We start from the raw sequence: 144,179 nt of genomic DNA, 5'->3' as shown, positions 1-144,179 counted from the left end.
AAACCTGAATGTCTATCATGCTCACTAGAACTGAACTCTCTGCCTCTTCTATCATTGACATTTTCAGGTTGAAGGAAACCTGAACTCTTTACAAATTTCAAAGATTTAGAGCTCTCACCAGAACTAAAACCTATGCCCTTTTTGTCACCTTCAGATTTTCCCATCCCAATCATTCTAGACACTTTGTCTGACCCAATTGAGAATTTAGAAAACTTTTGCTGAGACTCTTTCAACTCAAGTTCAAGGCTTAATTTTTCAGAAGCAAGTGAGCCAGCAAGAGTGGCCTGAGCATTCAAATTTTCTTCTAAAACCTTGATTTGACTAACGAAGTCAGACCTTTCAACCTCCCATTTTTTGACGCTAGACTCCAATCTCTCTTCAACCTCCGTTTTCTCTCTCTCTTAATCAAAACAATCTCTTCACTCAATTTTTCATTTTTCTTAAGGATTTGTCTTGAGGCTTCATAAAGCTCCTTGTACTTACCATTCATCGCTTTATCTGAATGCTCCTCATCGTCTGATTCATCAGATGATTCATTATGAAGAGTTGAGGTAAGTGCAATGTTCTCTTCTTCATTTTCAGAGTGAGTATCAGACTCACTATCACTCCAAGTGGACCTTAAGGCTTTACCCACACGTGAGTTGTACCTTTTGTTTCCACAATCAATCGCTAAATGACCAATCCCACCACACTCAAAACATTTAGGTTTTTCATTAAATTTTTTCTTTTGGGGATATTTACTATTTTTGGAGTTCCTCCCATAGGAGTTGTCAGAAGCTTGACCTTGTTTTGAATTAGACTCAGAAACACTTTTTGACCCTTGACCAGAGGAGTTCCTAGACTTAAAGAATTTCTTGAACTGTTTTGTCAAGTAATCCAAATCTTCAGTGCTAACCTCAACATCTTCTTCCTTTTTGACAGAGTTAAACGCTATATTTTTCACCTTTTTTTCTGGTTTAATTCTCATCTCAAATGTTTTGAGATTGCCTACAAGTTCATCTAGAGAATAGGTGTCAATATCCTGAGCTTCCTCTATGGCTGTTTGCTTGGACTGAAAGCTAGGTGGAAGAGATCTAAGGAACTTCTTAACAATACGATGTTCTTCAAATGGGTCACCTAAGCTATGACACTGACTTGTCACATTGATAAGTCTAGCATGAAAGTCATCAACTGACTCATCGTTCCCCATTGTCATGTTCTCAAATTCTAAGACCAACCTCTGAAGCTTTTGTGCTCTAACTCTCTTGTTGCCCTCATAAGTAACCTGGAGAAGATCCCAAGCTTTCTTGGCAGTCTCACAATGACTAATCCTAACCCTTTCCTTTTTTGATAAGGCAGTGAATAAACTATTCCTAGCCTTAAAATCATGATTACAATCACGGACCTCTTCCGTACTCCACTCTTCCCTTGGTTTAGGAATCATTTTGGCCCCCGAAGACTCAGTAGCCTTAGAATTTTCAGGTTTGGTTGGATGAACCCACCCTGTCTCAACAATCTTCCACATATTTTCATCTTGAGAGTACAAAAATGCTCTCATCATAATTTTCCATTGGGAATAATCTTCCCCATCAAACCAAGGTGGACTGTTAATTGAACCCAAGGCTCGATCTCGTTCCATCCCTCCCACGAATCTTACTAAGAAACCTTAGTAACCCGCTCTGATGCCAATTGAAAATATTGGGATGAAACTAAAAGCCTAGAGGAGGGTAAATAGGCTTTCCCTACAGAAACCACAACTTTTCCTTAATTCAAAAAACTCCAGCAAGAAACGTTAAAGGATTGAAACACAGATATGAATCCCTGAATATAGCAGTGTAGATAAAGTGCATAAAAGAAAGGTAAACAAATCACACAGCGATCAAGAGACACCAAAATTGTTTGCGCAGTAAAAACCTCAAAATGAGGAAAACAACTGCGGGGCCTTAACTCTCTAAAGCCCTAGTGAAAACCAATTCACTTAATGGAAAGATACGAGTTCTCTTACAAACAACCAATAGCACTGACCTCGGCTATACTTACTAGACACATTCTAGAAGGCTGTATGATCACGTCTTCGTAAATCTTCTCCACTGATGAACTGCTCTCATTGGTAGGATTGATAGGTACTGACCTCGACCTTCAACCTTCTTTGCACATCAACAACTCCAACTGACCTCGAGAGTACTTGATATGCAGTATATGATTGATAAATGAAAAAGTGTTTGACTCACCAATCTACTTTAACATGGAACAAGTAGATTACTGATACGATTTGAAGCACATCACTATTCAAAGATGAATGACGCCTTTTTCTAAATCACAATGGATGAATACAATCTTTTTCCCATCAAAGGCCCCCACAATGAATGCATTTTATTGCTGTTTATAATATGCAGACTCCCCCTAAAACTTTGGACAATAAAGACACCAAAACCTAATTGACTCCTTATATGGAAGGGACATATTCTAAAAAGATATTCTACAAATAAACATGATTTTATCCCTAATGAAAAAGATAGACTTAACTGAACAAATCATGTAGAATAAATATCCTTTTACAACTTAATGACTGACAGCAATAATGCACAAAAGATCTTCTAACTAAAGAAATCGAACACAGACCAACTCACATATTCTGACCTAACCGGGATTGCAACACATGCATCAATCCCAGTATGCATAAAGACACAAAACGTATGAGATGCATATGCAATTACCTGTGAAGTACCTTGAGGAGTCAACGGAAGCAGTGAGTCTTTTTTTTTATTCGACTAGGTCTTCACTCCAATGATTGGCACACTTCTAACTTAGACCTAAGACTCTAGGTTTTGTATTAGGAATGCCAATATACAATAAAATCTATACTAACATACTTACATGACATTTGTTATGTTTGATGCGACTATATTTGCAAAGCAGGTGATTTTGGTTATTTGGCCAAGTTAATTATCTAAAATGTCTAGCACACTTGGGTTAAGCTACCTATAGCCTGTGTGTGTCTTTACTAATAAATATTGCAAAATAAGCAGGCAAACAGACTAATTTTGGCCAACTTAGATACAATTTGTGTCTTGCAATGTATTGTTGGTTTATTTCCTCTTTCGATAGTTGTGTCATGTTGATGTTTCTGTCTAGGTTGTAATCTCCATTGCATACATCTTTATTAATCGCTGCATGTACATAATAATGATAATATAGAAAGAACTCAAACGATAGAATCTCATAGTTTTGTTTCCATGCTGCTAACAGGGGACATGTAGGAGAAACATAAAGGAGAGATTTCTAATTCGTATCCGGCATGTGTTTCCTGGCTTGGTAATCGGTTCATCATTCGCAAGGGTAACGAGAAACTTGGACTGTTCATTCCTAAGAGAATGTATTGAGCATAAGAAAAGAGAAGAATAGAAAGACATGCTGCTCAAATGGCTGCAGCTACTTACATGACATAGTGAAAATGTAGATTGTCTGTGCAGGTTTAGATGGTAGTGTTAAGTGTAGCAACTAAACAATAAACAGTTTCTAGCTTATGCTACAAATAATTTATGTCCTCATGTAATAACCATTTATCTATTGAGGAAAACCATAACAATATATCCATATTTTTCAATCAACAAACTTTGTGGACAATAGGAATCTTCACAAAATAGGTAGTAGCATATAAAATTTAAATCCTCTATTTTTTTTTTCATAAGGTTTACAAATTGATAGGTATGTTGAATTGATTAATCTTCATAAGGTTTTTTTTTGTAAATTGATTTGATTATTTGCAAATTGAATTGGGGTCATTCGGTTAGCCCCTCTCGGTGAATGCTAGAATTACTTGACTTGACAAAAGCTTCTTTTTTTTCCCCTCCTATTTTTGTTTCAAACTCAATGAAATCCTTGGCAAAAACTACGTCTTCTCATTTTGTTGAAACACTCATTTTGCATGTCTTTGGATGAAAGTAAAGCATGACGATGGTATAGCATTCCCAAAAGTTGATCCGGACACAAATTGTATGGTAAATGTTTTGAATGTTGCAAAGTAGAGCAATGGTTAATGAAAAAAAGAAAGAAAAAAAAATCACCGCAAGCACAAGTGTGGTCTTTCTAACACACATGGCAAAATAACAATTTTTTGAACACGCAAATTGTACCTCTTAGAAATTGCTAATTTGTACGCGCGAGTGCAGTCCTTCCGCACACGTGTACGTGTGTGCAGGAAGGCTAGTTATTTTATCATTTGTGTTTTTAAAACCTAAAACCCCCCTGTGTTTGCGTTTTCTTCTTCTTCTCTCTCCTTCTATTTTCGTTTATTTATTTTCCATTTTAGTTAATTTGTTTCGTGATTAAGTAGCAGTACCCTCAATCTCTAGCTATGAATGATTCATGCTTATCCTATACTACCATCCGACAATCTTCTGTAGGATTACGTTGAGTGCTAGTTTTTAGCATATCAGCATTCCTTACTAAGGAGTGGAACCAACTAGATCAACCGCCCACCTTCCACCTTTACCAGACGTGATATCGTTGCCTTTCAGTTGCAATTAAAGACGACTCACAAGGATCAACGTCGTGCGCGATCTTCAAGCTCAGTGTCAATACACCGCTAAACAGCTATAGACGAGCCCCCGAGATCGAAGAAAGCTAACCCTAGCCATCATTATTTATAATTTATATTTAGATATTCAAATTCTTTTACCCTTAATTTGTTTTACAATATAAGGTTAAACTATCTTTTTTTGAATCCACAACACCAATTCCTTCTATAATCCTATAAATGGTGGGAATGATATCCCGGCCTTGTAGATTTATTTCGAAATAAAGTTAATTGACAAGCCATCAGGTCTAATGACTCGATCAGTTCTACTCAGTATTGCTGCATGCCTACATTGAGATAGTCATATGGTCATAAGTATAATTTTGTATTCAAAATTAACACGACAAGCTAGCAGTTGATAATTCTATCAAGAGAGAAAAAAAAAAAAAAAGCTAGTTGTTGATAAACGCAAGAAGGACCCGTCTGTGCAATGTAGATGTCAAACAAGTCAAAAGCACCAGTAAAGAACAAGATCACAAGTCATCTCTCACTTCAAATCAAACTTAATTTGAAATAAACACATTGAAATTAATAAATATTATTACAACGAAGGAACCAGCTGATACAGTGCCATCAGACCAAAAGAAAAAATAGCTGATACAGTCCAAATAATGCAACTAAAGCAATCAACAAACTAGTTTGTTTTTTCAAATCCTCACTAATTATTTCCTGGGAGCTAGAAGAACCTGGTTGACCTTCTTGTCCAAGTTCACAAAAGACGAACCCTCAGGACCAGTGGCGGCCTCCATCGCCAACCTCTTCCATTCCAGGGCTTTCTTCTTCACCACTTTCCCTTCTTCTCCCTCCATCAACTTCCTCACAAGCCCTTCTATATAATCTCTCTTAGGATCGCCCTCAATCTCCATCCCTATTCCCCACTCTTTGCAACAGTACCTGCAGTTCGTCTGTTGCTCGGCGAAGAAAGGCCAGCAGATCATCGACACTCCGCCGCAGACACTCTTGACCGTCGAGTTCCACCCGCTGTGAGTCAAGAACCCTCCGATCGCTGGGTGGCTCAGGACTTGGTCCTGAGGACACCAACTGACCAACATACTTATTTCTCTCGTCTCCTCTACAAACTCTGCCGGCACCACAGTCGACGCTTCCCTAACTATGTTAGGCCTGATCACCCCGAGAAACGTCTTCTTGCTGTTTGCAAGCCCCCAAGCGAACTCGATCAGCTGAGTTTGGGTCATCACTGTGATGCTTCCGAAGTTGACGAAGACGACAGAGTCGGGCTCTTTAGAGTCCAGCCATTCCAGAACCTCTGTCTCTTCCTTCCAGAGATTCGACCCAAAGGTCTGCGACTCACTGTCGGGTGGGATTTGGTTGACTTGTAGGTTTAGGGGTCCGATGGAGTAGACTGGCGGTAGGAGGGTCGAGAGTGCTTCGAGGACGTCGTGTTCTATGTCGTCGAATGTGTTCAAGATGATGGCGGAGGCTTTCTTAGCTGTTCGTTCGGTTTCGTGAAGAAAGAAATCGATCATGTTGTCGTTTGGGTCTGTGGTTCTGATGAAGGTTGGGATATCCTTCAAACGGATATCTTTCATGCATGCCTGGTATCCAGTCTATTACGGTGCATGTCCAAGTACCCGTTTGTTAAGTAACTGGCATCTGCAAATCGAAGCAATATAAAATGTTTAGTGCCCCATTTTTCATATACATATAATTGTGTATTAATTAGTAATTAAACAGAGTATACAATATATTAACGTATCAATACATTAATCTAATTCAGCTTCATGAAACATCGGCCCCGTTCACATGGTCACCTACTGACCAAATGATATTTGGTCAGTCACCGTTCGATTGAGATCAGACGGTTGACAGCTCTCATCTCAGATTTCATCACTTAGCTGTCAACCGTCCGATGTCAATCGAACGGTGACTGACCAAATAATATTTGGTCAGTAGGTGACCAGGTGATCATGACTGCATGAAACATACGGTAATATAGTAATTATTGAAGCTTAATTAATTGTCCCATTACTTAATGTGTTGTAGTTTATTAACACATTAACATACATAATAGTGATGTGTACGATGTGCTCCATTAGAAACTTAGGCATGCCAAATAAACCATTCAAAACTTTGAAGTCATTTAATGGAAAAGTAAATGAGTTGGTTCAAGTTATTTAGAAAATCTAAACAGTCTAAATGAGTTGTTTCAAGTTATTGATAAGTCAAAGTTAAAAATGGTGCATGTTAAGTTAAACCTGGTTTCTCGGAGCTAGGGTAGAGGTTGGAAACCTAGGTTTCCTTGACCTGATCGGCGTCGTACGGCCATGGACGTGATGTTCTGGAATTGTCGAGGGATTTGTAATCCTTCTACACGGCGTGCTTTGAAGATTCTGATTTCACAGCACAAACCAAAACTGGTTTTCCCAATCTAAACCAAAATCAAAGATGAAGCGGAGTTTGATAGACTACGACGTAACCTAGGGTTCGCTCATGCGGAGGGGGTGATGAGTGTTGGACAAGCAGGGGGTCTGGGACTTTTTTGGAATGATGATCTGCGAGTTTCAGTCCGACAGCCATCTACGGCCCGGTTTATTGACGTGGTGGTGGACGAGGGTGTAGGGTTTGTTCGTTGGCGGTTCACAGGGTTTTACGGTAACCCTAATGCGGCGGACCGCCAGGCATCCTGGGATCTTTTGAAGGCTTTGAGTGATGAGGATAGCCTGCCATGGGTTGTACTGGGTGGCTTTAATGAGATCTTGCTGGCATCGGAAAAGTTGGACGGTAGACCAAAGTTGGAGAATCAGATGAGAGGTTTCCGAGATGCATTGGGGTACGCGGAACTAGTCAACCTGGGGTTTTATGGGTGCCCATATACATGGAGTGATTCAGAGACGAAAGTTAGGCTAGATAGGGTGGTGGCTACGACAGCTTGGTCGGACACTTTTTCTCATTCTCGGGTGCAACATTTGCCTCCTAGCAAATCGGATCATATACCGATTTTTCTCTGTACATACATGTACATTTACAAGCATAATTAGCTATAATGGGCTACGCTCATTGTACCGCCAGAGGTACTAATTCCCGCCAAAGGAATAATCTACGGATACACAGCCAGGCGAGCTACAGCCTGAGCCTCGGATCACCCCCAGATCACCGCCGACGCGCCGCCACGCGCCGTGCCAAGATAACATCAGAAGCTCCTGAAGCTGGGGACTGAAGCACATCAGTCCCACATCGAAAACAAGGAGAAGATCAGCCTCCTCCTCACCTATAAAAGGTTCTCTCCTCTCTCCTCATTAATTACGCATTTAATACTCATTTATTGTTATGCTGCCTATATGTATTGACTGACTTAGGCATGGGAGAAGTGAAGACCGCCCAACGCGGTCTCCCTCTGACGCCCTGTCTTTCATGTGACAGCTAGCGAAGATCACCAAGTCCACAGAGTAGTGGTCCGCCTATCGGACCAGCGTTAAACGAAGGTTTGGCTACCGCCGAACTTTGAGCATTAACATTCTCTCTATCAGTTCAGTCCCTATTAGTCGGAGGATTAGCTACCATTGATTCAAGTTTGAATCATTATGGCTGCATCATGAGGGTTGTCATGAGATAGTTCATCAACAATGGGGTAGACCGATCAGTGGGCAGCCCATGTTCCTTGTTTCGAAGAAAATAGAATGGACTAGCATTGTCACGCCCCTGATTTTTAACAAAATAAAAATCGATATATATATAATCCCATAATTATACATGCGTGAACGTTCAGTCATCAATACAAATACCTGGAACATCTTTCCCTTAAAACAAGTATATACTGATGCCCTGAAACAATCCAAATTAATATACACTCGCCCACAGAGTTATATATTACACAAGTTTACGAATTAAATTGTCATCACAAAATAAAACGTAAATGCTCCTCAGAGCTTACTACATAGCGGAAGTCATACACTGGCAAAACCAACAAAATTTGCTTCCTACCCGTTCTGCTGCCAACAAGCTACCTCAGCTTCAGCCACGATTTTCCTGACCTGCAGGATTAACCCCTACACCGTTTGAATGGTGCACCGGGGTTGCCAAACAACAAACCCGGTAAGCTTCTGCAAGCCCGTATGAGTAACTCATGAACATCAATCAACAACTCACATCAATCTACTTAAGGAACTCATGCATCCATGATTCCTTCTAACATTCCATATCCTTTCCACAGAAAGGACAACATGAGTCACCGCCGTGACAATGTTCTATTTGCTAACTTAACCATCAAGTAGCAATTTATGTCTCATCTAGACAATTAAAGAAGAATACCATCGGAACTCTCCTTTAAACTACATACCTATGAGTCTCCAGCAACCTCGACCGTCACTCCCATAAGCTATCATGACTGACAGACTAGCACTCTATTGAAATCGTAATCACTCGTCCTACCAAGGACGTGATTACCAATTTCCTGCCTTGGTCACCATCTGCGACCTGTCACCATCTGTGACATATGATTTCAGACACCGTCTGATCATGAAATCAAACATCAAGGTCACCATCTGCAACCTGTCACCATCTGTGACCTATGACCTTCAGACCCCGTCCGGTCTCAAAGTTGAACGTTAAGTAAGTCACACCTGACCTAAAACGTTACTAACATCTAATCTCGGCTTTCCTTATCCCTGCTCACCATCTATGACTCTTGGTACAAAGACCAATACATTTAAATGAGTCACGCTTGACTCAAAAATGTAACATCAAACATCAATACATTTCAACAATAGAAAACATCTTTTTCCACAATATTGTTTCCATGAAAGGTCATATTCAACAATAATATAAGCATCATCATGCATATTATTCATCAAATACCATCCACAAGAATATATATATTTCACGTAAATATATATATATGTAGTCATTCGCTCAGGAATGCCTACTAATACCAACTATAGTTTGCAGTTAAATAATTAACGCCAAAACAATAATGGTACTTCTGTTCATAAAGATCCTTGTGAGATTTACTCACCTTGAATTCCCGCTGCGTCTTCAACCAAGAACAAAACGGTCAATCCGCCAATTAACCGTCCAAATACTTCGTCAAGTACCTAATCACAACGGTATCCACTTAGTAACGATTCACATTTGATTTAAATCTGAAACCCCTGTTTTGGACTAAAATCCCCAAAGTGGCGCCAATCGAGGCAAAACCACATCCGAGACCTCCCAAGGTCACCGGAACACTTCCATGATCGATGTGTCCAAACCACAAGTCAATCGGATACTCAAATCCTCACGGATCGAATAAATTCATCGATATGAAACGATAAAAATCATAACAAATTCATTCGAACTCCAAAACTTGCATATTATATATCGAAACGCTCGTATCAACGAGTAGAAGACATATAATACCAGAAACTGTCTCATACATGGCCGGAACACCGCCGAAACGCCGCCACAGACGGAGGCGCACCGCCGCCGGCCAAAACTCAATATTTCACAAAACTCTCAACATCAAAAAGCTTCATCTAAGCATGCTTGTGAAATCTCATAACTAGCTCGAAGTCAGAAAACAACCATAAGGGATCGAAAACTACCTCACAAGCCGTGAACAGTAATCCCAACTGAGTTGATCGAGTTTTCACGTAAATCCTTCCAAACAACCACCAAAGATCGCACAAGGAGGCTGCTGCGAACTCCCCAAGATTGGCCTGAAGCCTCACCGACGTCGGAGCTGCGTTTTCCGGTCGGGTTGAAAAACCACGAACTGCACCGCCTTGCTGCGCTTCCTCCACCGAAAATCGTCGCTCGAGGTCACCACAGAGACGACCGGAGCAAGAAGGCGAGTCGTTCTGTGCAAGTTTCGCCGGTAGAGGTCGCCGGAGAATGGAGTTCCGGCCGGGTCGGAACACCGGGTTCGGGTCGGGTCAGCAGGATATTTTCGTTTCTGAAGAGGCCGACCGAGATAGAAGAGAGAGAGAGGAGAGGGCTTCCGGAAAAGGAAATGGAATTTATGAAAATAATTTATGATTTTCCTCTATTTATACTAAAACGGAAACTTCTTCCGCTAGCCATAACTTTCTCATACAAACTCCGATTCCCGCGTTCCGCATGTCCACGAACTCGTATCGACGCGCTCTACAACTTTCGTGAATGAAGTTTCCCGAGAATCCCAACGTACAAAAAGTCAACCTTCACACGACCCCCTAAACTGTGAAATTCAAATAATTATACGGACGAAAACCATTCCACTTCACATACAATCTACGAATAAAGCACAATAACAATTATTCGTACAACTGGTCCATTATTAATTACCAAAATTAAATAACAGAAATCCAGGTCATCACATTCTACCCTCCTTAAAGGAATTTCGTCCCGAAATTCACGCTTGCTCATCAACAAACAACTGTGGGTACTTCGCTCTCATATCCGACTCCAACTCCCAAGAAGCATCACCCTCGTCATGGTGACTCCACAATACCTTGACCAAGTCAACTTCCTTCCTTCGAAGTTGCTTTGTTGACCTATCCAGAATACGAACAGGTTCAACAACAAAGGTCGTATCCGCATGCACCTCAATCGGGCCATAATCGATCACATGTGACACATCCTGGACATACTTCCTCAACATAGACACATGGAACACATTATGCACACCAGACATACTAGGAGGTAAGGCAAGCCTATAAGCCAAATCTCCTACCCTTTCCAGAATTTCAAAAGGTCCCACAAACCTTGGTGATAACTTCCCTTTCTTGCCAAATCTCACCACACCCTTCATGGGTGAGACCTTCAAGAACACATGATCACCCTCATTAAATTCAACATGTCTCCTTTTCAAATCTGCATAACTCTTCTGTCTACTCTGTGTTGTTCGAATCCTGTCCCTGATAACTGAAATCTTTTCAGTGGTCTCCTGCACAATCTCAGGACCCAATAACACTTTATCTCCCGCTTCTGCCCAGCAGATCGGAGATCTACATGGCCTACCATACAGGGCCTCATATGGTGCCATGCCAATACTGGAGTGATAACTGTTGTTGTAGGAGAATTCAATCAACGGCAGATGATCCTCCCAACTTCCCTTGAAGTCCAACACACAGGCTCTCAACATATCCTCCAACACCTGATTCACTCGCTCAGTCTGCCCATCAGTCTGAGGGTGAAATGCCGTACTCATATCTAAATTAGTTCCCATGGCCTTTTAGAAACCGCTCCAAAATTTTGAAGTAAACCGAGCATCACGATCAGAAACAATCGACACAGGCACTCCATGAAGTTTCACGATCACCTCGATGTAAAGCTCGCATAACTTGTCAATCGAATACGTCATTGACACAGGTAGGAAGTGCGCCGACTTCGTCAAACGGTCCACGATCACCCACACTGCATCGTGATTCCGTTTGTTCCGTTTGGACCTAGGCAGTCCAGTGACAAAATCCATTGAGATCTGCTCCCATTTCCACACGGGAATAGGTAATGGCTTCAACATACCTGCAGGTCTCTGATGCTCAGCCTTCACACGTTGGCAAGTAAGACACTTGGAAACATACTCTGCCACGTCCTTCTTCATCCCATTCCACCAGAATTGCCTTCGCAAATCCCGATACATCTTAGTATTTCCAGGGTGTACAATGTATCTAGATCGATGTGCTTCCCGAAGGATCTCCCCCTTGAGTTCATCACAATCCGGAACACACAACCTCGATCTCAACCTCAAACCACCATCGGATCCAACTGCCCACTCAGAAGGACAATCATCAATCAAATCTGCAACTAACTCTGCCAGCCTTGCACGTGAGAACACATCCTGCGCTTGACCCTGAATAATCTTAGAAATCAGGGTAGGCTGTACCGTGATACTTCCAAGGAAACTCCCATTCTCAACTCTTGGTTGTACAAGGTCAAATTCAGATGCAGTCTCCAACATAAGCCACTCCTGGACCATAACAGAAGCAACAATACCTCTGGGCTTCCTACTCAAAGCATCCGCCACCACATTGGCCTTTCCTGGATGATACTCCAAGGTGAAATCATAGTCCTTTATGAGCTCCATCCACCTTCTCTGTCTCATGTTCAACTCCTTCTGAGAGAACAGATACTTCAAACTCTTATGATCCGAAAAGAGTTCGAACTTCTCTCCATACAAGTAATGCCTCCAAATCTTCAAGGCAAAAACAACTGCAGCCAACTCCAAATCATGAGTGGGGTAACTACGCTCATGTACCTTCAACTATCTAGAGCCATAAGCGACAACACCACCATGCTGCATCAACACACACCCCAAACCCTGATGAGATGCATCACTATAGATGACTAAACCACCACCGCTTGTGGGAATAGTCAACACTGGGGCTGTGGTCAATCTTCTCTTCAACTCATTGAATGCTCGCTCACATTTCTCAGTCCACACAAACTGAACATCCTTCCTGGTCGACTTGGTCAAAGCTGAAGCAATACTAGCAAATCCTTCAATGAATCTCCGATAATAACCTGCCAAACCCAGAAAACTACGTACCTCAGTAACTGTAGTGGGTTGGCCCCAGTTCATCACTGCTTCCACCTTAGAAGGATCCACAGAGACTCCATCCTTCGAAACCACATGACCAAGGAACTTAACTTCTCTTTGCCAAAATTCGCACTTCTCGAATTTCGCAAACAACTCCTTTTCTCTCAAAATCTGTAGTACAATCCGCAGATGCCTATCATGATCTTCCAACGTCTTGGAATAAACCAAAATATCATCCACGAACACTACCACGAACTTATCCAAGTACGGACTGAACATACGGTTCATCAAGTCCATAAATGCAGCAGGTGCATTGGTTAGACCAAAAGGCATGACAACAAACTCAAAGTGTCCATACCTGGTCCTAAAAGCAGTCTTAGGAATATCCTCGTCCTTCACCCTCAACTGGTGATATCCAGATCTCAAATCAATCTTCGAGAATACAGTAGCTTTCTTAAGCTGGTCAAACAAGTCATCAATCCTAGGTAAAGGGTACCTATTCTTAATCGTCACCTTGTTCAACTGCCGATAATCCACACACAACCTTAGTGAACCATCCTTCTTCTTCGCAAACACCACAGGTGCACCCCAAGGAGAAGTACTAGGTCTAATGAACCCCTGCTCAAGTAAACCATCAATTTGCTCCTTCAACTCTCTAAGTTCAGTTGGTGCCATCCGAAATGGTGCCATAGATACAGGTGCAGTACCTGGTATCACATCGATAGCAAAGTCCACTACCCTCCTTGGAGGTAACCCTGGTATATCCTGAAATACATCACTGTACTCGGAAACCACAGAAATCTCTGTCATAACCGCAGCACAACTCACTGATTCCACGTGAGCTAAGAATCCTGCCCTCATAGCAGTATCTGACCTAAGACACCGATAACGAAACACCGGCTGTCCAGGTATATGAAATGACACTACCATTTCAAAGCAATCAATCATAGCATGATTTGGCCTCAGCCAATCAATACCCAAAATGACATCATACTTATGATCTGATAACACAATCAAGGTCACGGTAAACTCCTTACCACCAATCACAATCGGACATGCATCACAAAACATATCAAGCTCAAGGGAAACACCAAGTGGGGAAATAACACACAAGGGTCTAGCAAGAGGCCTAGGAGTCAAACCTAACATATCAACCACAGAACTAGATATGAAAGAGTGGGACGCTCCCGTATCAAATAACACCCTAGCAAAGAAATCAAATAAGGATAAGGTACCTTCCACTCCGGCATTCTGCTGACCAATAGCAAACACCCTAGCCTGCCCCTGAGGCAGTTGCCTCTGCTGATTCCCTTGTCCCCTACCCTGCTGGGTACAATCCTTTGAGAAGTGCCCCGTCTGGCCACATGTGAAGCATGCCAAGTTCTTAGGTTTCGTGCAAGCTCGAGCAACATGGCCCATCTCATTGCAATTGAAACACTTAGGGTTTGCCACCTGCCTATTAGGCGCAACCCTAGCAGGTGCAGCTGCAGCCCTAGCTGGCGCCTGCTGATTAGTCCTCTGTCTGTTCCAGAATCCACTTCGATTTCCAGATGCTTTACTGCTCCCCGCAATTGCCTTTCCCTTTCTTTGAAAATCTCTCTCAGCCGATTCCTGTTCCTGGAAAGTCAGGTTCTCCTGCTCAATGGCCATAGCCTTAGCGAAAATGAGTTCCACCGTCTTCAGTTCCAGAACAGCGACATCGCGCCGGATTGAAGCATTCAGTCCCCACTGAAACTTCATAGCTAAGCTCTCAGCATCCATCTGCCTTACAAAGCGGTACAACCTTGAGAACTCAGCCTCATACTCCCTCACACTCTTAGTCCCTTGGACTAACGAGACAAAATCCCTTTCCAATTGCTCCCTCACAGAAGGCGGAAAGTACTTCCTCCTGAACAGTTCCACAAAACCGTCCCAGGTCATGGTGGACACATCCGTCACTCTCTGTGTGCCATTCCACCACACCCGTGCATCGCCTTGGAGCATAAATGTGGCAATCTTCCTCTTCTCAATGTCGTCGCAGACGACCATCTCGAAGTAGGTCTTCATGTTCTCGATCCATTGATCTGCCAACATGTGATCCGTACCTCCCTGAAATGGGACTCCTCCCAACCTCGATATTTCCTTTGCCAACTTTGACAAACGAATGGGATCTACAACATTTGCGGCCTCCACAACAGGTGGAACAGGCAGCTCAACATTCGATGCCTCAACGTCATTATCGAATACCTCTTCAACAGGAGGAGGAATCCTGCCCCTACCTCGGGCTCTACCCCTGCCTCTGGGTCTACCGCGACCCCTAGCTCTGCCTCCTTGAGAATCCATCACCTAAGGAGCATAGCAACATGTGGTTAATACCTGTATAACTCTCAAACACAAGTATAAGTCAACGCTATGACTCAATCAACCACGATACTACGTCAGAGGATACAATTTCATCCCCTACGTAAATCTTGAGTTAAAACTAAAGGTCATCATTCCTCAAAAGTCTTTAACTCATAGAAGCTACATCTAGCTCCTAACCTTCATCCACTGAGCCAACACTACCCTGACGACTCACATCCTAACGCTCACTACATACCCAATGACTATATCAATACCGAAGAGCATCCGATGGGGATCCGCTGCAGACGGGCCATCACTCGAGGAGTATTGACTGTCACCAAATATGTACCTTACGCTCTGATACCAATCTGTCAAGCCCCTGATTTTTAACAAAATAAAAATCGATATATATATAATCCCATAATTATACATGCGTGAACGTTCAGTCATCAATACAAATACCTGGAACATCTTTCCCTTAAAACAAGTATATACTGATGCCCTGAAACAATCCAAATTAATATACACTCGCCCACAGAGTTATATATTACACAAGTTTACGAATTAAATTGTCATCACAAAATAAAACGTAAATGCTCCTCAGAGCATACTACATAGCGGAAGTCATACACTGGCAAAACCAACAAAATTTGCTTCCTACCCGTTCTGCTGCCAACAAGCTACCTCAGCTTCAGCCACGATTTTCCTGACCTGCAGGATTAACCCCTACACCGTTTGAATGGTGCACCGGGGTTGCCAAACAACAAACCCGGTAAGCTTCTGCAAGCCCGTATGAGTAACTCATGAACATCAATCAACAACTCACATCAATCTACTTAAGGAACTCATGCATCCATGATTCCTTCTAACATTCCATATCCTTTCCACAGAAAGGACAACATGAGTCACCGCCGTGACAATGTTCTATTTGCTAACTTAACCATCAAGTAGCAATTTATGTCTCATCTAGACAATTAAAGAAGAATACCATCGGAACTCTCCTTTAAACTACATACCTATGAGTCTCCAGCAACCTCGACCGTCACTCCCATAAGCTATCATGACTGACAGACTAGCATCTATTGAAATCGTAATCACTCGTCCTACCAAGGACGTGATTACCAATTTCCTGCCTTGGTCACCATCTGCGACCTGTCACCATCTGTGACATATGATTTCAGACACCGTCTGATCATGAAATCAAACATCAAGGTCGCCATCTGCAACCTGTCACCATCTGTGACCTATGACCTTCAGACCCCGTCCGGTCTCAAAGTTGAACGTTAAGTAAGTCACACCTGACCTAAAACGTTACTAACATCTAATCTCGGCTTTCCTTATCCCTGCTCACCATCTATGACTCTTGGTACAAAGACCAATACATTTAAATGAGTCACGCTTGACTCAAAAATGTAACATCAAACATCAATACATTTCAACAATAGAAAACATCTTTTTCCACAATATTGTTTCCATGAAAGGTCATATTCAACAATAATATAAGCATCATCATGCATATTATTCATCAAATACCATCCACAAGAATATATATATTTCACGTAAATATATATATATGTAGTCATTCGCTCAGGAATGCCTACTAATACCAACTATAGTTTGCAGTTAAATAATTAACGCCAAAACAATAATGGTACTTCTGTTCATAAAGATCCTTGTGAGATTTACTCACCTTGAATTCCCGCTGCGTCTTCAACCAAGAACAAAACGGTCAATCCGCCAATTAACCGTCCAAATACTTCGTCAAGTACCTAATCACAACGGTATCCACTTAGTAACGATTCACATTTGATTTAAATCTGAAACCCCTGTTTTGGACTAAAATCCCCAAAGTGGCGCCAATCGAGGCAAAACCACATCCGAGACCTCCCAAGGTCACCGGAACACTTCCATGATCGATGTGTCCAAACCACAAGTCGATCGGATACTCAAATCCTCACGGATCGAATAAATTCATCGATATGAAACGATAAAAATCATAACAAATTCATTCGAACTCCAAAACTTGCATATTATATATCGAAACGCTCGTATCAACGAGTAGAAGACATATAATACCAGAAACTGTCTCATACATGGCCGGAACACCGCCGAAACGCCGCCACAGACGGAGGCGCACCGCCGCCGGCCAAAACTCAATATTTCACAAAACTCTCAACATCAAAAAGCTTCATCTAAGCATGCTTGTGAAATCTCATAACTAGCTCGAAGTCAGAAAACAACCATAAGGGATCGAAAACTACCTCACAAGCCGTGAACAGTAATCCCAACTGAGTTGATCGAGTTTTCACGTAAATCCTTCCAAACAACCACCAAAGATCGCACAAGGAGGCTGCTGCGAACTCCCCAAGATTGGCCTGAAGCCTCACCGACGTCGGAGCTGCGTTTTCCGGTCGGGTTGAAAAACCACGAACTGCACCGCCTTGCTGCGCTTCCTCCACCGAAAATCGTCGCTCGAGGTCACCACAGAGACGACCGGAGCAAGAAGGCGAGTCGTTCTGTGCAGGTTTCGCCGGTAGAGGTCGCCGGAGAATGGAGTTCCGGCCGGGTCGGAACACCGGGTTCGGGTCGGGTCAGCAGGATATTTTCGTTTCTGAAGAGGCCGACCGAGAGAGAAGAGAGAGAGAGGAGAGGGCTTCCGGAAAAGGAAATGGAATTTATGAAAATAATTTATGATTTTCCTCTATTTATACTAAAACAGAAACTTCTTCCGCTAGCCATAACTTTCTCATACAAACTCCGATTCCCGCGTTCCGCATGTCCACGAACTCGTATCGACGCGCTCTACAAATTTCGTGAAGGAAGTTTCCCGAGAATCCCAACGTACAAAAAGTCAACCTTCACACGACCCCCTAAACTGTGAAATTCAAATAATTATACGGACGAAAACCATTCCACTTCACATACAATCTACGAATAAAGCACAATAACAATTATTCGTACAACTGGTCCATTATTAATTACCAAAATTAAATAACAGAAATCCAGGTCATCACAAGCGTTGCGTTGGATGAGTGGCAGCGTAGTGTCTTCAAGGACCGACAGAAGGCAATTATGGACATCAGGGTACGACTAGAAGCTATATTGCTTGTGTCGCTTACCCTGGCTTTGTTGATAGAGAGGGGCGAATTAATGGTACAATTGGAGAGACTGCTGTCGGAAGAGGAACTGTATTGGAATCAGCGGGCCAAAGCTTCGTGGCTTAAGGAAGGGGACCGCAACACGGGTTTCTTTCATCAGAAGGCTTCTAATAGGAAGCGGAAAAACTTCATAAGAGGGCTATACAATGAGGTCGGTGTTTGGAAAGAGGATGATGAAGGTATGGAATCTGTGGTGGTAAATTATTTTGAACAAATGTATAAAGCAGGTACTATTGATACAGAGGCTTTAGAGGAAACGTTGCAGGCTATTTCCCCTTCGGTAACGGAGGAGATGAATATATCCTTGTGTTCCCAGTATAGTTGTGAGGAGGTGAAGGAGGCGTTGTTTCAAATGTATCCTACGAAGTCACCTGGACCGGATGGAATGCCGCCGCTATTTTTCCAACACTATTGGGAGAGTATAGGCGCAGATATTACTGCTGCTGTTCATAATTTTTTGCAGACGGGTCAGTTGCTTAAACAAATTAACTTTACGCATATTTGTTTGATTCCCAAGGTCGACTCCCCTGAGACCATGGCAGATTTGCGTCCCATTGCATTGTGTAATGTTATCTACAAGTTGTGTTCGAAAGTTATTGCCAACAGATTGAAAGTCATTTTGCCTCAGATAATCTCTCCATTTCAGAGTGCGTTCATTCCCGATAGACTCATTACTGACAATACTTTGGCGGCTAATGAGTTAGCACATTTTGTTCATAATAAACGAGCAGGTGAGGAATTCATGGCCTTAAAACTGGATTTGAGTAAAGCCTATGACAGTTTGGAATGGAGGTTTTTACAAAAAGTTTTGGAGCGATTGGGTTTTACTCATGGTTGGGTGCAGATGATTATGCAGTGTGTCTCCTCTGTCAGGTATTCTTTTCTTGTCCGGGGTAAACCTAGAGGATATGTGGTACCTTCACGAGGGTTGCGTCAGGGGGATCCGTTATCACCATATTTGTTTCTTCTTGGAGCGGAAGGTTTGTCTGCTTTGTTGAACAAGAAAGCTCGTCAAGGTGTGCTACTAGGTCTTGCTATTTGTGATGGCGCTCCTATGGTAAACCATCTTTTTTTTGCTGATGATAGTATGTTATATGCGAGGGCTAATTTACTAGCTTGTCATGAGATTAGTAATGTTTTGAGGGTGTATGGTCGAGCGTCCAGTCAAAAGGTGAATTTCCATAAGAGTTTTGTTACTTTTAGTAAGAATGTCAGCACGGATCAACAGAATATGCTTGCAGCTCATTTGGGGGTCACAGCAGTAGAGTCCCATGAGAAATATCTTGGGCTGCCTACATATGTGGGGCGGAACAAAACTCGCACCTTTCAATATATTCAGGAGAGATTGGATCAGAAACTTCAAACATGGCAAGGCCGATTGCTTAGTGGGGCGGGTAAGGACATTTTTATCAGAGTGGTGGCCCAATCTTTGCCTACATACGCTATGAGTTGTTTCCAGTTAACAAAGAATTTCTGTGATGACCTTCAGCAGAGGTGTGCTAGATTTTGGTGGGGGAGTCATAGTGAGCAGCGGAAGATTCATTGGAAGTCTTGGCAATTCCTTTGTCGTCCAAGGGAGGAAGGAGGTTTGGGGTTCCGTGATTTATATGCTTTTAATCGAGCCATGCTAGCTAAACAAGGTTGGAGAATTATTTAGTGTCCGGATTCTCTGATTGCCAAGATGTATAAAGCGAGGTACTTTCCAGATTCTTCTTTTTGGGAGGCGGAACACCATCCATCCCCTTCTTTCTCTTGGCGTAGTATTTTTGATGCTAGAGATGTTCTGGTCAAAGGGGCTCGTTGGCAGGTGGGAGATGGGGCTAATATTTTGTTATCGGATCCATGGGTACCTAGAGCGGCGCCATTTCGTTTAGTACCGGTTCATGGGGGTTGGAATGAGGAATGGAGAGTAAGCAATTTATTTAATACTGAAGGTAGGTGAAACGAAGCGTTGGTGCATCAGGTTTGCCATATTGATGATATTCCGTTTATCTTATCTATTCCCTTGAGTAACCGTAGGGTGAAAGATCGTTGGGTGCGGCATTTTGATCCCAAAGGTTTGTTTTCGGTCAAGAGCGCTTATAGACTCTTAATGGAGGAGGAGAGTGTGCAGGAGGCATCTATGCAGATGCAAGAATTCTGGAAGAAACTTTGGTCTACTAATATTCCAGGTACGGCTAGAATCTTTCTATGGAAGGTGTTGAATAATTGCTTACCAACTATAGCTAGATTGATTGAGAAACAGGTCCCTTTGGAGGCATGTTCTTGCACTCTATGTGGAATAGGGGATGAAACAATTGAACATATTTGTAGACTTTGTCCATATGTGAAGGGAGTGTTGAATGTTGTATCTGGTGTAGTACGGATTGCTTACTCTTTTGATGCTATGTAGCTAAATTTTACGGATTGGTTAATGCATTGTGCTTCTAATTTATCTCCTAAACTATAGGCAACTTTTGTGTTTAGTTTGTGGGGCATCTGGAGGGAGAGAAATAATAGGGTATGGGATAATAAGAGTCTGGAGGTGAATCATGTAGTGGTGCAGTTGGCGGTGCGGTTTCAGGAGTACCAGAAGTATCATGGCAAGGGCTCTGGGGGAGGCAATAGACTTGTTGTCCCTTGGCAACCTCTGAGTGCAGGTTGGGTTAAGATTAACATTGATGGTGCATTTCATAAAGATACCAGTTCAGGGGGAATTGGTGTTATTATCCGTGATCATATGGGGAACTATTTGGGAGGGCATTATGCTCCAGTTACTAATGTCTCTTCTCCGGAACAGGTTGAGGCTTTAGCTGGGAGGGAGGCCGTCTCACTTGCTATGCAGCAAGGCCTTTCTCCTGTTATTTTTGAGACGGATTCTCTTACTCTTTTTCATGCTACAAAGCTGAGAGTCATTCCCCATACTTCTTTCATTGGGCGTGTGTATGATGACATTACCTTCCATCTTCAGCACATGCCGGGTTCTTATTTCACTCATGCTTATCGTCAAGCCAATGTTGTGGCTCATACTTTAGCTAGTTTTGCTTGTTCTTCTTCTAGTTCTTTATTTTGGGGTCTAGAGCCTCCAGATTGTATTGTTGATGTACTTGCTAAGGAGTTTACCTCCTAATTAATCTGAGTTAACAGTTTCTCTCAAAAAAAAAAGTTAGTGATAAGTTGTAAATAAAACTTTCAACAACTTAAATGATAAGTTACTGATTCCTCTTCCTCTCCTCAACCACAACTGTGGATAACCCATTTTCGGAGGTGGGTTTATCTTCATGAGAGGGTACTTCATACTCATGTTAATCGAACCAACAAACCACCATGAACATCAAACCAAATGGCTCAATAATATCCAGAAAACCCAAAAAGTCTGCAGCCTAACTTCGCATATCTAATTCTACAACTACAATAATTCCAGAAACATTCAATCATCAATTTCTGCTCACTGTTTCATGTCATGGCTGAAAATTAGTCAAGGAAGACCAAAACCACCACCGTGAACAGTGAACCACGGTGGTTGAGTAACTCCAAAATTTCAATTTCTACTAATCTCCTCCAAACTTAAATTCAAGTATATAGAGAGGTAGAGCTCGACAAGGGAAACAAGTTTGAGACCTTAGTTGAAACCAAACGTTGCCGGAAAACATGGAAATTCGCCGAAAAACTCAAACATTTTCTCTTCTTCGATTCTCTCTCCCAAGTTGACAGATGGACAAGAAGGTACCACATGCTTCTTCACCTTGCCAAGACGAAGTTACCGCCATCGGTCTCACTTGTAGCCGTGGCCTCAGTCTGAAATAATGCCGAAAAACCAGAGAACCTTTCGAAACTTGTCCTGCCATCGTCTCTGCTAGTTCGGAGAAAGGAGGACCAAGCTCTGCTTCGCGCCGCCGCGAGGAAGCTAACGGCGCCTGTGCGACTTTGGGCAGTAGTCGGAGAGTGAAGAAATCGTCGGTTCCCCGTCGGAACGAAAACGGGTCGACGTCAGAGTCGGTCTGGGTTTGCAATCTGATGCATCTCGAGCTAATCCAACACCTATTAACCAATTCAATATTCAATTTTCCTCTCCCTCCTTCCTTCCGTATGATCACACAAACAAGGAGCAATTATGGGGGAGAGGATATCTCACATGTTGCACAGAGAGAGAGAGAGAGAGAAATCAAGTTGGTATATTAAAAAAAAAATTCTGGGTTAAGACATCGAGTGACCAAAATATCCCTCAAAATATGCCACCTAGCACAAAACTTAATGCCGTTAATAACGGCGTGTACGATTCTTGGGTCGGGCTTGAAACTTGGAGTACCAAAATAATAGATTTGCATAGTTGGGTATTGAAGTTAGGAGCGGGCCTTAATTTGGGTACTGTTTGTATAATTTTCTCTTAACTGATTAGTGAGTCAAAAGATATGTATAATTTTTATTAAAAACCAAAAATATTGTTAGATTTATGTTTCACCTAGGCCTGGCAACGTGCGGGTTCTTAACGGGCCGGGTTCTTAACGGGTCGACCCGGTAAGAATCCGTTAGCTTAACGGGTTTCGCGGGCTAAACCTGGAGGGTTTGCGGGTTATCCGTTGGAACCCGTTAAGACCCGTAAACATTTATTTTTTTTAATAACTTTTTATCAAAGCAACTAAAACCAATTAAGACTTATATATATAACCCCGCATTTGCCATTTTCTCTATATGAACTTTTTTGGTTTTCTATTTTGAAATTTTTTATTTTCTATCTTTTTAGATTTTTTTTCCTTTCCTTTTTTAACAAAAAATAATTCACAAATCACAACTATACGACTATCCAACGGTCGGATCCTCACAGAACACCTAGAAGATCATCTTTACCGATTTATACAATGATCCAACGGTCGGATCCTCACTGATCGCCCTTAGGTTCATCCTCTCAAAATTATACGAAGATCCAACGGTCAGATCCTCACGGATCACCTAGAAGATCATCTTTACCGATTTATACGATGATCCAACAGTCAGATCCTCACGGATCGCCCTAAGGTTCATCCTCTCAAAATTATACGAAGATCCAACTGTTGGATCGTCTCGGATCGCCCTTAGAATCATCCTCACAAAATTATATGACGATCCAACGGTCAAATCCTCACGGATCGCTTTTTGAATCATATTTTCACAATTATACGAAGATCCAACGGTCAGATCCTCACGGATCGCCCTTAGGATCATCCTCTCAAAATTATGTGAAGAGCCAACGGTTGGATCGTCCCAGATCGCCTTTAGAATCATCCTCACAAAATGATACGACTATCCAACGGTCGAATCCTTACGGATCTCCTTTTGAATCGTCTTTTCACAATTACACCAAGATCCAACTGTCAGATCCTCATGGGGAATAAGAAAAATTATAAAAATGCCCTGGTTGAAAAAAAAAAAATTAAAAATCCTAAAAGTTTGCTAGAAATGGGTTTTTGGGAAATGTTTTGAGTTAACGGGTTCCAACAAGTTTAGCCCGCAAAGCCCGTTAATTTGCGGGTTTTTTGCATGCGGGCTTTTTTTAGCCCTTGATTAATAAACGGGCGGGTTTGTGCGGGTTTTTAGCGTGCGGGTATCGTGCCGGTTTGCGGGTTATAGATTTAAATGCAAGACCTAGTTTCACCATATCAAACTTAAAAAATTTCAAAACTGAGTATGGAGTGCCATAGGGTAGTTCAGCCCAGTGAGTGAAAAATAATACCTTTAAGAGGAGTGTAGCCCTTCTCAACAAGATGCTGATACTGAACGTAACACATGAACCTAAAAGCACTAGTAGTCCAGAAAAGCACTTCCGGCATCCCCAGTTCCTCGGCCGCATCAAGAGTGAAGCTCATGACACCATCAGAAACCACGCAGCTCACCGGCGGTGAGTCCGGCTCAAAGTTTAGCTTCCCAAGAAGCTCCCTGAAGTGCGGGAGGCAGTACTTCCTGGTGGACTCGCACAGAGCCGGTATGTCCTGCGTGGCATTAGAGTCCGTAGGAGGGAGCCCATCGGGGATGGTCTTGAACTGAAAAGAGGGGAGGCCGTCGAGGGCGTTGGGACCTCGGGAGTTGAGGAGGCGCTTGTGGTTGTACTCGATGTTGACGAAGGTGATGTGGAAGCCCTTGTAGTGGAGGAGCTTGGCTAACTTGAGCAAAGGGTTTATGTGACCCTGAGCTGGGTAAGGGATGCATACGGCATGTGGCTTAGTCTCTGCCATTAAAGCATTGTAACCCATTTTTTCTTTCTTGCTCTGAAACTTGGGTTAAGAGAAGTAATGGTATTGGTTTTAATTTATAGAGGTGAAGACTGAAGAGTAAAGAAGGGTAACCAACTTTCCCCAATGCTATTCTACAATGGTAGCTTAGCCTGCACGTCATGGGGATGAAAGCTATGCTAGCTTAGCTGCGAAATATCAAGTCGGAGAGAGAGAGAGAGAGAGGAGAGGGGGGCGACCACGAAGTTGAAGAAAATTTCTTTTTTCTTTTTTTCTTTTTAGGTTGAAATGATTGATTTTTTTTTTTTTTTGGAAAGAACGTGTTATTAAAGAATTGTTTGTACTTGTCAGTTTTCTAGACATTAATGGAGAATGTGATTGCGGTGAAGAAATTTTTTTTTTTTAGGTTGAAATGATTGATTTTCTTTTTTTGGAAAGAACGTGTTATTCTTTAAATGAATTAATTGTTTGTACTTGTCAGTTTCTCTAGACATTAATGGAGAATGTGATTGCAGATTTGCCCCATCTTCTTCAAATCATTTTTAAAAAAAATTATGTGTGTGTACGTATTAGAAAGATAAGAAAAGTTTTATTATTTATTTCATTTTATTTACTACATGATATTTTTCTTAAACTTTTGAAAGAGAGTGCTTCAATGTCAATCCATAGCCTTTGCTACTTATTAGCCGCGCATGATTTCCGATAAGTTCACGTCAACAATTGTAAGGGATAGAGGTTATTAAGTGTGTCTAATGGAGTGTGACACTCTTCTCATTTCACGTTTGTTAGGTTAGGATTAACAAGCTCATTATATATACTCCTTGATTGTAAATTTTGTCTCAAGTTAAAGCATCACCTTATTTTGATAAAATAAAAAAAGGTCAACCGTATCTTTTACATACGTGTCTTGATTTTTCGGTCAATTAGTTAGATTACTTTTTGATCAAATCCATAGTGTTTCAGCGATTGTTAGTTGGCTACCTGTGCTTACCTGTGTTCCAACTTAGTACTTGCACTAACCTCATATAGTCCTCCTCTTTTGGTCACTGATGTATAAGGATCATATTGCTGCGAATTTTCACATATAGTCTCAAAAGCTTGAATTGCCTCTTCTGCCGTCTTTCCCATCAACCTCCCACCAACTGTAGCATCCACCATACTTCTACTTTGGGAGTTCAACCCTCTGTAGAAAAATTGAGCCTTTTGGGGTTTAGAAAATCCATGGTGAGGACACTTCAAGAACAAATCCTTATAACGCTCCCAACTCTCATAAAAAGGTTCTCCCTCAGGTTGAGAGAAACCAAAAATTTCTGCTTGGAGAGCATTGGTTTTCTTAGCTGGGAAGAATTTCAACAAAAACTTTTTAACCAAATCATCCCAAGTATTGATGGAACCAGGGGGAAGAGAGCTTAGCCACTTTCTTGCCTTGTCTTTCAATGAGAAAGGAAAAAGCCTTAAACGGATCTGCTCATCTGATATCTCATACCGAAAAGTTCCACATATGTCTTTGAATTCCTCCACATGGAGATAAGGATCTTCATTCGTCTTCCCATAAAAGTTAGGCAAGCTCTGGATTGTTGCTGGTCTAATCTCAAAACGCACTCCTGCAGGAATAGGAGCTACAACAATACAAGATGATGTTATGAGTGCAGTAGGAGCCGTGAACTCCTTCAATGCTTTTGTTTCATCTTCTGCCATTGGAACCGCAACTTGTGCTTGAGTTCTTGCTTGCCTTAAAAGTCTCCTACGAGTTCGTTCAATCTCCGGATCGTATACAATGAGATCTAAATTCTGGGATCGACGACCTTGCATAAACAAAATTCAAACCTACAAGAAAAACAAACAAAAAAATAAGTAAAAGAAAAGAAAACTATACAAAAATTAAGTATGGCACAACTGACAAATCAAATTGAATTAAGTCAATCCCCGGCAACGGCACCAAAAACTTGTTGTCAATTTTAATTTACTACTCGCAAGTGCACGAATCAATTGTAGAATAGAGGTGCAAGCACGAGGTCATTCCCTCAAGGACTGATTGAAACAATTTTGCTATGACAAGTGTGCTATACTTAAGTGAAACAAACTGATTTTTATGATGATTGAGTTTTAAACAGAAAATTAAAGAAAGAAAAACTAAAATTAAAGACAAGAATGAGTAATGAGATTTCTTTAGAGTTTAAGAATAGATTATAAAGATGCTAAAGCATTGAATCCACCACCTAATACTTCTATCCAATTCTCTAGTTGATAACAATTGAATTCCCTAGATTTCATGCTAAAGATTTCCGTACATAAACTGTATTGATCCCAGACATATGTCAAAGTTCTTCTAACCTTTGAATTCCAACTTATTGATCCTGTATAGAACTCAAGTAGCCAAACTATAATTTACTCCACTTAATGATCAGGTTCAAGCAAACATGTTCAACTCCATTAAGCACAAAAGAACTAGAAAATCATGCAAACAAGAATATCGACTATGATCAAGCACTTGTATTCTTAATTCACAACTCTTTAATCACAAGATTGAATTATCTTTAGGCACCCTAGAAAACATCTACTCATTGATCAAGCATCATGTTCTCCAACCAAATAACCAATAAACAAAACCTAGGTCTTATTGATCCCGAACAAAGATTTTGAATAAAAGTTCTATTGAAACGGTGATTAAGAGTTTAGCATAGCAATCTAGAAATTCAATAGCAAACCAACTAAACAAATAGAATAGTCATACTAGGGGCTTCATCTCAGCCCTAGCCTAGAAGTTTAGCAATCCATAACTATGAAAAACTTGACTAGAATCAAAGAAATCATGAAACAGACAATGGAAGAATTGAGGAACTTTGAACCAGCGTTGGTGAGAGCTTCTCTTCTCCTTGTTCTTTCCAGAATCTGCTGTCTCTTCTCTAAAACGTGCTAGGTTTTCTCCTTGTATCTCTCTTTCCAAATCCTACTTGAATTGGGCTTCTTAGGTCTTCTAGTCCCACTTGGAATAGATTTCTTCTCTCCAAAGCAACGCAGGGTTATTAAAGTCAATGCAAGAAATTACTCCAAATATGTCAAACATGTTCAGCCTTGTTCCATTCAAGTGCTAAGAACAACAGACTTGGGCCTCACAAGTCAGATTCTGAAAATCGTCAGAATCTGCCTTCCCGAACTAGGTTCACTTAAACCATCATAACTTCCTCCACAAGAATGCGAATCCACTTCCGTAAAATTCCTCAGAAAGCTAACATCCGTATCTTTCGAATGGTGTAAGGCTCGCCTGCTAATTCCTTCTGAGAAGGTACAGTTTAATCCGCGAAGTTGACACACAGCAGAGACAATTCTGGACGCTCAGGATAGCAAGCATCCTTTCAATCCCGCGTTTGACTTTAAGCTCCAAATCTTTCTTTTCTCCAAATTAACCTACAAAACACAAACACAAAGTAAATGACTCAAAAATGATAAGAACTAAGCCTAGAATCCTACATTTAAGGGTATAAAAATATATGAAATTATGAACCTATCACTCTTGCAAAAGCAAATTTATGCGTCTCTCTCTCTCTCTTGCTCTCTCTCTCTCTCTCTCTCTCTCTCTCTCTCTCTCTCTCTCTCTCTCTCTCTCTCTCTCTCTCTCTCTCTCTCTCTCTCTCTCTCTCTCTCTCTCTCTCTCTCTCTTTTAGAGACCAAATCATGTCAATATCGAACCTAGACCTATTGATATGAATTGAAATCCAGACCAGATCATTCACAACACTATACAAATTGACGCATATGAATTCCGAGTTTCTAACCTCTAAAGCAAGTATGCATAACATCTGGTCTTTCTCTTTTTTCACCTTCTGCTCATAGCAGAAGAATCAGGGCATCTATAGATTTAGAGAGGTAGAATAGCCTTAATCGATTTCAGTTTCTAGATTATTTTGCTTCTCATGCCCATTAAGAAACCAACGAATTTGTGACAATTAAGAAACTCTGGTTTATGTCAATTTTTTTATCTTGTTTATTATTTTCGAGTTCGGAAAGAATCAAATAACCAACTAGCCGGTAACATTGATGTGTCATGACAGATGCTGTATACAAATCGATTATGAGAAATCATGTACAAATCCCTGATATGAAATAGCCTCACAATTTATGTAATAACCTCGATTTTCAATCGAGCAATACTTGGCGGCAGTTTTATTCAATGAAGTATTCATTTCGATTTGGTGGAAAATAAAATTTCGTCAAATCTCAATTGTTAATTTCGTAGCAAGGATTAATCAAATTACACTACATTAATCATTGCTGTACCTTCTTAATCTGGTTTTATCACAAAGTGCATGTAGTGGCATTACTTTGTTTTAAAGAAAACTTAGGCGTGCTGTGTGTTTCAAATAGGACGAGAAGAAGTGCGACACTAGTTGTTTTATACTCTACATTTATTGATGGTGGTGTACCAGCTCCAGAAGAAAAGAAAGAAAATTGTTTCTCCCTCTTTCTCTCTCTCTCGTCCGAAATCATCCAAGAAACAGAGCAATTATTCTCCAAGCTTGTTCTCGCTCCACAGGCCATCGATCGACCCCAGACCACGTTCCACAGCTTCACCTTGATCTTGCGCAGCTGCAGGAGGCAGCCTTGCGCCGCAGAACGGTCGGAAACGGCGGCGGAAGTCCGGTTAGTTTTAAGCCCGTTTTAGTTCCAAGCTCGATAACTCGTGTTTCCGGCCACCGATCCTTGCCAAACTGCATCCTCGTGCTTCCCTCAACCCCCTGAAGCCCCCAGAAGCAGCCTTGCACGGCGGCGCATCCCGTAGCAGCAACTACAAGTCAACCCCGCCAAGAACGAAACCGGAGCTATCGATCCAAATATCTCGAGCTACAGGACGTATTTTTGAGTGATTCTTGAACCAGTGAGCTCACCTTGAAGTTCTGAAAAACTCTCCAGAAGGAATCGAAGCGTTTCGTTGAAGTTTTTACGTCGAAACTCAAGCTCGCCGGATTCTGATATTTTTCCGACCACCGAAGCTTTCGATCGGTATATCTCGAGCTACAGACCATATTTTTCTATGATTCTTGAACCAATGAGTTTTCATTGAGTTTCTTAACAACTCTCTAGAAGGGATCGAAGCCTGAAATTGACGTTTTGACGTCGAAATCCAGCCTTGACGGATTCTGCAAATTTCGCCGGATTCTGGAAATTTTCCGGCCACCTCGACTGTTTTAGGTAATTTCAACCACTTCCGTTCATTTTCAGCTTACATGGTAGTTATGAAAGTTGTTAAGCATGATGAGAGGAAGAAGAGCAGCCCGGCCCCGACACCATTGGTGGTGGTCGGCGGCGGCTCTGCCACTAACTCCGGCGGCCCTTTCCGGCCACCTCCGGGGGTCAAAAATATAGTTTCTGTACATTTTTAGATTCTACATTTCAATACGATCATTTCGACATATTATACGCAATTTTTGGATATCGTATGATTAAGTTATGAATTTTACGATTTCGATCGATTTCGATCGTTCGATTTGTGATCTGTGAAGATCGGACCGTCCGATGGACTTGTAGTTTTGTTATGTTGATCTTATGACTGTCCCAGTGGCTTTGTGTGGTCATGGGCGAAGATCCGACCGTTGGATCTTCGTATAATTGTGAAATAGTGATTCGGAAGGCGATTCGTGAGAATCTAACCGTCGGATTTTCGTATAATTTTGTGAAGATGTTAGTAAGGACGATTCAAGAAGATCTGACCGTTGGATCTTCGTGATAATTTTGGAGGATGATCCTAAGGGCGATCCGTGAGGATCCGACCGTTGGATCATCATATAATTTTGATCTGACCGTTGGATCATCATTAAACTAGAATCCGACCGTTGGATTTCCGTATATATGTGGTTTATGAATGATTGCTAAGTTAAGATCATATCTGACTAGGTGATTGACGGTTTAAGTTGGTGGACGATTGTGGATCGTATTCTGAGCTGTTAAGAAGACGCAGCGGGATTAGAGGTGAGTAAACCTCACGTGGTTCATATTACGAACCCAATATATTTAATTGCTTTATTTTGCAATCATATGAACTATTGTTGGTGTATTAGACATTCCTGTGTGAATGTCTGTATATATATTATTACGTGAAATAATATGTATTGTTGGAGTTGTGTTGAGTTTATTGTTGAGAAACAATATATTGTGAGGGGTATTGAGTTTATTGTTGTGAAACAATATATTGAGAGAGATGTTGAGTTTTATTGTTGAGGAACAATAAATTGTTGTGATCTGTGGAAGATCAATAGGTCACGGGGTGACCATGGCATACTATCAGCGAACCACGCTCTCGCGCCGGGTAGGTGGAACTGAATAGTATTAAATCGTGAACCACGCTCTCGCGCCGGGTAGGTGGAAACGATCAGTTAGAGCTCTAGTCTGTCTGCCAAATATTGAGTGACCTTATGGGGGAAATTGAGAGTAACTCATAAGTGTCTATATATATATATATGAGAGTGAGAAAGTAACGTGGGTTTGTGGTGGTCTTGTAATTTAATAAATCAACAGTTCTTTCTTGTTTACTCATACTAGCTGTCAAAAGCTTACCGGGTTTTGTGTTGTTGCAACTCCCGGTACACTATTCAAATTGTGTAGCGGGTAATCCTACAGGACAGGAGAACCAGGACGGTGATCGTGCGGTTAAAGCAATTGTTAGAGTTTTACAGCAATTGTAAGTTGTGAGGTGTGTTATGCTCATTTGAGCTTTACAATATTGCTTGTGAGAGTGGATTGTAATAATGAACTCGAAGTTTCGAGATTTGGATTTTGTAATTGTAATTATTCATGTTTCGGATTTGAATTTATTATTCAAAATTCGGGGCGTGACAGTTTGGTATCAGAGCGTAAGGTACATATTTGGTGATAATCAGTACCTCCCGAGTGATGGCCCGTCTGCAGCGGATCCCCATCATATACTCTTCGGTACTGGTATAATCATTGGGTATGTCTTAGTATGGGGTCTAGACAACGTGTAAGTCCGTAGGACGGTAGAGTTGTCTACTAAGTTCGTATTAGAATAAGTTTAGTTTCCGCGAGTTGTGATCTTCGAGGAATAGGAACCTCTGGATTTAACTCTGATGAGTCGGTGAGGTAGAGGTCGAGTCTGATGTAGGGACAGGATCTTTCTATGGAGACAGTTGAGGATGAGGTGGAGGCATTAGAGGTTGAGTTGCCTAGTCTACCTGTAGTTGATGTGATGGATGTTATTCTTGGGTTGAAATGGTGAAAGAGATTGAGACCCTAGGAATAGTTGAAAAGAGAATTGATCTCACCAACTCAAGATGATAGGAGTGTGAGAGATTATGAGACAGAATTCTCAAGACTATATTGGTGTACGAGTGTAGTGATGTAATTTGGGAGATACTTATGTTACCTTTAATAAGGGTAGTATGTTAAGTGATCATGGCATAGGTTGACTTTGTAAGTGAAGTGGTGGAGTTTGTGTAGCTTCTTTGAGTTATAACCTTTGAGGAATGGGAACCTTTGGATTAAACTCTGGTGGAGTTATTGAGGATGGTTTCCACGAAAAACAGTATCCTTATGTGCATTGTAGTCGTTGGTTGTTGGGGTCATGGTGTTTGACCAATGCTTGTATCTAAAGTCGTTACGAGTATTTGACTAGTAGTTGTGATACTTTCCATTAGTTGGATATGCAGATGTTTTGAGTTGAAGAATACTTAGCAGTTATTGGTTGACTTATGGAAAGATTGATATGACCTCGTGATAGGATTGACTGTGAAGAGACATTGTGTTGATGTATGAGCTTAGGTAATAACGTTGTTTTCAACTCTAGGAGTGCTAGTGTTGTATAACTAATTTATGAGGCCAGATACTGTTGTGAGGACAGATTATGGATTATGACGTGGTTAGTGTGAAGTGCTATAATCACAGAATTTTGACCCACTAGATGTTGACTTACCACCAAATGAGCAGTGAGGTGATTCGTGGGTGAGATACTGAGTGTTGTACCATTATCGATTAGTGGATGCTAAGATGGTACATATTGCTTGTTGAAGCAATTGATAGATGGAATGATCGAGATTTTTTTTAGAGTTGTAAGTGTAACTCTAAAGATGTGGGTTTTTCCTAGCTAACTCAGGAAGTGTTTAGCTTTATTAATCCCTAATTCTAGCGACGGAATTATTGTGTTTGGTTTGACTCAGAGGATACTAGCTTGACCTCTGTGTGACTTAATTGATTGCTAGGTTTTGAGTGATTGTTTTTATTGCATCATTATGAAAGATGTGTGCAGTAGAGTTGTTTATGGTTTTGAAAATAGTATTGGGTGACCAAGGTTCGATCCTTGGTGTTGTTGTTGGTTAAACAAAAAGAAAAGAAAACATGCACACCATCTTATTGATTTTACATTATAAAAAAAAATAAAAATAAAAAAAAAGGAAAACGAGGACTATGCTATACTAAGCCTAGTCAGCAGCTCCGGATGGATTGAGGCTGAGCTCAAGAGAAACGTTTGAGCCACTGTGGTAACCGCCTAAGCCACCAGAATAGTAACCAAAAGCGCTACCTTCCTCGGAAGTAGCCTTCAGGTTACCAAAGACGTCCTCGCCGTGCACGGGGAACAGAGGAAGAGTTTGAACCTCCTGGTGATCTCCTTCTCGTTGTTGCAGGGATGTTTGTCCTCCTGTTGTGCCAAAAGAGTTGTACTGGTATTAGTGTTGAAGTGTGAGGAAGAATATGAAACAAAATTTAAATCAAGAAATCCTTCATTACCAGTAGAATAGGTGGAACCAAAGTTGAGATCAATGGATCTACCATCATCAGTAGAACTAGTGGACCCAAAATTGATGTCAATGGATCCACCAGCAGGCCCAAAATTGATGTCGATGGATCCACCAGCACCAGTAGAACCAGTGGACCCAAAATTGAGATCGATGGATCCACCAGTACCAAGAGAACTAGTTCCCATGGGCACTGGAGCAACCTGATTACACCTATTCATCTGCTTCTCTCGAGCCCTGACGTTCTGGAACCAAAAGTAAATGTTCTTACCCTCAACATGTCCATACTGGTTCAGCTGGAGGCAGATCTCGTGAATGTGCTCTGTAGATTGGCACTTAAATCCCTTGACGTAGTAAAGATCCTTGAGGATTCTTATTTGTTCTGGAGTAGGAATCCATCTGGTACGGCTTCGCCAGAAATCCATGTTGGCACTACTTCCAGCTGCTTGGGTGTTTCCTCCCTCCTCTGTTGGTTGCTGTTGTTGTGGTTCCATTTGTTGCGGGGTTTGGAGCTCCATTAGTTGCAGAGTTCGTGGCTCTTGGATCATGAGGTGAGAGGATGTGAAAATCGAGGAATACATGGTTTAGTGTTTGAGGGAGATTTTGTTAGAAGGATTGGAGTTGTTGAACTGGTGATTGGAGATCTGAGATTCTCAGAGGAAAGATGAGATCGAATCTTCAAATGGAAGAAAAGATCTGAGAAAGAAGGATTGAAGATTTGGAGGAAAAGATTGAAGATCTGAAAGTTCAGAGGAAAGATGGGATTGAATCAACTAGATGGGAGAGAAGATCAGAAGAGAAGGATTGAAATTGATGAAGAAAGGATTTGAGAAGAGAAAGGCTGAAGAGTTGAGAGAGAAAGACTTGAGCTCGGAAGAAAATTTCTTTTCTTTTGGAGTGAACAGTTTTTCTCCAGAATGCACCTATTTATAGAACAAGGTGAGCAGATCTCCACCGTTGGATGAACGATCTCAGAATTTGAATCCACGCGTTGGATTAAAGTCGCCCCGAAACCCGGAAAAGCTGTTGGCGCGTGTTGAGCGTGTAAGGGGACAGGCCGAACCTCGAGACGCTGTGGCAGACAGCTTTAGCCGAAAGTGATTTGCTTTCCGTAAATCACGGAAGAGACGTGTCGTGGCACGTGGAGTGTACCGACAGTTTGTTGTTATTCTATCGCTTATGATAGAATAAATAAAAGAAGTTGCATGGATAGTAACGAGAGCAGCTGGTGCTCTAGTGGTTGAAGAGCAAGGCTCTTGTACAAGAGGTCAGAGGTTCGAACCTTGCCTCTCGTTTATTTTTATTATGTTCGCTTATGACATAAAAAGTATAACATTTGTACACATTATATTAAGCACAGCTTGTGCTCCAGTGGTTGGGGAAAAAAGGTTTCGTGCGGCAGGTTGAGGTTTCGAACCTTGCCTTCCCCGTTATTTTATTTATGTCGCTTATGACATAATAAATATAACACGTGAGCATATATTAATGAAGGCAGCTCTTGCTTCAGTGGTTGGGAGCAAAACCTTCGTGTTCGAGGTCGGGAGTTCGAACCTTACCTCTTACAAATATTTTTGGATCTCGTATATGCTTGATATACGGACGTATATACGGTCTGTACGGTATGCATACGTATATACAGTTGTACGGTATGCATACGTATATACGGTCTGTACGGTATGCATACGTATATACGGTATGTACAATTTCATACCGTAGCCGAGCTGGAAGTTGGTGGGCCGATTGGTAGGCCCAAATAGTAAGCCCAATTGTTCGGCCCGATTGGTAGGCCCAAATGGTAGGCCCAAATGTTAAGCCCAATCGTTCGGCCTGAATAGTAGGCCCAAATGTTAAACCCAAAGTGGTTTGGGCCGGTTCGAAATGTGGATGGTCCGATTTCTTCAGGCCCAATTGGCCAGCCCTAATGCTTAGCCCAAGGATTGAGCAAGCCCAAGTCATCATCACTGGGTGACATATTTTATTGGCGTGCTTTTGGGGATGAATTGTTTTGAGTGATGCATCTCTATTGTTGTGTAGAATAGTGCATGCTTAAGTTTTACTATAGAGATTTACCGTGATGCTAATTGAGTAGCGAAATGCTTTGTGGGAGTGTTTACTGTGCTTGTATGCCAGTACAGGAAGATGATCTATGTGAAGATCTATGTGAGGATCCATGTGATGATTTTGTGTGAGCTTACTTTTGTGATGAAAGGATTTAGTGGCCATAGGAATGTATTTTTATACAAAGGGCTGTGGCTTTGTAGATTACTACAGCTTTCGAAAGGATGGAGATTAGATGGTTAGGTCAACCTTAATCGTGAGGAATTGACTTGCGCGTAAATTTCGGGACGAAATTCCTTTAAGGGGGGTAGATTGTAATAACCTCGATTTTCAATCGAGCAATACTTGGCGGCAGTTTTATTCAATGAAGTATTCATTTCGATTTGGTGGAAAATAAAATTTCGTCAAATCTCAATTGTTAATTTCGTAGCAAGGATTAATCAAATTACACTACATTAATCATTGCTGTACCTTCTTAATCTGGTTTTATCACAAAGTGCATGTAGTGGCATTACTTTGTTTTAAAGAAAACTTAGGCGTGCTGTGTGTTTCAAATAGGACGAGAAGAAGTGCGACACTAGTTGTTTTATACTCTACATTTATTGATGGTGGTGTACCAGCTCCAGAAGAAAAGAAAGAAAATTGTTTCTCCCTCTTTCTCTCTCTCTCGTCCGAAATCATCCAAGAAACAGAGCAATTATTCTCCAAGCTTGTTCTCGCTCCACAGGCCATCGATCGACCCCAGACCACGTTCCACAGCTTCACCTTGATCTTGCGCAGCTGCAGGAGGCAGCCTTGCGCCGCAGAACGGTCGGAAACGGCGGCGGAAGTCCGGTTAGTTTTAAGCCCGTTTTAGTTCCAAGCTCGATAACTCGTGTTTCCGGCCACCGATCCTTGCCAAACTGCATCCTCGTGCTTCCCTCAACCCCCTGAAGCCCCCAGAAGCAGCCTTGCACGGCGGCGCATCCCGTAGCAGCAACTACAAGTCAACCCCGCCAAGAACGAAACCGGAGCTATCGATCCAAATATCTCGAGCTACAGGACGTATTTTTGAGTGATTCTTGAACCAGTGAGCTCACCTTGAAGTTCTGAAAAACTCTCCAGAAGGAATCGAAGCGTTTCGTTGAAGTTTTTACGTCGAAACTCAAGCTCGCCGGATTCTGATATTTTTCCGACCACCGAAGCTTTCGATCGGTATATCTCGAGCTACAGACCATATTTTTCTATGATTCTTGAACCAATGAGTTTTCATTGAGTTTCTTAACAACTCTCTAGAAGGGATCGAAGCCTGAAATTGACGTTTTGACGTCGAAATCCAGCCTTGACGGATTCTGCAAATTTCGCCGGATTCTGGAAATTTTCCGGCCACCTCGACTGTTTTAGGTAATTTCAACCACTTCCGTTCATTTTCAGCTTACATGGTAGTTATGAAAGTTGTTAAGCATGATGAGAGGAAGAAGATCAGCCCGGCCCCGACACCATTGGTGGTGGTCGGCGGCGGCTCTGCCACTAACTCCGGCGGCCCTTTCCGGCCACCTCCGGGGGTCAAAAATATAGTTTCTGTACATTTTTAGATTCTACATTTCAATACGATCATTTCGACATATTATACGCAATTTTTGGATATCGTATGATTAAGTTATGAATTTTACGATTTCGATCGATTTCGATCGTTCGATTTGTGATCTGTGAAGATCGGACCGTCCGATGGACTTGTAGTTTTGTTATGTTGATCTTATGACTGTCCCAGTGGCTTTGTGTGGTCATGGGCGAAGATCCGACCGTTGGATCTTCGTATAATTGTGAAATAGTGATTCGGAAGGCGATTCGTGAGAATCTAACCGTCGGATTTTCGTATAATTTTGTGAAGATGTTAGTAAGGACGATTCAAGAAGATCTGACCGTTGGATCTTCGTGATAATTTTGGAGGATGATCCTAAGGGCGATCCGTGAGGATCCGACCGTTGGATCATCATATAATTTTGATCTGACCGTTGGATCATCATTAAACTAGAATCCGACCGTTGGATTTCCGTATATATGTGGTTTATGAATGATTGCTAAGTTAAGATCATATCTGACTAGGTGATTGACGGTTTAAGTTGGTGGACGATTGTGGATCGTATTCTGAGCTGTTAAGAAGACGCAGCGGGATTAGAGGTGAGTAAACCTCACGTGGTTCATATTACGAACCCAATATATTTAATTGCTTTATTTTGCAATCATATGAACTATTGTTGGTGTATTAGACATTCCTGTGTGAATGTCTGTATATATATTATTACGTGAAATAATATGTATTGTTGGAGTTGTGTTGAGTTTATTGTTGAGAAACAATATATTGTGAGGGGTATTGAGTTTATTGTTGTGAAACAATATATTGAGAGAGATGTTGAGTTTTATTGTTGAGGAACAATAAATTGTTGTGATCTGTGGAAGATCAATAGGTCACGGGGTGACCATGGCATACTATCAGCGAACCACGCTCTCGCGCCGGGTAGGTGGAACTGAATAGTATTAAATCGTGAACCACGCTCTCGCGCCGGGTAGGTGGAAACGATCAGTTAGAGCTCTAGTCTGTCTGCCAAATATTGAGTGACCTTATGGGGGAAATTGAGAGTAACTCATAAGTGTCTATATATATATATATGAGAGTGAGAAAGTAACGTGGGTTTGTGGTGGTCTTGTAATTTAATAAATCAACAGTTCTTTCTTGTTTACTCATACTAGCTGTCAAAAGCTTACCGGGTTTTGTGTTGTTGCAACTCCCGGTACACTATTCAAATTGTGTAGCGGGTAATCCTACAGGACAGGAGAACCAGGACGGTGATCGTGCGGTTAAAGCAATTGTTAGAGTTTTACAGCAATTGTAAGTTGTGAGGTGTGTTATGCTCATTTGAGCTTTACAATATTGCTTGTGAGAGTGGATTGTAATAATGAACTCGAAGTTTCGAGATTTGGATTTTGTAATTGTAATTATTCATGTTTCGGATTTGAATTTATTATTCAAAATTCGGGGCGTGACAGTTTGGTATCAGAGCGTAAGGTACATATTTGGTGATAATCAGTACCTCCCGAGTGATGGCCCGTCTGCAGCGGATCCCCATCATATACTCTTCGGTATTGGTATAATCATTGGGTATGTCTTAGTATGGGGTCTAGACAACGTGTAAGTCCGTAGGACGGTAGAGTTGTCTACTAAGTTCGTATTAGAATAAGTTTAGTTTCCGCGAGTTGTGATCTTCGAGGAATAGGAACCTCTGGATTTAACTCTGATGAGTCGGTGAGGTAGAGGTCGAGTCTGATGTAGGGACAGGATCTTTCTATGGAGACAGTTGAGGATGAGGTGGAGGCATTAGAGGTTGAGTTGCCTAGTCTACCTGTAGTTGATGTGATGGATGTTATTCTTGGGTTGAAATGGTGAAAGAGATTGAGACCCTAGGAATAGTTGAAAAGAGAATTGATCTCACCAACTCAAGATGATAGGAGTGTGAGAGATTATGAGACAGAATTCTCAAGACTATATTGGTGTACGAGTGTAGTGATGTAATTTGGGAGATACTTATGTTACCTTTAATAAGGGTAGTATGTTAAGTGATCATGGCATAGGTTGACTTTGTAAGTGAAGTGGTGGAGTTTGTGTAGCTTCTTTGAGTTATAACCTTTGAGGAATGGGAACCTTTGGATTAAACTCTGGTGGAGTTATTGAGGATGGTTTCCACGAAAAACAGTATCCTTATGTGCATTGTAGTCGTTGGTTGTTGGGGTCATGGTGTTTGACCAATGCTTGTATCTAAAGTCGTTACGAGTATTTGACTAGTAGTTGTGATACTTTCCATTAGTTGGATATGCAGATGTTTTGAGTTGAAGAATACTTAGCAGTTATTGGTTGACTTATGGAAAGATTGATATGACCTCGTGATAGGATTGACTGTGAAGAGACATTGTGTTGATGTATGAGCTTAGGTAATAACGTTGTTTTCAACTCTAGGAGTGCTAGTGTTGTATAACTAATTTATGAGGCCAGATACTGTTGTGAGGACAGATTATGGATTATGACGTGGTTAGTGTGAAGTGCTATAATCACAGAATTTTGACCCACTAGATGTTGACTTACCACCAAATGAGCAGTGAGGTGATTCGTGGGTGAGATACTGAGTGTTGTACCATTATCGATTAGTGGATGCTAAGATGGTACATATTGCTTGTTGAAGCAATTGATAGATGGAATGATCGAGATTTTTTTTAGAGTTGTAAGTGTAACTCTAAAGATGTGGGTTTTTCCTAGCTAACTCAGGAAGTGTTTAGCTTTATTAATCCCTAATTCTAGCGACGGAATTATTGTGTTTGGTTTGACTCAGAGGATACTAGCTTGACCTCTGTGTGACTTAATTGATTGCTAGGTTTTGAGTGATTGTTTTTATTGCATCATTATGAAAGATGTGTGCAGTAGAGTTGTTTATGGTTTTGAAAATAGTATTGGGTGACCAAGGTTCGATCCTTGGTGTTGTTGTTGGTTAAACAAAAAGAAAAGAAAACATGCACACCATCTTATTGATTTTACATTATAAAAAAAAATAAAAAAAATAAAAAAGGAAAACGAGGACTATGCTATACTAAGCCTAGTCAGCAGCTCCGGATGGATTGAGGCTGAGCTCAAGAGAAACGTTTGAGCCACTGTGGTAACCGCCTAAGCCACCAGAATAGTAACCAAAAGCGCTACCTTCCTCGGAAGTAGCCTTCAGGTTACCAAAGACGTCCTCGCCGTGCACGGGGAACAGAGGAAGAGTTTGAACCTCCTGGTGATCTCCTTCTCGTTGTTGCAGGGATGTTTGTCCTCCTGTTGTGCCAAAAGAGTTGTACTGGTATTAGTGTTGAAGTGTGAGGAAGAATATGAAACAAAATTTAAATCAAGAAATCCTTCATTACCAGTAGAATAGGTGGAACCAAAGTTGAGATCAATGGATCTACCATCATCAGTAGAACTAGTGGACCCAAAATTGATGTCAATGGATCCACCAGCAGGCCCAAAATTGATGTCGATGGATCCACCAGCACCAGTAGAACCAGTGGACCCAAAATTGAGATCGATGGATCCACCAGTACCAAGAGAACTAGTTCCCATGGGCACTGGAGCAGCCTGATTACACCTATTCATCTGCTTCTCTCGAGCCCTGACGTTCTGGAACCAAAAGTAAATGTTCTTACCCTCAACATGTCCATACTGGTTCAGCTGGAGGCAGATCTCGTGAATGTGCTCTGTAGATTGGCACTTAAATCCCTTGACGTAGTAAAGATCCTTGAGGATTCTTATTTGTTCTGGAGTAGGAATCCATCTGGTACGGCTTCGCCAGAAATCCATGTTGGCACTACTTCCAGCTGCTTGGGTGTTTCCTCCCTCCTCTGTTGGTTGCTGTTGTTGTGGTTCCATTTGTTGCGGGGTTTGGAGCTCCATTAGTTGCAGAGTTCGTGGCTCTTGGGTCATGAGGTGAGAGGATGTGAAAATCGAGGAATACATGGTTTAGTGTTTGAGGGAGATTTTGTTAGAAGGATTGGAGTTGTTGAACTGGTGATTGGAGATCTGAGATTCTCAGAGGAAAGATGAGATCGAATCTTCAAATGGAAGAAAAGATCTGAGAAAGAAGGATTGAAGATTTGGAGGAAAAGATTGAAGATCTGAAAGTTCAGAGGAAAGATGGGATTGAATCAACTAGATGGGAGAGAAGATCAGAAGAGAAGGATTGAAATTGATGAAGAAAGGATTTGAGAAGAGAAAGGCTGAAGAGTTGAGAGAGAAAGACTTGAGCTCGGAAGAAAATTTCTTTTCTTTTGGAGTGAACAGTTTTTCTCCAGAATGCACCTATTTATAGAACAAGGTGAGCAGATCTCCACCGTTGGATGAACGATCTCAGAATTTGAATCCACGCGTTGGATTAAAGTCGCCCCGAAACCCGGAAAAGCTGTTGGCGCGTGTTGAGCGTGTAAGGGGACAGGCCGAACCTCGAGACGCTGTGGCAGACAGCTTTAGCCGAAAGTGATTTGCTTTCCGTAAATCACGGAAGAGACGTGTCGTGGCACGTGGAGTGTACCGACAGTTTGTTGTTATTCTATCGCTTATGATAGAATAAATAAAAGAAGTTGCATGGATAGTAACGAGAGCAGCTGGTGCTCTAGTGGTTGAAGAGCAAGGCTCTTGTACAAGAGGTCAGAGGTTCGAACCTTGCCTCTCGTTTATTTTTATTATGTTCGCTTATGACATAAAAAGTATAACATTTGTACACATTATATTAAGCACAGCTTGTGCTCCAGTGGTTGGGGAAAAAAGGTTTCGTGCGGCAGGTTGAGGTTTCGAACCTTGCCTTCCCCGTTATTTTATTTATGTCGCTTATGACATAATAAATATAACACGTGAGCATATATTAATGAAGGCAGCTCTTGCTTCAGTGGTTGGGAGCAAAACCTTCGTGTTCGAGGTCGGGAGTTCGAACCTTACCTCTTACAAATATTTTTGGATCTCGTATATGCTTGATATACGGACGTATATACGGTCTGTACGGTATGCATACGTATATACAGTTGTACGGTATGCATACGTATATACGGTCTGTACGGTATGCATACGTATATACGGTATGTACAATTTCATACCGTAGCCGAGCTGGAAGTTGGTGGGCCGATTGGTAGGCCCAAATAGTAAGCCCAATTGTTCGGCCCGATTGGTAGGCCCAAATGGTAGGCCCAAATGTTAAGCCCAATCGTTCGGCCTGAATAGTAGGCCCAAATGTTAAACCCAAAGTGGTTTGGGCCGGTTCGAAATGTGGATGGTCCGATTTCTTCAGGCCCAATTGGCCAGCCCTAATGCTTAGCCCAAGGATTGAGCAAGCCCAAGTCATCATCACTGGGTGACATATTTTATTGGCGTGCTTTTGGGGATGAATTGTTTTGAGTGATGCATCTCTATTGTTGTGTAGAATAGTGCATGCTTAAGTTTTACTATAGAGATTTACCGTGATGCTAATTGAGTAGCGAAATGCTTTGTGGGAGTGTTTACTGTGCTTGTATGCCAGTACAGGAAGATGATCTATGTGAAGATCTATGTGAGGATCCATGTGATGATTTTGTGTGAGCTTACTTTTGTGATGAAAGGATTTAGTGGCCATAGGAATGTATTTTTATACAAAGGGCTGTGGCTTTGTAGATTACTACAGCTTTCGAAAGGATGGAGATTAGATGGTTAGGTCAACCTTAATCGTGAGGAATTGACTTGCGCGTAAATTTCGGGACGAAATTCCTTTAAGGGGGGTAGATTGTAATAACCTCGATTTTCAATCGAGCAATACTTGGCGGCAGTTTTATTCAATGAAGTATTCATTTCGATTTGGTGGAAAATAAAATTTCGTCAAATCTCAATTGTTAATTTCGTAGCAAGGATTAATCAAATTACACTACATTAATCATTGCTGTACCTTCTTAATCTGGTTTTATCACAAAGTGCATGTAGTGGCATTACTTTGTTTTAAAGAAAACTTAGGCGTGCTGTGTGTTTCAAATAGGACGAGAAGAAGTGCGACACTAGTTGTTTTATACTCTACATTTATTGATGGTGGTGTACCAGCTCCAGAAGAAAAGAAAGAAAATTGTTTCTCCCTCTTTCTCTCTCTCTCGTCCGAAATCATCCAAGAAACAGAGCAATTATTCTCCAAGCTTGTTCTCGCTCCACAGGCCATCGATCGACCCCAGACCACGTTCCACAGCTTCACCTTGATCTTGCGCAGCTGCAGGAGGCAGCCTTGCGCCGCAGAACGGTCGGAAACGGCGGCGGAAGTCCGGTTAGTTTTAAGCCCGTTTTAGTTCCAAGCTCGATAACTCGTGTTTCCGGCCACCGATCCTTGCCAAACTGCATCCTCGTGCTTCCCTCAACCCCCTGAAGCCCCCAGAAGCAGCCTTGCACGGCGGCGCATCCCGTAGCAGCAACTACAAGTCAACCCCGCCAAGAACGAAACCGGAGCTATCGATCCAAATATCTCGAGCTACAGGACGTATTTTTGAGTGATTCTTGAACCAGTGAGCTCACCTTGAAGTTCTGAAAAACTCTCCAGAAGGAATCGAAGCGTTTCGTTGAAGTTTTTACGTCGAAACTCAAGCTCGCCGGATTCTGATATTTTTCCGACCACCGAAGCTTTCGATCGGTATATCTCGAGCTACAGACCATATTTTTCTATGATTCTTGAACCAATGAGTTTTCATTGAGTTTCTTAACAACTCTCTAGAAGGGATCGAAGCCTGAAATTGACGTTTTGACGTCGAAATCCAGCCTTGACGGATTCTGCAAATTTCGCCGGATTCTGGAAATTTTCCGGCCACCTCGACTGTTTTAGGTAATTTCAACCACTTCCGTTCATTTTCAGCTTACATGGTAGTTATGAAAGTTGTTAAGCATGATGAGAGGAAGAAGATCAGCCCGGCCCCGACACCATTGGTGGTGGTCGGCGGCGGCTCTGCCACTAACTCCGGCGGCCCTTTCCGGCCACCTCCGGGGGTCAAAAATATAGTTTCTGTACATTTTTAGATTCTACATTTCAATACGATCATTTCGACATATTATACGCAATTTTTGGATATCGTATGATTAAGTTATGAATTTTACGATTTCGATCGATTTCGATCGTTCGATTTGTGATCTGTGAAGATCGGACCGTCCGATGGACTTGTAGTTTTGTTATGTTGATCTTATGACTGTCCCAGTGGCTTTGTGTGGTCATGGGCGAAGATCCGACCGTTGGATCTTCGTATAATTGTGAAATAGTGATTCGGAAGGCGATTCGTGAGAATCTAACCGTCGGATTTTCGTATAATTTTGTGAAGATGTTAGTAAGGACGATTCAAGAAGATCTGACCGTTGGATCTTCGTGATAATTTTGGAGGATGATCCTAAGGGCGATCCGTGAGGATCCGACCGTTGGATCATCATATAATTTTGATCTGACCGTTGGATCATCATTAAACTAGAATCCGACCGTTGGATTTCCGTATATATGTGGTTTATGAATGATTGCTAAGTTAAGATCATATCTGACTAGGTGATTGACGGTTTAAGTTGGTGGACGATTGTGGATCGTATTCTGAGCTGTTAAGAAGACGCAGCGGGATTAGAGGTGAGTAAACCTCACGTGGTTCATATTACGAACCCAATATATTTAATTGCTTTATTTTGCAATCATATGAACTATTGTTGGTGTATTAGACATTCCTGTGTGAATGTCTGTATATATATTATTACGTGAAATAATATGTATTGTTGGAGTTGTGTTGAGTTTATTGTTGAGAAACAATATATTGTGAGGGGTATTGAGTTTATTGTTGTGAAACAATATATTGAGAGAGATGTTGAGTTTTATTGTTGAGGAACAATAAATTGTTGTGATCTGTGGAAGATCAATAGGTCACGGGGTGACCATGGCATACTATCAGCGAACCACGCTCTCGCGCCGGGTAGGTGGAACTGAATAGTATTAAATCGTGAACCACGCTCTCGTGCCGGGTAGGTGGAAACGATCAGTTAGAGCTCTAGTCTGTCTGCCAAATATTGAGTGACCTTATGGGGGAAATTGAGAGTAACTCATAAGTGTCTATATATATATATATGAGAGTGAGAAAGTAACGTGGGTTTGTGGTGGTCTTGTAATTTAATAAATCAACAGTTCTTTCTTGTTTACTCATACTAGCTGTCAAAAGCTTACCGGGTTTTGTGTTGTTGCAACTCCCGGTACACTATTCAAATTGTGTAGCGGGTAATCCTATAGGACAGGAGAACCAGGACGGTGATCGTGCGGTTAAAGCAATTGTTAGAGTTTTACAGCAATTGTAAGTTGTGAGGTGTGTTATGCTCATTTGAGCTTTACAATATTGCTTGTGAGAGTGGATTGTAATAATGAACTCGAAGTTTCGAGATTTGGATTTTGTAATTGTAATTATTCATGTTTCGGATTTGAATTTATTATTCAAAATTCGGGGCGTGACAATTTAACCCTGCAAAATGTAGTTGTCAGTATAGGATAAGCAGAGATCGTTCAGTCCGGGGATTGTAGGGTACACCTACACAAAAAGGTCAATTAACAAATAAAATAATAAAATGGGGGGTTTTGAAATCTGGTTCCTAATCTACTTAAAATAAAAATGAAACAAATAAAACTATATACAATGATCGACTTCCGTAACCTAGACCACTACCACTCGGAAATTACTAAGTGTAAAAACAGAAAATTCATTTCAACATGCTACAAAAACGTGCCCATCTTAAATGCCTAGATAAGAGTCCAAATGAAAAGCTGTCACGGTCCAATCCATTTATCTGATCCGTTCTTCGAATCAACTCACACGTGCAAATTAACCATTACACATAGCAATTAACACGTAATTTTAGAATCGTTTAATCATTAAAGCATGATTTTTACCACTCTTTAAAACTAATTACTACTTGTTTAACTCAGCGTCTTAACAAATAATAATTACTCTTGGCAAATTAAGCAAACACACAAGAATACTCAACGTGATTCTAGCATGCAAACTTATTAACCTAACTCTGAAAATTACCTAAACATGTAAAAGGGCACAAGATTGTAACATGCATCATAAAAGAATTCTCGAAATTAACTCAATAATCTGAAAATCTCAAAAATATTAATAAAAATATTCTGAAAATTTCATGTCTCCAATTACACAACTAGCAAATCCAAACACACAAAACCGAAACAAAATTATAAGTAGAGTCATAGTTACACTTTGAAGCTTTCCTCAGCGGCTTGGCAACAAGGTGATGAACTCGTCTCTGCTATGGTGGTGGAGTGTCCTTGACTCAGCGCCTAAGAACTTCGTAGATTGATGGAAGGATGGTGGTCACGGTCTTGTAGGTGATGGAAGTTTCAGAAGTGAATTGGGCAGAGTTATGGAATAGTTTTTGGTCAGGAAGTGATAGGCCAGGAAGTGATGCTCTTGGTGTTGAGAATGGCTGTTATTTATAGTGGAATTCTCCTCTCTTGTGATGTAATCATGGCCATTCATCTAGAGGTGATTTCTCCTTAAAATTTCCTTGATTTGTTCATGACAAAGTCTTGATTTTTCTGATCTCTTTTCCCCTTAACATGCTCCTTTTCTTTCCCTTGAATAGTGACCAGATACATCCCTTATTCCTTTTCTTTGAATTGCACTAATTTCTTCTTCCAAGATTTGTGCACATAATGAACTCCTATAATCAAGAAAAATCAGAAATTAACTAGTGTCTATAATCAATAAGAAATAAGATAATTATGATAATTAGAATAAATATTGAATATAACACTCCCCTTTTATCTCCACGAAATAAGAAGAATTTATGTGATTGATAACTCCTTGAATTCCTCATGATTTATGCAAGTCTTCTTATCCTTCAATTTTCCTTGATTTCATCACTCAAGAGTTTCAATGGGATGGACTTTCATTAAAACAGGAAAATCAGAAATACAAAAGTTCAATTGAAGAAAGTTTCCTAAAACAAAATAGGAAATATTTCCTAAAATGAAAGAGGAAAGTTTCTAAAATGACTCATCCTTCATTTACACTCATTTCTGCTCTTTTTTACCTCTTTTCACCATTTCCGACCATGAAGTACCTAAAAACATAAACTATATTATAATTATTAATTTTAAGAGAATAACTTAGCCAAATGAGGAAAAATACATATTAAAACGTCACACTTTGTGCTCTTATCATTTAGGTACAAAAGCCTCTATATGTAAATAGTGAAAAACTATATATATATATATATACAGATTCTATCCAGAGCGAGGCCTCGCTCTGAAATTAAAGTGCGAGGTTGGAGTTTAGGGTCACTTTTCGGTCGCATATCCACATCTCGACCGTTCAGTTTTTAGGTACTAATGTATAGATCATCTCTGCAAAATTTCAGTTAAATTGATGGTCGTTAAGGCATTAATAACTGCCTTAAAGCTAGTACAGTTCAGGTTTGACAGATTCAGTTCGTCCATTGGTTTACGCGAGTTAGATACCTTAAAGATCATCAATTTGGCTGAAATTTTACAGAGATGATCTATATATTAGTACCTAAAAGCTGAACGGTCGAGATGTGGATATGAGACCGAAAAGTGACCCTAAACTCCAACCTCGCACTTTAATTTCAGAGCGAGGCCTCGCTCTGGATAGGATCTGTATATATATATATATATATATATATATATATATAAATTAGATGGGCCCCACACACTATGTATGTGAATATTGATTTTTTTTTTTAAATAGGAAGTGGGAATTTTTTTTTTTACCAGAAATGAGTAGTTTTTCATAGAAGTGGGTAGTTTTTTTTTTAGGTTCTTATCTGTTTCACTTTCACCATTTTTTATTTGACTATATTACCCCTTTTTTATTTTATGAGCCATAAAGTTTTTTAATATTTCAAAGTCATTTTGATAAATTTTTTTTGTTTTGGCTAACAAAACCTCTTCTCTTAATAATAGTATGTGTGTGTATATATATATAAATATATCAGTTATTTTGGGCATAATTCTTGGCTATGCCAGACTTAACCTACGCCTTAAACGTCCATTAACGGAGGGGCATTCACGTCAATTCCATGCCAATGGTAAATGAGTTTTAACAGAGCCACCTCCCTCTCGCGTGCCATTCAATGGGCCTCATCTTCTTCTTCGAAGACCTCGTGTCTGATACATCTCATAAGTCAGTTGATTGAATCAGAGGTTCAGAAGTTGCAAAGCTTGAAGTGATGCAATACATGTCGATATGCCTCCAACCACAGAATTGTTAGCCAAATTCAAAACTCTATGAGACTGCCCACAAGTAGAGAAACCAGGCAAACTCGAACACTAGTTCGATCCAAGATTGAAAAACACCAAAATTGGTGAAATCAGTAAGATTGTCCAGGAACCGCAGGATTATGAACCGGGCTTATGGAGGTGTCTTGTCTGGAGGTGCATGCTGTCAGAGAGAGGATTATTCGAGCCTTCTTGGCAGAAGAGCAAAAGATTGTGAAGAAGGTTTTGAAGATCCAGAAAGCCAAGGAAAAGCAGGCAGCCAAGAGCTAAATGATTTGGCCATGAGGCAAAAGCCTTTTGGATTATAAGATATGCTTTAGCAAAGATTTTGACTTAGGTTGTATTGATGAACGATTTGGAGTCAGATTGGAATGCCTTTATTGTTATTCGCTACTTTGATTACTTGGGTATTTCATTTCAATGACAAATCAAAAAGAAAAAATTGAAAATGGTAAAATGCAAAGACTAACAGAGACTTTGGGTAATGGAGAAGAAAGCCCAGAAGTGGTTTTAGCATAAAAGTGGTGCCTTTGGCTAGCTTGGAGCTTTTCTGTGTGTGTGGTGCTTTGCTTTGGCATAAGGTTTGAGTTTGGGATTTAGAAGCTAAGAGGGCACGAGGGGAAAACATCAGGGAGTTGTGGTGTGACGGCATCGTTTTGTGGATTGAGCTTTCTCTCCTCCGATGACTGTCAGTTATAGAAGACAGAGCACTCATTAATAAAATTATAACTATGGTGCGGTGGCTAATGCACAAAGAATTGTTGAAGGTGGCAGCTGAAGATCTAGCCACCTCATTCCCCTTTTATTATTTTCGAATTTACAATAAACAGAATTTGTTAGTTCAATTTGTTGGTTATTTTTCTCGTTTCGACAACATTAGTGACCTAAAAATAAATTAGAAAGAAAAAATATAAATAAATAAATGAAAAACAGAATTAAATTTAATTTTTTTAGTAGATTTTGACTTGATTGAATTTTAACTATATGTTTTAAGTGCTTAGGAAAACTATATTTTTAGGAAAAAAAAAATAACTGCGAAGATCGAGTCTCTCAAGTTCTTATACATGAGTAATATAGGTATATCATATGAGAAATAGCTATGAAAAGTACTCTTACAGTATTAATGACAAATTGACAATTTGCGTTTTAGTATTAGTAAAATGAAGACATTATGGTTGACTGAGTGGATCGTTGTTGAGATGAAGTTGAAAGAGGATAATATTTTGAAAATGAGTATAAATTCTCTCAATCACTGCATCCAACGGTCGGTTTTCTAAATGTCTTATGTCTTGATGGGGTTGCCCTTAAGAGGAATGTAGCTAATATTTAGTGTTATCACTTATCAGGGTATCTTCGGTTGACCATATAGATTGAAGTCAAAATGATGATTAAATTGACTGATTTTTTTTTTTACAACAAATATAAAATATTTCAATCATCTCATCCAACGGTTGGTTTGACAAAATTGAACTTCCTAGTCCATGTTATTTATGAAAAGTCATCATCACTATATAAGCAATCTAGAAGTTATACATCACTAGTAGGCACACAAGTATTTCTAGCGATTTGCAAATCCAAAATTTAAAATTGATAAATTTGATATTACCCAAGTATTTTAACAAGTATTAGTAAGTGTCGTGTAAAAAAATTAACCCAGTTGACCTGCGTTTTCATATTGGTCAAAGGGGTCAATGCAATATACATTTATGCTTCTCTAAGGGGAGCTAAATTAGGGGGAGATAAACATCCCGAACATTTTACATGCATTGATATATCTCGTCCCCACGAGCATGTGAGTGCTGACGGATTGAGAAAAGAAGTTGTGAGGAAGTGGTTATGAACGTTTTAGTTTGATAGCTATTAGAGTTTAGGGCTGACCACATGGTCGAGGCCAAAATGATGACGAAAACATATAAATTTTTTACCATAGTCATATTTCCTTATATTGATCACATCCAACGGTCAAATTTGCCAAAATATGTTTCCTCCACTTTGTTCATTTTGGAAGGTATACTTTCCTCTATAGCCATCAAATATGCTATACAACACTAGTAGACGGTACGGAAGAGTTTAAAGTAGCAGATCTTATTGATTTAGAGGCTGGGGTATGGCAGGAATGGTTACTAGAAGAGTTGTTTACACCAATGGAGGTGGTGAATATCTTGAAGATCCCTCTTAGCTTAAATGGGGGTGATGATAGGCTTGTTTGGCATTTTGACAAGAATAGGAGGTACAACGTAAAAAATGGGTGCCATATTGCAAGAATTAGTGACAACTTGGAAAAGAAAGCTTTCGGCTCAAGCTCGGAGACAAGCTGCGCAAGGTTGTGAGGGAAACTAAGGAAAATAAATGTGACACCTAAGGTACATATGCGCGCATGGCATTTGGTCGATCAAGGGAATCTTACCTACTAGAGCTGCCCTAGCTAAGAGGGTCCAGCTCCCAGACGTGAGATGTGTGTACTGCTCTAATGGCATGGAAGATAGTTTGCATTTGTTCAAAAACTGTGAAGCATTGAAGGCTTTCTGGAGGCATGGCTCGTTGAATTTATAACCTAGTAAGCACCCCACTACTCTTCTTGATATTGGGTTTTGGGACATGATTGATGCACTTGATGGTGAGAAGCTTGAATATTTCTTGATGGCCCTTTGGTTGGTTTTGATGGAATGAAACAACATGGTCTGGAAGGGTTCTTATTTTAACATCATTAACATGCATGCATGGGGTACTTCATTCCTTGATGACTACAAAAAATTACACAACTTCAAGGATGTAAGGTGAGGAGGGCTCCCATCAAGTGGACTAGTCCACCACGGGGAAGGCTAAAAATTAATACAGATGAGAGTTTTTGTGCTGAAACAAGCTCTGGAGGTGTGGGTGTTGTGGTTAGAAATTATGAAGGGATGTGCATGGCTACCTTTGCAAGAACGGTCCAATATGCATAGTCTGCAATTCAAATGGAAGCAAAAGCCCTTAGAGCAGGGTTGTTGATTGCAATTCAACATGATTGGAAAGAAATTGAAGTTGAAAGTGATTGTGTGAACTTGGTGAGTACATTACATGTTGATGGAGATGATTTTTCAAACATTGGAAGGATCTTGGATGACTGTAGAAGGTATGTTAATGCATTTAATTTTTTTAACTTTCAATATATATGTTGCGAAGCAAATAGTGTGACTAATAGATTAGCTCACCTTGCTAGATTGGGAATTTAGATGAATTTTGTTTAGAGGAGACGCCTGTTATCATTCAGGATGTTCTCTATGAGGATCAATGTAATCTTTCTTATGTAGCTCATGGTTCAGGTTATATGTCTCCCCCAATGCAAAATTTTATTTCAATAAATGGAACCGGGTGTAGAGCTGAACCTCTCAGTTCGGCTGGGTTCCAAACCCCTTTCAAAAAAAAAAAAAAATCCTATAAATGTTGGGAATGATATCTAGATTGACCTTGTAGATTTATTTCGAAATAAATTTAATTGACAAGCCATCGTATCTAATGACTTGATCAGTTCTACTCAGTATTGCTGCATGCCTACATTGAGATAGTCATAGTCATACGATGGAATCTTTAGCTCTTAAATTATGCTCTATAAGTATAATTTTGTATTCAAAATTAACACAACAAGTAGTTGTTGATAATTCTATCAAGAAAAAAAAAAAAGGCTAGTTGTTGATAAACGCAAGAAAAAAAAAGGCAATGGATGGAGTGACCCAAACCCTTATAAGCTCATAAGGAAGGTTATATTTCTCCAATGTGGAAGTTATATTTTTCACATTCTCAACACGCCCCCGCATGTGTGGCGATTTCTCAAGCCATACACGTGGACAAGTTATATTGGGTGACGATGAGCACGTGTGGCTATCGTTGAAACCAAACATGTGGGTAACCCGCTCTGATACCATGATAACATTTATTGAAAATGAAAAACAAAAAAAACAAGGAGAAGAAAACGAATAAGAAAGCATAGAGAAATTTGAGATTACAGTGTTACTAAGATAATCCCCAATGACAGTTTTACATGGACTTATACATCAGCTTTTCTACTACCAAAATGCCCTAATATACTCCTAACAAGAATGACCCGTCTGTGCAATGTGGATGTCAATTAAAGAAGTCAAAAGCACCAGTAAAGAACATCAATTCTCACTAGGTCATCTCTCACTTCAAATCAAACTTTGAAATAAACACATTGAAATTAATAAATATTATTACAAAGAAGGAACCAGCTGATACAGTCCAATCAGACCAAAAGAAAAAAAAGTTGATACAGTCCAAATGCAACTAAAGCAATCAACAAACTAGTTTCTTTTTTTCAAATCCTTACTAATTAATATTTTCTGGGAGCTAGAAGAACCTGGTTGACCATCTTTTCCAAGTTCACAAAAGACGAACCCTCAGGACTAGTGACGGCCTCCATTGCCAACCTCTTCCATTCCAGAGCTTTCTTCTTCATCTCTTTCCCTTCTTCTCCCTCCATCAACTTCCTCAAAAGCTCTTCTATATAATCTCTCTTAGGATCACCCTCAATCTCCATCCCTATTCCCCAATCTTTGCAACAGTACCTGCAGTTCGTCTGTTGCTCGGCGAAGAAAGGCCAGCAGATCATCGGCACTCCGCCGCAGACACTCTCGACCGTCGAGTTCCACCCGCTGTGAGTCAAGAACCCTCCGATCGCTGGATGGCTCAGGACTTGGTCCTGAGGACACCAATTGATCAACATACTTCTTTCTCTCGTCTCCTCTACAAACTCTGCCGGCACCATAGCCGATGCTCCCCCAACTAGGTCAGGCCTGATAACCCAGAGAAACGTCTTCTTGCTGTTTGCGAGCCCCCAAGCGAACTCGATCATTTGAGTTTGGGTCATCACTGTGATGCTTCCGAAGTTGACGTAGACAACAGATTTGGGCTCCTTAGAGTCCAGCCATTCCAAACCCTCTGTCTCTTCCTTCCAGAGATTCGACCCAAAGGTCTGCAACTCACTGTCGGGTGGGATTTGGTTGACTTGTAGGTTTAGGGGCCCGATGGAGTAGACTGGAGGTAGGAGGGTCGAGAGGGCTTCGAGGACGTCGTGTTCTATGTCGTCAAATGTGTTCAAGATGATGGCGGAGGCTTTCTTAGCTGCTCGTTCGGTTTCGTGAAGAACGAAATCGATCATGTTGTCGTTTGGGTCTGTGGTTCTGATGAAGGTTGGGAAATCCTGCAAACGGATATCTTTCATGCCTGGTATCCAGTCTATTGCGGTGTTCAAGTAGCCGTTTGTCAAGTAACTGGCATCTGCAAATCGAAGCAATATAAAATGTTTAGTGCCTCATTTTTGATATACATATAATTGTGTATTAATTAGTAATTAAACAAAGTATACAATATATTAATGTATCAATACATTAATCTAATTCAGCTTCATGAAACGTACCACATCCGTGACATAGTAATTATATGAAGCTTAATTGTCCCATTACTTAATGTGTTGTAGTTTATTAACACATTAACATACATAATAGTGATGTGTGATGTGCTCCATTATACTCTACACAATTTCGTATTCTCACAAGTTTCTCTTTAGTTTTCAGATTTTCACATCACAATGAAACTTTAACATGGTCACCACCATTCCTAGCCGTAATCTTCACCTTGTTGCGACACCTTGGAGTTGCTTTAGATTTTTGGGACGTGATCAAGGGTTGTTCATACCACCATCTTCATCTTATCCTCACAGTTTCATCTTCTTTGTAATAGATTTTCTGCTTTGGAATTTCTTTTGTGTAAACCGAAACCTATGAGTAACTAATTTGATTTTGAGAACAATTTTGATGTCATTTTCTATGTGATATTTGTGTTTATGTGTTCCTGATTGTTTGCTTTTGCTGAAACATGAATTGATAATCTGATTTTGTTTTATTGATAACTTTTGCATGTTCTTGTTCTTTGGTGGCCAACTTAGAGTGATTGCATGTAATTGGAGCTATTAATTAGTTTTATGCTTTGTAACCCTAATTCAATTAAGTAGTGAAGGGTTTGGACATAAGTCGAAATCAGATTGTTTGTGCATTGAATTAACTTGCTTTGAGTACTTTCACACGAACTTAATGATTTGAAACTTGAGTTTGCATGGTTGCTTTGATTGTGTGAAACCTGTTTTCAAAATATATTGCTTAAGTGCTTTGATTGATCAATTGTGTAAAAGAAAGTAAAATAAGGGACATTGTTTGCTTTTAACTTTGTTTCTTGGTTGATAACTCTTCATGGCATTAGTAAAGAAATAAGAATGCATGTAATTCGAATTGATCTTTAATTGTGATAAATTGTTTTCAAAGTTTCCGTTCATGATTCCTTCCATTCTCAATGTTTTCTTTTGTTTTTGTTTTCTGAAATTTTCATTCCAAAGACCCCCAAAACCTTTCTTTGATTTCGTAATTGGTGTTCTTGTATATAAGTTTGTGTTTTTGGTTTTCTATACTTGTAAATATTTCAAATATAATCTGAAAATACCTTAAAGAAGTCGTAAAAATGGTTTAGTTTTAGGTTTTTGACGTAGGAATTTAGGCATGCCAAATAAACCATTCAAAACTTGAAGTCATTTAATGGAAAATTAAATGAGTTGGTTCAAGTTATTTTGGAGATCTGAACAGTCTAAATGAGTTGTTTCAAGTTATTGGTAAGTCGTAAATAAAACTTTCAACTAAACAATCATTTAAGATATGAAATCCGACACATCTAATAGATAAGATTATTATAAAAAATCCACCACTATTTTCATTCAGACACATTTCGATGTAAAAATCAAATTTCAGAAAGAGAAGTCGCCATAAATTGCAGGAGAAGATCTGGATCTACAAAGAGATCGCTATATTTAATCCATATAGATAAGAAGTTATTTTTAACTGATTGGTGAGTTATTCCACATAAAAGATATATATAATTTGATTATTAAAAAACCAAAAATGTTAATAATCGTTAGATTTATGTTTCCCCGGATCAAACTTAAAAAATTTCAAACTGAGTATGAAGTGCCATAAGGTAGTTCGGCCGAGAGGAAAGCTTGATTGAAAAATAATACCTCTAAGAGGAGTGTAACCCTTCTCAACAAGATGCTGATACTGAATGTAACACATGAACCCGCAAGCACTAGTAGTCCAGAAAAGCACTGTCGGCACCCCCAGTTCCTCGGCCGCATCAAGAGTGAAGCTCATGATACCATCAGAAACCACGCAGCTCACTGGCGGTGAGTCCGCCTCAGAGTTTAGCTTCCCAAGAAGCTCCCTGAAGTGCGGGAGGCAGTACTTCCTGGTGGACTCGCACAGAGCCGGTATGTCCTGCGTGGCATTCTTGTCGGTAGGAGGGAGCCCATCGGGGATGGTCTTGAACTGAAAAGAGGGGAGGCCGTCGAGGGCTTTGGGACCTCGGGAGTTCAGGAGGCGCTTGTGGTTGTACTCGGTGTTGACGAAAGTGATGTGGAAGCCCTTGTGGTGGAGGAGCTTGGCTAACTTGAGCATAGGGTTTATGTGACCCTGAGCTGGGTAAGGGATGCATACGGCATGTGGCTTAGTCTCTGCCATTAAAGCATTAGAACCCATTTTTTTGCTCTCTTGCTCTGAAACTTGGGTTAAGAGAAGTAATGGGTATTGGTTTTTATAGAGGTGAAGAGTAAAGAAGGGCAACCAACTTTTCCCAATATGCTAGTCCATGATGGGTTAAATTTATGTAAGTCGGAGAAATCCGACAGATCAACAATTCACTACAGGTCGATATGTACATTTTCATTGCCATCGATCTTTTTCACTTAGTTTTCGTCACTTAACCTGCACGTCATGGGGAAGAAAGCAATGCTAGCTTAGTTGCGAAATATCAAGTCGGGGAGAGAGAGAGAGAGGGGCCACGAAGTTGAAGCCGATTTCTTTTTTTGGAAAGCATGTGTTATTCTTTAATTGAATTATTTGTACATGTCAGCTTCTCTAGACATGGCCAAGAAGTTGAAGACGATTTTTTTTTTTTTGGAAAGCATGTGTTATTCTTTAAGGGAGCTTCTATTCATACCTCCAAAATTGGCATTTGGTCCTCTTTCTCTTTTTAAGTGATAGTTGACTTTGTCAACTCATGTCAAATTATCAATAAAAACACAAAAGAGAAAGAAAAAAAAATTAAATAAAGTCTTTTCCCTTTTAGAGGTATGAAATCAACAAATGGTCATCCTCATGCCATTTTTTCCCTTTTGTTTTTGTTATGGTCTTCATCCTGACCAAGCAGCGGAGAAATCAACAGACCAGTTCCTTATTTTGCAGTTCCTCAAGTCAATTTCGGATATGCAATATTCTCTAACCAAAACACCAACAGACCACTTTCTCTTAAAATCATACTCATCCATAAAACATAATGTTCCCATCGAGCAAATATATGAAACAAGGGAATCTTAGGATGTTGAAGAAATGAACTGCTCTTGGCCTCTAAAGATGCATATGCCTACAAAATACAACAATAAGAAGGGGGGGGGGGGCTATCAATTGAAAGTTTAATTTTTTTAAATTTTTTTTTAGCTTAGTTGTATCAAGAGTAAAATAATATTGTGAAATGTTCAAAAATTGATGGAGGTCTAACTACTGATTTTGGAGGTATATGAATAGAACACTCTAAATTTTTTTTTTTTATTGATATTATTGGATGATGGGTATTATGGGAAAATTAGGGAGGTGTAGATATCATATTGGTTATTTGTAAAAGTAAGTTGGAGGTCTATTAAGTGGGGAGGTCTGAATACCAATTTTGGAGGTATGAATAGAAACTCCCATTCTTTAATTGAGTTATTTGTACATGTCAGCTTCTCTAGACATTAATGTAGATTGTGATTGCAGATTTGCCGGATCTTCTTCAAATTATTTTGGAAAAAAAAAAAAAAATTTATGTGTGTGTGTATATGTTAGAAAGATAAGAAAAGTTATTCACCAAAAAAAAAAAAGATAAGAAAAGGCTTATCATTTTTCATTTTATTTACTTCATCATATTTTTGTGAATATCAACTTGCTCGGGGGGGGGGGGGGGGGGGGGGGGAGATTGGAGAGTGGGCGGCCACGAAGTTGAAGACGATTTTTTTTTTTAGGTTGAAATGCCTGATTTTCTTTTTTTGGAAAGCATGTGTTATTCTTTAGTTTGTACATATCAATTTCTCTACACATTAATGTAGAATGTGATTGCAGATTTGCCCGATCTTCTTCAAATCATTTGGGAAAAAAAAGTGTGTGTGTGTATCTATTATATAAAGCAAATTGTTGGGAATGATGGTTAAATTGCAAGAGATAGAGATTGTTAAGTGTGTCTAATGGAGTGTTGTACTCTTCTCATTTCATGTTTGTTAGGTTAGGTTTAATAAGCCCATTATATATACTCCTTGATGGTAAGTTTTGTCTCAAGTTAAAGTATCACCTTCTTTTGATAAAATAAAATAAAGGTCAATCCGTAGCTTTTACATACGTGTCATGATTTTCGGTCAATTAGTTAGGTTAATTTTTGATCCAATCCATAGTGTTTCAGCGATTGTTAGTTGGTTGCCTGTGTTTGCTGTTGGATCAGTCCAGTTCATAGATCTGGGGGGAGGGAGAGATTGGAGAGTGGGCGGCCACGAAGTTGAAGACGATTTTTTTTTTTTTAGGTTGAAATGCCTTATTTTCTTTTTTTGGAAAGCATGTGTTATTCTTTAGTTTGTACATATCAATTTCTCTACACATTAATGTAGAATGTGATTGCAGATTTGCCCGATCTTCTTCAAATCATTTGGGGGGAGGGAGAGACTGGAGAGTGCGCGGCCACGAAGTTGAAGACGATTTTTTCTTTTTTTTTTAGGTTGAAATGCCTTATTTTCTTTTTTTGGAAAGCATGTGTTATTCTTTAGTTTGTACATATCAATTTCTCTACACATTAATGTAGAATGTGATTGCAGATTTGCCCGATCTTCTTCAAATCATTTGGGAAAAAAAAAAAAAAGTGTGTGTGTATCTATTATATAAAGCAAATTATTGGGAATGATGGTTAAATTGCAAGAGATAGAGATTGTTAAGTGTGTGTGTCTAATGAAGTGTGGTACTCTTCTCATTTCATGTTTGTTAGGTTAGGTTTAATAAGTCAATTATATATACTCCTTGATGGTAAGTTTTGTCTCAAGTTAAAGTATCACCTTCTTTTGATAAAATAAAATAAAGGTCAATCCGTAGCTTTTACATACGTGTCATGATTTTCGGTCAATTAGTTGGGTTAATTTTTGATCCAATCCATAGTGTTTCAGCGATTGTTAGTTGGCTGCCTGTGCTTGCTGTTGGATCAGCCCAGTTCATAGATCTGCTCCTCCTACTTGCATGGTTGCAGCAATGAGATGAAGACCCAGTTTGGGATTGATTCCCAAGCTGCTTTTGAACTAAGAAGTGCTTTTGGGCCCAGATCAAGGTGTTTGGTAAAATTCCTTAAAGTTGATTTTCGTCGAAGCTCCTTCTCCCAACCGCTGTTTCTGAGAAGCAGCAATTCCTAGCTTTTAGAATTTGCTTCTGCGGAACCACTCCGAAAAAACACGGAGCTTTTAATGAAATATATTCAAATTCCTATTTTGCCCTAATCCTCATTGGAACAAATGGGGAGAGAGGGCCTCTACTTCTCCTCCTCTCAGCCCATAGTAGCCCAAAGAAAGAAAGAAAGAAATTATCTGCAACCTTCCTCACCTCCTCGGACGCGGACGCGCAGCACACTTCGAGTCCTTGCCTAGTCGCCTCCTCGGCGCAGCAATTAGATGAGATGCAGCCAGTTCTTCTCTTCGTGATGTTGAGTCGAGTTCTTCTTCCTCCTGTACTGATTTCATTGCAGACTTGCAGTCATCTTCTCCGGCTTTCCCCATCCAAGCTTGCTTTGTTTTCTGAGTTGCTGCAAAACGGAGGTATTTCTTTTCTTTTCTGCTAAGTCTCTTGATTGGTTTAATGGGTTTGTTGATGGAAATAGTATTCCTGATCAATTCTCTTTGATTGGTTTAATGGGTTTTTTGATTGAAATAGTGTTCCTGATCAATTCTCTCTTGATTGGTTTACTTGGTTAAATGGGTTTGTTGACGATTTCTTTTGTATTCCTGATCAATTCTGTTTACCATAAGAAAATTGAGGTGTCATAATTTAGAAAATTATAGGATTTCTTCATCGGATTCATAATGTTTGTGCTAATGACTCCCTACGACCCTGGTAGGTATTTGATTGAGAACAATTCATGGTCTATGCTTGAGTCTGGATCAGCCTGGCTTGTTGCTTTCTAAACTCATTTGTAGCGGTGAGTTATTAATAGCTCATGTAGGACAACCTAGGGTCTGATAAAAATCATAAAATGCATGTAATCTTTCTGATTATCCAATTAATGATCACTACTGTGCTGTCTGTTTGTTCAAAACTGTTATCACCTATCTGATGCCTCTTCCCTATGCTCTCTGATATATGCAATTATCTGAATAATGGTTCTTTTGTTGAAAATTGAAAATGAAGATGCTGTTGATTCTTATGCATATGGTTATCAAATTGATTTGGTTTATATAGAGCAGGGTCGTGAAAGTGAGAGATTAGTGATGACTATAGGCAGATGAGTGGGAGTGAGTGTCTCAGGTCCTTGATGATCACTGTAAACCAATGCCACAAGCATATATTCTTCCATAGCTATCTGCTTAATTTCAAAATCAGACCCACCTCAGCTATCAGTCTTCACAAGGTTATCACTCTTTCTTTCGCAATTCTCCTGGGCACGAAAGGAATAGAATACTGTCTTTTGATTTGTTTTGGGTCTTCTAGTTTTGTTTTATTTAATTTTTTGAATTTCTGCAGCACTGTCGTGGGAGTGTAATCAGTTTGTGCTTCGAGGAATATAGTAATGCAGCCAATGCTTGCGTTTCGGATGATTATCTAGTTCATCAAAATGAAGGTGGTCCAAAGGGGATCGATTCGTTGCATTTTATGGAAGCACGTTGCATTTTAGTTTGTTTGATTGTTTTGAGTTTTGACAGGGAAATTTTTTGCTGTAAACTTGAATCAATTCTTGTGCTTCTTTAATTGAGAATGTTGTAAGAAGGATGACTTCTTCGAGTATGCTTTGGTCATTGTACAAGTCTATGTGATAATTTAAGGATTGACCTTTAGGTTTTGTGTACTTTGATTTTACTGTTGTTTTGTATTCATCATCAGTAGTCTCCGTTTTGGATCAATATCATTTCAATGAATTAAACTTCCTTCTGGAATTCTGTTCACAATACACTAGTGCAAAAAGAGTTGTATTGAATCTACATATTGAGATAAAAGTGATAAAAGTGAGATAATATTAATGAACAAGAGTAATTGTGAGATTGTGAAAGTAAGTGAAGTATCTTTTTACTTCAACCACTTAGCATAAAGTTGGAAGGGAAAATTCAAAACACCAACGTGCACTTACACTAACATGAATGGATGACTGGATTATATTTTTCTTTATTACAAAAAAAGTTGAATATAAATATCAAGAATTGTGCGTATCTTGTAAGTATTGGTATTGGGTCACTTGCACTATTGGACTACAGAAGAATTTTTTTTATTGGTTGATGTTATAATATTACAAAGAACAAAAAAATGATCCAGATGAGGTTTAAATGATGGCATTTTGATGAGTTATAGACTATCCACAACAACAACATCCATTTCGGGAGAGATTCTTAAATAGGGCAGGCGTGCCACGTGGCAATACACTCAGCTAATCAGTGCCTATGCAAGGGGGTTTTTGGGTATTTCATTTTAATTAAATATGAGTAGTTTCGGAATACAATTAAAAACAGAAAAACATGATTGACTGGACGTACCAGCCACGTGGCACGTTTGCCATACTTAAAAATTTCTCCATCTTTGAAACTAGCTAGATAACATATTTGGTCCAATAATGAAGGAAAAATTTTAAGAATAGTACATGAAGTATAGGCCATTCCGAAGTTCTGTGTATTTGGTTTCAAAGAATTAACTTTGGTACATGACGTTACAATCCCGACCCAAAATCAGTGTATGCCGTTACGGCCCCCGTTAGTCAATCTGATTTTAGTCAAATTTGTAAGGGCAAATTCGTCTCTTCATGAATTAACAAAAAAAAATTGCAGAAGAAGGAGAAGGAAGACGAAGAAGAAGAAGAAGGAGGAGAAGGAGAAGAAGAAGAAGAAGAAGAAAAATTGCAGAAGAAGAAAAAGGAGAAGGAAGAAGAAAAATTGCAGAAGCAAAATTGCAGAAGAAGAAGAAGGAGAAGGAAGAAGAAGAAAAAGAAGAGGGAAGAAGAAAGTCATATTTGGGTACCCAGATTTTGGGTGTCCAAATCAAATCGGGGAGGGAGGGAGGAAGAAGAATGAAGAAGAAGAAGAAGAAGAAGAAGGAGAAGAAGGAAGAAGGAAGATGGAAGAAGAAGGAGAAGGAGAAGAAAATTAGATTTGGTGTCCAAATAAAACTTGATATCGGAGAGGGAGGGAGGGAGGAAGGAAGGAAGAAGAATAAGGAGGAAAAAATCAAATAATCTGGGTATCCAAATCAAATCGGGGGGGGGGGGGGGGGCGAGAGGAAGAAGGAATAAGAAGAAGAAGAAGGAGAAGGAGAAAAAGGAGGAAGAAGAAGAAGGAAGGAGAAAGATACCCAGAAATGGGTGTCCGAGAGAGGGAGGGAGAGAGGAAGAAGAAGGAATAAGAAGAAGGAGGGGGAGAAAAAGGAGGAAGAAGAAGAAAGATGCCCAGAAATGGGTGTCCGAGCCGAGAGAGAGAGAGAGGTGAAAACTCAAAATTACCCTTTGAAAATTGAATAATTTCATAGGTTTAACGGTGTTATTGACGTCATGTACTAAAAGTGGGTCGAGATTGGAACTGCATGTACCAAAGTTAATTCTTTGAAACCAAATACACCGAACTTCGGAACGGCATATACTTCATGTACTGTTCTTAAAATTTTCCCAACAATGAATGCTGAAATAGTTTATTCTTACCAAGAAACATAATCTAATTATTGAGATATAAACATAGTTTTTCCGGTATATCTAATTACTGATATAAATCATGGAAGTTTCTCTTGTCAAATTATTTCTAATTAGCAAGGTGTTCACCTAAAGATCTGGGACGACCAAATTCCAATTGTTTCTAACTCGACACATGTCACTTCAATTAATGGTGTTCATATGTTTTAATTTGTGAGAATTAAGAAACTCTGGTTTATGTCAATTTTTTATCTTGTTTATCATTTTCGGAAAGAATCAAACAACCAACTAGCCGGTAACATTGATATGTCTTGACAGATGCTGTATACAAATCGATTATGAGAAATCAAGTACAAATCCCCGATATAATTGTTTAGGTACAAAAGCCTCTATATGTAAATAGTGACAAACTATATATATATATATATATCAATTAGTTATTTTGGTTACACATGCACTTCAGAGGTGTACCATTTAGCGGGATTGATATGACTTCCATATTCCATATTCCATATTCCAATTGTTGTTTCGTCATGATGGCTGGTTTACTATAATATTTGGGTTGAGATTTCGTCGCCCATTTAAATATCTGAAATAGTTAGTTACACTAGCATTCATGCCCGCGCGTTGCTGCGGGTTTTAGAACAAAATCTGAAAGTTTAGAAGGATAGAGCATCTCGTTAAGAGCTTGTTTTACTAAAATCTAGTGTTCAAAAACAGGTTACAGTTGCTGTTGGAACAGCTTGCCAAAAATAAGTTGTTCTACTTGTAGGCTAACTTAATTACAATGAATGCCTAATCTGCTTGCCAAAAATAAGTGATGATCTCCATTAGCATATATGTGTGCTAAGAAGTTGTTAGCTAGTGATGATCAGTGGTGGAGGTTGTCCAAAAAGTTGCTTCCTCCAGTTCTATTTACACCAAAAGTGTCATGACATTTCAGTCCATTTTTTCTTTGTTGATGGTTTTGGTCGATGGTGTTGCTGATTCAATGCTGGTCTCCCTGTCATTGTGAAAGTAAGAAATTATAAAAGAGACAGTAAAAGTCAGAAATTATAAAGGAGGCAAGTTTCATAATGAAAAAAGGAAATAATTTTTTTTTTTTTATCCCAAATAGCAATAGCCAGAGCAATGGACATGTTTAATACTGCAATGTGCCAAAAGGAAGTTGGATACAGGAATTGTAAGTTTACTTAAACCACAATAAGTTCAAGTTTCAACCAACCTTTTATTCAATACGAATCAACACCCATAGCTCACAATGATTGGAATCAATACTGTAAGCATTACCTCCTTAAAAACGATGGATGACTTAAGCCCTGGAAATAGTATCTTCTCTAATCTGCTAATGATGACATCTGCCATAAGCTCCTTTGATTCATAGTCCTTTCGAGAGAAGTCCCTAATATAGAAATTACCACCTCATTAGCAATTCAAATTTTACAAACACTGATTCTAGAAGGGGTTAGGGAAGAGGGTGGGGAAAGGAACAATAATGGTCAACCATTTATTTATTTTGATAACATATATTTACCTCCCAGTCTTCAATGGAAGAGGTCGTAAATATGAAGAATACGGTGCCCTTCTGGAGCCAATGATGAATCAAGAACAGTTGGAATAGTTATGAATATACTTCCATAAGGCTCCTCTAACCTTCTCCAATCGTCCTGAAAAAAAAAATGCAAGACACTGAGGACTGCATGAATTAAAACACGCCTATTTCATGTACAAAAAAATACCAAAGGTAATATTATAACTGAATTTTATAAAAGTTAAAGATCTTAGTATGGTATGTCTTTCAAATTTACCTTTAAAAGGATTTCTCTTCCATTACGTATTGATACACCTGAACATGTATCGAAAAGCATATTTTAGTAGCAATATTAGGAAGAAACACAAATTTTTTTCCACATCAATTGCCCCAAGATCGATGCATGACCTATCAATTGAACATTTGTTTCACTGTGCTATCATTGGTACAGTTGAAATTGGGATATATGATTCCATTCAACAATTATGAGCTAGACATGATCAAACTTCAAATATAAACGATGCCAAAGCTGCATCAACAAAATAAATTTAGATGTTAATAAGTCAAGGCCAAAGTGACTACAAAGTCAATGTAAATGTTCTGTAAACATTAGAAGTATCAGCAATTCTTTTTTGGGTCTTTAAGTATCTGGGATTAAACACTTTAGAATCTGAATTATTGATATCAAAGGAAGCATAAGAAGACTCCCAGAAGCAGGGCGCATCATTTGTTAGCTTGGCTATTAGTTTGTTTAGTATGTTGAGTATGTTATAAAGAAAAGAAGATTGAACAGAATTAAAAAAAAAAAAACATGGGAACAAAATCAGTCAACAAATAATGAAAATATGCTCCCAACATTGCACACAACAGAGAAGTCAAGAAATTCATTGTTAACTGTCCCAGTGATCTGGCTTGCAGAGACTATGAAGATCATGAACCTATCTCAAAATTAAACCCCCAAACACCTGAAACAGATAAAACCCATATGATATTCCAGGCTCCAGAGTCCAAATTGGCTCTGAAATTAAGTATCACAGCCACCCACACCTTGAACACAAACATGAAGATCATACAATCAATGATCCCAGAAACCATGCAAACACAGCAAACCCAAAAACTCAATGAAGATAAAAATAAAAAAGGTACCGATTGTTCCCGTCCCCCTCTTCCTTTTCTCTGAGTTACCTACCTTCTTCACCTGTTAATTTCAAATATTACCAATCAGATGACTCCAGCTCTTCCAATTATGGGAAACAAATGGAATTTAATTACCAACCTTATCAATCATTGAAATAAGAAATGGAAACAAATGGAATATCTAACCTGACCTCATCGAAATAAGACAGAATCAACTCCATACAATAATCCAATACAGTATGAATAAGAAAGATGCTACACCTGGAACGAAAAAAAGAAGAAAAAAGAAGTGTTCATAAAGACACCAAATGAAAAATTGCTCGCAGAAATAACAACAAAGCAAAAAATGATATATACTAACAGATGCATGACACGATTTGCTAAATCTAACTACTTCCCATATCTAATTCCACATAACACAGCTCTAATGCAAACCCACACAAAACTCAGATTAAAAAAAATGCTAAATCACCCACAAAACCAAATTCAAATGCCAAACCAAACACAGCTAGATAAACCCACATACCTTCACATGCATGCACCTGTAAAGCTTACACAAAGCGTCAGAATTAGAAAGACGAAAAGAAGGAAAAATGGGTAAGAAAAAAAAAAAAAAAAAACTTGAGTGAGGAACCATTTCTCACAAACCTTCCAATCTGTCATATTGCGATGGACTTCTCCATGCATGAATGTATCTGTCAATAATGGAAACGCTCATAAGGTTTTGAAATGAAGCAAGCATTCATGCATGGAAACATTCATGAGATTTTGACATAAAGTAATGATTCCAGTTTTTGGTAAAATTTACAGAAATCCATTACAACAAAATTGCATGCACCGACATTCAAAACCAACCGACCAAATAAGAAGCGCTTACCTGAAGCTCAAAGTCTCAAAGATATATGATTGCTCAATCGGATCGTCTGATTTGATGAAAAGATTGCCAGCTCAATCGAAACCGAGAATCCGAAACCCCTGCATAAGCCAAACCCCAAATCAATCACATACAAAGATTCGAAACGAATTTCTTTCACAAAAACCCAACAAATAAGTCCTAAATCGAACAAAAATGCAGTAAATGATGACATGCAGAACCTACCCACTGTTACCAACCCTCTCCCTCTCTCTCACTCTCTGTCAACAATAGAACGCAGAACTCAGCTGAAAAACGAAGAGAGAGGAAAAAGATCGCTTCTATCAGTTCAGCACATTTTATAGGTAGGTCAAACAGCAAACCGTAATTATTCCAACAGACGAAGGGCAAAATGGTCTTTTCACATTAACGGCTCGGCTCGAGCCGGCACTGTTACTAAGCCGATGAACAGTTAACTGAGAATTAGTATATAGTAAATTTGCGATGAGCCACAGTGCCATGCGTGCAATTCCAATTCGAGTCGATCTGCAATTACATATAGTAATATATATATATATATATTCTATTCAGAGCGAAGCTCTGCTTTAAAATTAACATGTGAAGTTCGAGTTTTGGATCACTTTTTGGTCGCATATTCACATCTCGACCGTTCAGTTTTTAGGTACTAGTGTATAGATGTCGACCGTTTAGTTTTTAGGTACTGAACGGTCGAGATGTGGATATGCGACCGAAAAGTGATCCAAAACTCGAACTTCACATGTTAAGTTTAAAGCGGAGCTCCGCTCTAGATAGAATCTGTATGTCTATATATATATATATATATATATATATATATATATATATATATATATATATATATATATATATATATATACCTTAAAGCTAGTACGGTTCAGGTTGACAGATTCAGTCCGTCCATTGGTTTAAGCGAGTTAGATACCTTAACGATCATCAATTGGGCTGAAAATTTGCAAAGATGATCTATACACTAGTACCTAAAAACTGAACGGTCGAGATGTGGATATGCGACCGAAAAGTGACCAAAAACTCGAACGTCACACGTTAATTTCAAAGCGGAGCTCCGCTCTGGATAAAATCTGTATATATATATATATATATATATTTTTTTTTTTCTCAGGTGCGGACGTCCATACCGAAATTTAGGTACGGATTTCCGGTTTTCACCCACTTTCCGATCACATATTTTGATCTTAACCTTTCAGTTTTTAGGTCCTAATGTATAAATCATCTCTACAAAATTTCAGCCAATTTGGTGATCGTTAAGGCATCCAAAACTGCAATTTACACGAACAAACCGAATCTGTCGAACCGGAACCGTTCGTGTACATTATTGTAATTTGCAGTTTTTGATGCCTTAACGATCACCAAATTGGCTGAAATTTTGCAGAGGTGATCTATACAGTAGGACCTAAAAACTGAATGGTTAAAATGTGAAAATGTGATCAGAAAGTGGGGGAAAACGGAAAATCCATATTGTTTGCACGGTACGGACGTCCGCACCATAGCCGGACTGTATATATATATATATATATATAGGGCCCTTCCACTAAGGGTTTTTTTTTTTTTGTCTTTTATAGGGATAGGGCATTAGACTAACTTTTCGATCACATTTCATCATCTCAACCGTTCAGTTTTTAGGTCATAATGTGTAGATCATTTCTACTAATTTTCAGCCAAATCGGTGATCGTTAAGGTATCAAACTAGATTAAATCAATGGACGAACCAAATTTGTCAAACTTGAACCGTTCATACTTATTATCTTAAATTGCTATTTTGAATGCCTATAATCAATTTAGTTGAAAATTTGCATAAACGATCTACACATTAGGACCTAAAAATTGAACTGTTGAGATGCGAAAATATGATCGAAAAGTTGGTCAAATGCCCTATTCCTAGAAAAAGATAAAAAAAAGGACCCCTCACTACAAGGGCCCTGTATATATGTGTGTGTGTATGTGAGTGTGTATATATATATATATATATATATATATATATATATATATATATATATATATATAGAGGCGGGATCGAGAGCGGACGTCCGCAACCCAGAAAAAGTGCGGACGTCGCTCCTCCTCAGACGGGAAGGCGGCGATCGCTGGGCTGCAGGTGCCGGACGCACCCTCTGGACATCCCGGACGACCTCAAGCAAGCGGCGAAGGCGATCGGAAACTCAGCGGTGTGCTGCGAGCTCACCGGAAACCATGGAAGCCATCGAGCTCCACGTCGATCCCTTCGTCGACGACTCCAGCCGCTTCTGAACTGCTCCACGTAGTGGCCTGGTTCCGTCCGGCAGCAGAAACGCCGCCGTCGCTGCTCGATCGAGGCCGGAGGAACGACGTCCGCACTTTTTCTGGGTTGCGGACGTCCGCTCTCGAACGGTTTTGTATATATATGAAAATACCAGATGGAACAAATATTAGAAAGAACTTTGTGTATAGGAATTTATTCAAAAGAAATGCGATACATAACACGGAGATTTGCTAACGCAGTGTAAACCTCTCCACTGAGGAAACTTCACTGCTTGGCTTTTAACGTAGCCAACATGAAAATGCAATCCAATATGAATCACTAGGGTTTACAGAATACAAGTAGTGTTGTTCTTAACAAACACTATCACTTAGCAACACATGCTAACTTGTTTTACAAATGTTCTAACTCCTAATACAACATCCTAGATAATCAACCTTCAACCTTTCTTTCTCTCAATTAAATCACGATCTTGAGAATAAATATGAATGATTTTGCAATGGAATACATGAAACACATAAAGAGGGTTTTTCAGAAAAACTATATGAGCAACGCTAGTGGTTCAATTTAGAGCGATTTTATGCAATAAAAAAACCACACCCAAACTTTCGTTTAAAAACCTTTTATAAGGGAGAAAACTCTCCCCCTCAATCAAATCTTTTCTTAATAATTAATTAAGAAAAATATGGAAAGGTTTAAAAACTGTTTTTGAATGTACAATCGAAACTTTCCTAACCAAGATCTCAAATTGATATGCATTTTGAAAACCTCTTTAATGCATAAAAGATTATTGAATCAAATTAACTGATATACATATCAATCAAAAAGCATCAAAAAGATATGGAATCAATACATATTACACTCAAGATCAATGACTCGATTTGGCCTAATCTTTTCTTCAAGATCCGATCCTATGATCTTTCTCTTTGTTTCCTTGACGCTCCGGTTTCCTTGTGACAAAGGGAAATCATGTATTGAATGGTGAAAAGCCCAAAATACTTACAATCTCCCCCTTTGGGCATTCCCATTCAACACATGATTTTTCAATCTTTTTGTCCTGCATGTTAGTTATCACAGATAAACACTAGTCACTAAACAAGGGGTGCTACTTGGATTAAGGAATCAGTTTCCATCCTTTTCCAGATCCAAGTAGCCAAAATAAAATTACTTAATAACCAAAAGCATCCAAGAAAAATATATGTGCTTATGCACTTACAACCCAGCAACCAAAAGGAAATATTGTTCGATAGAAATTAAACTTCAGAAAGCATAAATAACAGAAAATTAAAAGAGTTTTACTTCTCCCCCTTTGAATGGGAAGGCACGTCGAAGTCCTCAATAAGATTGGTGACATTGTCCAGAAATTCCTCTTCATCCATGGAATCTGAGCTCTCCTCTGGTGCAACAGGCTCCTGCATGGCGGTGGATGGTCCGGGAGCGTCAAACCCGGGAGGGTGACGCTGCATGTTGCGGATTTCCTTGAGGACCTCCCGGATAGTATGGTTGGTGCGAACAAGGAGAGAATGCATGTCATCCATGTCAGTTGTGAGACAAGCGATTCGCCAATCAGCCACGAGAATAGCATCTCGAAGAGAGGAGGAGCGAGAGGGATCATGGGATGGAGATCAACGAGGAGGAGGAGGAGGAGTACGACTTCGTTCACGGTGCATGCCAGGATGGAGAATCCCGGCCCTCACAGCAGCTTGACGACCGTCCTCAGGAGGAGGAAGTCGCCGGTGTCCACCAAGGCGAGTGGTTGTCTTGGTGCGAACCATGGTGATAGAATCAGTTGGTGAAAGAACCTGCACACAGAGACAACCAAGAGTAAAATCCGAGGGAGACAAGAGAGGCTATATATATTGATTAGTTAGGTTTAGGGAAAACCAAAGAGAACACACCGATTGGGATAGCGTCTCAAATGGAGAGAGAAGTTATGACAAGTTATTTTTCCTAGATATACGCATGCAAAGAACGTCTCCCCCTCAACTTAGGCATAATCATTATGGAAATTAAATGCAGTCAGATGGCCATCAAGGAAGGAAACGAAGAGACAAAAATATTCGTAAAATCTGCAATTAAATCAGATGCTCGTTTCCTTTTCTAAGTATCAAGGCAATGAATGCTTAGGTCATATCGAAGAGAGAAAATATAGCATAGTTTTATCACAGAGAGAACAAGTCATGTAGTGAAGGGACATAGTTCAGAGCACGAAGCATGATGTATTCTATCAACAAATTGAGTTGGTACTCATATTCAGACCTTAGGAAGTAAATCTGTGAAAAAGAGTGAGTATAACCAGTATGTGGGGCTTAGACACAAGTTTAGTAAAAGAGAGAAGGAGTGAATTAAGAGAACTAACATGTGAACGAAGCTCATGATATCTTCGTAGAAGATGTAGGAAACATTGTTCCTAAGCACGTATTTTATTTGAGTCATGGACCTCTTTTATTTGGTGACAATTAGAACTCATGTAACAAGACTCTTCTCAGCAACTCCCAGAACAGATGGTCTTAGGGTAATAAACATAACAAGGATGCTCCATGGAGAGAGTCTCGAGTAGTTGTCTGCATTATTTTATTGTACGTGCAACAATCACTCACCGACTCCTTTCTTGCAAACCTTAGAAAGTTCACCACAACTAAGGCCTGATTACTCAGAGAGATGGGATATAGTTATCCATTCTCGTTTCTTACAAATCCTAGAAAGTTCACCACAACTAGGACCTGATTACTTTGAGAAGAGGGAACGAGTTATATGAGCATTTTAAGTAGTTCGCCTATTTCACCGAATCTCTTTTGACAATAAACAAGGAGCATGCCACCACATATGTTATAAGTGAAAGTGCATATGTCGATTTACTGAATAAGATACTAAACATGGGTACACAATTTTTTTTTTTTTGTCCAGAATAAGGCATGGCAACAGAGGATACATAGCAGAAAATATGTAAGTTTCACTAGTGACTGTAATCAATGGATACTAAGATCACAATTTTCTCAATCAACAGTGGACAGTTATTCTTGTGCCTTAATGCTTAGAACATATCCCTAGTGCATTTCTCAACATCTCAAACCTAGCAGTATCAAGAGGCTTAGTAAACAAATCAGCAAGTTGATTTTCAGTGGGCACAAAGCTTAACTCAAGTATGTTTTGTTCAACTAAATCCCTAATAAAATGATATCGAAGATCAATGTGCTTTGTTCGAGAGTGTTGAACAGGATTCTTGGTGATGTTGATAGCACTAGTGTTGTCACAGAAGATAGACAACTTACCTTGAGGAATGCCATAATCATGAAGCATTTGTTTCATCCACAGCATTTGCGCGCAACAACTCCCAGCTGCAACATACTCAACTTCTGCAGTAGATAGAGAGATGCAATTTTGTTTCTTGCTATGCCAGGCAACCAGATTGTTGCCAATGAAGAAACATCCCCCTGAAGTACTTTTTCTATCCTTTAAGTTTCCTCCCCAGTCAGCGTCAGAATATCCTGCAATTTCCACGTTAGTATCGAAGGTATAGAAAATTCCACAGTTAACTGTACCAGATATATAGCGAATGATTCTCTTGACAGCTTCCAAGTGTGATTCTTTAGGGTTAGCTTGAAAGCGAGCGCACACTCCTACACTGTAAGATATGTCGGATCTGCTGGCAGTGAGATAGAGCAGACTGCCTATCATACTACGATACAGTGTGTGATCAACCGATTTCCCATCCTGGTCTTCGCTCAGCTTAGTAGTGGTACTCATGGAATTGCTCACTGTCTTCTTAGATTCAAGACCAAATTTCTTGATCAGATTTTCAGCGTATTTTGTTTGAGAGAGAAACAAACCCGTGTCCATCTGCGTTACTTGCAGTCCAAGAAAGAAAGTTAGTTCACCACACATGCTCATTTCAAACTCACTTTCCATGACAGATTGGAACTCTTTGACAAGATATCTGGAGGTGGAACCAAAAACAATGTCATCAACATACACTTGGGCAATGATAATGTCATTTTTGGTTCGTTTTACAAACAATGTTTTATCAATAGACCCTCTAGCATACCCTTTTCCTAAAAGATGAGTGGAGAGCCTCTCATACCAGGCTCGGGGAGCCTGCTTTAGCCCATACAGAGCTTTCTTGAGACGGTAGACATGATCTAAGTTATGTGGATCTTGGAAACCTGGTGGCTGTTCCACATAAACTTCTTCCTGAAGGTTCCCATTTAGAAAAGCAGTTTTGACATCCATTTGAAACAATTTGAACCTAAGATGACATGCTATAGAAAGGAGTAATCTAACTGATTCTAATCTAGCCACAGGAGCAAATGTCTCGTCAAAGTCAAGACCTTCAATCTGAGAGAATCCTTGAGCTACTAGTCTAGCTTTGTTTCTAATCACATTCCCTCTTTCATCACTTTTGTTTCTGAAAATCCACTTGGTTCCTATAACATTGCATTTACTAGGTCGAGGTACCAAGTACCACACATCATTCCAAGTAAACTGATTTAGCTCATCCTGCATGGCACTAATCCAGTTATCATCCAATAAAGCTGCCTTAATATTTTTTGGTTCAACGATGGACACAAAACCAAAATGAGATATAATGTTCATGCTTAGCAGATTTTCAGTAATAAAACATAGTAATACATTTCCTTCACTTACCTCAGAAGTACTTACCTGAGCTGTAGCTTTTCTCCCTGTCAGTCCATCTTTCAGATTTCCGATGATATCTTGAGAGGAGTGGTCCTTTTGAACCTGCTTGAACCCTTTCCTTTGGATGGGAGCTGGTTCAAAAATGTTGTCGGGGATCTCCTCTTCCTCTTCATCAGTTGAGGCTTCTGCAATTTGTGGTGGTGTGATAGAGGAGGGTGATGGATCTGCATATGATTCTTCCTGTTTTACACATTGATCATCAATAGAAACATTAATGGATTCCATAACAACTCGGGTTCTTTTATTGTAAACCCTATAAGCTCTACTGTTTAGAGAATATCCCAACAACTCGGGTTCTTTTATTTTTAAATTCAGTACCATTATCCGATCTTACTCTCACTATGCTAGTATTTGATGACTTCTTTTCAATGATCAATTTTTGACTCAAGTTTTTAAAAGATTCAAACGTTTCAGTTTTGTCTTTTAAGAAAGGATTAATTACAGTTTACCCCCCTGAGGTTTGGGGGTGTCATCATTTCACCCCCCAAACTCTCAATTTCACTTTTTTACCCCCTGAACTTTCCAATTTCAATCAGTCGTGTCCAATTTCTCCTATTCCCTCCAAATTGGACTTTAACTCTGACTTTTAAGGGGTAAAATGGTCATTTCAAGACAAAAAAAATAAAAAAATAAAAATCGTTTTTTTTTTTTTTTTCTGTTTTTTTTTTTTTTTTTTTTTTTTTTCTTCTGTTTTTTTTTTAAAAAATTTTGTCTTCAACCTATACACCACAAGTTATAATAGGTTTATAAAAACAAAAAAATACTCTAGATGGTTAAAAGCCGCTCGCTGGTCTACGATATTTGTGATATATCTCCGATAAAGTGAAGAATTTTAGGATATATCCCCAATAAAGTGAAGAAATATCTGTAAAAAATAATTTTACACTTTATCTGTAAATAAATATCTGTAAAACATGATTTTACACACTCGCTGGTCTATGATATTTGTGATATATCTCTGATAAAGTGAAGAATTTTAGGATATATCCCCAATAAAGTGAAGAAATATCTATAAAAAATAATTTTACACTTTATCTGTAAATAAATATCTGTAAAAAATGATTTTAAACAGATATTTCTTCACTTTATTGGGGATATACAGATATTTACAGATAAAGTGTAAAATCATTTTTTACAGATATTTCTTCACTTTATTAGGGATATATCCTAAAATTCTTCACTTTATTGGAGATATATCACAAATATCGTAGACCAAAAATGATTTTACACAGATATTTCTTCACTTTATTGGGGATATACAGATATTTATTTACAGATAAAGTGTAAAATTATTTTTTACAGATATTTCTTCTCTTTATTGGAGATATATCCTAAAATTCTTCACTTTATCGGAGATATATAACAAATATCGTAGACCAGCGAGCGGCTTTTAACCACCTAGAGTATTTTTTAATTTTTATAAACCTATTATAACTTGTGGTGTATAGGTTGAAGACAAAATAAAAAATAATAATAATAAAAAAAACGAAGAAACATAAAAAAAAAAAAAAAAAAAAACAGAAAAAAAAAAAGAAGATTATTTTTATTATTTTTATTTTTTTGTCTTGAAATGACCATTTTACCCCTCAAAAGTCAGAGTTAAAGTCCAATTTGGACGGAATAGGAGAAATTGGACACGACTGATTGAAATTGGAAAGTTCAGGGGGTAAAAAAGTGAAATTGAGAGTTTGGGGGGTGAAATGATGACACCCCAAACCTCAGGGGGGTAAACTGAAATTAATCCTTTAAGAAATTTACCCAGGTGTATCTTGAGAAATCGTCTACAACTACTAGCATGTAGCTCTTACCTCCAATGCTTTCAGATTGAGCTGGTCCCATGAGATCCATGTGCAAAAGTTCCAAGATTTTTGTGGTTGTTGCAGAATTCACCACCCTGTGAGGAGCCTTGGTTTGCTTTCCAATTTTGCAGTCTCCACATATCTTATCAGTTTTGCCTTTTAAATTTGGTAAGCCTCGGACACATTGCTTGGAAGATAATTTCAGCAAGTCCTGATAGTTTACATGTCCCATCTTTTTGTGCCAGAGTTCAAAGGTTTCCTCTGTAGTTTTTACAGACAAACATGGCTACAAGCTGGAAGATTCATTAGCTTGAATATGATAACAGTTATCAAAAGATCTCTTACCTCCCATGATACCTTCTCCTTTCTGATTTAAGACTAAACATCTCTGTTTGTTAAACCATACATCTTCATAGTCGTCAGCCAAATGGCTTACGCTAATCAGATTTGCAGTTAAGCCTTCAACGAATAGTACATTTTTGAGATTAGGTATACCTGGGGTGTTCACTGTACCTCGAGCTAGAATGTTTGCTTTCCTTCCATCTCCAAATGTGACTGATCCTGTTGTGTTCTCATCTTCAAAAGAAGCAAACCAGGTTTTGTCTCCAGTCATGTGTCTAGAGCAGCCACTGTCGACATACCAGAAATCTCGTCTCTTGTCAGCTAATGCAGTCAGGGCTACTAAACAAGATGCTTCAATGTGAGAACTTTGTTGAGTTTTGCTTGCACAAGCAAAGAGACAAGTATGATCAGTTTTATCAATATAAGACTGAAGACATTTACTTTCATTTTTCTTGGTCCAGACAACTTTTCTTTTTTCAGTTGGAAGGTTTTTCTTCGAAACAATTTCTGTTAATCTGTTGATGAGTTCTTTTTGTTCTTTAAGTTCAAAACTTAGAGATTCAATAGTGCATTTTTCTTGAGAGTGCTGTGAGGTTGAAAATCTTCCATTACATCTAGGTCTGATATGGCCTATCTTACCACAGTGATGACATGTAGGAATAAAAGGTCTAGGGTTTGCGTACCTGTTCTGACCAGTGTGAGACTCTTGGTCAAGTTTTACCTGGAAGTTTTGATTTGGTTGACCTTCCTTCACATTTTTGACAGAATCATCAGTGGAGACTTCTTCCTTTTCTACAGGTGGTCTTGATGCTCTTACGAACTTGGTACATTTGGAATTCTCTCTAGTGTATCCTAACCCACAAGTGTCATAAGGAGCTTTTCCAGATCCGAGTAATTTGGACATGGCAATAGAGCTGACATCGAACTTGGTGAACCTTTCTTGAGTCGATTTTAACTCTTCTTGCAGTGCCTCGTTTTTAGCCAACAGTTCCAAGTTCAATGCTCGTTGTCCGTTAACATCCAGTTCCAGCAATTTTATCTTGTTGAGATACTCATTCCTTTCAGTCTTCCAAGTCACTATTCCTTGGTCACCTTGTAAATCTGCTCCTTCACCTTGTAAATTTGCTGATTCCAATAATTGCTCCATTTTTTCTTTCTCGGTTCTCAGAAAATCAACTTCTTTTTCCAAACTCAAGTTTTTTAGCAGGGTTGCCTTTGAAGCTTTGTAGAGTTGTCTGCAGCGGATATTTGTTTCATCATCAGAGAAAAACTCGTCACTATCTGAATCAGGTAGAAATGATGATACAAGTGCTACATTTTCAATTTCTTGAGACTCATCATCACTCCAAGTTGAAAGTAGAGACTTGTTGTTGCTATTTTCATGCTTCCTATTTCCACATTCGGTAGAGATGTGACCGTAGCCACCACATTCATAGCACTTAGGTTTTCCTAAGTGATTTCCTTTGAAGTTTCCTTTTCCACTCTTGTTGGTGTAGTCACTGTGGTTACCACTGCCGGTATAATTATTCTTTCTAGGAGCATTCGAATTTCTAGAAGAGTTCTTGCTTTTGAGAAATCTTTTGAACTCCTTTGTCAGTAGGGCAAGATCTTGTGTTTCCTCTTCCTCTTCTGTTCCTTTCACTGCCTTGAAAGCTACACCCTTGTTTTTCTTCTCAGGTTTTAACCTCATCTCATAGGTTTTAAGATTTCCAATGAGCTCATCGAGTGGGTACTCGTCAATGTCAAAAGAGTCCTCTATGCTAGTGACTTTTGAATGAAATTTTTCTGGCAGGGCCCTGAGTATCTTTTTAACTATCTTATCTTCATCAAAAGGTGCACCCAGACTACGACACTGACCGGAGATTTTAAGAATTCTACCATGAAAATCATCCACGGTTTCATCATCTCCCATAGTCATGGTTTCAAATTCAAATATCAGTGCTTGCAGTTTCTGTTCACGTACCTTCTTATTTCCTTCATACGTAGTCTGTAGAAGATCCCATGCTTGCTTGGCAGTGTCACAGTGACTGATTCTTAATTTTTCTCGTTCAGATAGGGCTGTGAAAATACTGTTCTTAGCCTTGAAATCTGCTTGCAAATCACGAACTTCTTCCTCAGTCCAATCCTTCCTTGGTTTGGGAGTGGCAGTGGAGGAGCTTTCTCCTTTTGCTTTTACCATAGGTATAGTCCAACCAGTTTCTACAATATTCCACACATGTTCATCATGAGCATAGAGATATGATTTCATGTAGATTTTCCACTGAGTATATTTTTCACATCCACCCTCGAACCATGGAGGACTATTTATAGATCCGCCAGCAGCCCTATCACGTGAATGTTCCATCTTTCCTGGGATCACTAGAAAGTTCTAGAACCCGCTCTGATGCCAATTGAAAATACCAGATGGAACAAATATTAGAAAGAACTTTGTGTATAGGAATTTATTCAAAAGAAATGCGATACATAACACGGAGATTTGCTAACGCAGTGTAAACCTCTCCACTGAGGAAACTTCACTGCTTGGCTTTTAACGTAGCCAACACGAAAATGCAATCCAATATGAATCACTAGGGTTTCAGAATACAAGTAGTGTTGTTCTTAACAAACACTATCACTTAGCAACACATGCTAACTTGTTTTACAACTGTTCTAACTCCTAATACAACATCCTAGATAATCAACCTTCAACCTTTCTTTCTCTCAATTAAATCACGATCTTGAGAATAAATATGAATGATTTTGCAATGGAATACATGAAACACATAAAGAGGGTTTTTCAGAAAAACTATATGAGCAACGCTAGTGGTTCAATTTAGAGCGATTTTATGCAATCAAAAAACCCCACCCAAACTTTCGTTTAAAAACCTTTTATAAGGGAGAAAACTCTCCCCCTCAATCAAATCTTTTCTTAATAATTAATTAAGAAAAATATGGAAAGGTTTAAAAACTGTTTTTGAATGTACAATCGAAACTTTCCTAACCAAGATCTCAAATTGATATGCATTTTGAAAACCTCTTTAATGCATAAAAGATTATTGAATCAAATTAACTGATATGCATATCAATCAAAAAGCATAAAAAAGATATGGAATCAATACATATTACACTCAAGATCAATGACTCGATTTGGCCTAATCTTTTCTTCAAGATCCGATCCTATGATCTTTCTCTTTGTTTCCTTGACGCTCCGGTTTCCTTGTGACAAAGGGAAATCATGTATTGAATGGTGAAAAGCCCAAAATACTTACAATATATATATATATATATATATATATATATAGCTGGAAATCGTTCTCACATGGCTAGGCAAGACAACGATCAAGTCGAATTTTGCCTCCAAAGTAATCACGTACACGCTTAACATGTGGCTTTGTGGAATCCTCTCTACACATAAATCGTTGAATAAGAATTTTAGGCTGTGTTTGTTTCATGGGACTGGACTGGATTGGAGTAGCTTGTATAAGAAAATTAGTTGTATCCCACGTTTGGCACACACGAGGACTCAATTAAATGAGATAAGAGAGTCCCCGCGTCAGCTCCCGAGCTTCTTACATAAAACCCCCAAAAATCACCGGACTGTGGAAGCAAGGGCTTCAACAACGCTCGTGGGACTCTCGATCTATTTCGCGCGCTTCAGCCTCGTCTCTCCCTTTCTTTCGCGCTTCAACCTTGTGTCTCCACTGTCGATCGCGCTTCATCCTCCTTTAACTTCCAGGTTCAATTTCGTTTCTTTCTCATGCTTCTTTTTCTTTGATTCTGATTCCCACTTCCCTTCGACCCCGTCTAGCTTCTTCTTCTCCTGTATCTAACGTGATTTGTTGAAAAAAAGACTATGGATTGATTTTCTATTAACAATTGTTTATGGGTTGTAACAATTGGTGTATGGGTAGCTTGGATTTGCTAAGAATTGATAAATTTCAAGACTGGGTTTTTTCTTTTTTTCGTTTAACAACGTCTGTGTTTGCTTTCTTCTTCTTTGGTTGGTTGTTTTCATTGATTTTGGATGTTCATTGTTTATGGGTTGTAACAATTGGTGTCTGGGCAGCTTGGATTTGGTAAGAATTGATAAATTTCAAGACTGGGTTTTTTCTTTTTTTCGTTTAACAACGTCTGTGTTTGCTCTCTTCTTCTTTGGTTGGTTGGTTGTTTTCATTGATTTTGGATGTTCATTGTTTATGGGTTGTAACAATTGGTGTCTGGGCAGCTTGGATTTGGTAAGAATTGACAAATTTCAAGACTGGGTTTTTTCTTTTTTTCGTTTAACAACGTCTGTGTTTGCTTTCTTCTTCTTTGGTTGGTTGTCTTCATTGATTTTGGATGTTGATCAATTCTAGGTTTTTTTTTCTTTGAACAATGTCTGTGTTTTTATCTTCTTCTTTGGTTGGTTGTGTTCTTTGATTTTGGAAGTTGATCTATTATGGATTTTTTTTTTCTTTGAACAACGTCTGTGTTTTTATCTTCTTCTTTGGTTGGTTGTTTTTCATTGATTTTGGATGTTACTGTGATATCTTAGATATGGATCGAAGGAAAATTATGTTGCTCTTATTGGTGGAGTTGTGGCACCTAGAGACAATGTGTGCTTGTACTATGCTTGTGCTACTGATGTTTAATTTGAGACGAAGACGTGCTAAAAGACATGCTCTAAATAATCGTTCATTCGTTAGACGTGAGACTCGTTTGAGTTATCTAGATAGTATTATAGGCAATAGTGACACCGAATGCGTACACGAATTAAGAATGGATAGAAGGAGTTTTGGCCTTTTGTGTGAACTGCTTCGCTCAGATGGAAAGATAAAGAGTGATGGTTTGGTGTCTGTGGAAGAGCAAGTATGTATGTTTTTACATATACTTTCACATCATGTGAAGAATCGTACTATTAGAGGTAGATTTTTTCGATCCGGAGAGATTATTAGTAGGTATTTCCATTCTATACTACAAGGTGTTTTACGATTGCAAGGTAGTTTGTTGAGGGTACCTGATCCGGTACTTGCTGACTGCACAGATCGTAGATGGAAGTGCTTTAAGGTTAGTTTTTTTGTAGAGACTGCAGTTTATTTGCATTGTTTCAGATTGTTAGCATGTTCATCTATATGTGCAGTTTATAAACTTCATGAATATACATATTTTTTTTAATAGAATTGCTTGGGGGCACTAGATGGAACTTACATTAGAGTGCGTGTACCTGCAATTGACAAGCCAAGATACCGCACAAGAAAGGGTGAAGTCGCTACAAATGTGTTAGCTGCTTGTTCTCGTGATATGCAGTTCATATTTGTTTTACCGGGTTGGGAGGGATCGACATCGGACTCTAGAGTTCTTCACGATGCAGTGACTAGGCCGAATGGTTTAAGAGTTCCCACTGGTGAGGCTATTGGATAAACACTGCACATTCAATTACTGCAGTTTTGGTTCGTTTCACACACTAATAGGAATTTATATTTTGGCTATTAGGTTATTATTACCTTGTAGATGGTGGTTACACAAATGGTGAGGGATTTCTTGCACCATATAGAGGAACAAGGTATCATTTGTCGGAATGGGATGAAAGAAATATGCCTAGTGATCATGTGGAATATTTTAACATGAAGCATTCCAAGGCAAGAAATGTGATAGAACGGTGTTTTGGAATGCTAAAAGGAAGGTGGGGAATACTTAGGAGTCCATCATTCTATCCAATAAAGACACAATGCCGCATAATTACGGTTTGTTGTCTTTTGCATAATTTTATTAGGAGAGAGATGTCCATTGATCCGATAGAGTATGCAGTATGTGAATTAGATGCACAAAATGGGGAAGAAGCTGAGGTAGTTGGCACGGTTGAAGCGTCTAATCAATGGACTACTTGGAGGAATGAATTAGCTTTACAAATGCATAATGAATGGACGGGAAGAAGGGCAGTAAGGGCTGCCGGAGATACAGGGGTTTCAGGTGCTGCTGCAAGGGCTGCAAGGGATGCAAGGAATGCAAGAGCTGTAGGGGATGGAAGAAATGCAAGGGCTGCTCCAGCTTCAAGAGAATAAATGATGCAGTTTCTGGTTTATAAGCCTTTTAGTACTAAGGATCATTATTTATGTAGCTTTTGATTTGTTGTATGAATACATTAATGCATTTTAATGCTTAGGAGTGTGAAGACCTAGTCTTAATTAAATTTAATATGAAATTGAGTCAAAGTTATTCTCATGAGTTTTTGTGTTTTACTTGTGTTGGACCAATTGGTTTATTATTTTTAGTTTGAGAATCAAGTTGTATTAAGAACCCACATAGAAAAACAGAAGCTGAGAGAACAAGAGGGAAAGCTGTGGGACTGTGTTTGGTGGTACCTTTTCAACTTGCTTTGTTCTATTGTTCTTGCAGGTTTGGATTCAGGCTGATACAGGGGTTTACTGCTTCAAGTTTTTTCTGGCCGAAGTGGTTTAGTGCTCTTCTTGCAGGTTTTTCTCTTCCCTCTTCCCACTATGAATTGAAATTTGCTTCCGATTCAATTTAGGCAAATGCTCCAGTGACTGACCAGTTTGTTGCCATTTAGGATATATTTGGCCTTTTGATTTTATGGTTTCATGATTTGTGAATTTGTGTTCTTTTGTTATGAGAATCAAGTTGGAGGGTGAGAAAGTGTGGGTTTTTCAGTTTAGTTTTCTTGCATTGGATGATTAGTTTACGAGTTTATGATGATCTTTATTTCGTGTTTATTAAGGGTTGAGTTGTAGGGGTCGTTTTTCCTTTGAAGGTGTTCATATCTCTATTACAAATATACTCTCAGATTCAGCCATTTTACCTTTCCTACCTTGTATCACACAACCATTGTCTGCAGTAGTTTCAGACCTTCTAACTGTTTTGCTGCTGTTTTTGGATTTCTGGCATCTTCACGATGTGTTCTTTGCTACTGTTCCTTGGTATCCCCAGACTTGTTTCAGCTCCTCTTAGTTTTGGTGTGGGCTTCTTTGCACCTGTTTTCTGTGATTCTCAGTTCCTTGTTTGACAACTTTTACATGCTTAACCATCTGGACTTATCCTTGTTATGAAATTTGAGCATATAATTTTTCAAGGTTGAGGCTTTCTATGAGAGTTTCAAAGTAGTGATCTCACTCTCTTTCTTCACTGCAATAGGACCAAGTTAGCAACAGTGACCTTAGTACAAACTTTTCTGTTGGAAGTCAGTCAGAGATATTCATTAGCATGCTACTGTAGTGAATTTGAACTTGACCGAAGGTGATGAGAGAATAACATATTGGACTTTTGGTTGTGAATTTGGTAAACTTTTCAATGCTATTTGAGCGGAGTCTTTGCTTGAAGCAACCTTCCTTGATTATTATAAGGAACTTCACAAATCTTGCAATAGTTTTTGAAATGCAGAGGTTCTTGCTACCTCTCTTTGACCAATGCAATAGTTTTTGGAATACAAATACAGTTTAGTTTTCTTGGCATTGCATTGCAAATTATTGTTGCAGTTGAAAGCTCACACTGAACATGGACATAGTCACATAGCACATATTTAAAATTGATCAAGTATTGGTAGCAGTTTGTTAAACTGGGAACATTGCAGATTGGCCGAGAAAATGTGCAGTTTGCCAAAGAAAATAAGTAAAATACTCTGAAGAGATTAGGATTAGTTTTGGAAAGCAGAAAAGTTGATAGTGAGTGGAAACTAAACTGGAACTAGAAAATTGCAGCAGCTTGATCATATTTATGCTTCTTTAACCATCAGCAAATCCATTTTTTTTGCAGAAAATGGAAAGTGGTGATGAAAATATAGAGCAAGGGAAGTCAAGGCGTGTATGGACCAGCTTTGAAGAAGAATCTTTGTTGAATGTTCTTGACGGAATTATTGCTGGAGGACAACGCTGCGACAGTGGAAGTTTCAAATCTGGTACTTTACTGAAAATCGAGAATGCTTTAAATCTTTTATGTCCCAATTCCAATCTGAAGGCAAGTCCACATATTGAGTCAAAGTTGAAGAAACTGAAGAAAGATTATAGCATAATCTATGACATGATGAACAAGAGTGGATTTGCATGGAATGATATCAAAAAGTGCATTGAAGTTGATAGTAATGAAGTATGGGATACGTATTTGCAGGTAATGAGGAAGTTTCATTAAGTTTCATTTTTAATCTAACTGATTTCATTGCTGCACTGTGATGGTGATTCCTATGCATTTTCTGTCATAGCACAACAAAAAGGCAAAGGGATGGAGAAACAAGAAGTATCCATTATTTGATAGACTAGCTACAATCTTTGGGAGTGACCGTGCGACTGGAATTGGAGCTGAGGTCCCTGCTGATATGATGGAGGAGCAGAGCAACAATGAAGATGGCATTGAAGTTGAGAATGACACAAGCCCCATGTCAATGAGCACTCTCAGGTTAGTCAGAAAAAGAGGAAAAGAAATGATGAAGATAAAATTATGATTGCATTGGATAAATTGTTTGAAGAATCTGGAAAAAGAATGCAAGCAGTGACTGATGCTATAGTGAAAGGTAATGAAGATCGATCTGATATTGCTAAGGAACTTAAGAAAATGGGACTTTCTGTTATAGACCAAATTGAGGCATTGAAAATCATTTTGGATAAGCCCCAAAATATATCTGTGTTCATGTCCTTAGATGATGAAGTGAGAAAAGTGTATGTGGATAACTTGCTTGCGGGCACTGCTAGAGGATCTACCTAACTGCTGCATGAGGATATGTTTTTTGTTTTTGTTTGGAAAACTGCAAGAGTTGCTGCAGTAGCTTATGTTGGACAAGCTCCTTCTTTTGCTAGATTAACATTCATTTTTGTAATTGCTAGATGGAACTTGTGAATGTTAAATCTGTGTATTAGGGACTTGTGAATGTGTAAAAACTAACTACAAGCATGGAACTTTATTAGCATCTGTTGTATTAATAGGTGGACTTGTGAATGTGTAAAAACTAACTACAAGTTGCAGATTGTGGTGTGTTTTTTTTTTTTTTTTTTTTTGAGAAGACAGATTGTGGTTGCTCTTCTCAAGCTATTTGGTTATTAGATTTCTTCTTGCTGTATGCGAACTTTGCCAACAAACAAGCTACAACAGTTTCTCATGTTTCTACAAATTACCAACTTTTAGTCCAATGCACAAACAAACATGGGATAGGACTATTTTGACTATTCTGCACTTTAGTCCTAAGCAGTACCAAACATGGGTCAGGTATTAACATAGCATATCCCAGGCTAGAAGAGTCCTAGACTATTATAGGAAATAAGGTGGGGGATAATAGTCCCCCGTAACAAACACAGCCTAAAGTATACTATTTGGAGTATGAGGTTTGACAAAGAAAAATTGTTATGTGTCCAAGTATAAAGTATTGATCGAGAAACTCGAGTTGATTTTAGAATATTTGACTTGCTAGAGTGTGAGCAGGGTCTAAATTTTGTGTTCTAAGTTTGGGAATTAAAATCTTTTTTTTTTTTTTAACTTAAAAAAGAGGAATAAGAGAGGTAAAAAACCTCCTTATTATTTAAGGAAAAAGAGAAATAATAAGAGAGGGACGAAACCAAAACCTCCATAGTAGAATACATCAGACATTATTGAAAACTAGCTAATGAAAACGAAATTGCTTGAGGAAACCTAAACGATCACTATTACAAGTCGAAACAATGAATGGAGGGGTCAAATCCTATCAAACTAAACTTGTTAACGTGGTACCATGATTTGCTAAGATGTCAGCAACTTTGTTACCTTCCCGAAAGATATGTGAAGATCGGAAATGCATCTGAGAAATGCAGTGCAAACAATTCATCCACTATACTCTAAGCTGTCATAGCACAACAAATTAAAATCTATATTTAAAGGAATGATTTTTTTTTTTTCAATCAATAAACCTGGTTTCAATTTCATTCATCACAAGCCAGATGAGAATTATATATCCTTGCCATATACAGACATACAAGAAGATGTAGTAGTACCGATAGTGGTACATGGAAATATGTTCACTCATTAGACATCAAATACATAGATTACATAATAACTTGAATCCACTTTTGGTACTACTTTAGAAGATTATTCGAAAACATCTAGTGTGTGCTAAAAAAAAAAATTAGAGAATTATTGAATTTTTTTTTTATCGGAAGGAACTTCATTGATAACAAAGATCACAATGAGAAATAGGGTTGGGCTCGGGTCGGGCCGGGCCCGAAAATTAGTCAGACCGAGACCGAACCCAAAACTGTGGGTTCGGGCTTTTTGTAAACTAAAAACCGACAGAAACCGAACCCATTCGGGCCGGTTCGGTTTTCGAGCCCAAAATGCCAGTTCATCATTTAGCTATTCAGCTTTACCTGTTTTGCCTGTTTTGGTACCTGGAAGACTGGAATGCATATCAAATTATAATGCTGTGAAATAAACTCATTAACATAACTGTAATCAATTTGCAATAATCAAGTTTAGCCACAGTTTACACTTTACAACACAAACTCAAGAGTCCAGAATACATTGTCCAACATAAAACAATCCAAATTGTCCAACAGAAACATAAACACAATTTGCAGTTTTGCAAAAATAGTCAAACTGTCCAACTAAGAAATAAGTCAATAACTGAAGCTGCACTGCTCTAGGCCTTTAGGCTCTAGTTGCTCGGCCTGCTGCCTTGCTCCACAAGTCCAGACCTCCATGACAACTCGACAAGTGCATAAATCTGCAAGTCTGCAACTCTGTGCATTCACATTTCAAACTTGATCAGTTTACAAATACAATTATACAAAGTTAAAAAGTAAAGCAATAACATGTATAATGATCTAAAATATGCAGGTTCCCATACAAACTTGAAACTAGGAGTGCATTCCAAATCAACAATGCAGGTTCCCAATTTCACATACAAGATTACATTATTACAAACATCAACACAATACCAAATCACATAGATACCAGATAAGATTAACATGATGCAACTCTGCATTTTGCAACATTATGCACAATTTCACATACAAACATCAACACAATACCAAATCACAAAGATACACAATTAACAACATAGATACCAAATCACAAAGATACCGACACAGCAACACAACATTAAAGCAGTAACCAATAATCCAATATCTTTAAAGCAACAAGTCAATAACCAATAAAATGCAGAAATTAATATCATTAAGGCCAAATGCAGAAATGCAGAACATTAACTAAATAAATGCATATTGCTAAGTGCTAACTAAATGTAGAAACACACAGTTTTAAACAAAAACTGGGGCAGTACCTTATTTTGCTGCTTTACTTTTGCTTGCATTACCTACCCTTGAATTCTTTGAAGCTTTAGATGATTTAGACGTAGATGGTTTTTCAGGCTGATCAATTGTACTAGCACCTTCCTCCCTTGCATGTTCTGCAAAGCAACAAAAGTGCAAAGTTTAAACAAAAACTGTCCAGATTTTGGTACACAACTACACATTACTACAATGTATTATAAACTTGAAATAAATTAACAAGGCAGCCATTCCAAAAACAAAAATCATACCATCCTCCACACTTTCATAAAATTCAATGTCCTCGATACTAGGAACATATTGAATGTTGTTGATGCTTTCGGATCTGATCCAATTTTGGTAGCATATCAATGCTTCCACCGTTTTGGGAGTTAGAGAACTCCTAAAGGGATCGATGACCCTTCTGCCTGTGCTAAAGCAAGACTCACTTGCCACTATGCTCACTTGTATTGCCAAAACATCCTTGGCAAGGGCAGCAAGATTAGGATACTTGGCACCATTCAACTTCCACCACTCCAATATATCCCACTTATGAGGAATTGCAGGCTTCTCAATCGGGTCCAATAAGTATCTATCCACTTCATGTGCAACAACAGCTTCGTCAGAGTCTTCCAATTCTTTCTCCCAATCTTGTTCCATGTCGACTATTTTTCCAGTAGGCTCAACTGTCCTTTTGGAGCTGGATTTGCTGCCTTGGCTAATTGAGCTCTCTCCACTTCTAGCTTTTCCATTTCCAGCCTTTGAAGACATCATTGAGGAGCTGTACAGATCACAAAGGGCCACTAGAAGCTCTTTAACCTCGGCAGACTTCTTCTTAATGTCATCGGACTTCATTTTCAGCCACTTATTGCAGATACTTTCAAAGTTTCTGATCTTGAACCTTGGGTTTAACACCAAGGCAATGAATAAAAGCTGATTGCAGTCTTCCAAGCTTCCAAAATACTTATCAAACTTCCCTCTCATCTTCACAGCCATATCGAACAAGATCATTTCAGTCTCTGAACCAGTAAAATCATACGGTTTATTGAACAATTCATCGATCTCCGATTTGATGGCCACTATATCATGAAAAGCTTTCCATGATGTTGGGTGATTTGTGGCACTAATCCTCATTGTCACATCATAGAAGACCTTTAAAAACCTCACAAAAACTGTTGCCTTTTCCCAGTCCTCTTTAACCGGTGGCCCCACCCTTTTTATCTTCTGTTTCTTCCTTGAATCAGACCCTCCAACTTGCAGCTCATCAACTTCATCATCGATGTCTTCATCCTCATCAAAGTACCACGTGTACTTGCTGTCCTCCTCATCGGCCATTCTATCGAAGGCTTTTCGCAGCTGTAATGCAGTGTCTAGCATTAGAAAGGTAGAGTTCCACCTTGTTGGCACATCAAGGATGCATACTTTCTTCGACTCAACCTTCTCATTCTATGCACACTGTTTAAAAACATCGAGCCTTTGTCCACTGCTCCGAACATAGCGTATCGCATTCCTAATTGAAGCAATTGATTTCTCCATCATTTTTAGGCCTGATCTGACAATGAGGTTCAGAATATGTGCAAGACACCTAACATGCAGGTACTTGCCTCCAAGAATAGGCTGTTTCTCCCAGCCTAACATCTTCTTCCTAACGTACTCAATTGCAACCTTATTTGCACTTGCATTGTCAACGGAAATTGTCAACACTCTCTCAACTTCCCAATCAAGCAAACATGCCTCCAACAACGTCCCTATGCTATTTCCCTGATGATCAGGAATCACCCGAAAATTCAGTATTCTTTTGTGCAATGTCCAACCATCATCAATAAAATGGGCAGTCACCACCATGTAGTTGATATTTTGCACTGATGTCCATGTATCGGTGGTCAAGCAAAGGCAATGATTCCTTAACTCTTTCTTCAGCTCTAATCTGGCTGCTTTATACATGGACAGAAACAGTTTCACAATAACCCTCCTAGAAGGCACATCCCACCTAGGTACAGCCACACTACAAAAGTATCTAAACCCCGGCCTTTCGATGAAACTGAAAGGCAGTTCATCCATTACTATCATCTTGCAGGCTGCTTCCCTGGAAGCTTCCTGACTCCATTTCACCATCACCAACTCCTTAGTGACACTGGTACTTAATACATGCTGCCCACTTTCTAAATCAACCCTACCCGGATAGTTTTTGCACACTTCTTGTATATGTCTCCTAAGTGAACTAGTTCCATTTCCATAACTATCACATGCAAGATCAGTTCCACAGTAATTGCACTTAGCTCTCTGTTTAACACAAGTTTGAATTTTCTTACCATCCTTAATCTCGAACTGAGGCTTCTCAATCTTCTTGAAGTGCAACCACACCCAAGATCTTCCAGCAGGTTTTTCTTCTTTTGCTTCTTCATTTTCATCATCTCCAGCGTTGCTCGGTCCAGCAGCTGCAGCTTCACCATGTTTTCTCTTCACACCAGCCTTCCTCTTCGAGCTTTTGAATGTTTTGGGAATCGTCTGAACCCTTGAAGCATCAGTTGGTGTTGGAAGAGCAATGGCTTTTGAATTGGAATTGGAATCAGAACTTTGGGATGAATTGGAATCGGAACTGTGGGATGAATTCTGAGGAGAAGCCATGAAATTTGGGATGAACTGTAGGATCAGATTTTGAATGCAATTTGGCTACCTCTGAGGCTCTGACTGAAATGCAATTTGGCTACCTCTAACAACTTTAAATTCAATTGAGAATGGCCTGCACAAATAGTAAACAATTAGGATTGATAAGCATGCTACTGCCAATTTAATAATTTAAAACCAATTCACACTTAAATAGGATTTACAGCCATCGCAGTTGATAAAACATATCTAGTACAAAATAAGACGACCAAAATTTGATGAGGTGAAAATGGCAATTTATGAATTAACGAAAAAATTACTAAACTATGACCTATTCCTTTAAGGATACAGTCAAATAACAGTAAAAATGTAACTCGAACTCAGAACAGTCAAGACTCAAGGGGATTGAAAATTGAAAAAGTCAAATTGAAAACCCTAGAATCTAGATTACTCACTGAAATGAGTTGCGAGGAGCGAAGTGTACACTGCAGACCATCAAGGCTCAGGGAGAATCGACGGCGACGATGAACCTTCGCCTCCAATGGTGGAGGAGCCGAGGAGGATTTTGATTTTCGGAGACGGAGACTGGAGCATGAGTCGGTAATGGACGGAGAGAGAGATAGACAACTCAGAGAGGGGTGAGGGTGGGACTGAGAGGGAGATTTCAGCTGCAAATTTGGGTTTTCAGATTTTGATAATTTGGGGCTGAGATCATCGATACCATCGAGAGAGGGACTGAGGGAGTGAGTGAGGAGTGTTTAAGACTTTAGGGTTGTTTATTTTTTATTTTTTAATATTTAACATAATATTATAACACCCAATTATGGAGCGACATGTGGCATATGAAAAAAAAAACGGGTCGGTTCGGGCTTTCGGGCCCTGAAAATATGAAGACCGAGACCGAACCGAAAAATGCATTCGGGTCGGGCTTCAGACCGAACCGAATCGGGCTTTTTTCCTCGGTTCGGATCGGGTCCTCGATCTTTCAGGTCCGGACGCCCAGCCCTAATGAGATTAGGTATAGAGATTTTAGAAAAAACCCTGCCCACTAGACTTCAAAACTCAAAGTCCATACTGACACACAGATGGAGCCAAAGAGGCTCCAACTCCAAGCAAAGAAAAGGCTGACTAACTATCAAGGCTTCTTTTACTAGGCGATGTGCAACTTTATTGCAATCTCGCTTCACAAAGCGCCAACTACAAGAATTAAAAGACTTAACTAACTATTTAACTTCATCAATAATGGAACCTTCTGAACTTAAGTCATCACTGAACTGATGATTATTCCAGTCACTTTATCAAAATCAAAGATGAGATTGAGTCAGAGAAGCTTGTAGAAGAGTGTTGGGTGCAGTGAGCTTTAGGGGATCTTTACCCCGCAAGACATAGGGGTCCTCCTCAAAAGCTTAATTTATGAAGATTATTTTTTGGAATATTCATGGATTAGCTAATGCTCCTACAAGGACTGCTCTTCGTAGTTTGATTAGAAAGCACTCCCCTGATTTCCTTTGTTTATCAGAACCAATGACATCTTTGACGCGTATTCCTGATTCTTTTTTTAGATTTATTGGTATGCAATTGGTAGGTGTCAATGATCGAGGTCAGTTATTTCCTAATATTTGTTGTAGAGAATTGGAAAAATGTATTGTATTCATCTCACCATGAGGTTTATATAGGGTTACATCATGTATACAAAAGACAATACATAATAGCTATACTAATCAATCGCACATTACAAGTATGTCAATCGCATACATTACGAGTCTGTCAATCACATACATTACGAGTCTGTCAATCACATACATTACGAGTCTGCAATCGCATACATTAAGCAATACCTATTGCATGAATAGTCATTATCATTCACAACACTCCCCCTTGGATATTCCATGTCAATAGTGTTGCCTCTGCTATGCGATTCTAAGTTGCCTCGTCAAAAACCTTGCCAAGTAATAAAAACCCTGTGGGAAAAAACAACCTTGGTCAAAGGAGAAAAAGAGCACAACGCACGTGAATGTGGAGTAGTCGACATCCTTCAACACTCTCCCTTGTGCCGCTCAAACTCGGTGATGACGCTTTGATCGTTGCCTCACTAAAAACCTTGCCAGGTAACAAAAACTCTGTGGGACAAAAATAACACTGATCGAAGGGCAAAAAGAGCACAACACGTCCTTCACTCTTCGAGATCGAACATGTAGACATCATACCTCCCCCTGATGTCAAGGTCTCCCCCTGATTTCTACAATTATGGGAGTTCGGATAACTTTCTTAATCCGATGCTCTTCACATGTTTCTCAAAGGTGGATTTAGGTAACGACTTGGTAAACAAGTCTGCTACATTATCCTCTGAACGGATTTGATTCATTTCAATATTTAGAAGTATTTGTTGTTGCTGATTGTAAAAGAACTTAGGCGATATATGCTTGGTGTTGTCGCCCTTGATGAAATCTAACTTCATTTGCTCAATACAAGCTGTATTATCTTCATAAATGCATGTAGGTTCATCTGTGGTAGACTTCAAACCACAAGTTCCTCGAATGTGTCTAACTACAGACCTTAGCCATATGCATTCTCGCACGGCTTCATGTAGAGCGATAATCTCTGCATGATTTGAGGAAGTAGCAACAAGGGTCTGCTTTGTAGACCTCCAAGATATCGCAGTGCTTCCCATGGTAAAGACATAACCCGTTTGGGAGTGACCTTTGTGAGGGTCAGAGAGATACCCTGCATCAGCAAAACCCATTAAGACATCGTTGTCATTTTGATGGAAGGGAGGAGGAGCACGGAAGGTGGCGTTTTGCCTTGTGGAGTCTGATCCCACACTTCCGTTATTTCTTTTCTCTCTGTAGGGATAGAATAAGCCCATATCAATCGTACCTCTCAAGTATCGAAAGATTGTCTTTATGCCAATCCAATGGCGGCGTGTTGGCGCAGAACTGTATCGAGCTAACAAGTTCACTGCGACACTTCAGCCTCTAATAAGTCTTCGTCCTCATCCCTTGGACAAAACGGATATTTTTCAGGCTCAAGACTACGATCGATCATGGGAGTACTCACAGGCTTTGCTTTATCGTCATTAAAGAGCCTTAATAATTTTTGAGTATATGCTGACTAATGGATCATAATCCCATCACTACGGTGCTCGAGTTCTAGTCTGAGGCAAAACCGTGTTTTCCCAAGATCTTTCATCTCAAATTCGGAATTCAAGTACTTAGCAGTTTCCTTTAACTCATCTAGAGTTCCAATTAGGTTCATGTCATCGACATAAACTGCTACAATTGCAAATCCGGAACTTGTCCTCTTTATAAACACGCATGTGCATATTTCATTGTTGACATAACCCTTCCCAATCAAGTAGTCACTTAGACGGTTATACCACATCCGTCTGGATTGTTTCAATCCATATAGTGAGCGTCTCAATCTTATTGAAAACGCGCTCCGTGGTTTAGAGCCACTTGACTTGGGTAATTGAAGTCCATTTGGAACCTTCATATATATCTCTGAATCTAGATCCCCATAGAGATATGATGTAACCACATCCATAAGCTGCATGTCAAATTTTTCGGAAACTGCCAAACTGACAAGGTAGCGAAACGTTATAACGTCCATTATGGGAGAATATGTCTCCTCGTAGTCGATTCTAGGGCGTTGTGAGAAACCTTGCGCCACAAGGCAGGCTTTGTATCTAACAACCTCATTTTTCTCATTACGCTTTCTAACAAAGACCCATTTATGGCCAACAGGCTTTATACTTGGGGGTGTCAGCGTTATAGGCCCAAATACCTGTCTCTTTGTTAGTGAATCCAATTCAACCTGGCACTTGAAAAGAGACACGGCCACCATCATCGACATATGTGAACCACTCAGGAATGTCATTTCCTGGGAGATAAATGCCACCATAGTTGCTAGCATAACTCCACCCATGTACCATGTGGAGCAAAGATTGCATAAGCAATTTATGCTTATGAGTGCCATAATGCTTGTGTGTGTGTGTGTTGTGTGTGTGTGTGTGAGAGAGAGAGAGAGAGAGACCTGTAGTAGTATGCTCTCCCTAACAGTTTCACTGATATTTGTGCACCCTTCCATTCGAATCTGTAGCATGGACTTGGATGGCTTATCCAAGCCGGGAATCTCAATTAGCTTGGAAGAATCTCTGAGATTCAACCGACACAAGCTCGACATTTCTGAAAAATCTGGCATTCTTTCCAGTGCAGTGCAACCATCTGCTTTCAGCACGGCCAAATTTATTGGTAATTCTGGGATTGCATAGAGACTTGTGCAATTATCCAAAATTAGAGTGATTAGCTCGGAAACTCCACTGAGGCTGGGAAGGCTACGAAAACTATTGCAACTTAGATCCAAATATTCTAGAGATGGTAGACTCCAAAGATTCGTAGCTTCAATTGCTGCTTCAGTTAAATTGCAACTATCCAATCTGAGATTTGTAAGCTTGCAAAGACCACCGAGACATGGAAGGCTAACAAAACAGTTTCTTCCAAGATCCAATTCTTCCAAAGAAGATAGACTCCCAATATCCTTAGGAATTGAACTGTCGGTTAAATTGCAGTCTCTAACATACAGTTCTTTTAAAGCGTATAAACCTGATAAGGATGGAGGAAATTTTACACATCTTCTTGGCAACAGATGAGACCAGAAGCTAGTCACAAACCATTTAGATGGTGGCTGTTTCAGGCCACATAGATATAAATATTCAAGGTTTTTCAACTGTGTTATGGAAGATGGTATTTCTCTTATGGCTGTGTCATCTGCTAGCAGAGTTCTCAAGGATACCATCTCACCTAAGTCCTTAGTCAACTTTTCAAATTTTGCACAGCCAGAAAGAATAAGAGTTTCAATAGCTTTCAACTTGGAGAAAGTTACTGGGAGCTCCCTGAGCATCTTACAGTCTTGAAGATTTACCAAAGCAAGTCCTTCAAGATCTCCAATGGACTGGTGAACCTCAGACAAACTCTTACAGCCTTTGAGTATCAACTTCTCGAGGTTCGGAAGTTTTGAAAAGTCTGGTGATTGTCTCAGGTAATGGGAATGACTGAGATTTAGAATCTTCAGCTTCTTAAGCATCTGTTAGACAGAAAAAGAAATCCAAATTCAACTAGAAATACAACAGAGATAAGAAACATGATGTAAACAAGTACCAAGTATAATGAAATAATTATTAATTTGTTTAAGGATATTGTACCCGAGATTTCATCCAAACTTGTACAAGTTTGCTATATTTCAGGTCAATAGCAACTACATTTGATAGATTAAAGTTGTTCGGTAGGAATTTATGAGGGAACCCATGCCAGCACAGCCACCTTAACTTGTTAGAAAGATGCTCAAAGCCTCCACTGAGCTGCACGAATTTGAGTTGGAGCAATCTTAATCTCTTCATATTTGCAAATGCATGTGTACTGAAACTAGTCTTATCGGATCCTAGCAAACTTAGAGTGAGCCCTTGAATTTCTTCAGTTCCCTGTTAACCAAAGGCAGCAAGTATGAAAATAGTGGTGCATGTAAAAAGTAACCCACACAGATGAATCAGAGTTATGAATGCATGAACCAAAAGAGAGGTACAGAAGCTCTGATAAGAGTTTTGCAAATCAATGCAGTATATAGATTCCAATTTTCCGCATTTCGGCGTTGCTTGGTGCCACTGAACCCAATTAAATGCAACTGCAGAACACTCAATGATATGGCAAATGAAACTACCCAACTAGATTACGTAGATATCCAGGGAATACAATTATTAAATGTGATGTATATGACTCTGTTGTATTACATGCATTTACAATAAAGTTCATTGGGAAAGTACTTACAGAATGTTCTGTCAATACATCTGTAACATCTTTAGGATGCCACAATCTACTACACTTTCCAGGGTCACCAGGGGATTTTGCACGAACAATTTCTCTGCCCATGTCTCGAAGCAAATCATGCATCATCAGTGTAGGTACAAGTTTTGATTAACTTGGTGTGTTGGCATTCCATACAAAACGGGAAAATATCTTTGAGGTTTAACTTTCTTTATTTAAAGATATTTTTCTGTTTATAAAATTGTGTAATTGGTTCCCTAGGGTTTTTAGGATTTTGTGGATATCTTGGAATAAAAGCTCTTTCCTATTAGAAGTCTAATTAGGGTTGTTTATGGTTTGTTTGAGTGGTTGCCGCTGGTTGAATATATATTGCAGGAATATACTTGGCAAAACACCACTCTGAGAGACGCAAGAATTTTTGGTTTGAGTCTTGCATGGTTGTTTGAGTTTGTGTCTTCACATAGAGTCAAAACACTTGGTCCATGTATAAGTGTTTGTGATCATAATTTCATATGCATAATACTCTCTCAAGATCAGTAGGGAGACTGTGAAGAAAGAAGAACAAGATTTGAAGATTGTTCAAGTGAAGGAGTTCAAGAACGAAGACAAACTTTGTATTGGATTTTGTGTGAATCTTATAGCCGAGCTAGTGCTATATTCAAAGTTTGTAAAAGAACATATCCTTTTCAATATGATGATCTTTATTTTGGGTTCTCATGAGTAAGAGCCCCGCAGTGTTTTTTAATCTCATATTTTGAGATTTTCACTGCGTAACCAAAAGTCTGGAGTTTGGTTCATTGTTTCTGATATCTGCCCAGTAGGGATTGATCCATACACTGCAATCCCCGTTTTCCAGAAAATTATATTCTGTCCTTGTATTTTCATTTGGCATCAGAGCAGGTTCTAAAGCTTTTTTAGTTGATCCGTGGTCAAGGATGGAACGTGAATATAACAGAGCCTCTAGTTCTATAAATTGTCCGCCTTTGTTTGATGGTGAAGACTATTCACAATGGAAGATTATGATGAGGGCTTTTCTCTACTCTCAAGATGAAAACATGTGGAATATAGTTGAGAATGGATGGGAACACCCAACCAAGGCCGAAGAATCAAAGAAAGTAGAAGGGTCCTCTGCAAGGGTTCTCAAACCTAGGAAGGAATGGACAGAAGAAGAAGTTCGTGATAGAACTTGTGACTTTAAGGCAAGGAATTCACTATTCACAGCTTTGTCCAAGAAAGAGAGGATGAGAATTAGCCACTGTGACACAGCCAAACAAGCTTGGGATCTACTTTAGGTTACTTATGAGGGAAACAAGAAGGTTAGAGGTCAAAAGCTTCAAAGACTCGTATTGGAATTTGAGAACATGACCATGGGGGAAGATGAATCAATTGATGATTTTCATGCTCGACTTCTCAATGTGACAAACCAATGTTGTAGCCTTGATGATCCATTTGAGGAGCATCGAATAGTCAAGAAATTTCTCAGAGCTCTTCCCTCAAAATTTCAAGCCAAGCAAATTGCAATAGAGGAGACTCATGACCTGGACACCTATTCTCTTGACGAACTTATAGGTAATCTCAAAACCTTTGAGATGAGGATCAAGCCCGAGAAAAAGGTAAAAAATATTGCTTTCTCTTCTGTTAAAAATAAAGATGTTGTTGATGATTATGTGGATTTATCGTTGTTGACAAAAGAGTTCAAAAATTTTCTGAAAAATAAAAAATCCTTTGGAAACTCTTCGAAAATTTTGCCTAACAAACCTAAATGCTTTGAGTGTGGTGGAATTGGTCACCTTGCTGCCGATTGTGGCAATAAAAGGTATAATTTGCGTGGAAACAAGGCTCTAAAATCTACTTGGAGTGATAGTGATGAAGGCTCTCAGTCAGATGGTGAAGAGGTAAATCTTGCTCTTACTTCCTCTCTTAATATTGATGTTTCTGATAATTCTGACTTAGAAGATGATACCCTTGATGAAGAAACAAATGTCAAGTGTAAGCAATTATATCATGCTTTGAAAATTGTTCTTCGAAAAAATTATACACTTGAAAAAGAAGTTGATTCTTTAAGAGAAGAAAAAGAGAAAATTGAGCTACAATTTGAAACTTCTCTAAAAGAATGGAATGTTGAGCGTACTAACCTTGTTGATAAGATAAAAGTTTTGCAGGATGAGGTTAAGTCTAAAGTTGGGGACAAGGAACATGGTGATCTCATTAATAAAATTAAAGTTTTGTAGGTTGAAGTCAAGGCTCAATCCACTTTAAATGTTTCACTAACCCTTGAAAATGAGAAATTGCAGGATGAGTTGCTTAAAGTCAAGGAAAGCTTCAACAAGTTCTCCATAGGGTCTGAAAAGGTCTCCAAGATGATAGGATTTGGTAAAACTCACGGCAACAAAGAAGGGTTAGGGTTTGAAGGTGAGTCGTGCAAGCCTTTGACCTTTGTAAAAGGTGAAAATTCGTTGAGTCAATCACATGCATCAGATGACATTGATTCTGGTCCCAAATTGCCCAAAAGACCAGAATGTAAATTGGATCTTCAAACCTATAAAAAGGTTGCTCAGGTAAGTCCTGACAAACTTTGTCAGCCCAGGTATATTCACAACTCCAAAAACTTTGTTCCTACTTGTCATTATTGTGGAAAATTAGGACACATTCGTCCTAGGTGTAATATGCTTCGCAGGGTTACTCAAAATCAAAGGAAAACGTTGAGCATTAACTCACCTGCTTCGCTGCAAGCTGAGTTGAAAGAAGGTCTGAATCTGATCGCCAGGATTGCAAAGCTGGCTTCAATCCCCGTGGATCTGGAAACAAAAACGAAGAAGAAGCAAATCTGGATTAAAAAAGGTTCAAATAATCATTTTTCTACTCATATGGATAATCTTGATAATATGCTTGAGCGTGCTTTTGTTCCTACTGATCACAAATTGGCTAATTCGTTTACTAGGCCTTTAGACATAACTCAATTTGAATCACTTAGAAGCACCGTTGGTGGATGCTCTAAGTATTGATACTCTCACTTCATTTGATCCATTTTGCATGCATTCATGGTGTATGTCTTCATGATAGTATAGGTGCATTTTCTTTACGTTTCTGCATTGTTAGGTTCAGTTTCTGAAAATTTAGGATTGAAAAATAGTGGTTTGTATCCCCGAGTGTTTGACAGATTATTTTGAACTTAGATTGACAAGGGCCATACTCTTTTCTTTAAATCTTTGTGCAATAAGGTGCCTAGCACGTTTTGAACTTGTACTTACGTCACTCTGTAATTGTGAGCTTGAACAACATATTATTTACAATCTTGCAACCTCACTTGCACACATACTCTATGTGGTGGTAAGTCTTAATTGATGGTTGACTTGTTCTCATTGCTCATGTACGAAATTACTCTTGTTGGTTGCTCCTTGATAAATAAATAAATAAAAAATTATTGGTTTATGGAGCATGGCCAGGCTATTCCCAAAGTAAACAGGCCTCGGTCGTGACGAACGATATGAGGATTGGGAAGAAACAGGAATGGTTTGGTCACCCCGGTGGATTGTGAAACTATTGACTCGAGTAGATGTGCTCTTTGGGATGTCCTTGTTACATCTAGTACCCTAAAGTCATCTGACTTGGGAGCTGCTAGCATAATACTCGTTACATGGGTCGTAGTCTTCTTGAGCAAAAATGTTACTTTGTGTGAAAGGCAAAAAGAAAAAATTCAAAATCATGCCCACACGGTGTTATAAGGGGGAATAAAGTTTATGTGCTTAGATGTGTTTCGTATGTGAGCTTTGCTTTTCAGGTTTCCACAAATATTGCACACCCCATCTTGAGATATGTTCACTCTACACATCAAGAGGTATAGAATACTCGATCATTCTCTATCTTACCTTGTGATTGTCGGAATCAATTCACTCGTGTGAACTTATTTTGTTGCACTCTTGTTTATGGTTAAGTGGTATTGCTCTTGTTGGAAAAGCTATGCAAATTAAATCTGTTCTTAGCATTTGGATACAACCCACTCATTGTGTGTTTGCATTTCATTCTTGCATCTTTCATAACATGATTACACTTAGGGGGAGTATTAATACTTGGACTATCTTCCTCTGATTGATTTGACTTGGGCTACTGTCTATTATGCACTATCTATTTGTGATCCTCCTTCTACATTGCTTCCGCTACGTAAGTTACCTTTGTCATTCCTATTCAAAAAGGGGGAGAAAGCATATTCATAATTGTGATAACGTTATTCTATATGCATTTTAAGAAATGTTTCAGGTATGAATGGATGAAGAGTTGTGATGTTCCTTCGGTACTTGTTGAGGGGGAGCGTTTGTCATAATTTATGTTTTGTATAGGAATGCCAAAGGGGGAGATTGTAGGTACAAGTTTTGATTAACTTGGTGTGTTGGCATTCCATACAAAACGGGAAAATATCTTTGAGGTTTAACTTTCTTTATTTAAAGATATTTTTCTGTTTATAAAATTGTGTAATTGGTTCCCTAGGGTTTTTAGGATTTTGTGGATATCTTGGAATAAAAGCTCTTTCCTATTAGAAGTCTAATTAGGGTTGTTTATGGTTTGTTTGAGTGGTTGCCGCTGGTTGAATATATATTGCAGGAATATACTTGGCAAAACACCACTCTGAGAGACGCAAGAATTTTTGGTTTGAGTCTTGCATGGTTGTTTGAGTTTGTGTCTTCACATAGAGTCAAAACACTTGGTCCATGTATAAGTGTTTGTGATCATAATTTCATATGCATAATACTCTCTCAAGATCAGTAGGGAGACTGTGAAGAAAGAAGAACAAGATTTGAAGATTGTTCAAGTGAAGGAGTTCAAGAACGAAGACAAACTTTGTATTGGATTTTGTGTGAATCTTATAGCCGAGCTAGTGCTATATTCAAAGTTTGTAAAAGAACATATCCTTTTCAATATGATGATCTTTATTTTGGGTTCTCATGAGTAAGAGCCCCGTAGTGTTTTTTAATCTCATATTTTGAGATTTTCACTGCGTAACCAAAAGTCTGGAGTTTGGTTCATTGTTTCTGATATCTGCCCAGTAGGGATTGATCCATACACTGCAATCCTCGTTTTCCAGAAAATCATATTCTGTCCTTGTATTTTCAATCAGCTTGTTCTTTTCACACACAGTTACAAGGCGTCGCTCAAGGAGGACACTGATTCCTATTTCTACAAAAAAACCACAACCATCCAATATTTGTCTGACATAGTTCTTGTCCATTCCTATAAAGAAACAAGATATATCAAGAAATATATTCTTCTCTGTCTCATCATTTAGGCCGTCAAAGCTTACTCTGAGCTTTTCCTGAATTTGGCCATGAGGAATTGTCTTCCATTTCTCCAATGCACTTTTCCACTGGGCCATGCTTCTTCCAAACAGAAAAGATCCTAAAACTTCAAGAGCTAGTGGCAAGCCTCCATAGCAAGCAACTATACTACTTGAAAGTTCAGAATATTCTTTATCAGGATGACTATTTCTGAAGGCATGCCAACTAAAGAGTTCAAGAGCCTCTGTTTCATTCATTTCTGGAGCCGGATATATTGAATCCACTCTAAGTTGATTTAGCAAACGTTCATCTCGGGTTGTGATAACAAGTCTACTTCCTAAACCAAACCAGTCACTGTTTCCAGCTATTGCATACTGCTGGTCCAGTTGATCTATATCATCAATTATGACAAGTACCCTTCTACATCGAAGTCTTTCTTTTATCAGATTGATCCCTCTATCAACACTACCAACCTTTATCTTGGTTGTTTTCAAGACATCACAGAGAAGCTGTTCTTGCAAACGAACAAGACCATTTGGTTGTTTTGTAGTTTCCCTAACGTTTGCCAGGAAACTACTACCTTCAAAGCTATCACAAAATTTGTTATATACGGCTTTGGCAATAGTTGTTTTCCCCTATTCCACCCATCCCCCAAATTCCAACCATACGAACATCATCTAGGCCAGCACCTAAATGCTTACTCATATCTTTTACCCGAGAGTCGATTCCAACCGGGTAGACAGCTTCAAATAGGTGTGTGTTGCATGTTCAAGTGTCTAGTAATCTCCGCAACAATTTTGGTGATAAACTTTGCTTCATGCCTGGAAATTAAGTTGAGAAGCAGAACTAAGACTCAACATACAAGTAGAAGATTCACAATAAATAAGTTACTACTCAAGAAGGGAAAATCGATATTGTAAAGACCAATAAAAGAAGCAATTATTACCCATCTGCAGTGTTACTCAGATCCCAGCCAGACAAATTTGCGGCTTCAGTAAGAGCAGCTCTCCACTTGAGTGCCTTTTCCAAATAACGCTCTTCATGTTTCTGAAACGCCTCTGCGAAACTACCAGTTTGTCTTCTCACACTGTGTAATTACCGGATGGAACAAAATTGATAGTGTTTGAGTAATGACAGTTATTCAAACAAGCAACAACACAAATAAAAGAACACAAGAATTGCTGACGCAGTGTAAACCTCTCCACTGAGGAAACTTCACTACGTGGCTTTTAACGTAGCCAACACGAGAATCAAATCCAATATGAATCAAATCGTTACAGATCACAAGTAGTGGTATTCAACACAACCACATTGACTAGCAACAATGCTAACTTGCTCACAACTGTAAAAGACCTATTATAAACAACTATGAAGCAATCTGTATAGATGAAGAAATCTGGACACGCCTTCAGATTCAATCTTGCCTTGAAGCCTCACTGATCGCAATCACATATGCAAGTGATGAATGCAGTGAACAAGCAGTATAATCAATCAATCAAACAAACAATGAGAGTTTTGTAAAACAGTTAGTGCAGACTATGCAGCACAATTAAAATTCTCAATCAGAAAACTCTACCTCTCATAATGCAGTTTCAAAACCTTTTATAGAAGATAAAGACTCCCCCTCAATCCAATCACATTAAACACCGATTGAGATAAACATGGAAAGGTTTTTCAAAACAATATGCAATCACAATCTTTTATCTGATATGTATTCAAAACAATTCTAAATGCAGATAAGATTTCCTAAACTCTTTTCCTGAAACACTATTTGAATTGGAGAGTTTAGACCCACAATATATGCATCAATCACATGCAAATTGATATGATATGCAAATTAAAAGCTCTCTAAACCTAGACCATATTTTCATAATTATATGGAGAAAGAATCGTGTACAATCAATGCGTCTAACCCTAATTGATTCCTATTAGGAAAAATCTTTTTAACAAAAGATTGCCAATTAAAATAAACAGACCTAAATAAATTAGGTCTTCAATGGGACGATTTTAACTGGTGAAAAATATCTTTGCATAATAAAATTGAAGAATAGAAAGATACTTTCCAAAAACAAACTTCCTAAAACCTAGGACTGACTCAAGGATTGCAACACAGATTGCAATCCCAATGCATATGCTGACTCATGAGATGCATTTACCTGTAACGTATTTGAGATCAGTATTAGGCCATTTTCCAGCTTCTTCAATGATGAATTGTCATGATATACTTCACTAGCTTTGTATGGGAATGCCAACAAATAACATGTACAAAATGTACTTACAATCTCCCCCTTTGGCATTCCTATACAAAACACATCTAATTAATGCAAACTCCCCCTCAACAAGTACTTGAGGATCCTCACTTGGGAAGAAGCCTGCAATTCCTGTAACACTTATCACACACACCTTGTAAAAAGCAAGTTAAAGATAAGGCATAGGAATGTCAACACAATTTCAAGATCAATATCAAAAGATTTAAACAATCAAAGCACAAGTTGATCAAATTCACCAATATTCTCCCCCTTTTTGTCTAGGAATGACAAAGGCAACCTTCAGCTTGTAGTTAGTGAACAAGTGAGAGCACAACATAATAAAACCGAACATGTAGACACAACTTGTGAATGAACCCAAGAATACCAGCTCTTGTGCTGCTCGTACTTGAGTGAATGAATAGAGGAGCATGCAACAAAAGCACATACTTCAAATATTTCATTCCGATATCATCATATTCCTTTGTCTTATTCCCTGCATGGGACTCAGAACCTCAACATTGGTATCTTCCCACTTCTATCAATCTCTATGGCCTTCCCAATTTTCCAAAATTTAATGCAGCAGCCAACTCCAGAGCTTGCAAGAACCACCCATGAATTCATTGTCAAGTAGATAGAGGAAGATAACGAACTAGCTTATGAAGCACACAACAACAGACTTCGAAGACAACCCTTCCATAGACTTATTTTTGTTCCAAAACTGAATATCATTTTTTTTTTTTATATATATATCGAAAACACAAAACTAACAACCTAAAAATTGCAAAAAGGTTTCAATTTTCTTCCCCCCACACTTAAACCAAATATTGTCCTCAATGTTTGACAAATAATCACATGTAATGAAAAGATTTTAAGTATAGAAAGAGAGAGAAAAGAAAACAACAAAAAACAAGTATAGTTAAGAAAAGTAGAGAATGCTCCCTCTTGTAGACCTCCCAATGCACACGACCTTTGGAGACGAACTAAAGACACAAACCTCAAGGCTAATTAAGCCTTGACTTCCTAACATAAGCTCCATGCCAAACATGCTCCAAGGTACTCCAATAATGCTCAAAGACAATAGGAAACATCACTTGTCACAAACTGATTTCAGCTAAAACCTTGCAGCAGTCCTACTTCCGAGGCTTATAGCTCATCCATTCAGAATCAGAATCCAAAGATCCTACTTGGATATGAAAGTTCATATTCAGGGCTTTCCGTACATATGTGGCGCGAATTCTAAGTCCAAGGGATGTGAAAACTAGAGACCTTTCTGTACTCAACTGGAGACTGCAGACTCATTAGAACTCAGAATTTCTATCTGTCAACTCCATTGGAAAATAGACTCCTGGGGATTTTGATCCATGTATGGCACGTCTTCTGGTTCCAAGTGAGCTGTGAACCCTAGCCGTTCAAAATGAACCGATCCGCGAGCCAGAAAAACTGTTTCGGTCAACAGTGATCTTCTTCTATCTTTCCTCAACTATATGACCTGCACACACACTAAAAACATAAAAAGGAACCAGAAAGGAAGCAAAGAAATTGAAAAGAAGATTCAGGTAAACTATAACACCCTTTTAACATAAAAGTTTCCTATGCCGTTGCCATCTCCTCATCCATTCATTGGATTGCCTCCCAATTAGTGCTTGGTTTCATGTCATACAAGCGCACTTTCATTTCCAAATTCATTGAACTTCTCATGTTCAGTAATCAGTGACCTATTCAATGACCTGATCGGCTTCACCACTGAAACCAAAATCATTTACACAGTTTTTGTCCATGGGATAGACCCATCTCTGGTATATGTATATCAGAAATATGATATCATCACGGAACACACAAAAAAGCGATGCAACATTGACATTTTTATGACAAATGCAACTTATGTAGCGGAAGCTATGTAGAAGGAGGATCACCAGTAGATGTTTCGCAATAGACACCAGCCCAAGAAGAATCAATCAGAGAAAGATAGTCCAAGTATCAATACTCCCCCTAAGTGTGATCATGTGATGAGAGATGCAAGGATGAAATGCAAACACACAATGAGTGGGTTGTATCCAAATGCTAAGAACAGATTTAATTCGCATAGCTTTTCCAACAAGAGCAATACCACTTAATCATAAACAAGAGTGCAACAAAATAAGTTCACACGAGTGAATTGATTCCGACAATCACAAGGTAAGATAGAGGGTGATCGAGTATTCTATACCTCTTGTTGTGAAGAGTGAACATATCTCAAGATGGGGTGTGTAATATTTGTGGAAACCTGAAAAGCAAGCCTCACATACGAAACAAATTTAAGCACGTAAACTATATTCCCCCTTATAACACCGTGTGGGCATGATTTTGAATTTTTCTTTTGGCCTTTCACACAAAATAACATTTTTGTTCACTACGACCCATGTAACGAGTATTAAGCTAGCAGCTCCCAAGTCAGATGACTTTAGGGTACTAGATGTAACAAGGACATCCCAAAGAGCACATCTACTCGAGTCAATAGTCTCATAATCCACCGGGGTGACCAAACCATTCCCGTTTCTTCCCAATCCTCATATCGTTCGTCACGACCGAGGCCTGTTTACTTTGGCACTGGCCATGCTCCATAAAACATTCTTTTTTTTTTTTTTTTTTTTTTTTTAAGGAGCAGCAAAAATAAGGAAATATTCCGTACAAGAGTATTGAGAACAGGCCAACCAACAAATATGACTTACCACCACTTAGAGTATGTGTGCATGTGAGGATTCAAGGTGATAGAGAATATGTTGTTCAAGCTCACAATTACAGAGTGATGCAGGAACAAATTCAAAACATGCTAAGCAGCTCATTGCACACAGATTTAAGAAAAGGAGTAGAGCCCTCGTCAATCTAAGTTCAAATTAATCTGTCAGACACTTAGGGATACAAATCACAATCTTGAATTTCCAGAAACTGATCCTAACAATGCAGAAACGGAAATAATAATGCACCTATACTACCATGAAGACATACAACATGAATGCATGCAAAATGGATCAAGCGAAGTGAGAGTATCAATACTTAGAGCATCCACCAACGGTGCTTCTAAGTGATTCAAATTGAGTTCTGTCTAAAGGCCTAGTAAACGAATTAGACAATTTGTGTTCAGTAGGAACGAAAGCAAGCTCAAGCATATTATCAAGATTATTCATATGAGCAGAAAAACAATTATTTGAACCTTTTTTTTTTTAATCCAGATTTGCTTCTGCTTCAAATTATGCTCTTTGGGGATTGCAATCCTGCTAATCAACTTCAGATGCTCTTTCAGCTCTGCTTGCAGCGATGCAGTTGAGCCTATTTTTGATGTTTTCCTCTGATTTTGAGTGACCCTGTGGAGCATATTACATCTAGGACGTATGTGTCCCAATTTTCCGCAAAAATGACAAGTGGGAGTGAAACTTTTTGAGTTATGAACATACCTGGGCTGACGCACAGAGATGTGACTGTCAAAACTTACCTGAGTTCTCCTTTGATGAGGTGGAGGTGCTGAATCAAATTTAGGATTTTGAGGAAGAGTTGGGGGATGAGTTTCTTGGTCATTTGATGAGCTTGAGTGCACACTTGAGCTCACACCTTTCACAAAGTTAGAACGATTGATTTTTGCACCTTTTGTTTTTGCACCTTCATGCCGCAACCTTTTCTTGTTGGTGTGTGGTTTTCCAATTCCAATCATTTTGGAAACCAAATCTGACCCTATTGAGAATTTGTTGAACTTTTCTTGAGACTCTTCAAGCTTAACCTTCCCATTTTTCTTTGCATGATTCAAGATTTAACTCGGCCTTGATCTTTGCTTTTCTGATTTGCTCAATCTCGTTCTCAGGTTTAAGATTTCTTTTGAACATCACTCTTGAAGCTTTATACAGTTCCCTGCACTTATCATTAGTCTCATCATCTGATACATCAAAAATCTTACCTTTACTGTCGGAATCGTCAGATGCCTCATGATAAGGTGAGGAGATGAAAGCAATATTCTCTTCTTCATTCTCAGTTTGAGAATTTTCCTCACTGTCGCTCCAAGTTGACTTAAGAGCCTTGTTATTTCGTGAGCTATGTTTTCTATTTCCACAATCAGAAGAGATATGACCAATACCACCACATTCATAACGTATAGGTTTTTCAACAACGCTTTTCTCTTTATCAAAATTATTGACTTTTGGGTTTTTGTCAATACGTTTTTCAGATAATTGCCCCCTTTTTGATTCAGATATACTTTTTGAAGTACTAGCATAAGAGTTTTTATTTTTCAGAAATTTTTTAAACTCTTTGGTTAGTAAAGCTAAATCCACAGAATCACTATCATCCACATCTTTCATTTTAACAGAAGAGACAGCAAAATTTTGTACCTTTTTCTTAGGCTTGAACCTCATCATGATCTTCCATTGCGAGTAATCTTCACCATCAAAATATGGGGGACAATTTATCGAACTAGCAGCTCTGTCACATTCATGTTCCATCATGTCCTCGGATCTACTAAAAAGCTTTAGAACCCGCTCTGATGCCAATTGTAATTACCGGATGGAACAAAATTGATAGTGTTTGAGTAATGACAGTTATTCAAACAAGCAACAACACAAATAAAAGAACACAAGAATTGCTGACGCAGTGTAAACCTCTCCACTGAGGAAACTTCACTGCGTGGCTTTTAACGTAGCCAACACGAGAATCAAATCCAATATGAATCAAATCGTTACAGATCACAAGTAGTGGTATTCAACACAACCACATTGACTAGCAACAATGCTAACTTGCTCACAACTGTAAAAGACCTATTATAAACAACTATGAAGCAATCTGTATAGATGAAGAAATCTGGACACGCCTTCAGATTCAATCTTGCCTTGAAGCCTCACTGATCGCAATCACATATGCAAGTGATGAATGCAGTGAACAAGCAGTATAATCAATCAATCAAACAAACAATGAGAGTTTTGTAAAACAGTTAGTGCAGACTATGCAGCACAATTAAAATTCTCAATCAGAAAACTCTACCTCTCATAATGCAGTTTCAAAACCTTTTATAGAAGATAAAGACTCCCCCTCAATCCAATCACATTAAACACCGATTGAGATAAACATGGAAAGGTTTTTCAAAACAATATGCAATCACAATCTTTTATCTGATATGTATTCAAAACAATTCTAAATGCAGATAAGATTTCCTAAACTCTTTTCCTTAAACACTATTTGAATTGGAGAGTACGTTTAGACCCACAATATATGCATCAATCACATGCAAATTGATATGATATGCAAATTAAAAGCTCTCTAAACCTAGACCATATTTTCATAATTATATGGAGAAAGAATCGTGTACAATCAATGCGTCTAACCCTAATTGATTCCTATTAGGAAAAATCTTTTTAACAAAAGATTGCCAATTAAAATAAACAGACCTAAATCAATTAGGTCTTCAATGGGACGATTTTAACTAGTGAAAAATATCTTTGCATAATAAAATTGAAGAATAGAAAGATACTTTCCAAAAACAAACTTCCTAAAACCTAGGACTGACTCAAGGATTGCAACACAGATTGCAATCCCAATGCATATGCTGACTCATGAGATGCATTTACCTGTAACGTATTTGAGATCAGTATTAGGCCATTTTCCAGCTTCTTCAATGATGAATTGTCATGATATACTTCACTAGCTTTGTATGGGAATGCCAACAAATAACATGTACAAAATGTACTTACACACTGGAAGGATCAATCAACCCTAAAGAAAATAGGGAAAACCATCTGCCTCAGTGTTCTTCTGCACTCCATAATCTTCACCAACTCGAATCCCCATACCTCTTCGAGAAGACGATCACAGCGATTCTCGACCCTTGGATTGCCCGCACCAGTTCGGCTGCTATCTCTTCCCCTCTTCTGAGTTCGTTGTCATCAATGAAGGCGTTGACTCCGGCCTGTTTCAGTGCCGCGTTGCGTGTGTCTTTGCCTCTGAAGCTCAGGAACACGTCATACATCCAATGTCTTGATTTTGAAGAAGAAGACGAAGATGGAGACAAAGCTTCTTGAGCTTTCCTTTGAGCCATTTCTAAATTTTGCAAGTGAAGACCCCTGCAAAAACTGGCACCGCTCTGATTAAAAGGAAGGCTGGGTCAACCCCGAGCAGTTGACTTTTCCAAGTAAAACCAACCCCCGAATAGCGGGCCGGGTCTGGAGCGGCTTAATTCTGACCCGCGAACCCAACTCGTCAAAGCACGGTTTCACTCTTTGGCCTAGGGATAGGTGAAAAGGAAGGCTGGGTGAATGCCGAAGGTTGACTTTGGGAGAGGAAGTACCGCATTGTCCCTCTGTGAGAAATTCCCAAGCACTTGAGCTTCAGCTTCATGCAAATTCTGGACCAGATCGATTTTCTCCAGAAGCTGCTACAGTTCACAAGTATTAATTAATGGTGGCAAGAGATCAACTTTTTGTTTGCTTCTTGCTCAAGCTATTCTCTTCTTCCTATATATATATATATATATATATATATATATTGCTTTGATTATCCCGAAAAATCTAGAAAACATGAAAACTATTGGTGCTTAGAGAGTTGGCTAACTGTTATTGATTTTGATATGCTATTAATTATGATGCTTGCTTTTTAAGTGCATCAGCTGCTTATTAAAATGCTATTGATGGTAGAATATGCTGTTGATGTATGACATAATTCCGTCTGTGCTCTCTAACTGTGACAGTCTAACTACTTACCATCTTGAATGAGAAAGAAAAGGACAACTAAATTCTGGCACACTGCACATCTTTTGGAATTGGTTTACTGTACATACATTTCTATGTTTAAGGTGTTGGGCATTTGGCAATGCATTAATGCTCACATTTAGGCTTAAGAGCACGTTTTGCTTGTTTATATTCTCATTAAAATACTGATTTTTGCAGAAAAGGGTGGATTGCTTTTTCACATCGATCCTATATTTAGCTTTTTGTGTGATTGTCCAATACCATTGAGTGATTGCCCAGCACCTCTTCAATTTATCAATAGTACTCATGATTCCACAGTCTGGTTCTGCATATTTTCATTCTACATTAAAAGGAAGAGCCATTATTGTTGAATGTAATGTGTCATGCTATGCATTCGGTTTTGTGCTTGATCCAATGTCTTGTATGCCGGGTGTTTCAGTGGTGCAGTGAAGATCCTTATTGTTGAATGTATAGAAAATTATATTAACTGAAGATCCTTAAATTCTTGCCGGTCATGTGTCCAAGGCCTGTAGTGCATGCTGAAGGCAAAATATTGTTGTGTTAGTAAGGTTCCAAATGTCACTGTTGCTTCCTCATATTTGAAACTATCGTCTTGACATTCTTGTTCATGAAAGCTAAAATTATGTTGATCTTTTTGGGTTTTATTTTTATCATAGTTTTTCTTGTCTTGGTGTTGCAGAGAGCAGATCTCCCTCTGAAGAATGGGACTTTGCTTCGGAGGTAATCATGCAACTTTAAAATTTTCTGCTGTGAATTGGTTCTTATAATCTAATGTTCAACCTCTAAACATCATAACTCAAATTCTATTAGTACCTTTTTTTTTGAAATTTTCCATTAGCTAATTGTCATGCATTCATTGTCTTTTTTTCTTTTTCTGCCGGTCAAAGTCATTCATACTGTCAGTTCTCCTGATTCAGTTTCTTCAACGCTAGGTATTAGGCTGGTAATATGTCACTTGATATGAGTCGAATATTTAAAATTTTGAAGAAGCCAAAGTGCTGTCTCTTCCCCCTAACCCACGAGAGACTAACAACTTACATCCTTGATTGGGAAACTGGGGGAGAACTAACTACTCATCAGTAATGTAATGTATGCCAATGATTAATGCTCACTTCTAGGCTTAAAAGCACATGTATCTTTGTTTCTGTTCTCACTGAGATGTTTTATTTTTCCAGAAAAGTGTACTTTTTGTCATTTAAAATTTAAAAAACATCACGCTTTCTGTGTTTCCATGACCTGTTCAATTTATCAATATCCCATCGTTCCATTGCGATCTGACCTAAAAAAAAAAAAAAAGATATTGAAATCTTTTCAATTGCCTGAATGTGCATATAATTTCACTCTAACTACAGTAAAATGGAAGAGCCACATATTCTTGAATGTGATGTGTTAGGGTATGGTTCTGGTATTATGCTTGATCCGACATGTCTTGTGTGGAGGGCATCTCAAGGGTGCAGGTATATATGGACAACTACATTAACTGAGGATCCTTAAAGTCATGTGAATCATGCATCTAATTAGCTAGTTTCTTCTGTATGAGAAAGAGGAGAAGAGCATAGATTCCGTGTCTTGTTGATAGTGTGTGAATCTATCTCATTCTACGAGACATCCAACACTTCTAGTGACCAGTGTAGAAAGTGACCAAAACATGCATAGTCATCAAATTATATAGGAGTTCTGACCATGTTCTCAAGATTCCATTAGGGCTTCCAAATACCAGCTTCCTGCCTGTGTCTTTCTTCTACTTCGTCCACCTCTTCCATATCCAACCATGGATCTGATTTCTACATGCATATCAATTCATGTGTGTATTAGGGTCTAGTGTTGTTTGTATCCTAATAGATCCTGACCTTTTTGAAGAAAAAAAAATTAATTTAGTTTTATAATTTTTATCTCAAAATAGGTAGGTAGATCTTCCTTGTTTACCTTGGCTAGATTCCCTTGGGAATCAAGATCTCTATCAAAACGTTACAAAAGCCAGTAGATTACTATATTGTATCTCTTCAGCGTCTGCAGTCATTTGAATGTTGTTTCATTGCATATCTTTCCTCCTCTGAATTTTCAAATTGTTGAAGGATGTCGACATAATGTATGCCTCTTCAAACTAGGGTTTAGTCATTGAGTTGTAATAGGAGAAGGTTTTAGATTACCTAGTTATGTTCGGATTCTATTACCTTTTATGTACTCTGTAATTCCCTATTTAAAGGGCTCCTATTATCAATGAAAATACACAATTCTCTCTGCAATTCCATTTTACTTCAACACGTTATCAGCACGAGCCCTAACCCTAGCCGAAAAAAAAAGAAAAGAAAAAAAATTGAAACCCTAATCACCAAAACTGCCGAAAACCCTAGCCGCAAGCCTCATACCGCAGGCCTTGCTGCTCTTGCCGCGCACCTGCCAGCCCGCCAGCCTACCTCCCCTGCTGCAGCCCTGCCTGTCCGACACCTTGCTGCCGCTGCTGCTACTTTCCTGCGCTGCAGCCCTGCCTCCCGCGACCTGCATCTCGTGCGCACCAGCCCGCCAACTTACCTACAGCCTGCATCTCGTGCGCACCAGCCTGCCAACCTACCTGCCATCCCGCGCTGCCCTGCTCGCTTGTACCCTACTCGCCTGCTGCTGCCAAAACTGCTGCTGCAGCACAAAACCGCTGCCGCTGCTGCTGTCAATTATTGCTGCTGCCCCACCACGCGCGTGTTCTCAAGCCCAGAACCATCACGTAAGTTTTTATGATTAAAGTTGCTGCTTTCTTGTATTTTAAATTCCTTTTATTTTCTGCAAAATTTTGGAATATATGAACATGGTTTTGAGTATTTAATAAGCGGAATTGTGACGAACTAAGAGCGTTCGTATGAACTAAGAGTGTTCATAGTGCTCGGACTAAGAGTGTCTGTAAGCATCAAATTGTGACCATATTAAAACATCATTGTTTGGTCTAATCCAAAAGATTATTGGAAAGTGATTTCTTGGTAGCATAGCTCGAAAATCTTATTATTTTAGTTTTCGTGGAAGTTTAGCTCCGAAACTAATATATCTTCTCTTCTTATTTTCAGGATGTCGAATGAACCAAGGCTCGACTTTCCTATGCTTGACTCAACAGGCTCGGATTACCACAGTTGGGTAACCGATGTTGAGAACCACCTCACTTCGAAGGGAATATTACCCATAATCCAGGCACCTAACCCGGATCTTGTGTTCGTACGAACACCTACAAAGCATGCTCAAGCAGTTATCTTGATGCGACGTCATATGGACAAAGCACTCAGATTGGAGTATATGTCGATCAAGGATGCAAGAGAGCTATGGGTAGCGCTAGAAGAGAGCTATGGGTAGCGCTAGAAGAGCGCTTTGGCAATGTCCAAGATTCCCTCCTCCCTGACTTGAAGGTTCAATGGAACAATCTGCTCTTTGCTGATTTCAAGTCTGTTTCTGAATATAATTCAGAAGCTCTTCGCCTACAGTCCATGTTGAGATTTTGTGGACAACCTGTCACAGAGCAAGAGCTAATTGAGAAAACTCTCTCCACCTTCCCCGTTTCAGCCATTGTGGTATCAAAGCAGTATCGTACTGAGGTCAATGCTGGACGGATCACGAGGTTTCATCAGCTTATCAATCTTATGTCTGTAGCTGAGAAACATGATAACATACTTGTAGATACCTCTATTAGCAAGGCTAGTTTGCTATCTCACCAAGCATAATTAACACGCTCTTTGGGACATCCACAAGCCATGGTGAGGCCCAACCGAGACTTGCATCTTGTAGCACTATGTTCAAGCTACGCTACGGTATCCGAAAGTTGCAAATCCGTCGCCGGGAAGCCACCTTTCCGGCCTTGCCAAGTTGCCCTCACAAACTAGGCTTTCTACACTAGAATAGTTATCTTTGCTTGTCCCACATCGAAAACCATGTAAAGGAAGAGCACTCCTTCACCTATAAAAGGAACTCTCCTCCCACTTAGATAGAGATTCCACATCCAACATCCCATTACAACACACTTTGTAATCTTGTTAGGCCGCAAGGCTCGACACACACTAGTACAACATTCAAGTGGACGTAGTCTCCCGCTAAGGCGGGAGGTGAACCACTATACTTCGCTTGTGTCACTCTCTCTCTCTCTCTCTCTCTCTAAAGCTAACTAGAGACCCCTCGGTCACTAACGTTAACATTGGTGCCGTCTGTGGGAAGCCAACACAAAGGCTTCGTCACCTACCACGAACTTTGACCCGAAAGTGTTGAGTCAACGCTCGTTCAACATCAAATTGGGGCCGGTCAATGCTTGGTCAACGCCCGGCGGAGTCGGTCAACGCCCATCATGGCTTGGTCAACGCCAGCCACCAAAAAAAAAAAAAATTTGCCCATTTACTCTGGACACCCAGCACCGCTAGGCTTCACTCCGCCAAAGATCTCATTGCACCTAGCGGTATCTTGCTAAGAGTCAATTTCAAGCACCAGAAGCCCCCGCCAAGGATAGTCGGAGCAAGGCCAAGCCCACGGCGCTAGCCTAGGTATCAACGGAGCATCAACTTTAATCCAATTTGAGTTTCAAATTTCTGTACTGTACACCGCCGACTACTTCCTACCCATCCTCAACGCTAATAACGGGCTCAACAAGGTCATCAACTCAGCGGCACCGCCAGTGGGCAGTGGGCGTCCGCCAGGGGATTTGTCCGCCAAGAGGACACTGCCACACACACACTCCGCCAACCGCCGAGCTCTGAGTTGCGCACAACCAAGTCTGGGACCGTCAAGTTTCATCTTGTTCATACGGGATGACGGCCGACAAGCTCCGCTACAAGACTCATTACCATCAAACCAAACTTGACGTCGTCACCGAACTTGTCGGAGCTGCATCCGCCAATTGAACTTAACTGGTTCGCCACGATCAACTGAAAGCAACAGCAGGCTTCAGCAGCAAATTCCAGCGGCAAACTCTATCTCCAGCGGCAAAAAAAGGCCTCAGTGGCAATCACTGGTGCCAGCGGGAAATCTTCAGCGGCAAATGCTAGTGCCAGAGGCAAACTTCAGCTGCAAAACCTTCCATCAAACATGATCTTGCTCATCCTTCTTCCAGCACCAAGTCCCTGTGACGCAGGACTGGCTTCAGCAGCAGTACAGCGCTCGACGGATGCACACCAAGAAATTTTGGCTGGCAAACCTCCGCTGGCCAAACCGCCGCAGTCCAAAGGTCCGCTCCGCTGGACAAACCTCCGCTGAACAAGGCCTCCGCCGCGCTCAAAGTCGGCCGTCTCCACCGCACTCTGAGCCTCCGCTGAACTCAAACTCTGCCGAGCTCCGAGTCTCCGCCGAGGTCTGTGTCTCCGCTGAACACCAAGTACCGCTACCTAGTATTCGCGGTACCGCCAAGCTTTGAACACCCACAAATATGCTTCCTCCGCTGGCAAAAGTTTCCTCCGCCAACCGCTACAGCTGGCCAAGGATACTGCTAGTAAAACCTTCCTCCGCTAAGCCACCGCTAGCCAAAACTCTCTAGCTCATCCGCCTGTCATCGGCTGTACCCGCTGCAAATCATTAAACCCAGAAAACACATGCTTTGGACACCCATGTTTGGCTCTGTTCCTCTCTGGGCACCCACAGTTCTTGTTCGAGCAAGCAGCTCACGCTACTCTCTATGAAATCACGTTCTCCCTGCGCGTTTCAAAGATATACTTCAACCAGATAAGTTTTCTGCTATCTCCAGTTGAAAAAAAGATATATATCTTCGGTGTCTGCTTATGCTATCCACACGTGCTTACGAGTCCATGACAGCAGGTTGTCGTATTTACAGATATATGCATGTGTCTTTCTTGACCAACCGAATCATAAATATGCATCAACCAAGCATCATGATATTTTCGAAATGGCTATGTCTTGGCATCATGCATGATCAGTTCGTTTACAAGGGAACGCATCAGTGAAAACAGGTGTCAATGCCATGCATATTTCCCTTAACGCCAGCTAATTTTGTTGGCTATGCAGCCTATGCTAGCTTAGATATTTATATGTACACAGACATCATGATAGCTTGCAAACATGCAATATATGTAAGCCCCAGAAACATGCAACATATGTACTAGCATGCACAATTTTATATTGACATGTGTTCTTTGCTAGTCTCCTATGTTAATGGTCAACCCATCATGTGTATTATATATTTCCAAGCCCCAAAATCTATATATTCCTTTGCCTATACGTGTCATGTCTAACTTAGACTCTATGGCATAATTCAAAGATGTCAAGTATCTTACAAATATACAATTGAACAAGATACATGATACTGGCAGAGCACAGACCACAGAACACATCTGGGGCACACCAATATAGCACATTTGCTATATTTCTATATTTCTATATTTTACTCTTCAACCTCATATCATGACATTATTCAAATTCAAGTATTGTTTCAACCATTATCAGTAGGTTGCTACTACACTCCTCATAATCTTTGTCATTCACAATTGACAAGATTCGGAAATTGCATTTTCTTTACACAACTTGTGACCAACATGATCTCTGTGCTAGCTTTCTAGCAACTGTGTATTCAGTCATGCTTGAAGACAATTGCACTTCGTGTATATATGTTGCTTATGTCTATCTAAATTCAATAGCTAAATTCAATATCGCATGATCACCACCGTGACATTCTCAAATATGTGTACATTAAATCTTCGTTGCACATATTTAATCAATTTTATTCCTCGGTCAGTTCATTGATATATTGCTAATCATTTACCTTATCTTATGTTGACGAGGCACGAACACCATTTCCAATTAGCGAAATCATCACCTTTCGACTAAGGTACTTTGCCGGGGCAATGGAGCGTCATGCTTGGACAACTCCAACATGATTTGGGTACTTACATTGATTCCAACTCCAACTCGCTCCAAATCGGCATAAGATAAGTCACTATCTTATCTTTTGCGCTCTTGCAATTAGAGCCTTTGCCATGACTATACATATCTCCATGACCCTTAAGCATGCCTACAAAATGTTATTAGCAACTTTACTACAAGTACATGCTATACACATATGCCATGCTACTACTTAATTGCAACTCAATTAAATAAATATGTGACACTCATCTAGAAGCTTGTGACACTTACGACTTACTAAAACATGCTCGGATAAACGACTTGCTCGGGTTACGACTTGCTTGGGTATCGAGTATGGCCACGACTTGCGCTTGGGCCACGCCTCGCATGCTCGCACAGCGCCTACACACTCAACTACACCCAACTTGCTCGAACAACCCAACTTGCTCGATCATGTCCAACATGTTTTACTTAAGCCCCAAGTTCACAAACGCTTCATTCTATGTCACCGGGACTACTCCCACAAAATTACTATAGACACCCATTACACTTGCCACTATCTATTGTGCGTGTTATATGGCCATAAGATCCACATATACAACTACCAATATTTTACATGTTCATACACATTAATGGAATATTGAATTCTTCTACCATTTGTTGCTCACTACAAATCGAATTCTTTTCGCATTCCATTAATACGAACAATAACCAATACAACAAGCATTCTATATATGCGCGTTTTTTGTCTCATTGTGCAGGATTAAACGAGTCCCTTCTTGCTTACGGAGTTCGGGGACTTGTAGGGGCTCCGTACCGCCCGGTTACTTATGCTTGGTGACATCATGTGTATAACTCCCCAACCAAGAAGCTCCTCTTACTTGGGGACTTCGGGGACTTGTAGATACCTCTACTAGCAAGGCTAGTTTGCTATCTCACCAACCATAATTAACACGCTCTTTGGGACATCCACAAGCCATGGTGAGGCCCAACCGAGACTTGCATCTTGTAGCCCTATGTTCAAGCTACGCTACGGTATCCGAAAGTTGCAAATCCGTCGCCGGGAAGCCACCTTTCCGGCCTTGCCAAGTTGCCCTCACAAACTAGGCTTTCTACACTAGAATAGTTATCTTTGCTTGTCCCACATCGAAAACCATGTAAAGGAAGAGCACTCCTTCACCTATAAAAGGCCCGAGACTCTTGAAGAATCTTTTCCATTTTTCGGTTATGTATGGAAAGATAGAAATAAAATGACACTCTCCTCCCACTTAGATAGAGATTCCACATCCAACATCCCATTACAACACACTTTGTAATCTTGTTAGGCCGCAAGGCTCGACACACACTAGTACAACATTCAAGTGGACGTAGTCTCCCGCTAAGGCGGGAGGTGAACCACTATACTTCGCTTGTGTCACTCTCTCTCTCTCTCTCTCTCTCTCTCTCTCTAAAGCTAACTAGAGACCCCTCGGTCACTAACGTTAACAATACTCGTGAGGAATTATAATTCAAGGCCCATTGGAACTAAGAGCGTTCATGAGGCGAATTATGATAGGAGCATTTTAATGTGGTATTTTAATAGTTAATTCCTCACATTTTGCTTAGTTAATTCCTTAACGAATCGATTTTTAATTGAATTTCTATTTTTTAGGTACATTGGAGTAGATGAAGAATAAATGAGTGTTAGGTCCATAATTACCTAGAAATGATGGAGAAAAATGGAAATGTACTAAAGAGGTCAACTTTACACATTTTCCTACTCCGGCTAGGAGAAACCAAGCCAAGCAAGGAAGAAGGAGCGGCCGCCTGACCAAATGAACTTAAAATGAGCTAAAACTCTCCAGATCCATTCTAGACATCCTAAGAAACATTTATTATGAAGAGTACAAGATCCAGATAGAAGTGGAAGGCCTTCAAAAGATCGGCCCAATTTTCTGCAGAAGCAAAACTGGAAAACTGGACCTGTAAGGAGTCCAGCAGCGTTTCCGGCCCAACCACATAGAATTTAACTCTGAAATTCTACCAGGATGATCTACACTCATAGAGGAACATTTGTTATGAAGAAGTCACAGGAAAAATCTGAATTATTGGTGGAGAATTAATTGAAGGAAAAATGAGCAGAGAGTAACTCAAACCTAACAAATTCCATTAGTGTTTAAGTGTTTAAACGTAACAAATTTCATTAGTGTTTAAGTGCTTAAACCTAACAATTCCATTAGTGTTTAAGTGCTCAAACCTAGCCCATCATGATTTGTTTAAGGACAAACACTATGGCTTGATAGCCTATAAATAGAGGCTACAAAGAAGTAACAAAAGATTCCTTCATCCATCTCATCTTCTTTGTCTCTCCATCTCCTTTCCATTCTCTAGTTCTTAGACAAATTCCTTCATCCATTTCATCTTCTTTGTCTCTCCATTTCCTCACCATCTTCTCTCCATTCTCTAGTTCTTAGTTTCATTTCCTTTCATTCTCTAGTTCTTAGTTTTGCATCTTCAAGCAAAGAGGAGAAGAAGAAGAAGCCGTGAGTAATCCTAGCCGCCATCGTTCCACCTTGTGTCGTGATAGTGAAGCCTTGCTTTCAAGATTCAAGATCAATGTCTCAAGCTCTTCATCATCCACTCCCTTCACGGTGTAATTCAATCTTTTTCCTTGTAACTTCTTTTGGTTTTGTTTGTTTGGATTTGTAGAACTATGAATTATAGTTAACATGATGTTAAGGGCAAATTTTAAAGCCAGTTTATATGTTTTGAAATAAAGTTGTGATTTTTATATGTTGATTTATATGTTGCTTATGTGAGATTGCTTGATTGATTTTGGATTATAGAAAACGTACTTTTGCATGTTTATGTTCTTTGGTGGCCAACTTATGATATATGCATGTAATTGGAGCTAGATTTAAGTAGTGAAGGCTTTGGACAAAAGTCGAAATCAATTAAGGAGGATTGCAAATAGATGCACTTTTTCATACTAGGTTGTGCACTTTGGTTGACATCCTTTCTTTGTTCTTCTTGCATTGAATGTGTTCAATCTTGAGTAGCTAGCTTTCTAGACTATGATTGCATGTTCAATAGGTTTAATTTAGGTGCTTTCACTTAGATTAAACATTCAAGGAAAGTAAAATATGGGAAATCGTTTGCTAATTAACGTTTCACATGGTCAACTTATTTCTCATGACATAAATAATCAACTATAGGAGTTGTAATTGGATTTCATTCATATGATTGTAGTTTTGATCTTTGTTCATTGCGTTCCACCCTTGTATATATGTTTTTACATTTTCTTTATTTTATTTAATTTTAATTCCGATTCTATAATCCTAAAACCCCCTTATTTGTGTTCACTTGTATATATTTTTATTCTTTTTATTATTTTTGTAAATAATACTTTATTATTTTAATTCTTTATTTGTTTACACAATTACAGGTGTACCCTCAATCCCCGGTTTGAACGATCCCTACTTATTCTATACTAACGATGACATTTTACAGGGTTAAATTGCGGGCTATTTTTAGTGTGTCAAATTATAATGCACCCAAAGGAGGGCACAAGGAGCGGAACCCTAAGAATAAGGGACATGAGGGACGTATGTGTCTATATAACTGCCCTAACCTGGAAGGAAACCGCAAGTTTGGTGCGGATACACGTGGTGGCAATGCCACACGTGGGAGAGGGGGTCGTGGCATCCCTGGCCATGGTGGTGGCACCATGGGTCGTGGTGGTGGTGCCAATCCTCCTAGGGAACACCCACAACGTGCACCTCAATTGAAGGGAGGCAACCACAATGATGTGTGTCATCGATGTGGATCAAGTGAGCATTGGTTCAAGCAATGCAAGGCAAGCGAGCAACTAGCTGCAAGATACAGGGCATACAGGAACCTGAGGGAGCAAGAAGTGTACCTTGCAGAAGAAGAAGAAGTAAATGGTGGAGACGTTAATCTCACCATTGAGGACTTCAAAGCTGAAGATGAAGTGCAGAAGAATGTTGCAGACTTTGATTAGATTAGTCCTTTTATTTTCCAAGAATTTTTGTAATGGCAATATGCCTTAGTCAATAAATGACAATTGTATTAACTCTTTCTTATGTGGTGCACCCAATAAAATATGATGTCTAGGAAAGTAATTGAGATTATTGGTACTTAAGAGAGCCTCACTCCACCAACATCACTCTCTACTTTCCAGGTCATATTTGATTGGAGTTACCAAACGGACTGAGTGACTACAATTTGTCTAAGTTTGATTTTCTTTATTTTGGATTAGACTTTTTGGGACCTTTGTGTACATACCTCCAATAATATGGAGTATTTACTACGTCACCAAGCATAAGTAACACCCACTTTGGGACATCCACAAGACATGGCAAGGCCCAACCAAGACTTTCATCTTGTAGCCTTATGTTCAGGCTACGCGGCGGTATCCGGAAGTCGCAAATCCGACGTCGGGAAGCCACATTTCCGCCCTTGTCAACATGCCCACACAAATAGGCTTTCTACATGTTAAATAGACTAGAATAGTAACTTAACTTGTCCCACATCGAAGAATAAGTGGAGGAGATGGCTTCCTTGATCTATAAAGGGAATGCCTCCTCCCACAATTCATCCATCCCATTACATCCCTTGTAATCTCGTTGGGCCGCAAGGCTCGACACACACTAGTATAAGCTTTCAAGTGGACGTAGTCTCCCGCTCATGCGGAGGCGAACCACTATACATCTTGTGTCAATCTCTCTCTCTCTCTTTACTTATCGTTAAATTAGATCCCCAACGGATCAAAGCATTAACATTGGCGCCGTCTGTGGGAAGCCAACAATTGGCTTCGTCACCTTCCATGAGCTAAGTCTGCTTAGCGGAACTTGAAGAAATTCCTTCCTTCTTTGAGTTTGTGTTTGAATTAATGTTTCTTGGCGGTAACTAGAGCAGAGTGTGCAGAAATTTGCACCTTGCGGGCTGGTCAACACGTGGTCAACGCCCAGCGGAGTTAGTCAACGCCCATGGAGTGGTCAAAACTTGCAGAAATTGCTCAAAACACCAGCATTGGGGGCGGTCAAGGCTTGGTCAACGCCGAGCGTGGATGGTCAACGCCCGACTCAAAAAGTCAACGCTGACATCTCAAAAAAAAAAAAAAAATTTCGGTGCCAAATTTGCTCTGGACACCCAGAAAATCTCTCTGGGCACCCAGAACCATTTTCAAAGTCTTCAGCGGTAGTTTTTTCCCGCCCAACTTCCATCTTCAGCCGCCAACCGGCATCTTCGCCAAACCGCCGGCGAGCAGAGCCCAGCGCACTCCGCTTTCACCATCACAGCTCCGTCAGCGACAACCCGGTCCGCCAGGACACGCTAGCGGCAAAACCTCCGCCGGCAGGCCTAACCTTCCTCCGCCAGATCCAACCAGCAGCAAGGCCAGCACCTCTGCTGATGTTGCACCGCCAGACCTTGCCCACCAAGTCTCCGTTGCACCACCAGCAGCCAAGGATCCATCAGCGGCAATTCCTCCGCCCAACTCCTCTGCTCACGGCAGCAACCGCTGACCCAGTCCGCCGGAAATGTTCGCCACCAAGCTCCAGCTTCCGCCGAACTCCATGTTCCGCCGGACCCCAGTTCTGCAGCTCTAGTCCTCCGCCGAACTCGGCGTCTCCGCCACACTTTCAGCATCCGCCGGACTCCGGTGCGCAATCCCTGCTGCAAGTTGCACCTCCAAGTGCACACCAGGCTCCGCCGAACTCCCCCGCTAGCAATCACCGGCGGCACACCACCGCTAGCTATGCCCAGCGGTCAGCAACCTTTGCTCCGTTCCCCTAGCCTGCCTCCGCCGGCCTACCTCCGCTGAGCAAATTTTTTTTTTTTCAAAGCTTCAACGAGCACACCTCCACCGCTAGCCATGGCCCGGACAGCCTCCGCTAGCTGGCTACCTCCATCTTCGCTAGCCTCCGCTAGACACAGTTCCGCCAGCCACAACCGCCAGCAAGGCTTCGTTCCGCCGGTCTCCGCTGAGCAGCTTCACCGCTGGGTGGTCTCCGCTGAGCAACTCTTCCGCCAGCAAGCCGCCAACACCCAATTATTTACTGTGCGTAACACGACGCTCGACCCGCCATCTATCTCGGCCCCCGCCTCAATCAGCCCCTCAACGGAGCTTCTTAACGGGGATTATTGACGAAACGTCAGCTACACGGTCGTCAAGTATAAAATCAATCACGTTTACCCTTTCTACTTCGTCGGAAAAGTGGCAGAATGAAAGAGAAAGTACAAGCTGTGGGAACCCAGAACACTAAGATCTTCTCTTCACACCCAAAGAGCTACTTTGGGCACCTATTCAATGTTCCTTGATCGAAATCGGCACCCAGCGCATATCATCAATCACTCACTTGACGCCTAGCTAGCGCACATGCCGAGTTTGTCATTTCAGTTCCTTGGCGGTCAATCTTCTCGACCTTCAGCTCATCACCTTAACGCAGCTCTATAGCAAAGCCAGAGAACAAGCTAAGTTTTCGAACCACGTTTGAACCTGTCTTATGTGCTTCTTATTATTATACTGGTTTGGCGCATGTTAACAGTACAATAAGTGCATAGCTTCTAACAGATGTGGTCTGCTGTACTGCAATATAGTATCCGCTATGCTTTACTTCCTAAAATGATCTAATAGGCTTCAAAGATAAGCTTCTCTTGTTTTTATCTGTGGTATAAAGCATAACGTGTCTACACTTAAGCATAACTATTGCCTGTTGCCTACACGTCCTAGACCAAACATGTCATCTAGGAACATGTCATCTAGGAAATTGAACATATACCCTCTACCATATATCTTCGTGGGAAGACCAAATTACAGTTACCTGCTTCGATACAAGAATACCACATCCTGCCAGTTGTCATTGCAGTATATGCCTATAACATAGTCAGCTATGCTAGCTCCAATTATCATTGCAAATTAAAACGTGCATAAGACAATTCTAAGGGCATATTTGACACTTCATAAACTCACTTGCTATTAGCATTTTTGCTGTGCACGGGTAAGCCACACAGACATTACAAGCATGTGACTATTTAAGTATATATGCCTAGAATTGTCAACATGTCATTGGTTAATTGCCTACCACAAATATTAAGATATTGTTTCACTCAATACCGCTGCTACAAATTACATTACTGTGGGTGTAGTCATTTATAAATGGTCAGAGTCTGAAAGTGCATTTTTGCATAACTTTTGACTAATTTGATCATGTGCTACCATTCTAGCAACTGGGTATTCATGCATCTTTGACACAAATGCATTCCGTGTATGCATGCTTCTTGTGTCTATAAGTTCAATATCTCATGATAACATATCTGGTCTTTACATGTAACTTCACTAGTTGTAGGTATATATATCATTTAATGCCATGCATATATACAAGGCAGCAATATCACTATGGTTACCGGCCACCGTGACATTCTCAAACATGTGTACATTCGATATCTATGGCATATATATATTTAATCAATTTAATTATATGGAAAGAGTACTAATCACTTACTCTATCTTATGTTAAGGAGACATAATCACCGATCACTTCTCCAATCAGCGAGATTATCATCTTTCCACTTGGATGCTCCGCTAAAGCAATGGAGCGTCATGCTTGCACAACTCCAACATGATTTGGGTACTTACATTGATTCCAACTCCAACTCGCTCCAAATCGACATAAGATAAGTGCATTCCTCTTATCTCTTACGCTCTTGCAATTTGAGCTACCGCCGATGCCATGTCTATACATGTCTCCATGACCCTTACGCATGCCTACGACATGTCCTTGGCCACTTTACTACTTGTACATGCTTTCTCTATGTGTTTGTCATTTTTTCATGCAAATACATACTGTACACATCCACGGTCTACGACCAAAACCGCCAAGCGGTCAGGCAACGCCTCATAATAGCCATTGATCCGGCAGCAAGGGACTAGTTAACACAGCCTACGGCAGCCATTGATCCGGCAGTTAACCCCGACGCTTGGGTACCAAAGATTGGGATCGCTTCCCAACACCCTCTGCTCCGTGCAGCTCCTCCTCAACAAACATGGCTGGGGAGTCGGGGACTCTCTAGCGGGCCTAGCAGGGGCCCAACCCTTGAGCTTCCGCTCACGAGCTTCCCGCTCATGCCTTCCCGGCACCCCATTGAGCTTCCGCTCACGAGCTTCCCGCTCATGCCTTCCCGGCACCCCATTGAGCTTCCGCTCACGAGCTTCCCGCTCATGCCTTCCCGGCACCCCATTGAGCTTCTGCTCACGAGCTTCCCGCTCATGCCTTCCCGGCACCCCATTGAGCTTCCGCTCACGAGCTTCCCGCTCATGCCTTCCCGGCACCCCATTGAGCTTCTGCTCACGAGCTTCCCGCTCATGCCTTCCCGGCGCCCCATTGAGCTTCCGCTCACGAGCTTCCCGCTCACGCCTTCCCGGCATTCCCAATCTTCACATTCATGTCTACTCGACACACCACACGTTAATGGAACATGGAATTCTTTTACCATTTGTCGCTCCCGACAAATTGAATTCTTTTCGCGTTCCATTAATACAAGCGACAACCAAACAAACGCTTACCTTCGCAGCGCTCATACAACTTACATTTATCATATGCAATCCATATGCTCACACGGCCATACGCGCTCTCGAGTTTGTCCGTCATAAATCGATCGTCCTCGACGCCATTCGCGTGTATACATCAACATGTATCACACACCTCATCCGTTTATATATGCCAACGCATATCAATGCAACTCACATTTGTTGCCCAATGCAACGAGCATTCTACGTATGCCTGCTTTTTGTTTTTGTTGTGCAGGTTCACGAGTCCCTTCTTGCTTACGGAGTTCGGGGACTTGTAGGGGCTCCGTACCGCCCGGTTACTTATGCTTGATGACTTCATGATTTGAACTCCCCAACCAATAAGCTCCTCTTACTTGGGGACTTCGGGGACTTGTACATACCTCCAATAATATGGAGTATTTACTACGTCACCAAGCATAAGTAACACCCACTTTGGGACATCCTCAAGACATGGCAAGGCCCAACCAAGACTTTCATCTTGTAGCCTTATGTTCAGGCTACGCGGCGGTATCCGGAAGTCGCAAATCCGACGTCGGGAAGCCACCTTTCCGCCCTTGTCAACATGCCCACACAAATAGGCTTTCTACATGTTAAATAGACTAGAATAGTAACTTAACTTGTCCCACATCGAAGAATAAGTGGAGGAGATGGCTTCCTTGATCTATAAAGGGAATGCCTCCTCCCACAATTCATCCATCCCATTACATCCCTTGTAATCTCGTTGGGCCGCAAGGCTCGACACACACTAGTATAAGCTTTCAAGTGGACGTAGTCTCCCGCTCATGCGGAGGCGAACCACTATACATCTTGTGTCAATCTCTCTCTCTCTCTTTACTTATCGTTAAATTAGATCCCCAACGGATCAAAGCATTAACACTTTGATGTAATCATTGGCTATATTTATTAATAAAGTATCGTATTATTCAATGTCATGGACATGTTTTTTTATTATACGCATTTATATGCGTGTAATTATATCTAAAACACTATAAATAAGCAAATCCCCATGTCAATTAATATGTAATTAATCCATTTTTTATTTACTTTGTAGAAAATAAGCGAAATTGCGAAAACGAGAGAAAATTGTGCGAAATTGGAGCAAATTGGAGTTTCCGACAAAATGACGAAATTGTCGATACGGTCAACCATGGTCAATGCAAGCTAGAGAGCGAAACCCGGCTAGTCCCTTGACAATATATATGGAAATATTCAAGGTTGTGGAAAGTGGGGAAGAAAGAAAAATAGAAAAGAAGAAGAAGATTGCAGAAAGGAGAAAAGGTTATATTAATTAATCATTAGCTTGATTAATTAATCAAGCATCTGATTAATTAAACGTTCACCTCCAGTCATTAACATGCAGCAATTACATTAATTGCCTTAAGCCAATTAAAAGCCAACACGTGGCTGGCATCAACATGATTTTTCTTTCTCCTCCTCACGTACTCAGCACGTGTAACTTATCCATCTCTTCCTCTTGGAAGACCAACAGCCACCCACTTCAATAATTAACCCACTTATATATATAGACCACGACCTACACCCCAAACCCTCTCTCTTCTCCAACAGCCGCACCCATCCCTCTCTCTTACCAACCCCATTTCAGCCTTCCTTCTTCTCTCTAACACCGAACCACCCACCTCCAACCCATTTTCTATATTTTCTTCACTATTCCACCACAAACCTTCATCAATTTCACAAGATTCAAAGAGGAGCCCAAGCATCAAGAGCTTCATAAACATCAAATTTGGGTAAAAGTGGGAGCCATAAATCAAGGCTAACCATAATTGCTCTATAGCAATTTGTGGCTTGTTCTTGTTACTCTCTACTTCTCTTCACTTTTTTTCTCTTTCAATTATGTATTTTGATGTTAGTTTGGTGATGGGTAGTGAGTAGTTTTGTTGTTGGGGGCTAGGGTTGTGTGCCCTAGTCCAAATCTTGTGTAAAAGATGCTTATTTTAATGTAAGGATGCAATTTTCATATGATGGATGCTTATATCTATTTTTGTTGGGTTAAAATGCATGTCTAGGAGCCTAGTCAACTCTAGGGTGTGTATTTTGAGCATGTCTAGGATGGAGTTAGAGGCTTGACCCCCTCTAATTCCTAAGCTAGAAACCTTCAATTTCGTATTCGAGGGGTTATAAGCATGGTGATTTACACCCGTTGCGTGAATGCGCGGGCGGGTCGCTTAGTAGTCTAATTCCTCGATCTTTAGGCCTCTTGATGTGAATTAGAGACCCTTGAACCGGCTCTAATTCATGTGAAGTGAGTTCCTACGACCCTTGAACCGGAGTAGGAATACCATGAAAGGGAATTTCGGTCCTTGAGCCTTGAACCGCCTTGGATACGACTACCGCCAAAATAAGAAATTTGCATCTACATTAGATTAGCTTCCGACACATGAGATTTGGGTGAAGGAACCTCCCTAGCACCCGACATTCTCATTATATTGTTCGCACTTTTCTAGTTTAATTTCCTTACATTTTTATTAATAGCTTTGCATTTTATTACTTTTTGTTAAGTTCAATTCAATTCTCAAATATTAAATCCATCGACTCATTTGTGTATACCCATCTTGAGGCTACAAGTTAGTGGCTTTGAATTGGCTTGGTGTGAGCTAAGCCGAGCATTGCCAAGGCTTGGTGCCTTGATTGTTTATAGTTTTTATTTTACTTTTTATTTTTCTTGTGTGCTTTTAGTATCCTACCGCCAATTATCTTGGTTAGGTCCAACACCTAATCCCCGAGGTACGATAAACTAAGGTCCAAATACTTCCCTTACTTGACACGATTCGTACGCTTGCAAAGAGTTTATGCATCAAGTCATTTTTTAATTTCGAACTTTATTATTTTTCAGTAGGGTTTTTTGCATCAACAGTGTCTGGAGACTTGTGTGACTGACAATATGATACCCGAACTTACAAAGTTATCAAAGTAATACCCAGACTCAATTTTTCTTATCAACGTAGTACCTGCGGTCGATTTCCGTCACGGTGCTGTCAATCTTAATCATGTGTGACGTACGTGAGTCGCAAAATGAGGGCAAAAAAGACTTTTTCACTCCATCAACCCCTAAATGAATAAATTCAAAATTAAAAATAACTTATTTTTCTCTCTCCTCCCGAAACTCTATGTTCATCATCTTTTTTTTTTTTTTTTGATCAACCATGTTCATCATCTTAAATGCAGCAAAAAAGCAACCAAAAAAAAAAAAACAAAAGAAATCCCAGCAAACGTTGATGTTCTTGAACCCATTCAAGTTCATCTTCTTAAACCCAGCAAACCATTATGATGCCATCTTTCTCTCTCTAGAGTTCCAATCAATTAATACAAACTTAAAGAACAACAAAAAAAAGAAAATTTCAAGTTCAAGTTCATCTTCTGGGTCTCGCTTTAAATTCCAATCAATTGATACAAACTCATTCAAGTTCATCTTCTGGGTCTTGCTTTAAATTTCTGGGTCCGTGGGTGATGGGCGATGAGAAGTCGTCGTCGTCAATTGCAATGGCAAGCAACAGAGACAGAGAGCCGCGAGATCGAGAGCTTCTCATTCCCGTTGCCGACTCCGGCGATGAAGACCTTTCTTCCAAGCCCTCTTCGTCTTCTTCGTCCTCGCACCATCTCAGCAAAAATCCACAAGGCCAACCCAGGTTTCTAAGCCCATATATTCACTGGAATCAAGAGAAATGGTAGAGGAAGTAGACGAATTGGAAATGGTCTTCATGAATTTAGAGGAGAAATTCATGTTGGTAACACTTGAACCCAGCAATTCTTCATCTTCATGTTCTTGAACCCAGCAAAAAAGCAAAAGAAGAATCACAACAACGTTGATTCATTCATGTTCTTGAACCCAGCAGAAAAAAATCTGATCAATTATTGAAGATGAAATTTTGGATTTGAGTTCTTATTGATTAATTCAAGTATTGTTTGATAAAAAAAGAAACCCATAAACTCAACAAACCTAGAAGCCAAGAACAAAGAACCCAGAAATTTGCCGCCTAAAATACACCAAACGTTCATGAGGACTGAGAATGAACCCTTAATTACCTCAAATTGAAACAGATTTCCAGTTGATATCGTGAGTTTAAACAAGAGAAATTCATGCCGGTATATCAGAAAATGGTCAAGCATGGTAATTGAGGTAGAGTAGAGTCTAAAGTGAGAGATTGCATTTAAAGCTGGGCTTTTAGGATGAAGAAGTCGAAAGGGGTAGAGGAAGAAGACGAGACTATAGAAAAAAATGATTAAAAAAATAAAAGGTCAATAGTTTTTTTTTTTATTAAAAATAGGTAAAATGTCAGATATGACCCTACATTTAGGGCAAATCAGTCTTTTTGTCATCATCCAGTGCCTCACATGCTTCACACGTGTTCGGATTAACGGCACCGTGACGGAAATCGACCGCAGGTACTACGTTGATAAGAAAAATTGAGTCTGGGTATTACTTTGATAACTTTGTAAGTTCGGGTATCATATTGTCAGTCACCCAAGTCTCCAGACACTGTTGGTGCAAAAAACCCTTTTTCAGTATGTTTCCTGGAGAGTTGGAATGCCTTGTTGATAGTGGCACCACACATACTATATTGCGACATAGGCAACTAATTCTATGGATGACTCCTAGTCGATTTTCTGTGACTACGATCGATGGCTGGACCATCACAATTTATTCATGGTCGAGGACCAGCTCAGTTTATGTTGCCAAATGGCACAAGTATTAATGTCACTGAAGCTCTATATGCTCCTAGGGCTGGAAGGACCCTATTGAGTTTTAAAGATATAAGAGCCAATGGTTTTCATGTGGAAACACATTGTGATAATGGACAAGAGTACATTTGCATCACCTCTAATGACTACGGACATAAACGAGTATTAGAGAAACTTATGTATCACTCTAGTGGGTTGTATGCAACCACTATTAGAGTCATTGAATCCAACCATGTCATGAGAGATGACTTATGGTATTCTGACACATATAGGCTTTGGCACGATCGTCTGGGACACTCAAGTCGTGATATGATGATCCGTATACTAAAGACTTCACACGGACATCCATTTTTCAAAACGAAAAGAAGTCAGAACCAAAATTCAGTCCAAGGTAGGGCCATATCCGCCTACCCCCTGTGGCCCAAAAGTGGTATTGACACCACTAATGCCTCCTAGCTTGGTTCCTTTTTCTACTTCTAAAGTCAATTGTGACTTTGTGGTACAACCAAATTCTTCCTTGGTTGCTTCCAAAGCTCATCATTCGTTTTGCAAAGCCTGCTCTTTAGCAAAGTTAGGATCTAAATCATCCTATGCAAAGGACACTAAAGAAAACATACCATTCTTACAAAGAATCCAAGGTGATATTTGTGGACCTATCCAACCAACTTGCGGACCATTTAGATATTTTATGGTATTGGTTGATGCATCGACACGCTGGTCACATGTCATGCTTTTGTCCACACGAAATGCTACATTTGCTAAACTCCTAGCAAAAATCATTAAGTTAAGGGCTCACCACCCTGATCATCCCATTAAGTCAATTCGTCTTGACAATGCTTGAGAGTTTACATCAAAAACTTTTGATGACTATTGCATGTCCATTGGGATTGAGGTTGAACACCCTGTCCCTCATGTTCACACCCAAAATGGTCTAGCAGAAGCTGCCATTAAAAGAATTCAGATGGTTGCTAGAGCATTGGTTATGCGCACCAATCTCCTTGTTTCTGCTTGGGGCTATGCAATATTGCATGCAGCTGTGCTTATTCGTCTGAGGCCTACTGCCACTCAACCCTTTTCTGCGTCCCAGATGGTTACTGGATATGAGCCTGACGTCTCACACTTACGCATATTTGGGTGTGCAGTTTATGTGCCAATTGCACCGCCACAGCGCACCAAAATGGGTCCTCAAAGACGATTATGCATTTATGTTGGATATGACTCTCCAACCATTATACGCTACTTAGAACCCTTGACAGGCGATCAATTTACCGCTAGATTTGCGGATTGTCACTTTAATGAGACAGTCTTCCCGTCGTTAGGGGGAGATAAGAACAATAATGTTCAACAGGAACGACAGGAATTGTCGTGGTCTGTCCCCACTTTGTCTCATCTTGATCCCCAAACCGCACAGTCCGAAATTGAAGTGCGGAGAATTCTCGATCTTCAGAACGTAGCAGACTCTATGCCTGATGCATTTTCTGATATCGCTAAAGTGACAAGATCACATATACCTGCTGCAAACGTGCCTGCAAGGATTGATGTCCCTAAAAATCATGGACATGGCACCACCACTAATGGTGATGGCAATGTGGCTCAGGCCAGGCTCCCAGCAAGGAAACGTGGGAGACCCAAAGGTTCAATGGATTCTCGCCCAAGAAAGAAAGCGAGTTTGGCACAAAAAGATCAATTAATCATCAACATAAATAACCTGTCTCATGAAGATATTCCGGATTATGGTTATCTCCAAGAGACATCATTGGGGGACGCTCCAATGTTAGAACCAATTCCAGAGAATAGAGAGATCTCCATGAATTACACTAGTGTACATGAGACGTTGAGTCGAGATTCTATTATCCTTGATGATGTGTTTGCATATTCTATCGCTCAAGGAATTATAGAACATGATGATATCGAACCTCGCTCCGTTGAAGAATGTCAACAAAGAACAGATTGGCCTAAATGGAAAAATGCGATCCAGGTTGAATTAGATTCACTAACAAAGAGACAGGTATTTGGGCCTATAACGCTGACACCCCCAAATATAAAGCCTGTTGGCCATAAATGGGTCTTTGTTAGAAAGCGTAATGAGAAAAATGAGGTTGTTAGATACAAAGCCCGCCTCGTGGCGCAAGGTTTCTCACAACGCCCTGGAATCGACTACGAGGAGACATACTCTCCCGTAATGGACGTTATAATGTTCCGCTACCTTGTCAGTTTGGTAGTTTTCGAAAAACTTGACATGCAGCTTATGGATGTGGTTACAGCATATCTCTATGGGGATCTAAATTCATAGATATATATGAAGGTTCCAGATGGACTTCAATTACCCAAGTCAAGTGGCTCTAAACCACGGAGCGCGTTTTCAATAAGATTGAGACGCTCACTATATGGATTGAAACAATCCGGACGGATGTGGTATAACCATCTAAGTGACTACTTGATTGGAAAGGGATATGTGAACAATGAAATATGCCCATGCATGTTTATAAAAAGGACAAGTTCCGGATTTGCAATTGTAGCAGTTTATGTCGACGACACGAACCTAATTGGGACGCTAGATGAGTTAAAGGAAACTGCTAAATACTTGAAATCCGAATTTGAGATGAAAGATCTTGGGAAAACACGGTTTTGCCTCGAACTAGAACTCGAGCACCGTAGTGATGGGATTATGATCCATCAGTCAGCATATACTCAAAAATTACTAAGGCGCTTTAATGAAGATAAAGCGAAGCCTGTGAGTACTCCCATGATCGGCCGTAGTCTTGAGCCCAGAAAAGATCCATTTCGTCCAAGGATGAGAACGAAGACTTATTAGATGCTGAAGTGCCCTATCTAAGTGCAATAGGCACATTATTGTACTTAGCTCAATGCACAAGACCGGACATCTCATTTGCAGTGAACTTGTTAGCTCGACATAGTTCTGCGCCAACACGCCGCCATTGGATTGGCACAAAGACAATCTTTCGATACTTGAGAGGTACGATTGATATGGGTTTGTTTTATCCCTACAGAGAGAAAAGAAATGACGGAAGTGTGGGATCGGACCCCACAAGGCAAAACGCCACCTCCCGTGATGTAGACGCTGTCCATGGTGATCGATGTCCTCCTCCTCCCATCCATCAAAATGACAACGATGTCTTAACGGGTTTTGCTGATGCATGGTATCTCTCTGACCCTCACAAAGGTCACTCCCAAACAGGTTATGTCTTTACCATGGGAAGCACTGAGATATCTTGAAGGTCTACAAAGCAGACCCTTGTTGCTAATTCCTCAAATCATGCAGAGATTATTGCTCTACATGAAGCCGTGCGAGAATGCATATGGCTAAGGTCTGTAATTAGACATATTCGAGGAACTTGTGGTTTGAAGTCTACCACAGATGAACCTACATGCATTTATGAAGATAATGCAGCTTGTATTGAGCAAATGAAATTAGGTTTCATCAAGGGCGACAACACCAAGCATATATCGCCTAAGTTCTTTTACAATCAGCAACAACAAGCACTTCTAAACATTGAAGTGAACCAAATCCGATATGAGGATAATGTAGCGGACTTATTTACTAAGTCGTTACCTAAATCCACCTTCGAGAAACATGTGAAAAGCATCGGATTAAGAAAGTTATCCGAACTCCCATGATTGTAGCAATCAGGGGGAGATATTGACATCCGGGGGAGGTATGATGTCTACATGTTAGATCTCGAAGAGTGAAGGACGTGTTGTGCTCTTTTTGTCATTCGACCAGGGTTATTTTTGTCCCACAGGGTTTTTGTTACCTGACAAGGTTTTTAACGAGGCAACGATCAAAGCGTCATCACCAAGTTTGAGCGGCACAAGGGGGAGTGTTGAAGGATGTTGACATAATGTGTGCCTCTTCAAACTAGGGTTTAGTCATTGAGTTGTAATAGGAGAAGGTTCTAGATTACCTAGTTATGTTCGGATTCTATTACCTTTTATGTACTCTGTAATTCCCTATTTAAATGGCTCATATTATCAATGAAAATACACAATTCTCTCTGCAATTCCATTTTACTTCAACACAAATTTATTTTTTCATCAAAGGCCTGCCCTTTTTGCAAGATGTTTCAATAAGCTATGGTTAAGACAGATCTTTCCGCAGGTGAGTAACAATTGCAGCCATTTAAGTCAGAGCTGTCCTTTTCCCGCATTAAGTTATAATTCTCTCTGAACTCTTTGCCACATGTTTTGGTTTGAGATTTTGACCATTTATTCTTGAAATTTCTTTGTTTCCTTTTATTTTCCGCTTCTAAAAATGCTGCCGATGCTAGCTAATGACTGGTAATATATAACATAAGGCTTATCAGATAGTTGAGATTTTTAAAAAGTCCAAATGCCGTCTCTACCCCATAACCCATGACAGCATAAGAGGTATTTGCAATCTTTTTTGAGAACAAGGGAAGAGCTACTCACATTTGTTTTTCTGCAAAAAAATTTGTCAATCCGATAGGAGCGTAATTGTACATTATTTATATCAAATTCCTTCGTATTTTCATGTTTAGTTTGTAATATTTTCTAGTTATTTACTTTATTTATATGTTTTATAGGTATTTTAGAGCAAAGAAGAAGAAAAGAAGAAAAAGAGGCCAGAGGGATTAGAAACCTTAGCTTGTCAAAAAGAAAGAGACAAAAGAGATATAGACCAGACTAAAAGAACCTGGGAGTGGGTGTGGATGTTGAATGAGACTTTTAGACCAGAATTAAAAGGAACCTGGAGGTGGGTGTGAATGAACTGAAAGAGATTGATGAAGGTTGGTTGGGTAGTTTGTTAAATGCAAGAAGAGACTGAGATAAAGCTCAGAGCACTACGATGAAATGTATAGAGAGTTCTCACAAGGAGAGGGCATCTTACTTATGGAACTTTACTTCTGAAGATAGTTTCTCATGCTACAAATCACGTGTTGAATGTCTTGTCAACAATTAGATAATATGATTTTGTGGTGATATTTTGTTAAGCTTATCAGAGAGGCTCTAAACAGGCAATACTGCATATTTTCACCTCTAAACTCTCGTCTATAATAAATCATACAAAATGATGGAATAGGTAAAAAAATGGAGGGCTTTATGCATGTATTGCTAGAAGTTGTACTCAATTATTAAGGAAGTAAACTTCCGGTTACATTGTTTAAGGAAATAGAGCGTGTGTAACTTCTCAAGCACAGCTAAGAAGATTTTTAGGACATTTATAATTTATGGGAAAAATTATGAGTGTAACGTCCCGAACCTGAATTCACCGGTTTACTAGTCATTTGGACGGTAAACGACCTTTACTTTCACTTTTACTGTTGTTTCAGTACTTTTAGTGGCCCTAAAATATGACTTTTTGTTCGGATCAAAATTTGAGAAAATGTTCTTCATGAAAGTCGTAGGGGACGTTAAACTGAGCGCGTGCATATGTGGTACGTAAAATTCGGAGTTCGTATGTGAAAGTTATGGCCTAAAATGTGGAAGTTACTATTTACGGTAACTTTCTATATATATAGAAAGTTACTGTGGTAGGTTTCCATTTCCGGAAACCTACCCCCCCCCCCCCCCCCCCCCACTTTCTCTCTCTTCCTCTCCCCGTCGGCCTCTCCTTTCTTCCACTTGATTCACCGCCGTCCAGCCATCAACCGGTGGGCAACCGACCACCACGTGATCGCCTCTTCCTCCTCTCCACGCTAGTGCCCTTAGGTTTCGGCGATTTGACCGGAAAAGCCTAAATCGAAGCAAGGAACCTCACGGGGTCAGTTTGAGCTTTTCGGGCGATTCCGCCATTTCCGGCTGTTTCCGACCACCAAATTGGGTCAGTAGAGGTGCCCCGAGCCGGTGATCATTTCCCCTAAGGTCATTGACTCCGATTTACAGCGTAGAAGGAGAATCAAGGAAAACCCGATTCTAGGGTTTGGAGTTGTCTGGGATTTTTTTCACCGGCTGAATTCGTGCACTTAAAGGTAAAATTGAAATGTGTTGTAGTTGAGAAAAATGTTGGGCGTGTTGAGTAGTTGTTGCTACCAAAATTTGGTGGCCATCGAAGGTGGTGGCCGACGGCGCGTGGGGCCCACGCGCCGCCACTGTAGGTCGCGCGTAAGGCAGCTTTTTAATTTCAATTTTTTAGCCTATTAATTAAATCCTATAAATGTTGTAGAGCTTATATATGAAGTTTGGTGAAGATTAGGGAAGTTTTGAATCGATTATAAATTCCTGGAAATTCAGAATTTCGGTTATCGACTTACGAGAATCCAACCGTCGGATATCTCTCGGTTCTGCCTTGGAACCTTTAAATTAACGAATTGGTATTAGTGGTATAATTTGGGTTGAATCCGAGAAGAAGTGGAGATGTGATTATGAGGATTTGATTTTAGGAATCGTATTAAATTGTTGAACAGTTATTCACAGAATATAATTGTGTACAGGGCGATGTACTGAGCTATTACTCGATGAAAGAACTCGTATGCATGATCGCCTAAATAGTACTGTGAGTGCACTTTTGTTTTTAAATAAATGATGCATGCATTTTATTTCTTAAAGTATGCTCTATTTAATTATCATATTACATTTCGAGCATATGATTTAATTTCAGAGATCGATTTCGCTTTATCTCATATAATCGCTTTCGACAGTGATTTATTTCCGAAGTGGTTATGATTTATAATATTATTTGACGAATTATTTATTTCTGAGGTGATTTCCGGAATTATACTTTTTAATTATATTTCTATTCGTCGATTTGAGATTTTTAAAGGATTTTCGAAATGGGATTTCGATGGAGTTATATTTCTTATTTATTAATCGACTTTCGGTTTTGGCATTGGGAATGCCTTGATGATGATTTTGGAATTGGTTTTGTTTCGATCTATGGAGATTATGTTTTATTATTATTTCTCTCCTATTTATTTTGAACTTGAGATTATTTTGGCCTGTGGGACACATCGTTGGAAATTCTTTTACCAGAGTTGGGGAAGCCTTATGTATTTATGGATTTACTGGATTTTCGGATATGTTTTCTTGTGCCATACTTTGGGGTGATTTTATCATGCTAGCATTGAGTCCGCCTTTGTGGCGACGTGATGGGATCACGGAAGCCCGTCCGCCTTTGTGGCGCTAGTTACTGTCTCTGTGACAGTAATACTGAAGCCCAGTATCCTAATCGCCACACATAGTGGCGTAAGGGTATATACGGGAGTATATGGGAGTACTTTAGCCTGGGAGGCTATCACCCGAGCCTGGGAGGCTCACTTGTATGGCTATCATCTTCCCCTACTTATTATATTATTTTTGACTAGCGGGACTAGTCCGATTTCCCTTAACCAGCGGGGCTGGCTTGTCTTTACGAGATTCTCGATTTTAAAGATAAATGTTTTACCATTGTTGCATGCATCGAGTTTTTAAAGGAATAAATGTGGGAAGGTATCAAAGCTTATTTTATTTAAATTATTTTGATTAGTTATTTTTGTCCACTCACTCTAACGTGTTTTCAATACTTTTCCCCTGGGCCCTTCGGTTTCAAATGCCCAGTTTGCAGGCTAGATATATAAGTTGAGGTCGGGCGTACATGGAGTTGAGGCATAGTTGACACTGCTTCCGCATTGTAGGATCTATAGATCTGTTACCCTCTTTACTTTTATTCTAGCATATCTTTTGTTTTAGAATTGCTCTGATAACCTGTGGGATTAATGTTATTAAGTTGAGTTTTTTGTAATGTGAATTGGAAGATGTTATGATTTGGGGAGCAGGATGGCTGCAGAAGAATAAGGTTGGATTGCTTAGAAGTGTAAATGTCTTTCTACAGGTCTTGGGTAGTCCATTTTTAGGGGAAGTTCTGCCAAATTTTTGGTAAAATTTCTTCTAAGGTGGGCCCCGCAGTGCCACTTCGAATTTCAGGGTGAAATTCGGGGCGGGTCCTGACAATGAGACTGAGAAGTGAGAACAATATGTTGTTTGGTAAAATTTTAAAACTTTGCATAAACAAAATTGTTTATCATAATGGAGGTGGCTCTATTACATAATATTGGAGAGAACGTGGGGTTTTCTACAGTACTTTCTCATTTACACCTAATGGAACCAAAATTACAGTTTAGTTGAACCAAATTTACAACATTGACAATAAAGTTATCACATTTGTTTTACATATTTACATATAATTGAACAAAGTTACCACATCGACAACAATTTATTCATAAACTTGTAAAAATATCATAGGTGGAGTAATTTACCTCTAATAGAACTAAAATTACCAAAAAAATAGTTCAATGACAACAAAATTCTTGTTAAATATGTAAATGAGTGTATCACATACATATATGTACCGTAGAATTTCTCAGAGAACATATGCGCTATAATGAATGATTATAGGTTTCTAAAAGCTTTTTATGTTAGACGATAACTCCTTTCAATTAGTCATCCGGTCATTCGAAAAGTCTTATGAAATGTGTATGATGCTGAAATGGACAACTATAAGAGGAATGATATTTACTCATGCATCAATTGCATTGTGAATTTTCATTGTCACGTCCCAAGTTTTTTTTTTTTTTTTTTTGAGTAAAATGAGGTCCAACTTTATTGATAATAATGAAAGGAATTACAAAGCATTACATTCAGCTGCAACTGCAGCCATAAGAAAGTATAGGAGTAGAAAAGAAAAAACTCTCATGCTGTAAGGACTTAGCATGATCAGCTATGAGATGAGCCACCAGATTCGCCTCCCTCCTAGTATGTAATATGCTCACATTTGGGTAGAAACGTAACGCCTCCACAATACCATCATAAATTCTTCTTAGTAAGGAAGTATTCCTTGTAGCTCAACTTGCAACTTGACGTTGCACCAAGCTAGAATATGTTTCTAAGATTACAGGCATCATGTTATGACTTCTCACAAATTCCAACGCAGCTTGACAAGCCAACACTTCAGCATGCTTAGCTAAGAGCAGTTTATTAAGGGGTCGAGCCCCGCCAGCTATCAATGTTCCAGATGAGTCACGGATGACAAAACCTAGGCCTCCCCTTTTTGTTTTTGGATTAAATGAACCATCACAACTGGCCTTCAAAACCCCAAGAGGAGGATGTTTCCAAGAAGTCACAGTTGTTCTGTTTGAACCCAAAATTAACATTTTTTCCCGACGAGGGGGACACGAAGAAAACCGGGCCAATATCCGTGGCCCAAGCTATATATTTTCTATAAACTCGGAATATATTGTTTGGAGGCTAAATAAAGCCTACTTGGAGGCCAAGTAATCTAAAAGAAGATATCAGTATTTATCGAATCATTATTAGTTATCAAATATTTGATAATTAATAATGGTTGGTTTGCTTATGAGTACTGCTGAGTACTGCACAAGTTGGCGTGAGATTGTATACATTTATATAATTACTTACAGGGGGCCAATTAAGGAAGGAATATTGGACGTTGGGCTATGTAAGTTAATTATCAAGCTACACTCATATGGCAATTAAGACGGTGGTGTAAGGATGTCCTCCATTTTTTTATATATGCAAGCGATTAAGGTGTCCCATGCAATTATTGCTGGACGTGGAATGTATGGAAGGAAGCAATCATCTTTAATTGCAAGGAATATATACATGATCTTATTATACATGCATGATTGCATGCTTACAGTAGTGTGCTACTGAGCTCCAGAATGATCGCGACGGGCATATCCTACAGTTCGCTGAAGAGGAAGATTACGTCCAGGACTCCAAAAGGTAATTAACCTTGCCTAGAAGATTGTTATGACAGAGTCAATCTCTTATTGCTTACGATAGATATCTAAACTATTAAGAGTTTTGATTTGATTCAAGGCCAATAACTGTGACCTAAAATATAGTATTTCATTCCTATTGGGAATGAAAATCTGCAGTAGCCTATATATAGAGGCTAAGGACGAATCAAGAAGACCTCTCTCAAATCAATCAATCCTAGCGATTACAAAGCCTCCCCGGAGCAAGCCTTCAACCTCGTTGAAACCCGGTGACCGCGCGCCAGTCCTAGTCTCTCCAAGAGCCGACTGTCAGCATCACCAGATCAACCCAGCGACCGTACTTCCAGTCCCAGTCTCTCCAAGAGCCGACTGCTAGTGCTACTGTCACCGATACTACCAGCGAAGCAAGGGTAACGCCCTCGCAACCCAGCGAAGCTAAAGTCACGCTTTAGCAAACCCTGTGCTTTCTCAGAACTTCCCAGTGATTGCTCTGCTCAACCTACAACGTTGAGTATCGATTCGGTGACGCGAAGAGATCACAACCAAAATCCTTATCCGTAAGGCAAGAAGTCCTTTCTCGGAATGCATAGAGAAGAACCTTGTGGCGAGGTTGGTGCTCTCCTCGTCCACAATGCTTGAAGAAGAAGTCAGGTCAAGGGACTCCCCCGACGACTGTACCCCACGGTGCTGGCACGCCTGCGCACACGCTCAAAAGAGACAGTTTGCAAGCCAACTGGTTTTTGTGCCAAACATTTTGGCACGCCCAGTGGGACTACACTAGAGTCTTTTTGTATTCACCATCATTGGGATGCCAGAGGGAAATCTTTACCAAAGGAAATTCCTAAAGTGAAAAGATGGCCAATGTTACCACCATTGGCGATACTACGGAAAGAGAGGCTTTCGTTTCGAAGCTTATCCCAGAGGGAGCGACCTTTGAGGAAAGGTGCGCGATTATCATGGAAAATATAGAGAACCATCGTAAGAAGATAGCTGCTGATTTTGAAAGGGAAACTGCGAAAAACGACCAACTCATACGCGAACTAGACGAGCGCAGAGCCCAACGTGCTGAGGATACCAAGCGACAAATCACACAGTCAAAGAATGCGGTAAGAGCTCATGCCAGAGATGTCGCCGATGAGCAGAGTTTGCGACAAAAGAAAGTCATGGAGGCCATCGCGACCCAGCACAAGCATACCTCATCGGAGTGCGCGACCTTGCGCAAAGAAGGTTCCAGCTTGGCTACTCAAGTCAGTTCGCATCAAGACGAATTGGAAAGTCAAGAATCTGCGCGCGAAGAGGTTGTCTCTAAGGTTGAATTGCCTACAGGTGGCAATCAGCCTAAGGGTCTCACTGGTGAATCACAGCCTTCCATAGAGGCTGTGCATGGAGAAGATCATCAACAAGGTTGTTCTTCTGACAATGAAATTGTCTCTGAACAAATATTTGATTTCTCCACTGATCAGGCCAAATATGTGGCTACTGATCAGATGCATGGGGGGCAAGATATTGCCCCGGTTCACCCCCTTGATAACCAAAAGCAGGTGCATAATCAATCTAATTATGACTCTGCTACTGGACGTCATGACCATGCAAAGGGTCAAGAGCATGATCCACTTAATTATCAATTAAGGCATGGCCCACCTTACTATCATCAATCTAGCTTTGGCCATGCTACTGGACGTCATGGTGAAGGTGGTCACAATCATGATCAACTTAATTATCAATTAAGTTGTGGTCTTCAAAAGCCAACCTGTGGCTTTATTAATCAATTCAACTTGAATTTCTTCATCAGTGTTTCAAGGCCAAGCGGTGGCTTTGATATACATGGAGGATACATCTGCAACCCACGTTGCAAGAATGGCCAGAATAATTATTCTAGTGGCCAGTTTGTCCTTCGCGACTGTAAGTTTGAGTATCATCAATACAAGTTAACTCTTACTTACAATTGTCCAGTTTCAAATTTCTTGCAAAAAGAATTTGTTTATGATACTATACAGTCCATAAAGGCGTCTCAATATGATGCCTGGAAAAAATATAGAGGCAAACAAATATTTGAGATGCCTATTTTTGAAGAAGAGATCGATTTACCACTCTTTGGTGATTCTCAATATGATCTCAACATGGAACCAATCTATGATGAGTATGATGATGATTATAATTTAATTATTGGTTCCAAAAATCATATACAGCAGTTCAAATTCCTTGAACAAGTGGTCAAGTACAATAGCCAATCTGTGGCTTATTCTGAAGACACCATGTTCTATGACATGGTAGTTGGCAACAAAGCCGATCTTGGGACACCATCATCTCCAAAATTGCAATTGAAGATCATGCTTCGTCAACCAACAAAGATACTTGGGGAGCAATATTACTCCTCCTGTGAGCCAATTTTCTTCCAAGTTTTCGACGCGAAGTATCTTTGTTGCTTTCCTGCAAGCTCTCACAAGAGAGGTTTTCATGCTATAAATTTTGATGCATCGGAGCTTGGAGAGAAGCATAGGTGGCCTCCCCCATGGCCTTCTAGAGGTTAGCCAAACGCACTGCTGCTAGCTTCTTTCTTTGCTTTTAATTCTATGTCAATTTTCAGTTTGCATATTCCTTTTAGTTAGTAAAAAAAAAAATACAAAAAGAGAGTTATGCGTCGCGGAGATATCAGCGACTGGCCGCGAAGCGAGTGGTCGCGAAGGAATGGCCGCGAAGAGCGCGGGGCCGCGAGCAAATTGGCGCGAAGGAGTGGTCGCGAAGGAGATGACCGCGAATGCTTTTCTGGCGAGAGATAACTACCCGAAGCAAGTTTCGCTGAATGCCCTTCGCCAAAGTCTTCCAGAGAAACATTTAAGCGGAATTCGCTGAGTACAATCCGCTTAAGCGTCGCCAGCGAGCTTCGCCAGAATGTTCCCAGCAAGGTAAGGTACAACTGAGGCGAAGTCGATCTAAAGGCCAGCGAGTGGACCTTAATGGACAATCTTCTGCCAACCACAGTGGCAGGCATCGAGGTATAGCATCGTGGAAGGAGTTTGACGCCAAAACGGAGTCAGGGAGAGTTTCTTCCGGCGGCGAGAAGAAGCAAAATCGAATTGCAGAAGGTTCCATACCCAATCCAGAATAGTCTCTCACTGCTGCTACGAGGAATCGAGCTCAATCCCCAAGCAGTTCTTGATTGTACTATATTTACTGATAAATTGGCTGTTTGTGGGCTTCTCTGTTGAGCTTTCATAAAAAAAAAAAAATCTGAGAATATGATCTATGCCCACAAGGTGTTTGATGGAGTGCCTGAGAGAGATTCAGTTCCATAGGCTTCTATGATTGCGGGGTATACGATGCAGCGCCTAGCTTGAGGTGCATTAGAGTTGTTGGGTTGATGAAATTTTAGAACGCGGCACTCGTTTTCAATGCAGTTACATGGTAGCAGTTAATCGTTTCTTTTCACAAAGGTAGAATTCTGAATTGCAGCAGTGAGTGGCATGGAGCAATAGTTAGTTAATATAGGCCAACCCATGTGGCTATTGAAGTAGTTAATCTTCGAGGGACTCATCTTCATTGTTATCAGATGCAAAGAAAAGCATATTCTCCATGTGTAGCAGCAATAGAGTGAAGTGATGTTTCCCAGATTCTTTGGAGCGCTTTTTCTTTGGCGAGGCAAGCCAAGTCCCAGCATGGAAGCTAAAGAATCACGTTGAGACGTGGACTGCATCAATTCTCGTGGCCTAGGCGTGAAATCATGCCACTGGAAGGAAGTGGTTTCTCCACTTGATTTGGGAAAAGGCCTGAGTTACATCGCGCGGCCAGCGAAGTGGCTTTGATATACATGGTCTTGCAATTCAGCACGAGGTTAGGGAAGTCTGGAATTTGGCATGCGATATGCGATATGCTTGGCTCTTGGTACCGGCGAAATATGTTTATATGTGACCTTGGCATCAAATCGGTGCCTACAGATAGAAGCCAGCAGGTGGCTCTAGTTATACTTGCCAAACACGACGGTGGCAGTGAAATACATGGCTTGGCGATATCAGGTGGCATTCATACTTTGCTGCAAGACAGGCACGTATGTGCAAATTATTTCTGAAGCGGTGAACAGGTGTCATGTGCATGAATGTATTTTCTACATGAAAAAGAGTATGCAACATTGTTTCTTGGTCAAACTCATGGCTACTTACAGCTAACTTCGTGCAATGATAGACTAAACCATGCATAGCTCAGCAGATTCTTATCTATTTATTACAAATAAAAGAGGCTTTACTAATTAGCCTATTTGGTTATATATATCTAAGCCTACCTAGAGGCAAGATCATAGTGGCTGAACTATGGAATCATTCAGGGTCTAAAAGTGCTGAGAGATGAGAGGAATCTAAAGGCTCTTTGGTTATTTGTCTCACCTCTTATTCATTGACACGAAGAATGAAGGGGTATTAAACATGTGCATGTTAAGATATGTGCTGCAAAGAGACCATGAATACGTGTCCCTCTGCTTTGGCATAATTAATTAATGCTAGGTTGGCTCAATTCAGTCAATTGTCAACACTTGCTGGTCTAAAAGCAACAAGGAACATGTGGCCTCCCCGGGTGCAAATCATTCTGCAAAGAAATTGGTTACTGCGCGCGAAGAGTCCAGGAAGGAAATTGATAGCAGTGAAGTTCGCGAACATTTGCAGCCGGGGCCCATTCTCATCACCGCGAAGGGTCGCGAGCAGTTTGAAGATTTCATGAGGCAGAAAGTAGGTGCTAACAAATAAAAATATTTCGCGAAGGCCAATTCGTGGCTTTGCAGGAGTTCAAATGCAAAGGCAGGAGTTTGATGTTTTGATATGCAAAAACGTTCGCGAAGAACTTTCATCAAGCTCACTCAGATTTCGTCCTCACCAAGATCTTCCTTGAGAAGATTTCTATCTTCCTCGAGGGGATTTGCTCCTTACTAGGATCCTCCTTAAGGAGATTTTCGCAAGCTGATAGTCACCAAATCTTCGCGAGGTCTTGCATTTGTTCGCGAGCTCAAGGCAAATATCAGAGAAACCTTCGCGAGGAATGTGTGTTCGCGAAACACATTTAAATCAAGCTTATTGAGATTTATCCTCAAGGACATTTGCTCCTCACTTAGATCTTCCTTGAGAAGATTTCTATCTTCCTCGAGGAGATTTCTCCTTATTGGGATCTTCCTTGAGGGGATTTCCTCCTCAAGAAGATTTCTCTTCAAAGAAGTTTTGGAGAAGAAATCATCTAAGGCCAACACCTGTGGCTTTTAAGTTTTTATCAAAGTTTTACTTTGTCATGTGGTGAATTTACTTTGCCAATATTCTTGCTCAAGACTTATGCAGTGTTTTAAGTTCTTTAAGGCCAATTCCAGTGGCCTAAAAATAAAAGTTTTCCATCCAAGTTGATGGTACTTTCTGGAGCAATTCGAAGACTTATGGCGAGTACATCATCTACGAATGCTTGTCTATAAAAGTTTTCTCATTGTTCGTCTTAGACATCGACATTCATACTTCATGGCCTAATTAAGAGGCCTATATCCATGATCAGTCAAGTGATTTCAAGTTTATTACTTTTCAGGGAAGCCAATGCAAGTGGCTTTAAAGCGATGTTATTGCAAGACCAGTGCTGACTCAAGACCTCT

At 39.8% G+C, this 144,179-nt stretch overlaps 4 protein-coding genes, 1 long non-coding RNA gene, 1 other non-coding gene and 2 pseudogenes across 19 annotated transcripts in view; 3 read left to right on the top strand and 5 right to left on the bottom strand.

Moving 5' to 3' along the window:
* Window positions 1-1,618, bottom strand: part of LOC133744386 (uncharacterized) — a 1,934-nt gene extending 316 nt beyond the window's left edge. Inside the window, exons 1-2 of the mRNA XM_062172504.1 lie at window positions 484-1,618; window positions 1-400 (exon numbers count right to left, since the gene is read on the bottom strand). The exon at window positions 1-400 is cut by the window's left edge and continues 316 nt beyond it. Of these exons, the coding sequence (XP_062028488.1) occupies window positions 1-400; window positions 484-1,618 (1,535 nt within the window). The remainder of the gene's footprint in view (window positions 401-483) is intronic.
* Window positions 1,619-5,220: 3,602 nt separating this feature from the next.
* Window positions 5,221-24,880, bottom strand: LOC133706698 ((R)-mandelonitrile beta-glucosyltransferase-like; annotated as a pseudogene).
* A 1,017-nt stretch (window positions 24,881-25,897) lies between these two features.
* On the top strand, window positions 25,898-26,004 carry LOC133707631 (small nucleolar RNA R71). Its single transcript, XR_009845240.1, has one exon. It is a non-coding gene; the product is annotated as a small nucleolar RNA R71 (small nucleolar RNA).
* A 26,480-nt stretch (window positions 26,005-52,484) lies between these two features.
* Window positions 52,485-55,931, bottom strand: LOC133745192 (7-deoxyloganetin glucosyltransferase-like). Its single transcript, XM_062173212.1, has 2 exons — window positions 55,368-55,931; window positions 52,485-53,584 (listed from the first exon to the last, which is right to left on the bottom strand). The coding sequence occupies exons 1-2, from the start codon at window positions 55,882-55,884 to the stop codon at window positions 52,638-52,640; spliced, it is 1,464 nt and encodes a 487-aa protein (XP_062029196.1). The 5' UTR covers window positions 55,885-55,931; the 3' UTR covers window positions 52,485-52,637.
* A 1,660-nt stretch (window positions 55,932-57,591) lies between these two features.
* Window positions 57,592-60,542, top strand: LOC133707292 (uncharacterized). 2 transcript variants are annotated; one of them, XR_009845040.1, is made up of 3 exons: window positions 57,592-59,219; window positions 59,519-60,028; window positions 60,142-60,542. It is a non-coding gene; the product is annotated as an uncharacterized LOC133707292 (long non-coding RNA). The 2 variants fall into 2 exon arrangements; XR_009845039.1 differs by having other exon boundaries at window positions 58,307-59,219; window positions 59,865-60,028.
* A 2,414-nt stretch (window positions 60,543-62,956) lies between these two features.
* Window positions 62,957-66,295, bottom strand: LOC133746347 (uncharacterized). Of its 13 annotated transcripts, XR_009864087.1 has the most exons (11): window positions 66,049-66,295; window positions 65,827-65,924; window positions 65,598-65,644; window positions 65,476-65,491; window positions 65,141-65,210; window positions 64,959-65,010; window positions 64,221-64,341; window positions 64,090-64,127; window positions 63,816-63,948; window positions 63,572-63,683; window positions 62,957-63,284 (listed from the first exon to the last, which is right to left on the bottom strand). XR_009864087.1 is itself a non-coding variant. In XM_062174528.1 (7 exons), exons 1-5 carry the CDS (start codon window positions 65,485-65,487, stop codon window positions 63,826-63,828), a joined length of 303 nt encoding a protein of 100 aa, XP_062030512.1. In that variant the 5' UTR covers window positions 65,488-65,502; the 3' UTR covers window positions 62,957-63,284; window positions 63,572-63,683; window positions 63,816-63,825. The 13 variants fall into 13 exon arrangements, 1 of the variants encoding a protein (XP_062030512.1); XR_009864084.1 differs by having other exon boundaries at window positions 65,136-65,491; XR_009864085.1 differs by having other exon boundaries at window positions 65,141-65,491.
* Window positions 66,296-82,659: 16,364 nt separating this feature from the next.
* Window positions 82,660-83,598, top strand: LOC133744384 (uncharacterized). The gene is made up of 3 exons (XM_062172503.1): window positions 82,660-83,007; window positions 83,099-83,292; window positions 83,376-83,598. Exons 1-3 carry the CDS (start codon window positions 82,660-82,662, stop codon window positions 83,596-83,598), a joined length of 765 nt encoding a protein of 254 aa, XP_062028487.1.
* A 9,158-nt stretch (window positions 83,599-92,756) lies between these two features.
* Window positions 92,757-108,186, bottom strand: LOC133742351 (disease resistance protein RUN1-like; annotated as a pseudogene).
* Window positions 108,187-144,179: the final 35,993 nt, after the last annotated feature.

Source organism: Rosa rugosa, chromosome 4 (assembly GCF_958449725.1).
Source record: "Rosa rugosa chromosome 4, drRosRugo1.1, whole genome shotgun sequence".
Lineage (NCBI taxonomy): Eukaryota > Viridiplantae > Streptophyta > Magnoliopsida > Rosales > Rosaceae > Rosa > Rosa rugosa.
Note: the sequence above shows the minus strand (reverse complement) of the source record. Positions and strands in the feature narration are given on the sequence as shown.

Excerpts from the sequence above, each read along its gene's own strand:
- LOC133745192 (XM_062173212.1), bottom strand. The coding sequence starts at position 55,884 with ATGGGTTCTAATGCTTTAATGGCAGAGACTAAGCCACATGCCGTATGC. Across the intron at positions 53,585-55,367 it reads GGGTTACACTCCTCTTAGAG|ATGCCAGTTACTTGACAAAC; the intron begins GTATTATTTTTC and ends TTCGATTTGCAG.
- LOC133746347 (XM_062174528.1), bottom strand. The coding sequence starts at position 65,487 with ATGCATGTGAAGGTATGTGG. Across the intron at positions 65,211-65,467 it reads ATGCATGTGAAGGTATGTGG|GTGTAGCATCTTTCTTATTC; the intron begins GTTTATCTAGCT and ends TTTTCGTTCCAG. Across the intron at positions 65,011-65,140 it reads TTCTGTCTTATTTCGATGAG|GTGAAGAAGGTAGGTAACTC; the intron begins GTCAGGTTAGAT and ends TGAAATTAACAG.
- LOC133744384 (XM_062172503.1), top strand. The coding sequence starts at position 82,660 with ATGGAAAGTGGTGATGAAAATATAGAGCAAGGGAAGTCAAGGCGTGTA. Across the intron at positions 83,008-83,098 it reads TATGGGATACGTATTTGCAG|CACAACAAAAAGGCAAAGGG; the intron begins GTAATGAGGAAG and ends TTTCTGTCATAG. Across the intron at positions 83,293-83,375 it reads ATGTCAATGAGCACTCTCAG|AATGCAAGCAGTGACTGATG; the intron begins GTTAGTCAGAAA and ends ATCTGGAAAAAG.